The sequence below is a fragment of the Stegostoma tigrinum genome, chromosome 2 (genome assembly GCF_030684315.1).
Source record: "Stegostoma tigrinum isolate sSteTig4 chromosome 2, sSteTig4.hap1, whole genome shotgun sequence".
NCBI lineage: Eukaryota > Metazoa > Chordata > Chondrichthyes > Orectolobiformes > Stegostomatidae > Stegostoma > Stegostoma tigrinum.
The window spans coordinates 21,313,446-21,457,624 of NC_081355.1; the positions used below are offsets into that span (position 1 = coordinate 21,313,446).

The 144,179-nt window shown below is 41.7% G+C and overlaps 2 protein-coding genes across 3 annotated transcripts; one reads left to right on the forward strand and one right to left on the reverse strand.

The window, feature by feature from the left end:
- Positions 1-1,010: 1,010 nt before the first annotated feature.
- Positions 1,011-40,658, forward strand: LOC132206632 (nucleotide-binding oligomerization domain-containing protein 1-like). Its single transcript, XM_059641044.1, is given in 13 exon segments — positions 1,011-1,196; positions 11,259-11,433; positions 11,620-13,399; positions 14,804-14,840; positions 14,842-14,888; positions 17,653-17,736; positions 19,537-19,620; positions 20,440-20,523; positions 22,314-22,397; positions 30,938-31,021; positions 36,529-36,612; positions 38,221-38,352; positions 40,622-40,658. Coding segments are annotated over 13 exon segments (2,898 nt in total).
- Positions 40,659-47,330: 6,672 nt separating this feature from the next.
- Positions 47,331-115,136, reverse strand: LOC125466725 (cystathionine gamma-lyase-like). 2 transcript variants are annotated; one of them, XM_048561653.2, is made up of 12 exons: positions 114,867-115,136; positions 99,787-99,868; positions 95,928-96,023; positions 95,152-95,261; positions 88,429-88,560; positions 79,905-79,962; positions 73,982-74,059; positions 61,662-61,814; positions 58,507-58,628; positions 57,459-57,511; positions 49,322-49,460; positions 47,331-48,223 (listed from the first exon to the last, which is right to left on the reverse strand). In XM_048561653.2, the coding sequence occupies exons 1-12, from the start codon at positions 115,041-115,043 to the stop codon at positions 48,182-48,184; spliced, it is 1,242 nt and encodes a 413-aa protein (XP_048417610.1). In that variant the 5' UTR covers positions 115,044-115,136; the 3' UTR covers positions 47,331-48,181. The 2 variants fall into 2 exon arrangements, with proteins under 2 accessions (XP_048417610.1, XP_048417619.1); XM_048561662.2 differs by lacking the exon at positions 73,982-74,059.
- Between the last annotated feature and the right edge of the window lie 29,043 nt (positions 115,137-144,179).

The window sequence follows — 144,179 nt, forward strand, 5'->3', positions numbered from 1 at the left end:
AACTCTATCGTTGCTGAAGCCATTCAGTTAAATGTCTTTTGCATCCTTTCTAAAGTCTTCACATGGTTTCTAAATTGTGGCAGCTAGAATTGGATGCAGTTGTTGTTGAACCAGTATAGAGACTAGGTCCCATCGCCCATTTTGACCATTCTCACAGCGACCTTCAGTAATTGATTCACCAATACTCCAAAGTCCTTCTGTCTTTGCATTCCTTTAGAATTGTACAGTTCAGAGTGATACACTTCTTTCCAATGAAATGTGTTGTTTCCTATTTCTCTGTATTCAATTTCACCTGGCTTCATATTGTCTTCTCTTTCATGGCATGAGTACATATAATGCAGTGCTGGGAGCATTCTGCACTGCCAGAGGTGCTATCTTTCGAAAGCGACATTAAACATAAACCCTGTCTGCCCTCTCAGTAAAAGATCCTATGCTGCAATTTTGAAGACACGTGTGGCCACAGTTGTAATAACATTCAATGCAACAACCAATTTGACAACAAGGCACCTCAAACTGCAATGAGCAGGATTCCAGTCCTTGGTCAGTGTTGAACTTTCAACAAAGATTACCAACGTGCTTAATGGTCATCACGTTGCTGTTTCTGATGCTTCTTCTATTACAAGTTGCATGTTACACGTTGCCTATGAACCATTACAAATAATGTTTCATCTGGAAAAGCAAACAGGGGCCCCGGTTTAATAACTCACTTAAAAGATGGCATCTCTGGCATTGCAGCATTCCAGCCAAGAGCCAACTTAGACTGGATGCTGAATTTCCTCATACAGAAGGTTACTGAACAGCTGGTAACATTGTGTCGAAAGTGAGTCAACCAATTGGGGAAGTCTCACGTTGAATATGATGAGATATGCAGGGGCTTTTTTTTTGTTTCGTGGAAGTTTGATTTGAGAATTCAGTACGTCAGGACCACTTACGATCTCAGCTCTTAAAAGTTACGGGAAGATATCTCCTTTAAATACCAGTGAGAAGAAAAAGAAACATCAGCATTTGCTATGGAAGAGACCGCAGCCTGTAAACAGCAAGTCGCCTCTTACCTTAATCTTCTCGCAGAACATCGGGTGGAGTTAGTAAACGAAATTAAAAACACTGAATGCATCCTGGAAAACCTGCTACAGTCTGGATATTTCACCACAGAAGACAGGGAACTTGTACGGAGGAAGAGAACTCGACACGACCAGGTACGCAAGGCTGACAAATCAGCGAGGGGCGATCTGATCATTGTGTTTAAAAACGTCAAAAGGATATGAAATATTAGAAACAGAGAGGCTACTTCTTCTAGTGGGGAAATTGAAAACAAATATACATAATTTTGAGATCAATTTCAAAAGGAAATGACTTTGCGCAAGGGGTAGTGGCTCTTGGTGTATGAAGTGATTTGGAGGTTTTAAGTCTGAGTTTGATAATTATTTATTTGTGAAGTTTGTAGTGCAAAGGTGGGAAAATAGATCTGAGACGCCGATCAGTCGTCATCTAACTGACCAACTCGTTTCTCTTTTGTTCTCATGTTTCTCCCCACAATAGTTTTGCTGAACCCGCGGGGTTCAGCATAATACCTGCGCTATACAATACTCAATGTTTGACTGCTAAGACATGGTTCCGTATAATCATGTCTACCATTCCTTCCCCGAGGGAATGTTGCATTTATTTCTCTTCTTGGTAATCAGTAAATCAAAGTAAAAATAAATCATAGGCACTTTACAGTAGTGCAGAAGGAGTTCATTCAACTTGTCAGGTCTGCATCAGCCCTGTGAAGAGCATCCCATCCCTGTAACCTCATGTGGGATGTTTGCCATGGATAACCCACCTAATGTGCACATCCCTGGACACTTTAGCATGGCCAATCCACCCAACCTGCACACCTTCAGACTGTGGGAGGAAACCCACCCAGACACAGGGAGAACATGCAAGCTCCACACAGAGAGTCACCAAAGGCTGGAATCGAACCCAGGTCCTGGTGCAGTGAGGCACCAGTGCTAACCACTGAGCCATTTTGCCGCCCCTGTAGTTCTTTCAACGCATGCAGAGTGGTGGGATCATAGTCATCATAGTCTGAGGATCATTGAAATATTGTCTCATTAGAGGTGGTGAGTTTAACTTGAGGGTCAGTGAGTTCTGGACAGCTAGGACAACCAATGCAGGAAATGATCCCCATGTTGTTGGTGACACTTGGCATCGCAAACTAACTAGGCTATTTAACACCCCCTAACTGGTAGGTAACACCTGATTTGAACTGCATTTCTTTAACAATTGTGCAATTAAAAGAATGAATGTAATTTTAGTCCTTCAAAACAGGCAGGTTTGGGAACTTTAGTAGTCTGAATCTGACCCCAAGCACTTGAGGTTTTAATGGTGGCAGAATGGGGACCAGGCAACCACTAAACCCTTTTCCATAAAATAGCTAGGTTCAAATTCCCAGGTCTTAAGAAAACTTGTCAGCTGAAGGGAGGTGAGCATTGGTACATCCAAGAGTCTGTCTACTTAATGGATCCAGTAACTCTACCTTACTAGCCCTTTGCACCTGGGTAACCAATCCCCACCCCTCACCCTAATGACTCATCCCTTTTGATCGCTCCCATTCAATTTCCTCCTTGAGGTCTCTAGTCACACCCCACTAACCCCCGCCCCAACGCTCAAAACCGTCAATTGCTTCTGGAGGTCTCTGACAACACCTCACCCTGGTCTTCAATCACCCCATGGTCTCAGATTCTCCTCAAGCCAGGTTTACAATTAATCCTGGACTTCCAACCCCTACCCATCCCCACCCCACAATCTGTAAGCTTTCTCTAAGTCCTTCAAAATCCCTTCTGAGCTGCCCGATCTCATCTGCCCTGCCCTCCCCAACAGAGACCTGCAATCTCCCAAGGTCACTGACCAACGCTAATATTTCACTCTCTCTCTTCCTTCCCCAACCCCCATGCCCTCTGCCATTCCCCTATATCCTTTCTAGCATTCCTATAGTATAAAAATCTGGCCTTGAAGATCATCTCACCTTTATGTAGTGCCTTCTTATCACAGGACTTCCGATAGCACTTTACACTCAGTGAAGTACTTTTGTAGTTTAGTTTTGAAGAACAAGAAGAGTAAGGAGTTTATTGGCTCCTATGCCACTAAGATTGAGATCATCACACAGGCTGCCTCTCCCACTTCCCTATCCCACTGGGTCAAACTTCCTCTGTGGCTCCCCACTGTATTAGCCCTGAACTTGTATACTTTTCTCGTTTTTCTCGGATTTCCCCTTTTGTCCTCCCTGAGATAATCTTGTTCACAAGACCTTCATGTGACCCTTTTCCCACTAAACTGCTGAACCTTGAACTTCCTTTCATGCTTCCTAGGTTTGATTTTGTTTAATGGTTCTCTTTACTCAGGTATGTTCCCTTAAACCTAACCTTAACTCTACATTAATTGTGCTTTCCCTCAAAACAAAACTAACCCTGGATCCCTTTGTTCTTGTGATTTCCAATATACTCCCCTCTCTAAAGACATTGATTATCCTCTTGCTTCCCAAATCTATGTCACTTTTCCCCAAAATTTGTGTTTGAAACCCTCAGATCAAATCTCCACCTCTGCAACAGTACCAAAACATCTCTTGACAGAGACAGTGACATCCTAATTGTGACTGTGACAATGATAATCCATCCCTCTCATCCTTCTTGACCTATCTACAGCCTCTAACACAGTTGACCATCCCACGGACCAGTGCTCCTCTCTGTTGTACAGTAATGTGGGTGGCCTGATCCCATTCTTGTCTATCTAATTATAGGCAGACAATCAGCAGCAGTGGTCCCCATGCATTTACTTCTCGTGCCCCTGAAGAATATTTTCCTTGGCGTCTTCTTATTTCTCATTTACTTGCTGCATCACTTTGGTGACATTATCCAAAATCACTTTAGCTTCCAACACTTTACCATATCTCTACAATCTTTAAATGACCAAGCTGCTTGGCTGAAATCCAGTTTCAGATGAGCGGAAATTTCCTCCAATTAATTTAGAAAGACCAAAACCATATTGCATTGCCTTCAGATTCTATTACAGACTCTATACCTCTCAAAGGGCACTCGCCTCAATCTGAACCAGACTCTGTGCAACCTTGTTGCCGAAGTTGATTTCAATGAGCTTCTGACAAGTATCTGTACCATCACTAAGACTGCCTCCATAATAATGATTAATTTTCTCCACTAGTGACTCAGTTCATCTGCTCCTGAAGCCCTGTTGTGTTTCGCATCCTCTGCACTTTATTGTTGCAAAGCACCTCTGGTTGGTCTCTTACATTTTACTTGCCAGAGGTGTGAGAATTTTCAAAACTCACGCTCATTTGCCTGCACTGGGTGAGGGCATGGTGTAGTGGTAAGGTCACTGGGCTAGTACACCAGAGACCCAGGCTTTCATTTTGGGCACATGGGTTTAAATCTCCCCATAGCAGTTGATGGAATTTAAATTCAAATAAAAGAAGTGGAATATAAAGTTCATTTTAGTAATGGCAACCATGATGGCAATCATATTTCTAGTTGTAAAAGCCAACCTGGTTCACTAGATTGTTCTTCGGAGGAGGAAATCTGGCATCCTTACAGTGTCTGATCCATATGTAAGTCCAGATCCAGAACAATGCTGTTGACTGTTAACTTCCCATTGAAATGATGTGGACAATGTTACAAAGGTGGAAATAAGTACTTTCGTGGTTTTAGTAACAATTATATTTTTACCAAAATTTTGATCATATGTTATCTGGCTTGGTGCCATATTTGCATTTTTCCAATCCTGTGAAGCACTTTGGTTTGGACATGAAATGATGTGTAGGCTAGGTGGATTGGCCATGCTAAATTGCCCATAGTGTTCAGGGATGTGTAGATTATAGGTGATTGAGTCTGGCTGGGATACTTCAAGGGGTGGTGTGGACTTGTTGGGCCAAATGCCTGTTTCCACACTGTAGGGAATCTAATCTAAATCTAATCTAAATATGTCAATAGAAGTTGCTGTATTATAAGAAGTTGAATGCTGCAAAGTCTGACAGACAGCAATGTGACAACGACCAGGTGGTGTTAGTGATAATGGTTGACGAAGAAGTGTTGGTGAGATAGCAGATAGCACAACAGAGAAGGTCTCCTGTTCTTCTTTAATGCCCTGGTACTTTATCCATCTAACTGAGGCAGCGGATGGAGTTTCAACTTAATGCCTCATTTTGAATGATGGCACACGGAATATTGAAGCACCCAAGTATCAAGCTGGATTGTGAATTTATACTGTGTAATGGGATCCCAGTAGTGATGAACTCTGGTAGTTTGGCAAAAGGAGGGCTTCTTGCAAAGAGATTAGAAGCGTTACATTCTAGCACCTTTTAGAAAAACACTTCCTTGTTGACTGAACACATCATAAGCCACAACCTGGCAATGACCCATGCGGTGAAAACCCAGGTTTGAACCTTCAGTGGCCGGTCTGAACAAGCACCAACCATTCCAGGGAAGATACAGCCACTTGCTTCACAAGGGAGACAGTCGAATAACAACTCAGACAGTGGCCGTGGTCATTGAAATCAGGCTATCGCCCACAAACTGATCTCCTGCACTCTGGTCACGTAGTAACCATTCACAATGCATCAGATGAAGTCGCTGACAAATTGTTAACCTCAACATTAAATTATAATTGCTTCGTCAGCCAAACAAAAGTAAGTACCAGCAAAAAGTCTGCATGTACTTCTCGTTCTCATTTAGATAGAGTTCAGTGTGTCCTGAGGCACAGCCAGATGCTACACTTTGGTAATTTCAGTCAGTCTCTTTTGGTTATAGTAAAAAGGAGCATATAGGGTCCGGCTGCTCTCTGGGTCTGAGATGACAAGGTAGAGACTATGGTCCAAACTCGTGCTCCTGAGACAAGAGAGAGAATCGCAAAGTTTCTTGATTCTGCCACGAGGCTTGAGGGGAAGCTTGGAAATGAGTGTGTTGGTGAGATATGTTCCTGTCACCAAGAACAGGGTGGCTCAGTGCTTAGCGCTGCTGCCTCACAGCACCAGGTACCCAGGTTTGAATCCAGCCTCTGGTGACATCTGTGTGGAGTTTGCACGTTCTCCCAGTGCTTGCTGAGAATTCCTCCCACAGTCCCAAGATATCCAGGGTTAGGTGGATTGGCCTGCTAAATTGCCCGTAGTATCCAGGGATGTGAAGGCTAGGTGCACAGTGACAGGGTGGGGTGCTCTTTGGAGAGTTGATGTGAGCTTGATGGGCCAACTGGTCTGCATCCACACTGTAGGGATTTTAAAAGGCCTTGCTGGAGGAGGGACTCAACACAGCAGTGACTACCAGTAATGAGTATAACCAATGAGAACCATTAAAGGGCTAGTTAGGCTTGAAATTATTGTGCTGTTGTTGTCTCAAAGCACTCAGGTCCCCTTGAATGCAACTGGGTGGTAAATAGCAGATGCCTTTCAGTAGCAGGCTACGTTCCATTAATATTTCAATGTTAAGTAGCTGGGAGGAAAGGGTCGCAGTTGTAGCAAAAAAAATTCTATAAAGCACTTTTCCCTTCACACTAATTGCCTGTCAATTGACATCCTCAGTCAACTTTACATTTTCAGAATGGTGGAGACAGCACCTCCAATGTAAGGCTGCCTCACAGTCTATTGCCTGTCACAGCAGCACCTACCTCTCCCAGTGAGGCTGCTGGCTATCCACAGTTTTTGACCCTTTGAATGAACGTCCCACCTTCAGAATGTGCCTATGATGGATGGCGAGTGCGAAGGCAGGTTCTTCATTTGCGAACTGCCATGAGATATGGTAACACCAATTGGATAGGAATCTGGATTGGAAAACGCCCACTGTTGTTCAGATGCAACCTTTTTTCACAGTATCTGTGACCATGAAATGACCATGTTGACATTAGATTTGATTCACAATATTCAAGGAAGGAAATCTCCCACTCATCTTTTTTGATCCAAATGTGATTCCAAGCCCATAACAATGTAATTGACTCTTGACTTCTGCCTTAAATGGCCTGGCAAACCACCCAATTGCATTCAAGAAGGCACTGTATGTTGTTCAAGGGAAAGTAGAGATGGCTGATAAATGCTCGTTTGGTCAACAAGGCCTACATTCCATGAATGAACTAAAAAATGACGCTAACCATTTGTCATCACCGAGAGAAATTATGACGGTGCCAGATGTTTCAACCTGATGTATTTCAGATGTATCTGCTGTTTGGAAAATTCTTAAGTTCTTAAGAGTAAGCTCTTAAACAGCTTGTGTTCATGAGATCCGTACCTTATTTAGGGAATTTGATTCACCAAAGAGATCAATATAAAACTGTGAAATGTGAGACAGAAAGAAAGAAAGAAAGAAAAGCACAATTGAAGCTGTTTATGAAGTCATTAGGACCAGTTTAATCCTTATAAGTCAAACATTGTGTTAAATTCTACCCTTCTGAAATATGTTAGCTTTTGTCTCTTAGACTTTTGAAAAGATGAGACTGAAGATTGAAGTTGAACAGAGGAAATTTCACATTGACATTTAAATGAGGAGTCTTACTATGAATGGCACAATAGCAGTGGTTATCACTGCAGCCTCACAGCTCCAGGGATCCAGGTTCAATTCCACCCTCAGGTGGCTGTCTGTGTGGAGTTTGCACATTCTCCCTATATCTGTATGGGGTTTCCTCCAGCTGCTCCGATTTCCTCCCACAGTCCAAAGATATACAGTTTAGGTGGATTGATCATACTAAATTGTGTCTGGGGATATACAGGCTAGGTGGGTTAGACTTGGGAAATGCAGGGTTATGGGAATAGGGCAAGGGGACTGGATCTGTGAGAGATGCTCTTCACAGGGTTGTTTGGACTTGATGGGTCTAATGGCCTGATGCTACACTGTAGGGGTTTTGTGAATCTTATAACAGAAGTTGAAAAGACACAGCTATTTATTTTAACTGGATATTGATTATAGTGACCAAAATTATAGTAATTATAGACCAGTGAGCCTTACTTCGGTTGTGGGTAAAGTGTTGGAGAGGATTATAAGAGATAGGATTTATAATCATCTAGAAAGGAATAATTTGATTACAGTTAGTCAACATGGTTTTGTGAACGGGAGGTCGTGCCTCACAAACCTTATTGAGTTCTTTGAGAAGGTGACCAAACAGGTGGATGAGGGTAAAGCGGTTGATGTGGTGTATATGCATTTCAGTAAAGCGTTTGATAAGGCTCCCCACGGTAGGCTATTGCAGAAAATACGGAAATCAGAAATTGGCTAGCTGTAAAAAGGCCAGAGGGTGGTAGTTGATGGGAAATGTTCATCCTGGAGTTCAGTTTCTAGTGGTATACTGCAAGGATCTGTTTTGGGGCCACTGCTGTTTGTCATTTTTATAAATGACCTGGATGAGGGCGTAGAAAGATGGGTTAGTAATTTTGTGGATGACACTAACGTTGGAGTTGTGGATAGTGTGGAAGGATGTTGCAGGTTACAGAGGGACATAGATAAGCTGCAGAGCTAGGCTGAGAGGTGGCCAATGGAGTTTAATGTAGAAAAGTGTGAGGTGATTCACTTTGGAAGGAGTAACAGGAATACAGAATACTGGGCTAATGGTAAGATTCTTTGGTGGTGTGGATGAGCAGAGAGATCTCGGTGTCCATGTGCATAGATTCCTGAAAGTTGCCATTCAGGTTGATAGGGTTGTTAAGAAGATGTAGGGTGTGTTAGGTTTTATTGGTAGAGGGATTGAGTTTCAGAGCCATGAGGTCTTGTTGCAGCTGTACAAAACTCTGGTGTGGCTGCACTTGGAGTATTGCATACAGTTCTGGTCACCGCGTTATAGAAAGGATGTGGAAGCATTGGAAAGTGTGCAGAGGAGATTTACCAGGATGTTGCCTGGTATGGAGAGAAGGTCTTATGAGGAAAGGCTGAGGTACTTGAAGCTGTTTTCATTAGAGAGAAGAAGGTTAAGAGGCGGCTTAATAGAGACATACAAGATGATGAGGGGATTAGATAGGGTGGAGAGTGTACTGTGCTGTAATGTTCTATGTTCTATGTTCTAAAATTACATTAATACATTTGGGATTGTATTTATTCAGTTGTCTTTAAGAGATGGACTATGTTAATTATATCCCCAATGTTAGGCATCACAACTGTGCTCCTATTACGGGCTTTGCTTACCAGAAATGTTGCAGAGACCAGCCGGTTTTTAAATCTTAAAACTTATTTCTAGAAAACCTTCAACATATAAAAGACAAAATCCCAATGCAGGAGAATTAAGGAAATGGACACTGAACATTTGCTGGAGAGTTAATAGAGATGACTGAAGACTTGATCAAACACAATGGAATTATGAAAACTTTTTTAAGGACAATAAGTGGTCAATAACTAAAAGAGAGAACATAGAACATAGAACATAGAACAGTACAGCACAGAACAGGCCCTTCAGCCCACAATGTTGTGCCGACCATTGATCCTCATGTATGCATCCTCAAATTTCTGTGACCATATGCATGTCCAGCAGTCTCTTAAATGACCCCAATGACCTTGCTTCCACAACTGCTGCTGGCAACGCATTCCATGCTCTCACAACTCTGTGTAAAGAACCCGCCTCTGACATCCCCTCTATACTTTCCACCAACCAGCTTAAAACTATGACCCCTCATGCTAGCCATTTCTGCCCTGGGAAATAGTCTCTGGCTATCAACTCTATCTATGCCTCTCATTATGTTGTATACCTCAATTAGGACCCCTCTCCTCCTCCTTTTCTCCAATGAAAAGAGACCGAGCTCAGTCAACCTGTCTTCATAAGATAAGCCCTCCAGTCCAGGCAGCATCCTGGTAAACCTCCTCTGAACCCTGTCCAAAGCATCCACATCTTTCCTATAATAGGGCGACCAGAACTGGTCGCAGTATTCCAAGTACGGTCTAACCAAAGTTTTATAGAGCTGCAACAAGATCTCACGACTCTTAAACTCAGTCGCCTTGTTAATGAAAGCCAAAACAGTGTATGCTTTCTTAACAACCCTGTCCACTTGGGTGGCCATTTTAAGGGATCTATGTATCTGCACACCAAGATCCCTCTGTTCCTCCACACTGCCAAGAATCCTATCCTTAATCCTGTACTCAGCTTTCAAATTCGACCTTCCAAAATGCATCACCTCGCATTTATCCAGGTTGAACTCCATCTGCCACCTCTCAGCCCATCTCTGCATCCTGTCAATGTCCCGCTGCAGCCTACAACAGCCCTCTACACTGTCAACGACACCTCCGACCTTTGTGTCATCTGCAAACTTGCTGACCCATCCTTCAATCCCCTCATCCAAGTCATTAATAAAAATTACAAACAGTAGAGGCCCAAGGACAGAGCCCTGTGGAACCCCACTCACCACTGACTTCCAGGCAGAATATTTTCCTTCTACTACCACTCGCTGTCTTCTGTTGGCCAGCCAATTCTGTATCCAAGCAGCTAAGTTCCCCTGTATCCCATTCCTCCTGACCTTCTGAATGAGCCTACCATGGGGAACCTTATCAAATGCCTTACTGAAGTCCATATACACCACATCCACAGCTCGACCCTCATCAACTTTTCTAGTCACATCCTCAAAAAACTCGATAAGGTTTGTGAGGCATGACCTACCCCTCACAAAGCCGTGTTGACTGTATTTGATCAAGCCATGCTCTTCCAGATGGTCATAAATCCTATCCCTCAGAATCCTTTCTAACACCTTGCAGACGACAGACGTGAGACTTACTGGTCTGTAATTGCCGGGGATTTCCCTATTTCCTTTCTTGAAGTGAGGAATTACATTTGCCTCTCTCCAGTCCTCAGGTACGACTCCAGTGGAGAGCGAGGATGCAAAGATCTTCGCAAGTGGCGAAGCAATTTCATTTCTCGCTTCCGAAAGCAGCCGAGGACAAATCTGGTCCGGGCCTGGCGACTTGTCAATCTTAATGTTTGGCAGAGGTTTGTCTTAAGTAGAATCAATATGATTGGACGTTGTGAGTTGAATAGTGGAAGAAAGTATGTACTGACATAAGGCAAGTTGACAACATAACCCAAAATGAGATACTGGAAATGAGGTAAGGTAAGGTGAACCATGGGATTTATATGTATTGGTAGATTAGTGTAGATCAGGAGGAACGCAAATAATAGGTAAAAAGGGTGAAGTGGGATATGAATAACAGATCTAAAGCAGTCTTGAGAATATTATAAGCCATTAACACATTAATTTGCCATCTTGAAACTGTTTATTTTTGATACCATCAAATTTATTGCTACATTTTCTTTAGGTGCATGAAATCCTTGACATAATATGCAACAAAGGACATGAAGCCGCTGAGTATTTTGTATATGTGATGTACAAGGCTAAGGATGTTTATCCAGAGCTGCAGGACTGGATAAAAATAATTGAGCATCAACCATCTGAGCATTTAGTGAGAAAGACAATTCTCTTCACAGACGCTGGTGAGTAAAATTATATTCTTGATGAAACCAAGCCTGCAACATCAAGAAAATAGAACATCATTTGAAGGGGGAATTGGGGAAGAAGTAGGGATCTAAATTACACAATGGGGCCTAACTTGTGTAAAACAAAGAAATATATTTTCTGTTGTGATTAAAAACATTTATTTCAAATTTCTGATTTCCAAGTTTGTCAGTATTCCGAAAAGCTTAGATGTCAATTGAAAAGGGAAACAAAGTTCGTCACATCGTATGTCCAGAAAGAAGACATCTTACTGGATGATACATACACTGAGACTCTTATGGAACTAATCAATGGAGTCAATGAAACCAAAGGAACCATTTCCAACTTGGAGGATTTGTTCAGTGACACAGGCATCATCAACGAGGATGCAGAGACAGTGTTTGTAACCGGTGATGCTGGGGTTGGTAAGACCATCCTGCTCCAGAGACTTCAGAACCTGTGGTCCAAAGGAGAGCTCTGTGCTGATGTTAAATTCTTCTTCAAATTTAGATGCCGAATGTTCAATAGCTTTAGAGAGGAAGATAAATTTTCTCTCAGAGATTTACTGTTCAAATACAACTGTTACCCTGACAAAGACGCTGATGAGATATTTAGTTACATCCGACAACACCCAGATTCTGTTCTCTTCACACTGGACGGGTTTGATGAAATTAGTGTTGATTGCGACCTGAGTGATATCCCTGATGTCTCTTCACCCTTTGACCCCACACATCCGCTCACTCTGTTGATGAATCTTCTCCGAGGAAAGTTATTAAAAGGTTCCAAAAAATTATTGACGGCAAGAACTGGCACAAACCTACCATTGAGAATGGTGAGAAAGAGAGTGACACTAAAGGGCTTTACAAAGGATAATTTACTGCAATATTTGAAGAAGTTCTTCAAAAATCAACCCCATCAAACTTTGGTTTTGACCCAGCTGGAGGCAAACCCCCATCTGTGTAGTTTATGTTCAGTGCCATTGTTCTGCTGGATTATATTTAAATGTTACAAACACTTACAGTCGGAATGTAACTCCCAACAAATATTGGATTATGTAACATTGACTGACATCTACCTGTTGATGTTGGAGGTTTTCCTAAACCGTTCTTCCAAAACGGGGTTGAACAAAAGAAACAAAAGTCAAAGTGAGACGTTCAAAGCGAAGAGGGATTCTCTAATGAGTTTGGGAAAATTGGCAAAAGAGGGAATTGAAAGCAATAACTTTATCTTTAGTCAGGAGCAAATTGCAGCAGCTGGCATCTCAGAGGAGGATTTACAGTTGGGTTTTGTCAAGAGTGCAGGCCACTATGATGGATGTGGGAACCAATCCACTTATGAATTCCTTCATCTGACCCTCCAGTCATTTTTCACTGCGCTTTTCCTAGTTGTTAATGAGAGAATTAGTGCGAAGGAAATCATTATGTCTTTTACTGGCAAGATACCACATGGAGGGCAGTCATGTCCATTCACCTCTTCAGTCTCATGCAAAAACACCCAGAGGAGTTCAAAAGAACACTTGCTCGTGTCCCAAGAACACTTTCAACTAATTGTTTTCTTTCTTTGTGGCTTGCTTTCCAAAACCAAGGTAGATGTACTGAATCATTTAACTTGCCAAATAAGCATTCAAAGGAAGAGAGCAGCATTGAAATCCTACCTTGTTGGCTGTGTGAAAACATACATGAACAATGATTTCTATCGGATGCAAGCTGTCCCAAGCTTCAAGTGGCTGGTGAGATGCATATTTGAAGTGCAGAGCAAAGAAGTAGCCAGACCCGCTGCCAAGAAAATTCATCAAGACTATATAAAGTTCACCTATTGCAATGTCTACTCAGCAGACTGCAGTGCAATCACTTTTATTTTACGCGACCTTCAGGAAACAATTGGGCTTGAGTTAGACAATAACAACATCAATGACTACGGAGTGAGAGAACTAATTCATTGCTTCAGTAAACTTCGCATTATCGGGTAAGATACATAAATACATCCTTCTATTCTTTTAGAGATAGTAAGAACTGCAGATGCTGGAGTCAGAGATAACACAGTGTGGAACTGGAAGAACACAGGAGGTCAGGCAGCATCAGAGGAGCAGGAAAGCTGACGTTTCGGGTCTTCAGAAATGGGGGTCCATTCTATTCTTTCATTGTGTCTGAGGGTTTACTTACATGCAGGTTCATCTATGTAAGCGTGGATCAAGGGGAATGTTAGTTTTCAGTTCTCTGTATACTAACCAGATTTGCAATTTAAAGGAATCTTTTCTAATAGATTTATTTAACTGCATGCATAGAGGGATCTCTCACAAAGTTATTTTTATCAGAACTTGACAATGCTTAAAGTGTAAAATGTGGTACAGCTATAGACTAATAGTTTTTCTGCTCAATTGATTCTGGGCCTAGACTAACAAGCCAAAGAATGTGTGGTAAATCTTGTGGGGAATTTTGTTTCACTTTAAAAATGATTCAAGAAATAAAAAAAAAGCAGAAACTCCACTTCATGTTCACTTTTATTGCAATCTCTCATGAAGGATTATAATTTTGTTAAAAGCAGTTTCATTAACATCACTGTCCCTGGTCTATGTGGACTCCAATCACAGGTCTGTGGGCTATCAAACCATTCAGTTGTAGTAAACTTGTGATTGTTCATCAATGCCAGGCTTACCTGCAATATTTACCTCCCAAGAATAAATCTCTAAAAGGTATAGTTTTTGCTGATGCGCGAATCTGTACTCTCAAACTACATTTGCTTAGATTTTATGCTATTGTACATATGCAGGTCAAATATGCTACAGATTGTTAACTCTGGCTAGCAAGGCTTCCTGCAGTTCCCACAAAAATGCACAGAAAAATATTTAATGGCTATTTTGTGAATGGCCTCCATTGACCCTTCAGGAATCATTTACACTACCAAAACCTGAGTATAAATGGGTTGGAATGTGCATGCCACATTTTCCACCCATTGGTTATGCAACTGATTCTACAAATGGCTATTTGCAGAGTCTCCGAGGTCTTCTCTTGCTTTAGGTGAGGTCACTAGCTACCCCTTTGAAATCATTTGAAAATTACAGCAAGCGGGTCCTTGTTGGATGAGTTTTTAATCTGGTCATTGGTTGATCCAAATTACCACGTACTTTTCCAAAGCAAACTCTCAGATTGGTTATCTTGGTTCTATGAGAGGAAACATTTTCACTTAAAGAACACCTTCCAGAACCTTCAGATTTCCCAAAGCATTTTGCAATCAAGATATTACTTTGGAAGTGTAGTAATTGCTGTAGGAAATGGACCAGTCATCTTGTACACAGCAATGTCACAAATAGTGCCATATGACTTTGTTTACTTCGGTCATCCTAATATCTCCTACTGTGACTTTATTCAGGTTGAATGCAAATCAAATCACAGATGAGGGAGTTCTAAGTGCTATCCGAAGAACTTAGAAAGTATAAAATTGTTCAATTTCTTGGGTAAGTTATCAAGGTAAAAAGATATTCAGATTACATTCTTCCCTTGAAAGTTAGGACATATAGTGACAGTTGAATTCGTTGCAAACAGTATATAGATAATTCCCATTTGTATTAAGTGTTTCAATAAGGGATTTTTACCATAAAGTTCATGCATTGATACATCTGATTGTTTAAGGTACAAGCTTCTATTCGCTGTATGTGATCAATATCTAAATAGATACATATGGGGAATAATATTGAAATTAATGGTTTATACCAAAGTAGGGGGAGTAAGCAATTTCTTCTGAAGAATGAAGGAGTAGTGTAAAAATATAACGTGGAATTCAATGACAGTAAGTGTGAGGTAGTGGATTTTTGTTTTTAAAAATGGTAATTATACTCTAAATGAAAGTGTGGAACAACAGACAGTTTTGGGCGTACAGCTTCGCAAGACATTAAAGGCAGCATTCCAGCTGATGAAGCTGTAAGGAGTTACGTTTTAGGATTTTATTACAAAAATATATATAAAAGTCAATAGATAATTATTAGTCCTTACAAGATTTCAATTAGACCTCGGTTTGAGTGCTGGGTGCAAATGTGGGCTCCACACTGTAGAAATGATGAGGTTTTTAGAACAGTTATGATGCCAAATTTAATTGTGAGATTGTTTAGAATAATGCCACAGGGCAAAAGCTTTTCACTGCCTGTGTTTAACTGTTACTGGTTACTGTTTTCCAGAAAACATTTTGTAAGAACTGATTCTAATTTGGGGAGGAGTTTTGTTCTGAATAATTCGTGTTGTGGTGCTAGCAAATTTTGAACGTTTCCTGTTGACAATGTGTTTGCAACAAGTTGATTTTTATTACAGTTTGTATTTCTATAAAGGATATCTTTCAGTCATCAGAATGGTGGATTTTTGTTTTGTATTTCAGTTCTCTGTCACCTCTGCTCTTTGCTCAGGAGAAAGGCATTTTCAGGGAAGGTTAATTCATTAATTGAATCAATTACCTAATCTAATTCAAAGGGCCTCTGATTTTGAGGTCTGCTTCCCTCTGTTTTACTGATAAGATTCTGACATGAGCTAGTTTTGGACTTTTCCGTTGTATTTAATTTAGAGTTGACAATCAGTCTATTGCTGTGGCATACTGTGATGTGAAAGGCTACACAACATGTTCAAGTCTACATACACTGTTAGGAGATCTGCCTTCAGCTGTTCACACAATACAACATGCACAAATAAATAATAGAAGGCAGCCCAAATAAAACTCTGAAACCAGGACTGCTATCATCTCGATGGCAGTTTGATGTCAGATTGTAAACCCAATGTCAACATGCCGGTTTTGCAAAATATTGTACTCAGGCTGGCGCTGAAATTGGCAGTCTATCTGTCTTTTGAAAAGACTTGTTATTGGGAAATCGGTCTTGGTCATAAACCAAGTGATTGAACATAACACTGACCTTGCCATAATGAAGTTGGCAAGGGGAGACAAGAAAGAGTATCCATGCTGCTTCTTCATCAATTCTAGCCTTTTAAAAAAAAGAAAGGAATGTGCCCTGTGTTCATCAAGGGCACCAGGCCCCAGGTTGATACCCCTCCTATATGACCAATTCCTCCCAATTCAGAAATCTAGTCTGACCTGAGTTTGGGATATATACTGGGTTCTGATGCTACTGGGACTCAAAACAAAGCCTGATTGGCAACACTAGAAGGTGGTACCTCTTTCCACTAGGGGTAAGGAGGTGCCATACTGAGCTTGGTAAAGCTGACCCACAGCATAATATCTGTATCCAGGCAATCTTTGCAAAGTTGCTTCATCAGTGGCTGACTTTTTTGACAGGAGGGTGAGCAATAAGCTGTAGGATTCAGACGCATGGAACTAAAAACAATGTATTTCATTTATTAATACAGATTTTGCTGTCCACAAAGGAGGTGAAAGTTGAAATGATGAATGATTTTGAAGAGAAATTGAATGGGAAATAAACTTGCAGGGATAAAATGGTAAAGTGAGTGAATGGGACTGTTTTAGGTTTATTTTCAGAGAACTGGCATGCATTTGATGGGCTGAACAGCCTTTATCTGTGTGGCATAGTGACTCATTGGTCAGCATTGCTACCTCGTAGTGGCAGGGACCCAGAGTTGATTCCAGCCTCAGCCTGTTCTCCCTGTGTCTGCACGGGTTTTCTCCCATGATCAAAGATGTGCAAAATTGGGTGGATTGACCAAGCTAAATTTCCCATAGTGTCCAGGGATGTTCCGGCTACATGGTTTAGCTATGGGGAACTCAGGTTATAAGGATCGTTAGGGATGCACTTTAGAACGGGTGGTGTGGCCTCGACAGGCCGAATGGCCTGCTTCCACACTGTAGGGATTCTACTGGCTCCATAACACATCAGACAATTGTGAGAGGAAATTTGCCACTGAAGCACACAAGACATTGGGACTGATATTCAAAATTTTGTTTAAATGGGAGATTTACAAGTGAGATTAAAGGGAGAAAATGATTGGTGAAGTTTAAGGATAAAATTCCAAAGTTTTGGACCTGAAGGATGAAGTAAAATTAAGGTAGAATGAATAAAGTAGGCATTGCAAAGAGCATAAGAAACAGAAGCTGGAAGGCAGAACTCAGGTATTACTGAGGTCTTGGAAAATTGAAGGAGGATAGATTGTTCTTCCTAATGATCAGCAACCAGCGATTGCTGATTCGAGTGGGATTGTTACTATATTTTCTCTGTGCAAGACCCCATTATCATTGTGTAATGTCTTTATTCATATCTGTTTTTCCAGCTTATACAAAAATCAGATTACTGACGCTGGTGCCCAGTATGTTTCAACACTTATTGATGAATGTCCAAGTCTACTCAAATTGGCGTAAGTGGGTTTGCTTCAATTAGTTCATACAGAACATCAATCTAAAACTATACTATTCGTGTAGTTAGAGGCCAAGTTACGCAGTGTCTTATTTTTAAGACTAAAAAGGCATGGGATGGTGTCATGCAAATAGTTGCTGGTTGCTAAATCCACAGTATTGTCAAAACAGCCCATCAGCTGCGTGCATGAAAGTGTGTGTGTGTGTGTGTGTGTGTGTGTGTGTGTGTGTGTGTGTGGTGTGCAGCGGTGATAACGTTTCCCTTTCAGTTTCTGTTACATCAGGAAGCATCTCCTTTCTGATGTGTAGTTCCATCTAGTCATGAATTTGTCAGATTAGAATCTCACACAATAATAGAAATAGAAACAAGATTACACGTGTAAAGAATCACATGTACGTTGACACACATTCGAGAAAGAACTGTAATGCAAAGAAGAACGCGCTGGCCTAGAGGTATTATTGCTGAACGGTTAATCCAGAGACCCACATAATGTTCAAGGGACCCACGTTCAAATCCTGCCACAGCAGATGGTGGAATTTGAATTTGATAAATATCAGGATGTAAGAGCCTAATGATGACCGTAAATCCATTGTCAATTGTTGGGAAAAACCTATCTGGTTCACTAATGTCCTTGAGGGAAGGAAACTGCCATCTGGCCTACATGTGACTCCAGACCCATAGCAAAGTGTTTGACTCTTAATTGCCCTTTGCGCAATTAGGGGTGGGCAATAAATGCTGTATAGCCAGCAACGCCTTTAGCCAATGAATAAATAAAAGTCTAAATTAGAATTCAGAGCGCTACAGGGATCTGACATGTTTGCAGCAAGATTGTAAAAATATTCAGACTGAATCCTTGCATGAAAGATGCCACTTCTAAATTATTAATCATCATCATTAGTCACAATCAATGCAACTCTTACTGTGAGGCTCTCATGGGCCTGTTGTGACCATTAAGTTAATTCAATCAACTCATTTATTTCACATCACTTTCAACTCTCTTTGTGGCTGATTTGTCTTTGATTAACTATTAAACTATTTGGAAGTGTGGTGCAGAGACAGCTTAGAAATATTCTGTGCATCTTTTTACCAAACCTAGCATCTAAAAGCAACAACATACCCTAACCTGAGACCTAAGCTAGGCCTATCAGTCAGCAGATGGTGTCTGACAGAGGGTGGAATGATTTGAAACTTCACACAAATTTCTTCAAGAAAGCCTTCTATAAATACAGAAAAAACATTGCTCTAGTCTTTTAATCTGAATTGTTAAGACAAACATCACATCATTACAGTTACCATAACAGTTCCTGAGAATCACCAGGATATCTATTCCTATTTAAACGTTGCTTGTGTTAATCATTGCTGTCAAATGTCCTTCTCCATTTGAGAAAATAATGAGGGATTAGTTATTAATTCTTGTATTGATGAAAATTGTGTCTATCTCAGAATGTGGTTCCCAGAAGCTTAATCTTTGAATCGGTTAGTATGAACACCTACCCACACTGAATTTAATGTATTTAATTTATATAACTATTTTTTGATTCATCACTATCAGAAAATAAGTTCCTGTGAACCACTTTTGAGAGTAAACCAAAGATCATGAGTGATGAGAATATACAATTCACCAAGTAATTTTTTTTAGGATCCTGTTACAATAAAGAGGCTAGAGTACACACCAAGCATTCCTAAGGAATGTCATAAGATTTCAATCCCAGCTTCTGTGAAGATCCTTTGATAACAAAAGACACAGTGATGAAGAAGAGAAAATGTTTAACTAATTGTTTTCTTGTTTGTGGATTTAAAGCATTGGCTACAACATGATTACATCTGAAGGAGGGAAAAGACTGGCACAAGCAGTTCAGAAAAGTAAGACATTCAAACATCTCTGGTGAGTAAGGGAAAGGATGAAAAATGAGGTGTCGCATGTTTGAATTGTTAAATTCAAAAAAAATGTACATTTTTTAAAATATTGGTTTTAAGAAATGACCCAAATATTCACGTTAGGGTCATGTTCTCGGATTCAGAGTTACTTCAACTTTTATTGTTGCTAAGACATTTTATTTTGGAGCTTTATTTTTGTGTGCAGGTTAGTTGTAATTTTCCTTGGATATATTTGTTGCTAAAGAGCTTCTGAAGTGGCCAAGATTGTGTATTCAACTCCAACACCTTGTGAAAATAACTTCAGCACAAGGTGCTATCGTGGTGAAACAGTTTAAGAATGTGCTGGGAACAGTCACACAAAGGATAACGAAGGCTTTGATGACCAATTTAGTTTGCTTCTTGAGCTCAGTAAAGAGGCTGCACAAAATTTTGTTGGCATGTGCTGTACATAATGTCCTTTCTACAAAGCAACGACTATTCCATAGGATTGATAACTTATAGCCTCTCTTTGAAAGCTGTGTTGATATTCCAAGGGCCTGAGATCATTATCACTGAAATGAATCGTGGACTTGTTTTGGTATTTCCAAAGGTATCAGCTTTGGTTCAATGGTAATACTCTTGCTTCTAAATTAGAAGATCATGGATTTCAAACCTGATTTCAGAGCCTTGAACACAAAGTAGTGCAAAACACACCAGTGCAGAGGCAAAGAGAAAAGTCCCTGTTGTATCTCATTTAAGTATGTGATTTGGTCATAAATTGCATGCCATTTTGTATAATGTGAAAGTTTTCCAGCTGAATGACTGTGGATCTTGAATTGAAACGCAGGATGTGGGGGAATCAAGTCGGAGACTTGGGTGCTGAAGCTTTTGCTCAAGCTTTAAGAAACCATCCTTCTGTAAAAGAGCTCAGGTAATCAGATTTCCAACAGAGTTTTGATGACAAAGATTGAAGTCTGAACATTAATAAGTGCTGATATATCCATGGAGTTTGGCTTTCGGAGATTTAAAAGATCATATTTAGACATACTGTTACTCTAACTTGGCTGTCATGATAAATTGCCACCAGTTGCGACACAGTCAGAATTCTGCCCTCCTCCAATTTCAAACACTTGCATTTCCCTAATTCCCTTCATCAAAATATTAATGGCTGTGCCCTCAGCTGTCTAGGTTCAGAGTTTGCGAATTCCCTCCCTGAAGCTCTCTTTCTCACTCCAATCCTTTGAAATGTCTCTTAGAACATAACTTTTCGACCCAATAGTTGGGCACCTGTCCTAATATTTCCTTAAATGGATTGTTGTCTAATTTTATGTAGTTATAGTCTTGTAAAGTGCCTCATGATGTTTAGTTGCAATGCTGAAAAATAGGGATGCAGTTGAAGCTCATCAGTACAGAGTTGCAAGCATACCAAATCCTAAAGGGAACAACAAGAGAAATCATGAGGGGCATGGCTGGGGTGAATAGCCATGGTCTTTTCCCCCAGGTAGGGGAGGCCAAAGCTAGAGGAGAAAGGTTTAAGGTAAGAGAGGAAAGATTTAAAAGGGACCTTAGGGGCAACATTTTCACACAGTGGGTGGTGCGTGTACGGAATGATTTGCCAGAGGAAGTGGTGAAGGCTGGTACAATTACAACGTTTAAATAAATGTATCTGGATGGGTACATGAATATGGAGGGTCTAGAGGGATATGGGCCAAATTTTGGCAAATAGAACTAAGATTAAATACTTTCTAGAGATCATATTTTTTGCATCCTTTGACAAAACTTAGAGAACAGCAGTCTTTTACAAATTTTCACAATATGACATGGTGTATAAGTAACATAAATAAATTTCAGTTCATCCACAGTTTAGGTTTCAGGTCACAACTAAAGAAGTGAGAGAATTTTACAATGCAAACAACAGAGTGCAAGAGAAACTCAGCAAGTCTGGCAACATCTGTGTAGAGAGAAACCGAGTTAAAATTTTGAGCTGGTGTGACTCATCTTTGGAACTTCTTCGGTTTGCTTTTTACAGAGCCCTACAGTACTGAAGAGGTCCTTTGACTCATTAAGTCTATACTACCAAAACTCCACTAAATCCACACTTGTCCCACTTTCCAGCATTAGGCCCATAGCCCTGAATGTTATGACTTTTTAAGTGTTCATTCAAATACTTTTTAGAGCCTTGTGAACAAAACCTTGTGAAGTTACCCACCTCAAGTACTCTCCCAGGCAGTGTATCCAAATCTCCACCACTGTTATTCGAACTTTAAAATATATAGGTAATCTGAAGATCTTTGAAATACAAGTTACTCGGATAATCGTGACTGCAAAAAATGCATTGGTGTGAATCAAACTTGAAATAATGATGGTCTCCTGTCTCTGCGTTCTCCCACTTCTTGACCTTGCCTATTGATCTCACCAGCCCCTCGGCTCTCTCTATCTCTCTCTGTGTTTTAAGCCACCTTATCAACTGGGATATTACCTTTTGCTTCCTATCTTTTTTTCAAAGCTCCTTCATTCTTAGCAATGTGGCAGTTATAAATGAAATTGTTAAAACAGCCAACAGTGGGTCACACTTAACCTGAATGGAAAGATTGCGATTTTGCATACTCATGGTTACTGCTTTCTGAGGAAATAAAAAAGTAATTATATTTGGAATATATGGTATGCTGTGAATTGTGTCTACAATTTGTTATCTTTTAATTAAATGTATTTATTCCATAGTCTTGCAGCAAATGGCATTTCCACAGAGGGAGGTAAATATTTAGCTGCAGCATTGGAAGACAACAGTTTCCTGAAGACACTCTGGTATTAGTTTTTATTGTGTACCTTGGGATTAAGCCTGCAGTTCAGGTGCAATGGAAATCGCTTCTGGTCTGTACAATGATCTTGAGAAAATATCACTTTAGACTGTAATACACCTCTCAACGCATGAATTGATGCTCAAGTTGTCAGCCTCACGCAGTAGGTCAAGTTGGTGCAACATAAGATGATGTTCCAAAATTGGATCAGAATCTCACCTTCGTAATAAGGCAAAAGGAGCTATCTCACACAAAGGAACTTTCTTCACTGTACTCCTCCTAAAATAAAACAAGATCAATTGGACATTTTAAAACTCAAATTGATTTTTTTCTATTCATTCCTGAGATGTCGGCATCACTGGCTTTTATTGCCAACCAGAGTCTCCCTTGAGAAAGTGGTGGTGAAATGCCTTCTTGAACTTCTGTATAGTCCATGTACCGTGGGTATACCCACAATGCCCATAGCAAGGGTATTCCAGAATTTTGACCCAGCGACAGTATGGCAACATATTTCCAAGTCAGGATGGAGAGTAGCTTGGAGGGGACCTTGCAGGTGGTGGTGTTCCCATGTGTCTGCTGTCCTTGTCTTTCTAGATGGATGTGGTAGTGGGACTGGAAGGTGCTAAGAACCATTGGTGAATTTCTGCAGAGCATCCTGCAGATCATTCACACTACTGCTACTTAACATTGGTGGTGGAGGGAGCGATTTTTACAGATGTGGTACCAGTCAAATGGGCTGTTTAGCCCTGGATAGTGCCAAGCCTCTTGAATGCAGTTGGAGTTGCAGTCATCCAGGCAAGTGGATAGTATTCCATCACAATTCTGACTCATGTCTGGTAGATGATGAACAGATTTTGGAGAGTCAAGAGATGAATTAATTACTGCAGTATTCCCACCCTCTGCCCTGTTGTTGTAGCTCTTGTAGATTTTCGTTCAGCAAAAATATTAAAGAACAGTCCTGAGGTTTGGCTGGTCTACACTGACTCCAATGCTCCTCTCGCTTTTCTAGCTGTTAATTGCCTGACCTGCTATTGAAATCATTTATGAAGAAATTAAGAAATATTCGCCAAAAATTCCGGGACTTTTCTTTAAGTTTTGGAGTGGGTTGAAATTAATTTCCTCAAGTTTTTTTGTGTAAAACTGAATCTTTTTTTCTTTCTTTCCCTCGCAGAAATTGTGTGGCGATATGGGGATATCACATGCATGATGCTATCACAGAAGCATGGGAAATAGGAGCAGAAGTAGACCATTCAGCCCTGTTCTGCCATTAAGTATGAGCGTGGCTGATCGTCAAACTCAATACTCTATTCCTGTTTTTGCCCCTTAGAATTTGATTCCTTTAACCCTAAGAACTATATCTAACTCCTTGCAAACATTTAATGTTTTGGCCTCAACTGTTTTTGAGGCAGAGAAATCCAAATGCTCACCACTCCCTGAGTGAAGTTATTTCTCCTCATCTCAGTCCTGAATGGCTCACTCGTATTCTTAGAACATGACCCCTGTTTCTGCACTCCTAGGTCATCAGGAACATCTTTCATGCAATGACTCTGACTAGTCTTGTTATAATTTTATAGGTATCTATGATATTTTCCCTCATTTTTCTAAACTCCGGTGTATATAGTTCTAACTGATCCAGTCTCTCTTCATATGTCAGTCCCATATGTCATCCCAGGAATCATGCAGCCAAACGTCCCTGTCCTGTACTCATATTCTCTTTCTACGCCATTCGACTTCTTCAGTTCTTGCGGCACTATGATATACACAACTGATATGCTTGTATCTCTGGGCCCACTTTCTCCTTGGAAAAGTAAGGGAAGATACACCAACCAAAATGGCTAATTTGATAAGTGAATAAAGCGAGTGGTTATACATTTAAACTCCATACCTCGGCCTCTAAAATTGCAGTGTCATATTCTATACTGGTGCATAAAGCAGTACATTGATTGGGCTTTTCAAGAGTGAAATCAGGAAACATTTCTTCACTCAAAGGGTAGTAGGAATCTAGAAAGCTTGTCCCTCTTAACCAACCGAAATTTTCATGGCTCAGGTCAATTAAATTTTTTTAGGTAAAGGATAAGTTCAGAGCTGGGGATTGTGTTGTGGCTCACTTCTTTGTTTGGATTGAGAACATAGAACATAGAACATTACAGTGCAGTACAGACCCTTCAGCCCACAATGTTGCATTGACCTGTGAAGCCAATTTGAAGCCCATCTATCCTACACTGTTCCATTATCATCCATATGTTTATCCAATGACCATTTAAATGCCCTTAAAGTTGGTGAGCCTACTACTGTTGCAGGCAGGGCATTCCACGCCCTTACTACTCTCTGAGTAAAGAACCGACCTCTGACTTCCGTCCTATATCTATCATCCCTCACTTTAAACCTATGTCCCCTCGTGCTAGCCATCACCATCCGAGGAAAAAGGCTCTCACTCTCCACCCTGTCTAAACCTCTAAGCATCTTGTATGTCTTTATTAAGTCACCTCTTAATCTCCTTCTCTCTAACGAAAACAGCCTTAAGTCCCTCAGCCTTTCCTCATAAGACCTTCCCTCCATACCAGGCAACATCCTGGTAAATCTCCGGTGCATCCTTTCCAATGCTTCCACATCTTTCCTAGTAATGTGGCAACCAGAACTGTACGCAGTACTCCAAGTGCGGCCGCACCAGAGTTTTGTACAGCTACAACATGACCTCATGGCTCTGAAACTCATTCCCTCTACCAATAAAACCTAACACACCTGACATCTTCTTAACAACCGTATCAACCTGAATGGCAACTTTCAGGAATCTATGCACATGGACACCGAGATCTCTCTGCTCATCCACACCATCAAAGAATCTTACCATTAGCCCAGTACTCTGTATTCCTGTTACTCCTTCCAAAGTGAATCACCTCACACTTTTCCACATTAAACTCCATTTTCCACCTCTCAGCCCAGCTCTGCAGCTTATTTATGTCCCTCTGTAACCTGCAACATCCTTCCACACTATCCACAACTCCACCAACTTTAGTGTCATCCACAAAATTACTAACCCATCTTTCTACGTCCTCATCCAGGTCATTTATAAAAATGACAAACAGCAGTGGCCCCAAAACAGATCCTTGCAGTGCACCACTAGTAACTGAACTCTAGGATGAATATTTCCCATCAACCTCCACTCTCTATCTTCTCACAGCTAACCAATTTCTGATCCAAACTGCTAAATCACCCTCAATCCCATGCCTCTGTATTTTCTGCAATAGCCTACCATGGGGAACCTTATCAGATGCTTTACTGAAATCCATATACACCACGTCAACCGCTTTACCCTCATCCACCTGTTTGGTCACCTTCTCAAAGAACTCAATAAGGTTCATCAGGCACGACTTCCCCTACACAAAACCGTGTTGACTAACCCTAACCAAATTATTCCTTTCTAGATGATTATAAATCCTATCTCTTATAATCCTCTCCAACATTTTACCCACAACCGAAGTAAGGCTCACTGGTCTATAATTACTAGGGTTGTCTCTACTCCCCTTGAACAAGGGGACAACGTTTGCTATCCTACAAATGTCTGTCCTGGTCTTGTGTAGTCATATGACTGCCATCATGAGGCAGATGTCTTAAGCTTCATTTTCATTGATAATGGGAACTGCAGATGCTAGAGAATCCAAGATAGTAAAATGTGAGGCTGGATGAACACAGCAGGCCAAGCAGCATCTCAGGAGAACAAAAGCTGACATTTTGGGCCTAGACCCTTCATCAGAGAGGGGGATGGGGTGAGGGTTCTGGAATAAATAGGGAGAGAGGCCCGCCTCCCCCTCTCTGATGAAGGGTCTAGGCCCGAAACATCAGCTTTTGTGCTCCTGAGATGCTGCTGGTCCTGCTGTGTTCATCCAACCTCACATTTTATTACTCTGACCTAGTCTCATTTGCTAGCATCTAGCCCATATCCCTTTAAACCCTTCCTATTCACATACCCATCCAAATGCGTTTTAAATGTTATACCAGCCTCCACCACTTCCTCTGGCAGCTTGTTCCATACCCACGCCACCCTCTGTGTGAAAAAGTTACTCCTCAAGACCTTTTTAAATCTCTCCGCTGTCACCCTAAATTTACATCCTGTAGCTTTGAACCCGCTCTACCCAAAGAAAAGGACCTTGTCTATTTACCCTATCTGTGTCCCTCATGAATTCATAAACCTCCATTAGGTTCAGCCTACGATGCTCCAAGGAAAGAAGCCCAGCCTATTTAGCCTCTCCATATGGCTCAAACCCTCCAGTCCTGGCAACATTCTTGTAAATCTTTCCTATAACCTTTCAAGTTTAACAACATCTTTATTATAGAAGGGTGACCAGATTTGTACACAATATTCCAAATGCAGCCTCACCAATATACTGTATGGCCACAACATTATATCTCAACTCCCATAGTCAATGTTCTGACCAATGAAGGCAAGCATACCAAATGCCTTCTTCATCACCCTGCCCAACTGTGGCTCTGCTTTCAAGGAACTATGAACTTGCACCCCAAAGTCTCTTTGTTCAGCAGGACCTTACCATTAAGTGTATAAGTCCTGTTCTGGGTTGCCTTATAAAAATACAACGTCTTATTTATCTAAATTAAACTCCACCTGCTACTCCTCAGCTCACTGGTCCATCTGATCAAGGTTCCATTGTACTCTGAAATAATCTTCTTCACTGTCCACTACACCACCTATTTTGGTGTCATCAGCAAATTTACTAACCTGCTATATTCACATCCAAATCGCTTGTATAAATGACAAGAAGAAGTGAACCCAGCACCAATCCTTTTGCCATATCACTGGTCATAGGCCTCCAGTCCAAAAAGCAAATATCCACCATCACCCTCTGTCTCCTAACTTCAAGCCAATTTTATATCCAATTGGCTTGGTCCCTCTGGATCCCATGTGATCTAACTTTACTTACTTATCATGTGGAACCTTGTCAAAAACTTTGCTGAAGTCCATATATACAATGTGTGTTGTTGTGCCTTCAACAATCTTCTTTGTTATCTCTTCATAGAAAAATTAATGAAGATAGTAAAACATGATTTTCCATGCACAAAGCCAAGTTGACTATCCCTAATCAATCCTTGCCTGTATAAATACAAGTAAATCCTGTCCCTCAGAATCCCCTCCAAATCCCCACCATCACTGATGTAGGGCTCAACAGTCTATAGTTCCCTGGCTTTTCTTGCTACCGTTCTTAAACAATGGCACCACATTAGCAAATCTCCAGCTTGCTGGTACCTCACCCGTGGCTATTGATGAGATAAATAGCTCAGCAAAGGGCCCAGCAATCTCTTCCCTAGCTTCCTAAAAAGTTCTGGGAGGCACTTGACAAGGGATTTTCCTGGCTTTGTGAATTTTAAGACCTCCAGCACTTCCTCTTCTGTCACATTTTTTCAAGACATCACCATTTATTTCCCCAAGTTGCCTAGCTTCCATGTCCTTCTAGACAGTGAATACTGACGCAAATATTCGCTTAGTATCTCCACACCCAGCTTTTCACCTACTGGTTCCTGCTTAAATTACTGGGGATGTGAGCAACTGGATGGACCTGGTGAGGATTAAATACAGCAGTAGGCTTCAGAAGCCAAAACCATTCAATGGCATGCTGAGTGAAGTGTGCTTGGCTATCCACTGTGGCAGGAACTTTGGAAATGAGGTAGAACCGGGAATTCTTCCTTGAATAATGGCCGAGTTATGAAATGCAATGGATTTCTTGAGTAAATCAGAACAAGTACAAGTCATGGCACTTCTATCACTGTTGGGAGGAGACTGTTTCAGAATAGGTTCCACCCTAAGTCTCTGAATGTCAGAAAGAAAAGAGCAGAAATTTTAAAAGCTTTGAAAGCATGTTTTAGCCCCAAAGGAATTATGTGTGAATGGTGTGTATTACAGAGACAAATAGTCTATTGATCAAAATGTAATATCATTACTTAGGTAGCAGATACCTGTGCGTTTGCACAGTTAGAGGGTGAGTTAGTTAGAGACAGGATTGTATTAGGATTTAGATTCAAAAGTAAAAACACACAACCTGAGACAACATAGAATTACACCAGGAGAGCAACTGAGTGGTGCAGAATTGCCGATCTTTTGAATCAACAACCAGAGCACTACGTGGTAGCACAAAGCAAGTCCTGTATTAGGCTGACAGATGCTCCAGATACACAGAGCAGAATAATCACACACAGGACAGAATGCACACATTGCAGAAGACATCATGCAAAAGAGAAGAAGGCATGTCAAGCACAGAGAAACCAGTGTTCTCATTGCAAAAAGCCAGATCATTTTGCACATAGCGACAAAGAAGCACGATGAGCACGTACAGATGGCCACCAGAGAGTTAATGGCTGAAGGTTCTGATGAACGACTATGCACCATACGGCAGGTTGGTTCAGTCAAGTTAAAAGGTGAGCCAAGGTTTGTGACTGTTGTAGGGAGTGCTATCTGGTTTATTGTTCACCAGCTCCCTGGTTCTGACACTAGACTTAATTTAGGAAGGTGAAGTGAAGAAGGCATTAGAGAGGTGTTTCAGGGCAAAGAATCTCTGTGCTAATTAAATGCAAAGGCGAGTATATCACAACAAATAAAAAGTGTAAGTAATAAACAGGGAAATAAAACTAAGGTGAATAAAATACCTGAGTTAAAAAAAAGCAAATTCGAAACAGTGAAACTGACATTATCAGTTATTAACTCAATACAGGCTAATTACTATTAGAAACTAAACAGTAGTTTCAAACACAGACATTTTAATCAGACTTCCAGACTTTGGGGTGCCCTGCACTGCCACCAACCAACCTTCCCCTCCCTGCTATCTGGGTTGGATACTTTGGGTCTCAAGGAAATAGGCTTACCACTGGGGATAAACACAATTTTGAAATACAGCTGTTAGAGATAACAAAGTGTGGAGTTAGATGAACACAGCAGGCCAAGCAGCATAATAGAATCTGTTTCCACTTGCTGTAGCCAATGCTTCACTGAAGACTTCAGACGGTGTTCAGTCTGTTTTGAGAACTTGTGTTTTCTTACTTTGTGGTGCTTGCGAGCTGGTTTTTCCCTCAGGATGTGTCTGAGGCCTTGTCAGTCATGTTGGTGGTTTTCGCAGGTCGTCGGTCATCAGATCTGCTGGTCGTGTTCGGTTGCTGTTGGTTCCAGTTATGGAACAGCCCTGTGTCGGTGGGTTACAGGGAAATAGCTGTGCAGATAGTTCTCGGGGAGAGTAACTGTCTGGAATCCCTCTTCCGTTGGCAGCTGCAGGAATGGCCCTCTCCCTCCCCCTCCCAGACCAGGGCTAGCAGCTATGCAGACTGTGTGCTCTGTTATCACCACTCAAATCTGTGTTCTCCATTGTATTTCTGTTGACCTCTTTTGTGGTGAATTAGCTTCCTGATGGTTTACAGTAAGTGTAAATGTATTTTGATTCAGCAGAATGTCCAGTATTTCTGCGAATGAATATTAATTGAAGTTGAATGCCTTAGTACCTCTGAAGAGTCCAAGATGTCTGAAGTTGTTGTTTTAAGTCTGGCTCATTGTTCCTTTAGGGCTGAGGCATGAATAAGATTTCTAACTGAACCATGATTCCAGACAGCTATCCCTGTGATTGCACATTCCAGAGCGTTGTCTTTTGTTTTAAAAATTCTGTTAAAAATTGGCGTGTTTTTGACCAGCATTCTAAATGACAGGGATTTTTGCTCACTCCCACGCTATTGGAATGAGGGTTACAGAAAGAGAACATCAGATCAACATAAAACATCTGATAAACACTGGTCATCATGCAACATGAAATTCACAGACTTGTGCAAAGTGGTTCAACATGATGATCCAAAAATGAAACCCACAAAAATAAGGTTAAAGCTTTACAATGGCACCATACTCATGCCTAGAAGATAGCTTACTCTGCAAAATTTCAAAACCCACCATCTTTATCATGTGGATGAGCAATGGCAGCAGATGCATGAGAGCCTCACCACCTGCAGGTTCCCTTCCAAATAACATGCTGTCTTGACTTGGAATGATGTAAGTTCTTTGGTGCCACTGGGTCAAACCCCCTGCAATTGTCTTCCTAAACAGCGCTATCCTTTCACTAACCCTCATGGACTTCAGCAGACCAAGAAGGCAACTCATTATCACCTGCCCATTTAGGAACTGGGAATAAATGTTGGCTCACCAAACAAATCCCACATCCTTGAACAAGCAAGGAGAAAAAAAAATGAACCTAAGAGAGGCAGGCTGGAAAAAAAGAGTTGCAGAACAGAACAGTAAGATAGAATAATGGTCCGGCGAAAGGGCTTTCCACTTCCTAATACTCCTTTATCCAGATGTATTTGGTTGGAAAGCTGTGGCAAAACGGGAGGAATTTTTATTGGAAGTAAACAGATTACAAAAATGAAAACTGGCATTTCAGGGATGGTACTTTCTGAATAATACATTTTAACTTTACCGAACGCTCACATTAATAATCTCTTCACCAAACCTCAGTTAGCCACGGCAGAGTTTGGTAATATTCTGAAAATGTGACTTTTCTAAATTAGGCTTACAGCAAACAAACTGGACAATGAAGCAGCGAGGTGGTTCGGAAATATGCTCAAAGTAAACAGGAGCCTACAAACCTTATGGTACGTGATTCAGAAACATTTAATATATCTGTATCTTTACGCAATTTCGGAAAGGCTTCAATGTGATAGGAAAAGACTTCTTTTGATAAAGCAAGAAAAGGTTTGCATTTGTATTGCACCTTTTGGGGCCTCAGGGCATTTCAAAATGTTTCACAGTACGAATATCATGATTGAATCGTTAGAAATGGAGTGCTTAGCACAAACTATAAATTACCACCACTAAATGGGGACTATAGTTGATTGGGTGCACAGATTACAAAAGGTAGTTGAATTGTAATAAGATGTCATTTGTTTAAGCTTGCTATTGCACTCGGTATACATAATTCAGGTAAATAAAGTCTTTGCACATCTGTTTTCACCTGAGATATTTAGATCACTTAACATATTATAATCAGCATCTTTAACTTGACTTTAACTCCAACTGATAGCTGATTAGCACCATTTTTAGCTCATTTAAGCACTTGTTCAACAGGAGTATGGTTATTTTAATTAATAAGCCTATGCTCAGGACTTACAGCCAGCATTAGTGCTGAGCTCATTGATACTGTTCACAAAGATTTCTGCAACCCACCTCTTTTATGATTTTACATCTATACGTTCAAATCCCAGTTGAAGCAACAAAGGGTTGGTGCAAACATTCCCTTGCAAGTTCATTGAACTCAAATAGAGGTGGACGAAGGAAGGACTTGCCCTCTTTCCCTAGCAGTAGCTGCACAGTTAAAGTTCCAAATCTTTCCATGAAAGAATGAGTTATTGAAAGGTGAATGGGTGAATCTGTCTGTGAATAACAGACATGGATAAATGATTAAGGGGAGTGAGCAGCTACTTGCATCAGTGATTGTCAGGTGGACTGTGAGCAGATTGGGTTGGGAGGCCTATCGGACGGTCAGGTGCTGTTAAAGTTGTAGTGGGAGCTTGACCGGTCAGTTTTGCCAGTTGTGTGGTTGGTTGAAGATAATTAACTTCTTGAGGTTTACTCGGATTGAGGGGTAGTTGGATTAGGCTGAGGATGGTTGGGTGTGGTTGTGGATGAGTATTTGACTTCTTTTGAGATTAGTTAGGTCTGAGTCAGGGTGCTAATAAGATCCTTTCTGGGGAGGCAGTGGCTGGGTTAGATGGGTCTAAGAGTCATTGGCTCATACAATTAGATATGGCTGTGAAGCTGGTTTGGCCAGGTCAGCGATGGTCTAGTCTTGTCAGAAGGTAGCATGATCTGGTCAGGGACTAATTGGGTCATTTCTAAGGATAGTTAGGTTTTATTGAGGGTAGTTGGATAGGGTTGTGGAGGGTTGATGGGTTAGTTTGGGGATTGTCAGGTCAATTACAGAAGGATACTCAGAGAGTAGTTGAGGGGTAGTTAGGAGGAACCTTTATGGTACACAGTTGAGTTACACTGTTTGATCATGGAACTGGACTAGATGGTAATCTATATAACTTGTCCTGTGTAAGCCTGCAGATAACTACAGTGTATCTGCAAAGTCTCAGCACTGAGCTTAGTGTCAAAAATGTTCATGCAGGGTTCCTGGCAGTGGAAATCCGCTCTTTGGAAGATGAAAATTGCTAGCCAATTTCAGGGCATGCTTGTCCATTAGAATTTCCATGAGAAATAGATGTGTATCTCCCAATTTATGTCCCAACTCTAAGTATTCAGATGCCAGATGATTTGGACCTATATTTTTGAACGCTCGTCACTGTTGTAAGAGACAAATAATAGATCGGACATTTGAGAAAGGATATGTGGCCATTGGGTTTCTTTAATCATACAACAGCTTCAAGGTCATGTTCCTTGGTACAGTGTGGAGCTGGAAGAACACAGCTGGTCAGACAGCATCGAGGGTGCGAAAGAGTCAACGTTTCGGGCCTAGACCCATCATCAGGACTATGGAGGGGGAAGGGAGCTGGGAAGTAAATAAAGGAAAGAGGTACCAGCTATTCATAGTTCTCTGAATTACTAGTTCAATCTTATAACTACAACAATGTAACTGACCCAAAATCCATGAAATAACTGCTGTGGGTACAGGACATTGGGTACCAGTCCAGTTACATAACCTCTGAGACCTGCATACCAGAGATCTGCAAATATTAAGTTCTATCATGGCAGTTGGACAAATTAAACTCGATTAATTGAATAAAATCTAGTATTAGTAATGGGTGACCAGAAGACTACCAGATTCTTCCATAGAATATTTGGCCCAAATGCAAAGAGTGTCATCAAAATGGCTACCTGTGCATTACAGACGAACAGGGTGGTGTCAGATCTCTCGAGAGTAGAATGAGTTCTTCACATGAGGGGCTGATTTCACTATGTTCCATGTGTATTAACTTCACGCGAGTTAGAGCTCTGTATGTCCAGGGAGCCACAGACTGAGTATCAGGTAGGCTGGGAGTAGAGGCATAGGCGAGCCTACACATCTCTGGACACCATGGCCAATCCACATAACCTACACAGCTTTGGACTGTGCAAAGAAACTGGAGCACCTGGAGGAAACCCACACAGACACGGGGAGAATGTACAAACTCCGCACAGACAGTTACCCAAGGCTGGAATTGAACCTGGGGACCCTGGCACTATGAGGCTGCAGTGCTAACCACTGACCCACTGTGCTGCCCTTTCCCAACCAGGAATAGCTTGGGTCTGGATGGACTACACCCCAGAATTCTGAGGGAGATAGCTGAGGGGATTGTAGGCACATTTGTGGTGATCTTTCAGGAATCACTGGAGTCAGGGAGGGCCCAAGAGGACTGAAAAATGGCTAATGAATGCTCTTGTTTAAGAAGGGAAGGAGGCAGAAGTTAGGAAACTATAAGCCAGTTAGCCTGACTTCAGTCATTGGCAAGATTTTAGAGTCCATTATTAAGATTGCAGGCTACTTAGAAGTGTTCAGTAAAATAGGTCTGAGCCAGACAGCTTTGTCGTGCGGAGGGCACGGCTGATAAATCTGTTAGAATTCTTTGAAGACTTAACAAGTAAGTTAGACAAAGGATCTATTTAGACTTCCAGAAGGCTTTTGACAAGGTACCAAGCAGGATTCTGCTAAATAAGATAACAGCCCATGGTGTTAGGTGCAAGGTACTGGCATGAATAGAGGATTGGCTAATTGGCAGAAGGCAGAGAGTAGGGATAACGGGATCCTTTCCACAACAGCAGCCAGTAGCTAGTGAAGTGCAGCAGGAGTCAGTGTTGGGACCACAATTCACGCTACACATTAACTATCTGGATGAAGGAACTGAGAGCATTGTTTTCAACATTGCAGCTGTCACAAAGTTAGGTGGAAGGACAAGTAGGGCTTAGGGAGCTGGAAGCTGTAGAAGGATTTGGACAGACTAGGAGAGTGGGCAAGAAGTGGCAGATGGAATATAGTGTGGGAAATATGAGGTTATGCACTTTGGTAGGAAGAATAGATGGACAGACTATTTTCTTAATGGTGAAAAGCTTCGGAAATGTGAAGCACAAAGGGACTTGGGAGTCATCATTCTGGATTCTCTTAAGGTTAACATGCAGGTCCAGTTGGCAGAGAGGAAAGCAAAAGCAATGTCAGCATTCATTTTGAGAGGGCTAGAATATAAGAGCAGACATATAACTGCTGAGGCTGCAAAAGGCTCTGGAGAAAACGCATTTGGAATATTCTGAGCAGTTTTATGCCTCATATCTAAAGAAAGATGTACTTTGCCATTGGATTAGAGGGCGTCCAGAGGAGGTTTACAAGAATGATCTTGGAGATAAAGGGCTAGTTGTGCGAGGAGCAGTTAAGGACTCAGGGTCTATATGTGATGGAGTTTCGAAGGATGAGAGAGATCTGGTTAAAACTTACAGTATACTGAGAGGCCTGGATAGAGAAGATGCAGAGAAGCTGTTTCCATTAGTGTGAGAGACTTGGACCACAGGGCACAGCCTCAAAGTGAAGGGAGAACCCTTTAGAACTGAGTTAAGTCAGAGGTTTGTGAAGTTATGTAACTCATTGCCGCAAAAGGCTTTGGAGGCCAAATCATTGAGTTTATGTAACACTGAGGTAGATAGGTTCTTGATGAGAAAGGGGACCATAGGTTACAGGGAGAAGGCAGGAGAATGGGATTGAGAAACGTACCAGTCATTCATAATAGCAGAGCAGATTTGATGGGCTGAATGGCCTAATTCTGCTTTGATGTCATCTAGTCTTATAACAGAAGAAATGATTATTCTTAAATAATCAAGTATGTGTATTTTGGAACTTAATGTTTCAGTGAATTTTTATCTTCTTCCTGGCTGGTCTCCAATTATGTTGTTATGGTTACTTGTATTGTACCTTTTATTATTATTGGTGCACTGTGACCTTGGTCCATTGTTTCTAGACTGAACTTGAAATATAAAGTTTTTACTACCTAGAAATCACATTTTTAAGATGGTTTCCTTCAGTCATTTTAGCTTCATCAGTAAATATTAATCTGAAAATGATTGATCATTTTTCACTAAAATTACCATCTAAGCCTACCCATAAATATTACTTCAGGTGATAGGAAGATTGTGAGTTGAGAACCAAAAGACTGAGTTTCAGAATGGAGACATCAGGAAGCAGGCTGCACAACACAGAGATGGTAGGGTATAATGATGGTAGGGATAAATAAACAACAATGACTCAATGAAAGGCAGAGGGATACAGAGGACACATAATGGTCACAGAAGGATGTGCTTAGCATTCAGTGGGAAAGAGGTTGCAGAAAAACCATGGTCCAACCCACAGCATCACAATCTTCTTATTGGGGCCAAGGGGGTGGTTCCTGAATTCCTACTGGTCAAAATAGGGATTGAACCCCATGCTGCCATCACCAATCTGATCCACATTGGCCCTCTTGCAAAGTGGCCCACCCCACCCCTCACTTTCACGTGCATGTTGTAGCCAGAGGCCACGCTTAGCAACAATAGGATGCCCACTTTCTTCCCACCTCATGGGATGTCCAGAGATTGCTCCCATTTTTACCACCTACCACTGGCATATTTTGGAAAGATTTACAAGAAAATACTCAACCTGTTTGGGCACGTTACAAAATGCCCTATTTGACTATCAAGTCCTGGAGACGAGCTTGAACGCTGATCCAATGTAGAGACAGCGATGTTACTGAATGTACAACAAGGCCTTCTATGGAGGGTGGACTCTGCGTTAAATGAGACAGAAGAGTTGCAAAATGAGAGGCAACGTAGTAATGGAGAAGCATTGGGCAATAAGGGGTCACACATGTGGAGAAATGTTGGTTAGTGAGCAATAAAAGATGCACATTGGAAACAATAGGAGGGATATAGCAGTTACACAGTTAAAAAGAAAAGTAAGTTGTGTATGAATCTAGTCCCATTTAAACAGAAAGCCTTGGATGTGGGAATAACTAAAATTACCTAATTTGCACCCGACCTGCCCATGACAGTGTTCATTTGGACAGGATTATGCACAGGGTGGGCGGGTAAAACTTACCAGAAGTGAGCCAAGCCATTAATAGAAGAAAACAAGAATAAAACTAAGATAGTTTTCTTTTTTCAGGTTGGTTGAGAATAACTTTACATTGATTGGAGCAAAGCATCTCATTGATGCACTGAAAATAAACAACTCAATGCAAGACATTTGGTAAGAACAAGCTGAGTAACTCCTACATTAACTAGGTACCTCTGCTTCTCCTGCTGAACTACCTGATTTTCCAAAGTTAATCACATAGCTGAATTCATTCTCAGGAGCTGGAAGTTACCTAAAACATATTTTGGTTTTCCACAATAACAGAAAACCACTTTATATCAATTTTAAAACCACCATCTTGGGAGAAAGAGGAAAAGGAGAAAGTGTTTAAAGTGGAAGTCCAGTCTACTGAATAGTTCAAAACCCCAAACATTTTAAATTTAGGTATTTGTTCTCTTCTTAGTTTCTCTCAGTTTCTTTTGTTCTCCCATTGCTTCTAATCAGATCAATTAGTCAGAGATAACCTAGGAGTACACATTCAGTGGAGAATTTCCTGCTCTGTGACATCAGAAAATTCCTCTCCATTTATATCATGATTGGATCTGGATCCATTCTCTTAGATATTGTCACCTTTACTTACTATAACCAATTAATGGACTTGAGTCTTGCTGATAAAAGACACCATTTTGCTGAAACCTTTCATCTTGCACTCATCAGGACAATTTGCAAGAATACCAATTCAAGGGGTTAAAACTAACATTTATAAATGACTTTGATGAAATATGATGTGGAGGTGTCAGTGTTGGACTGGGTTGGACAGAGTAAAAGGTCACCTTACATGAGGTTATAATTCAAAAGATTTACTTGAAATCTCAAGCTTTCAAAACACTGCTCCTTCATCGGGTGTAGTGAAGAGGGCACCCAGGCACAGGCTTTAAAATCAGAGAGATCAAAAAATTATACAAATGTTGTGAGTGGAGTGTCGACAGGCCAAATAGTAGGGCTCTGCAGGTGATCAAGGGTGTCAGACGGTGTGAGTAAAGTGTCAACAGCTGAATAACAAGTGAGGGGATGATGTATAATCCGATTAATTGAAGCAGAGAGATAATTACAAAAAATTAAAAATAAGGTGGTGTTGGAGACAATCTAAATGATGGAATAACATGCTAGGTATAAGAGTTGTACTGTCAAGGCTCTAACTAAAGGAACAAGTAATCCAAAACTGTACAAGCTAATTAAAGTAGAGAGATAATAACAAGTAATCAAGGTGATGATGCCAAAACAGGACAGTGAGGAAGATTTTACAGAACAGTATGGTGAGCTTACATGAATTACGACATGAACCCAAGATCACGACAAAGGCCGTGTTCATGGGTGAGGAACTTGGCTTTCAGTTTCTGCTCAGCCATTCTGTGTTGTTGTGTATCTCGAAGGCTGCTTTGGAAGACACTTATCTGAAGATCAGAGGCTGGATGTCCTTGACCGCTGAGGTATTCCCTGACTGGGAAGGAACATCCCTGTCTAGTGATTGATGTGCAGCGTCCATTCATCCATTGTCAGAGCGTCTGCATGTTCTCACCAATGTACCATACCTCGGGGTATCCTTGCCTGCAGCGTATGAGGTAGAAAACATTGACCGAGTCACATGAGTGTCTGCTGTGTATGCGGTAGGTGTGTTCCCACATGTGATGGTAGTATCCATGTCGATGATCTGACATGTCTTTTGCATAGGTTGCTGTGGCAGGATTGTGTAGTGTTGTGATTGCTGTTGACCTGAAATAGTAGTTTGCTGAGAATGACGGTCTGCTTAAGGTTTGGCGGTTGTTTGAAGGAGGGAAATGGAAACGTAAAGATGAAGTGGCAATGTATCATCGATGACGATGAACATTTCACCAAGATCAGCCCGGAAGCATGGTATTTGTTACTTTGGTTAGACCCTCGGCATGCAACTCTCATACCTAGCATGTTATTCCAGTAATAGTGGGAACTGCAGATGCTGGAGAATCCAAGATAATAAAATGTGAGGCTGGATGAACGCAGCAGGCCCAGCAGCATCTCAGGAGCACAAAAGCTTTTGTGCTGGGCCTGCTGTGTTCATCCAGCCTCACATGTTATTCCAGTAATTTGGTTTGTCTCCAGCACCACCTTATTTTTAATTTTTTTGTAATTATCATACTCTGCCTCAATTAATCGGATTATACATCATCCATTCACTTATTATTCAGCCGTTGACACTTTACTCACACCGTCTGACACCCTTGATCGCCTGCAGAGCCCTACTCTTTGGCCTGTCGACACTCCACTCACAATATTTGTACAATTTTTTGATCTCTCTGATTTTAAAGCCTGAGCCTGGGTGCCCTCTTCACTACACCTGATGGAGGAGCAGCGTTCCAAAAGCTTGTGATTTCAAATAAACTTGTTGGACTATAAGCTGGTGCTGTGTGACTTTTGACTTTGATGAAATATATCTCCTTTCAGCAATATTCAAGTTTTGTACTGCCAGACAACTACTGAACTCCTTGAAATGCCTGTAATCTGTGCAAAATTTGGATTTTATAACTCTACAAAGCAGTCCCTGGTACAACACAACTGATGGTATATATATTGAAATCAACCTACTTTGACACACAGTATATCATGATTGGGGAGTTTGACAGCATGGGTGTTGCTTTTGCAGGCTATGCTCTTCATATCTGACTCATTAGATTGGGAAATCTAATGATCTATCACTACAGTATTGTAAATGTAGGCATGACTTTCTGCTTAAATAATCAGCACCTTTAATGAAAACTGCTTGTTGAAGCTGCCTATTGGTTCCCGTGTATAAAGTGTTGTCAGAGATTAGACTCAAACAATCATCATGACAAAAAAAATAATTATTTTCCTTCCCCAAATAAAAAAAATTGTTTGGCTAAAATACTCACCTTCTTCCACACTCAACGTGTTTATTTCCCTCAAGTTAAAAAACATCTTGCAAGTTCTCTCAATAATTTTTAACAATAACTTTTCTAAGATACATTCCTATCTGTTATACTGTATGGTTCAGATTTAATTAGAGCTTCAGTTTTCAGTCATGGTTTGCAATTGGCAAGTGCATTCCCAGTATTGATGTTGCACAAAATTATTATACATAAATTGATTTTAGTAACTGCACATCACTAACTCCCTCTGTCTAGTTTTTCTTTATTTTTCTTGTTGCTTCTTCACATCTATTCCCTCTTTCTATCTTGCCAGTCCATACATCCAGCTGCTTCTGTAAATAACTGTAAGTAGCGACACTCATTTAGCTAATACACTTCCAAACCCAGAGGTGTCAGATTGCACCCAAAATCAGATCGTAAGTGCATGCAGAGAAACAGATTCAATGTCATTGTTTTCACTCAGTTAGCATTGAGGAAGGGAAACCTGGAAGGAAGCTCTGCTTTCAGATTCCACTGCCTAGTGATCAGGTACCGGTGTGGTAAGTCAGTGTTGAGAAAACAGGGCCTTTACTCCATATTGGCTGTAGACTATGACTAGATATGAAAAAGGGTATAAATAATAAAGCCTTCATGGGCAACCATTTTCATGGTATTTTATTTATTGGGTCTTTCCTAAATCAGCCTAAAGAGCAACAAAATATCCATTGAAGAAACCAGAGCCCTTATTACAGAGCAACACATTGTGTTCTGAATAGCACCTACTGCAGTGGGATTTAGAATTGATAATCTGTGCCAAGGAGATACCACACCTACAATGCTGCCTGAAGAGAACAATATTGTTCAGTGTGGTGAAATGTACACCAAATTACTCAAAAAGATTAAAATTTAACATATTTTGCTGTTAAACCTGTGGAATATATGATGTATATATGTGGATAACAAGATAATACTTCAGAAATTAAAAGGTATTTTGTGCAGTCGATAAAAATCTTACATACCAACTATACACTGAACGATATACTCATTGTTACAATTTTGTTACATTCTTGCAGCAATGTATTAGCAGGTTCAAATTTACAATGAAATCTGACTATGTAAACTTGTCATAAATATTACAATCTCACCAGCAGGACGACTAATTTTCCCCATAAATAGGCACATTATAATATCGAAATTTTTTCTGTAAAATGTTGTTGATAAAAAAACCTCACAGACATCTTGCACTTTATTTTTCCTCATTAATTATTTTTGTTCACTAGTACTTACACAATTAACTTCTCAGAGCAGTACCTATGATTTTATAGAAAATTATATCTTCATCATCAGCTATGGGCCTGTATGGGGTGGGAAGTGGGACTGGTGTAGATTTATGTATCTTTGGTTGCACAGACTCAATGGGCTGAAGTGCCTGTTCTGTACTCTATGATCCCATGCATCTCTGCTTAAAGTCACTATAATACAAACATAAATACATGTTTAGATTTGCAGCGCTTTCTGACTGTCTACAGTCATACAGTGATTGTGTCCAAGTTTAATCTTGTTCCTGTGCTCTAGTCTTCGCACAATATTGTTTATTTATCATTAATTGTATATATTAAGTAGCACTTTCAATTAATTGATGAGGATGAAATATAATCCATAGAGTTGCATCATCTAATGTTTGTACCATGAAATGTATAAATGCTTTTTAACTAAATTCATCATCAAATCGAACAAGTATTGTGGTCAAACCATTTATATTATCGAGAGGATTGCTAGTGTTGTTCATGTAAAGCTATAGAATACTATTACTCTGTTTCTTCATGTCGTTGTTTTCCGGCTGTGTCAACCTGTCATCTTCTGCCTTCTGAGATAATGGGAACTGCAGATGCTGGAGAATCCAAGATAATAAAGTGTGAAGCTGGATCAACACAGCAGGCCAAGCAGCATCCCAGGAGGGCTCCTGAGATGCTGCTTGGCCTGCTGTGTTCATCCAGCTTCACACTTTATTATCTTCTGCCTTCTCCCTACTTTTGCCCATCTCAGTCTTCTCATTAACAATTACAAAAACAGATATTGTTGGAAAAACTCAGCAAGCCCAGCAATTTCTGTGGAGGGAATGCAGAGTTTAACTTTTCAGGTCCAGTGGCCATTCTTCAGAACACTGTCTTCTCATTTGTTGTCTTTGTGCTTTGTGTGCCTTTCTTCCCTTTTCTTCATTGACATGCTATGGCCATTGAGTGGCGGGGATGGGGCAAGGGAGGTTTTGCTCGTCATTGGATCAGAATGCCGATTGAACAAGAGAAGGTGGATTTTCAGCTGCCGACAGGAAGGGAGTGAGTAACAAATGTACAATCCCACTTATTTTTCCTGAATTTCATTACCATTGACATTCATGTATCTTAAAATGCAAACAATACACAGAGAATCTACAGTGTCAGACAGAGGCAAATCTATTTTATTGTGATGGAGTAATATTTTAGAACTGTACAACTCATCATTTTGACTTTAGTAGTTTAGGAGGAGCAGATGGTTTTTGCTGCCACAAATTATGGATTGCATATTTTCATAGGCCTGGGTGTCACCGACCTTAAGTCTATTCTAAAAAATGACATTTTATTGAATGACATTTCATCTTGCACTCATCAGAACAATTGCAAAAAGCTTCAATAAAGTATGCCCTTTTTCAGAAATTCTTATTTTTTTTGCAATCAGACATCCTTTTACCCTATATTTCCTTGAAAAGTGGCAGTGCATTATTTTGGTGAAAGGGTGAAAATTGATACTAAGTAGCTGTTGTGTCAATAAGACATGTCTGTTTAAAGATCCATTTTCTGGAGTTTGATTGGTGAAGATTTCAACTTGCTTGAAGGCACTACATGGGAGGCCTACACATTTACCACTCAAACACCGATTAGGAGCAATTTTTATCCATTAGTTTATATAACATCCATTGAACAGATGGAACTTGTAGAATCCCTACAGTGTAGAAACAGGCCATTAACCCCATCAAGTCAACAACAACCCTCCAAAGAGCATCCTGTCCAGACCCATCCCATTGCTGTAACTCTGTATTTCCCATAGCTAGTCCACTTAACCTGCACACCCCTGGGCAATTTAGCATGGACAATCCACCTAACCCACACGCCTTTGGACAATGGCAGGAAACCAGAGCACCTGGAGGAAACCCATGCAGACACAGGCAGAATATACAAACTCCACACAGGCAGTCACCCGAGGGTAGAATTGAACCCAGCTCCCTGGCACTGTGAGGCAGCAGTGCTAACCACTGAACCACTGTGCTACCCTAACTCATTGGCTGACATGAATCAAGATGTTTCAGACACTGACAGGAAAGGTACCAAGAGATTTCAAACTTAGCACCGGAGACCCTGATGGAGTGATAGCTAGATGTCCTGTACATGCAGCAGGAAAGAAGCTCATCATGCAGTGGATTTGAAGGGGTAATTGCAAAGGAGATTACTATTAACAGCAAAGCTCCTAGTTCTGCAAAAAAGTTCAACAATATCGTAAATGCACTTTGCAATAACCACTATCACAAATTCAACATGCTTCGTCTGCTATCTATCTACACACCAACATTCAGATAGTCTACAAAACTGTATCATTCACAAGACTACTTATACTTCAGTTTTCTCTCCTAATCCTCCCTGATAGCCCTCCCGGCTGATCTGATTGTGAGACGTATCTCCTACTCCCTTGACACTGTTCACGCCAAATTGCTGACAAATAGCTGATGTTCTTCATCCCCTTTCTAGCTGACATTGTTAATGCTTCACACTTTTCCAGCATTGCCCCCCTGCTGTCATCACCCCATCTTTCAAAATAACCCCGACCCCCATCAGCCTATCAAAATACCACCTGTGACATCTCTTTCCTGTGCAAAATCCTTGAATGTATTATTTCACTAATCTGTACCTTCCTTTCCCAGAACACCATGTTTGAATCCACACATCAGGTTTCCACACTTTTCACAATGCAAAGCCTCCTTTTGAAAAGATAATGATATGTCTAGTTCAAAAATAAAAAGTTTCTCCTCAACTTTCTTGAGCTGCTGAATCACACAGGTCACATCACACAGAAGCCATAAGATTTCAGTTCACCAAGGATATGCACACAGATATGGATATTGATGTTAAGTTGATTCATACCACTTTCACAGCTTTGCCCCTTTGCAAGAGCCAACTTATCTTTTTGCTGGTTTCATGTTGAATTTCCCATTAGGTAGATGAGAGGGGGATGTTCTGGCTGCTGGTGGGAATAGTTTGTAGGTTTTTGTTTATGGTTCATATGAAATGAATATTATGGTAGCGGGTGTTGTTAATTTCCCCACTACTGACTGGGACTCCCTTAGTCCCCCAACGGCTTAAATGGGACATTAGTGAAGTAAATAGGTTTTGACAATATCTATGATTGTTTTATGATCACCGTTACTGACATTAGCTTGATAATACAAACTTATTGACTGAATTCAAATTCCATCACCGCGGGAGTAGAGCTCATGTTTCCAGTGCATTAGCCTGGGCCACTAGATTACTAGCGCATTGAGCTAACACAATCTCCTCTACAACTGGAATTATTTAAAATTATTTATGTCAGTAATTGGGATTGACCCAATAATGGAAACTTTATTTGTATTGATTTGTTAGTGTATTAAAAGACATAATATTGAAGAATGTAGTGCACAGTCACTGTCCAGCTTGGGTGCAATTGTGGTAAATGTCAAATCTACAATTTACACTGTCCTTTTACATGATTAAAAAGTACAAAATCTAAGGTAATGTACTACAGTTAGGAGTTTAGTGTTCTACAAACCATGATTACAAAATCAAAGTACCATAGACTCTGGGAATTTGAAACAAAAATCAAAACAAAAATGCTTCAAGAATACTCAACAGCCAACCTGCATTCGTTGAGAGAGTAACACAAATGGTTAATGTTACAAGCGATGTAATAGAAAGTACAGAGACATGAAAAACAGAAAGAACAAAAAAAAATTCTGAAAGAGTGGAAGGAAGGAAAGAGCAAAGGATTAAATGCCTGAACATGAGCAATGAACAGTGTGCTAAATTGAAAGTACAAGTAGACTGCTGTTTCACCTGGAAAGCTGGGCATACTTGAAGTCTTCATTAAAGAACATGCTGTTTGTACTTTCACCATTAGTATCAAGTTAGAAGAGGTAAAAAGGCATGTGCTGTGTTTGTATGAAAAGGTTTTGTGGGAAAGGGAGGGTGTCTGTGTGGGTGATTGAGATACGTATCAGGACATTGTGGGGAAAATGTCCTTCAGAATGCTGAATGGTGAGAGGAAGATGTTTTGGTGCTACAGTCAGAAGATGTGTGTCAAAGGTGGAAACTGTTAAATGTGGAATACCAGGAAAAGTGAAGCATTATAATCATTCTGGAAGGGAGGGAATGGGGTGAGAGCAGAAGTGTACAAAATGGAGCGAATACAGTCAAGGACTCTGCATCACAATACATGGGACTCCTTGGTTGAGGTAAAAGGACATCAGAAACATTGATATAGGAAATGGATTTGTCAGAACAAATACAATGGATGTGGAGAAATTTGGCATGTGGAATAGAATCCTTACAGAAAGAAATATGGAAGGAAGCTCAGCCATGTTTGTTGTGGGCTTATAGCAGATACTAGTCAATAGCCTACAATGCAAACAGAAGGAAAACTGGGTCATGGGAAAGCAAGGGAAGAATGTAAATTAGAAGCAAAAGTGCTGACATTTTCAAGTTCAAGGGAAAAACCAGCGATGACACAGAAATACTGAGGGCAAGAAGTGAAAGATGAAGTTATTCAATGTGACATTTGAAGAATATATTTGAAGAAAAGTAAGGTTGATGAGGGTCAAGCTGTGGATGTGGTGTATATGGACTTCAGTAAGGCATTTGATAAGGTTCCCCATGGAAGGCTCATTCAGAAGGTCAGGAGGAATGGGATACAGGGGAACTTAGCTGCTTGGATACAGAATTGGCTGGCCAACAGAAGACAGCGAGTGGTAGTAGAAGGAAAATATTCTGCCTGGAAGTCAGTGGTGAGTGGGGTTCCACAGGGCTCTGTCCTTGGGCCTCTACTGTTTGTAATTTTTATTAATGACTTGGACGAGGGAATTGAAGGATGGGTCAGCAAGTTTGCAGACGACACAAAGGTCGGAGGTGTCGTTGACAGTGTAGAGGGCTGTTGTAGGCTGCAGCGGGACATTGACAGGATGCAGAGATGGGCTGAGAGGTGGCAGATGGAGTTCAACCTGGATAAATGCGAGGTGATGCATTTTGGAAGGTCGAATTTGAAAGCTGAGTACAGGATTAAGGATAGGATTCTTGGCAGCGTGGAGGAACAGAGGGATCTTGGTGTGCAGATACATAGATCCCTTAAAATGGCCACCCAAGTGGACAGGGTTGTTAAGAAAGCATATGGTGTTTTGGCTTTCATTAACAGGGGGATTGAGTTTAAGAGTCGTGAGATCTTGTTGCAGCTCTATAAAACTTTGGTTAGACCGCACTTGGAATACTGCGTCCAGTTCTGGGCGCCCTATTATAGGAAAGATGTGGATGCTTTGGAGAGGGTTCAGAGGAGGTTTACCAGGATGCTGCCTGGACTGGAGGGCTTATCTTATGAAGAGAGGTTGACTGAGCTCGGTCTCTTTTCATTGGAGAAAAGGAGGAGGAGAGGGGACCTAATTGAGGTATACAAGATAATGAGAGGCATAGATAGAGTCGATAGCCAGAGACTATTTCCCAGGGCAGAAATGGCTAGCACGAGGGGTCATAGTTTTAAGCTGGTTGGTGGAAAGTATAGAGGGGATGTCAGAGGCAGGTTCTTTACGCAGAGAGTTGTGAGAGCATGGAATGCGTTGCCAGCAGCAGTTGTGGAAGCAAGGTCATTGGGGTCATTTAAGAGACTGCTGGACATGCATATGGTCACAGAAATTTGAGGGTGCATCCATGAGGATCAATGGTCGGCACAACATTGTGGGCTGAAGGGCCTGTTCTGTGCTGTACTGTTCTATGTTCTATGTTCTATGTTCTATGTTCTATGTTCTAATATGGTGTTGGGGGCTGATTGTGCCTTTATTTGAGAAATAATTGGGCAGTCCTCAGGCCATTTGGTGGGGGTTGGAAGTTTGGGAGGATTAGAAATCCATCAGGATCAACTTACTGTAACAATGGTGGAGGACATCAGAAGAAATGCTAACCTTCATGTGACGAGACTGAACACAGGGATGTGAAAGAAGAATAGCCAAGACAGGAAGGGGGGAAAGAATAGGGTGAATCAATGGCTCTACCAGAACATTTCTATTGGCAAATCTAGGGAAGGTGACAAAAGCAAGACTATGCAGGGCCGTAGGATGAGTTTGTTGGAGGTAATAGAGATAAAATCTCTTGCAAAGATGAGCTCAGTGACAGTCTGGAAATTTATGGCTTGATGTTCAATGTCAAAGATACAGCATCAGAGGGTTGCAAGGCAGAGAGAGTTTGAGTTCACAGACACTTCGTCATTGGTTTATTGCTGATGTTAGACCTGAGCCCAAAAGATCAAAAAAAGAGTAGCAAGTCCAGGGGAAGGAAAGTGACAACATGTAAGAAGAGCAATGAAATTGAGATAATCAAGGTCATGCCAACAGTTTCCAATAAAATAATCTAGAGAGGAAAAGGCTAAAGGACATGGTTCAGGTCGATCAAGAATGTGGAAGAAGGGAAGGTTCCACTGTTCAAGGAAAATATCTCTCACCAAGGAAATGGATACAGAAGTGAGTGACAATGGAAAATAAGCAAGAAAAATATCCCTTTCCTGCTTAGTAGTTCCCTTCCCAGTACCCAAAACACTCCTTCCAGGTAAAACAGAGATTCACACATATTTCTTGCAATTTAGTGAACTATATTTATTATTTCTGAAGCATTCTCCTCAGTGTTGGGAGACAAAATGCAGCATGGTTGACCAGGACACTTCCCTTCAGTTCACAAGTGTGATGAGCTTCTGATATCTGTCAATTACTCCAATCATGTCCTCCCGCAATGTTCCCATGAAACTAAATGTAAGCTCAAGAATAGCAAATCAACTTCCAAAAGGTCACTTACAATCTCAACATTGAATGCGACAAATCAGATCTTATTCAGTGTGTTTATTTTTACAGTTGGTCACAATTCAGCTATTCCCATTTTTCCTATTTTGGGATCCATTTTAATAAACCACTACCATCTCATTTTTCCTGCACCATCATCTGTCATTCTATCTCTACTGACTTTCCACCCTATTGCAGACCTTTCTCTTAGATCTGCTGTCCTTTCCCAGCCTCTGTGCTTGCTTAAAATCTTTCCCAGCTCCAATTCTTTCCAGTTCAGATAAACAGCCATTTTCCTGAAATGTTAACTCTGTTTCTCTCCAGAGACAATGACTGGCCGGCTGAGTGTTCCCAGAAAATTTGTTTTAATTTCCTAATCACTGTTCATTTCACCTCATTGATACAGCAAGGAAATCAATTCTTAGTCTCCCCGCCAGCATTCCAGAGAAGAGTGCATCATAGCAAAATAAACCTCATTTTAGGAAATTAAGTTGAGTCAACTCTTCACAAAATTTCCCAGTAAATAAAATTACAGGAGACATAAATCAACAATTTATCTGCTTGCATGCAATTACAACTGACAATTTAATGAGACTAAGTGACGACTCATTACAGGTTAAGCCATTTTAAAAGGGTACAATTCCATGAAGCTTCATCAAATGTCATAAACAATACAAAGTGTTTTGCTACCGTTCTTTTTGACACTTTCTTCCAGCAAAAAAATTCATTTTCTCCAAGCGAACAATCACAGGTTAATTTGCTCAGCAGGTTTAATTGCATTCGGATGCTAGAGAAACAATTTAATAAAAAAAGAAGTGAGTGACATTTTCCAACTCAATTCGATCATTTAAAAATGTTCTCCCCTAATTCTTCACCTAAATGGTAAGTCACATCCAAGAGGGGTAGAACTGGTATTGGCCTGGTTGTGGAAGAGATCCTTTATAGGGTTTATTTTTGTCAGCAAACAGTGAAAGACTGACTGGGTCACCAAAGTACTGATCATCAACAGGAGTGTATGAACACTTTATGTGAAATAACCCATATCTCTCCTGAAAACAGCGCTCCTGCTTATGATATCGAGTGTCGCGGGGACCAGAAACTACCTTCTACTTCTCCAAGTGCCCATTTCTCCACTGGTCAGCAGAATATTTCCTCCAAAGTTCAAAACCTACCCTTGTCCAATATCTATAGGCTTTCTAGAACAAGTCACTAGATGGTAATCATGGAAATACATGGAAATTACAACAATGAAATAGGCCATTTGGTCAAATTAGCTCATGACAATATTGAACCTCCATGTGAGTACATGTTCAAATGACATATACTAATCTTGTACCATCAACTCCTACTCTCAGCAATTGCCACATAATTCCATCCTTCTGGATCACTATTCATTTCAAACTAGAATTAAAAGCTCTGGCCTTTCCTCCCCCAACCTAATCAGAAAAACCAAGGTCACATTTATCTGATAAGAATCAAACATCAAGACTGGACAGAACAACCAAGAATAGTTGCTTTGGAGAAGTCATGGCAGATTAGAAATATTGCAACAACAACAACAACAAAGTTGCTGGAAAAGCTCAGCGGTCTGGCAGTATCTATGAAGGAAAAAAACGTTAACGCTTCGTGTCCAGTGATCCTTCCTCAGAACAGTTCTGAAGAAGGGTCACTGGACATGAAACGCTGACTCTGTTTTTCTCTTCACTGATGCCAGACTTGCTGGGCAACTTTGTTTTTGTTCCTGATTTACGGCATCCACAGTTCTTTCAGCTTTTATGCAGAAATATTGCAAGTTTGACTAAAAATGATCTTTACTCAAGGTGTTCTGTTATTCATCATAAAAGAAATATTCAGATTCTTTCCCCATTTCAAGTAGATATCTTACAGCAGCTTTTAGTGCTTGATGTAGGTCCTCGATAATGTCTACGCTATCCTCCAATCCAATAGATAATCGTATTAGGGTATCACTTATCCCCAGGGCATCTCTCTCCTCCTTCGGAACAGAGCTATGTGACATAGTAGCCCTAAAAACAGAAAAGTATATTGTGCTGATTTATTTAGGACGTTTTCTGTCAACACACAGAATTAAGCATTTTTATCATCATTTCCCCCACCTTGCCTTATATATTTACTAACAGAGATGATTTTATTCTTGTATTTGTTTGTGTGCAAGGCTGCAGAGGTGAGGTAAGCTGACAGTATATTGGATAGCAGATGTGTGGAAGGGGATTGCACTTTTAAGTTGACCTAACCAAGGCACAGAACCCAGAATTACTGTCAGAACTATTTGAATGACATTTGACTTTTTTGAGTGAATCGTTTATTTAGGTACCTGTGGAACTTGGAATTCAAATCAGTCCAGGCTGCGTGGAAACTTGCAGCCTATAGCCAAGATGAAACTTCATAAAATGTCTTGAGAAAGAGCAAGCATCTATGTGGTCAATATGCGGGAGGAAATGTCTTAGAACAGTTCAGCACAGCTTCTAGTTGTCATCACTTTAAAATGCTTCTATCTTGGTATTAAAACGTGAACCTCATTCAGAGGAAATATGGTTCATGTGGAAATGGAAACGCCCTACTGGTGCAATGAGTACTTTATACAATATGTATAGAGATTTAAAAGGGACCTAAAGGGCAACCTTTTCACGCACAGGATGGTGCATGTATGGAATGAGCTGCCAGAGGAATTGGTGGAGGCAGATACAATTACAACATCTGAATGGGTATATGAATAGGAGTGGTTTAGAGAGATATAGGTCAAATACTGGAAAATAGGGCTAGCTTAATTTAGGATGTCTGGTCGGGCAGGGACAAGTTGGACCAAAAGGTCCGTTTCCCTGCTGTATCACTGAGTCAAAATATATAATACCAAATCTAACTCTACTCTACTTGTCCATGAGTGTTTGTTGACAAAAATGAAATAATTTCCTTTCATTCCTTATCAAATAAACATGGAATTCACAAAGATTTGTTACAGTCATTCTTTTAATTTTGAAATGGAACACTTTGTAAAGAGTGATGAACATGGCAGAAATTAAATAGAACATTAACTTTGATCAGGAAGGATGTTTGCACTAATTCTGTTATCATGTAGCATCACAAGCCAGCCTCCATAGACATATAAATTTTTGAATTCCATTATACATGCTACATTATATCAAATGCAAATTGATACTGGAATCCCTACAATGTGGAAGCAGGCCTTTCGGCCAATCAAGTCCACACCAACCCGTAAACAGCATCCCACCTAATCCCACACCCTGTACTATCCCTGTAACCCTGCATTTCCCATTAATCCATCTTCTCTGCACATCCCTGGATACTATGAGCAATTTAGTATGGCCAATCCGCCTAGCCTGCACATGTTTGGACTGTGGGAGGAAACTGGAGCACCCAGAGGGAACCCACGTAGACAAATTAGAACAATGACTACAGTCAACATAAGGTGTATGTGACCCACTAAGAGCATCCTGAATGTAGTATAATAGTGGAGCATTTGTTTTTCATATGCTGATACCTAAGTTGCGTAGCTCTGACATGAGAGGCACACATTATTGAGATATAGAGGAGGGAAGTGGAACAACTATAATAGAGTTGTAATACAAAGATCAGTATTCTAGTACATAATCAAGAATTCATTGGAACTCCTTTGAGTCAAATAATGGGTATTCTTAGATAAGGCAGAGACAGAGAGGAAGCAGAGTCAGACTAGGAACAGTCTAGTTAACATCGACACAACAGGACAGAATTCAGACTTCAGGTATACCTCAGGAGAGCTCAACAATCCAGGAAGGCAGCTAAAACAATTGAGGATTTGATCATTTATTTCCGTTACAAAGTTAATGTTTGGCTGCAGTACAGAAAGATGTGATTAGCCATTTTGCTTTCATGATTTACTTCTACATCAAATTTTATCAGATGCCTAGAATGGCAAGCTAAATTTACATACAAGTATTTTTAGTGGACCATATTGCCAAGCATGAAGTTTTTCTTTCTTCGCACATGTTTTGGAGAAAATACTTGACATGTTCTAAATTATTTGTGTCTTTTCAGGTAGATAGCAGATGCAACAAGAATAAAACAAATATTGAAAATAGCTGAGTTAATCCCAGTGACATTTGTATGTATCACAGTGATAGACAATATTATTTTGCCATTATAAAGAATAAAAAAAAGTTGTGGTCACTGGACGAAATTAAAATTAAAAATGTTCTAAGATATGTAGTTAAAGATCTGGTGGACTTAGTTTAAATCTTTTAAACAAAAACAAACTGTTGAACTGCATTTAGGATGATTAAAAAGTTCTAAATATATTCATGCCTGTAAAAGTGAACAACATCTTAAATTATCTTTATATCAGCGACAAACGACAATGTTTCAAATTTTACTAGATATTGAGTAGGAGGTATCATATTAAGTGTTGTATGAACAGAATCTAATGAATGACCATAAATATTTAATGTTCCATCTGATATCAGTAAAGACCCAGTAAAAGTAGTTCAATGGAAATGTCTAATAAAATGACTGAGACAAAAATGCAACAAACTATTTAAGGTTATAAGTCATTCTCAAAATTACTAAATATCAGGGATGACGATGAGCTTTAACAATTTTTTTTATAACTGATGTTAAAATTAATTGAAAGTAGTCATTGTAAAGTTGGATTAATACTGATAATGAAAATCTATTTAACCTAAAGTTAAACAACAAGAAATCAAATTGAGTATTTGTTGATTATTCAGTTTTATTTCACAGTGTAAGTTAAGAAATTAAAAATGCAAAATGCATTTAATAGAAGTATCTTTGTCAACAATGCAATCCCAATTACTACACTATCAACTGCTGTAAACTTTGTCATTTTATTGCTCCAATGTGATGAATTATTCATTAATGAAAATTGAGCAATTTCAACAAGCAGCACACCCCCATATTGTATAAAGTATTCTTGTACCAGTTGGAAACTGTTCTATTTTCCTCTTGAACCATATTTCCTCTGATTGAGGTTCACGTTTTAATACCAAGATAGAAGCAGCCACAAAGTGATTTGTGAAATAAGAAGGGTGCAGTGTTGGATTTTTATTAATGTTTGGGAGGAATTAAAGTAATAAAGTATTTCTGGAAAATTTTCAACTGATTATCTTTCCTGCAGATACATATCGATTGTGCAAACAGAGTGCAAATATTTAGTACATTATGTTCAGTAAAGGCAATTCATATTCAATGCTTTTAAAACATAAGCTTTACTCAATGTGGACTGTTTGAAATTGACTTTTTTCTTTTAGAAGATGAACAATATACTGTAATGATGGCTGTCAGCGATCACATGATCTGATTTTCACACTCAAAAACCGCCTCACTGTCTCACAAGGATATATTCCAAACTAAGATGCATTAAGTACACCTTTCCTGAGATTATTCAAAAGGCATTCCTGAAATGATTAAATCTTTACAAAGGCAGTTGTACTCACTCCTTCAATTTGGGGAATGCAACTTTGAGGGGTTGCCTGGTTAGACAGTCACATATTTGACCTTCTGTAACCCTTAAATGCTTTTTCAGAAAGAGAGCAGCAGCATAACATTTGCTTTAGGAAAAACAGAAGTTATAGCATCACAAAGTTTCCAAGTCTGCTCCTTATCAGTCCACCAAAACAGCAAACTGGTAGAAATCTTAAGGCTGTTACCATTAGAAAAATGAATTCAGGCCATCAGGGCTGGGATGAAGTCTTCAGGCCTTCAGAGCTGAAAAGAAGTTTTAAACTTTTACAGCAATTCAAGGAGAAGAATTGGAAACAGTAATTTGAGTAAGAAATGAAAGAGTTAATATAGGAATGATATTAAGGGAATGCAGGAATGACTAAAAGACTCTGCTGAGAAAAGATGAGAATATTTCTGTGAATGTTAGGACCTATCTAAATTGTCACATATGTAGCTTTTTTTTCTGGTCATTTGTTAAAGGAACATTAGCAGCTTTGCGTGAATATGCACGATGTCTGATCACCACAGTAAAAAAAGACTTCAAAAATAAAATACGTGGGACACAGAAATGTGGTAGAGGTAAGTTCATTTGAGGCATTGGAGAAGACATTTGGATTATTTGGATACAAATGCTGTTCAAGAATTTGAGGAAAAAGCAGGAGATTAGCACGAAGTTATAAAACTGGTGCAGGCATAATAGACCAAATGACATTATTCTATACTGTAACAATCCTTTCGCTCTGGTCTATCAAGCCAGATTTCACTCTGAGATCTGACTTGTCCAGTTTAAACACAACTGAAATCCTAACTGAGCTGGGATGAATGCATAAAAGTGAGTGCAGCAGTGGTTTTGCACACTGACTTTTACATAGACAATGCCAGGCACGAACTCTCTGGTACCTCCTCCTACTTGCCTCTTGATTATGACCCCTTCAATGACCACCAAACCACCGTCTCTCAGACCATTCATAACCCTATCACCTCAGGTGACCTCCCATCCGCAGCCTCCAGCATCATCATTTCCCCATCCAGCACCACTTGTTTCCATCTCCTTCCCAAAATCCACAAACCCAAATGTCCTGGCTGGCCCATTGTCTCTGCCTGCTCCTGCCCCACCGAGCTTATCTCCACCTACCTTGACTCTGTTTTCTCCCCGCCACTCCAGGAACTCCCCACCTACGTCTGAGACACCACCCACACCCTCCAGCTCCTCCAAGACTTCCAATTCCCTGGCACCCAACACCTCCTCTTTACTATGGACATTCAATCCCTGTACATTTGTATCCTCCACACAGATGGCCTAAATGCCCTCTGCTTCTTTCCCTCCCACAGATCCAACCAGTCCCCCTCCACTGACACCCTTATCCACCTAACCAAACTCATCCTTACTCTTAACAACTTCTCCTTCAACTCCTCCCACTTCCTACAGACTAAGGGGGTGGCCATGGGAACCCACATGTGCCCAAGCTATGCCTTCCTCCTTGTAGGATACACGGAACAGTCTCTCTTCCACTGTTACACTGGCACTACACTCCACATCTTCTTCCATTACATCGATGACTGTATCAGTGCCATCTCATGCTCCCACAAGGAACTTGAACAGTTCACTACTAACACCATTTACCCCAATGTCAAATTCACCTGGACCATCTCCGATACCTCCCTCTCCTTCCTGGACTTCTCCACCTCCATCTCTAGTACCTGCCTCGAAACTGACATCTATTTCAAGCCCACCAACTGCCACAGCTACCCGGACTACACCTCTTCTCACCCACCCTCCTGCATGAATGTGATCCCCTACTCCAAATTCCTCCGCCTCCACCGCTTCTGCTCCCATGAATGAGCATTCCACTCCCAAACATCCCAGATGCCCTCCTATTTCAAGGACCATAACTTCCCTGCTCCAGTGATCAAAAATGCCCTCAACCACATCTTTTGCAATTACTGCACTTCTTGCCCACACAAACCCTCTCCCCAACAAAAATAAAGACAGAATCCCCCTGGTCTTCACATTTCACCTACCGACCTCTACATCCAACATATCATTCTCTTCCACTTCCGCCACCTGAATCCAACCCCACAAACAAGGATATTTTTCCCTCCCCATCCCTATCTGCCTTTCATAGGGACTGCTCTCTCCACAACTCCTTCGTCTGCTCCACACTCCCCACTAGTCCCACCACCCCCGGCACCTTTCCCACAACTGCAGGAAGTGCTACGTCCGCCCCCGCACCTCCCCCCTCACTTCCATTCAAGGCACCAAACAAACGCTTCACAACAGACAGAGGCTCACCTACACATCCGTCAACCTGGTCTACTGTTCCCAATGTAGCCTCCTCTACATCAATGAGACCAAGCGTCGAGTCGGCGACCATGTTATACAGCATCTGTGCTCTGTCTGCGACAAACGACGCCACCTTCCAGTTGCCAACTGTTTTAACTCCCCCTCCCACTCCCCATGTGACATGTCCTTCCTGGGCCTCCTCCAGTGTCACAATGACACCACCTAGAAACTGGAGGAGCAGCACATCATATTCCACCTTGGGAGCCTACGGCTCAATGGCCTAAACATAGAATTCACCAGTTTTAAAATCTCCCCACCCCTAGCCTAATCCCCTGTCCAACCCTCCCCCTTTTATCACCGTTTCCTTGACCTGACACAACCTGTCCATCTTCTCTCCCACCTATTCCACTGACCAATCCCCACCACCTTCTATCTGCACTCACCTATCACCATCCTACCTACCTTCTCCAGCCCCACCCCTCCTCTCTCTATTTATTTCCCAGCTCCCTTACCCCTTCCCATTTCTGAAGAAGGGTCCTCATCCGAAACATCAACTTTCCTGTTCCTCTGATGCTGCCTGGCCTGCTGTGTTCCTCCAGCTCCACACTGTGTTGTCTCTGACTCCAGCATCTACAGTTCTTACCATCTGAGTACTTTCCCTTTACTTTAAGCCCATGAAGAAGCTTGCTTCTTGTTATTCAAATCATCTACACAAGATGTTAAAATGCATACAGATAGATATCATCTTTAAGATTTATTGATTATGGACAGTTGTGAATGTATTTCAACAGGTCTTTCACAACCATCTTTAACTGTAGTCACATGCTTCTGGTGGCATTGGTTCATCCCAAGTTGACAAACTCTCAAATACATTTCAAAGTAAGTGTGTATCTGTGAATATCTCCATGGTTTTAGAATACATCTTTTAGTTTCAAAGTGTAGCTTGTAGTTTTAGGAATTCAAGTTTAACTGTAGTAAGTAGAATAAATGGCAATTAAACACAGCATAGAAATGTCAGGGTGTTCTTGCCTTAAGCAAGAAGGGAATTCAAATCCTGGGCTTGAATGATTACCAGAATACCTAAAGAATGACTATTGAAAATGTTACTGTGTTTGTTTAACAGAATGAGAAATTGTAAGTTAGGCATAATTTGATTATGTTTGATTTGAGAGTTACCCAGAACAGGCTACATTATCAAAGAGATGGAATGAGATTTGGAAAGCTGCCTGATGTAAGTTTATCTGGGATTTTGCTAGGTGAGGTTTTATTTCAAGTTTGGACCTCATGCAGCTCACTGAGAAAAGTTAGCCAAAATAAATGATGGTTACATAGACCTGTCCTGTCAGTTGAATAAAACAATAAACTCATTAACGATGCATGAAAGGTGGGTGAGGATTAATATCGGATTGAACCTTGGCAAAAACAGAGGCCTAAAGATTGCCTACTGGGAGAACAGTTGGGCAGTGTATTTTTGCCAATGAAAGTAATCAGCTGAAATAGCTTTGAAGTCCTGAGAAAATAACCAGATCATGGGGTTAGATTGTTCACACTCAGGAGATGGTAAATTAAAATTTTACATCCAATTATAGTTTGTGCTGGGCTAAAATAAAGGTAGTATCCAGAGGACCGGGGAGTATTTATGGGTGGTCCCTTTGGAAGTAAATAATTATAATATTGAAGTGTCTTATAAGATAATTTTCTTGGAAAAATATGAAGTAAATAAGAATGCACAACATGTATAATTAGAAACCATATTGGTGAGCATTTTGTTAAATTTTTTCACAATTCATTTTGTCAAACAATTAAATAGTGTGTTGTAATTCAATTGGTTTAAAAAAAGGTATTTGGATTTTTTTGTTTAGTATGTTAACAGTCCCTAATTGAATTATTAATAGTACACACAGAATAGCCTTTCCTTTTGATCAGATGCAACTCTTACCGTATACCTTGCAATACTTCGAGGGCATTAATTTCATTACCAGCCTAAAGGGTTTTAGAGAACACTGTCAATGAATATTACTATAAAATATTTCTCGCAGTGTTCAGCAACTTTTTTTTAAATCAACATTTGATTTTTTTTTAGTGATCATATTTTGTTGCTTGCACTGAAAAAGTGTTTTATTTTTGTTCGTCACCTTTGCACAATTTTCTGTACTCACTTTCCAATCCCAAAACTGCTCTCTCTCAAGTTTATCCCCTTTCTTTCCTAATTCTAAAATACCGTGATTCTTAAAGCTGTAAATATTTTTTGCATGTTCCTTACGAATGCTCCGCTAGACTTCCATATCCTCCCAAACTCTCTGCAAGCGTGAACAGCTGAAAAGAAAGATAAAACAGGAAAAGCAAACAAGATTATTCTATTCAGAATCTCACTTTGGAGACAGGTTATGTACAACCCATCCTATTGAAAAACAGATTTATTTTTACTTAAAAGTAATTTGATAGTAAGAATCAAACTTGATCAATTTTTCTCTAACATAGAAATAAAAGTATTATTGAAATCCTGAATTGTCATTATTATTTTCAAGAATCAAACAGATCACTGAAATTACTTTTCCAGCCTTCCGTTCATCCATGTTTTTATATTTCCTATCTATGTCTGTCAATCTGTTCATAAGGAGAGTTTATATAGGGATTGGAGTTTTAACTTATGGTATTTGATGCTGACGGTTCATGACTGTTTATTTGTAGAGAAAGTCTGTAATAAAGTATTTATTGGAAAGTACAAAATTCTGTTCCATTAATTCTATCAACCTGGGTCTGGAAATTAGGAAAATTGAGGAATTTTGCATACTTCTAAACATCTTTAACTTCTGTCATGATTTTGGGAATAGAGCAGCTTAATACCCAATGCATTATGACACAACTGACAATAGGACGTCAACCAGAAATATCAACTCCTCCTCTTTCTCCATAAATGCTGCCTGACCCTGCTGAGTATTTGCAGCATTTTCTGTTGGAGAATGTATGTCTGAGGATGTTGGGTGGGGGTATGTTTTGAGGTACCTTTGGTACTCCAACATAGAGGGGCAATGTGTTGAAGCACAGACTCCAGGCCAAGACACTGAAATACTGCAGCAAATTTCTGTTCTTTCCCCTCTCTACGACAGAAAGTTCTCTCCCTCTTTTTGAGAAGACAATGAAAAGCTCCCCATTTTATTTGACAATGCTGAAACTAGGCTCAGTCGTACTGTTGGAACACAAACAAAAATGAGCATGAAGTTTGCCCACTATAAGAGAGGCCTCGGCAAATATTAATCCAGTAAATTTTAATATGACGTAGGTGAGGAAAAAATTTCAAAAGTGCTCACTTTTAAGTTTTTAAGGAATGTCTTGGCATTTTCCAAGCCTCCTTTAATCAAGAAAGCCATCATACCCGAACTCCCAGTACACTGTTGCTTTATCAGATCATGTTGTGGATGAGAAGGGAGACCTGAAAAAAGTATATTGACAAAACAAAGGTGACATTTATAAAAGTATATGAGGTATATTGGAATACAACACTTAAGTAGGGACTTCTTATCACTTCAATTTGCTTTAAAACCAGAATGGTGTTTCTCGCCAGCTCTGCAATAATCCATCATAGGTGAAGGTTAGGGAATAGATAGTATGGCAGGGGTTGTTACTGTGAAAAGCTTCACATTCAACTATATTTACCTTCCAGTTGTGTAGCCTACATCAACCAAGGTGCACATACAAATGAGATTGCATCAAGACAAGTGGCCTTCATTTTCAATTCCCTAAATCCATCAACTTGAAAAGACAAGGCAGAAAAATGGTTTAGCCATTTAACTGTTAACATTAAACACTATTAGTGAGGACCTACTTATGTCTGCCACAATTCCAAGTCCATCTTAGAATGGAATGCTAAATCCCTGTTTCTTTAAATTGTGACAAACACATGGATCTCTTGGTCACAGCTCTTGAGCTATCTTTAACACTTCCCTTCCTTAATTACACCACTGAGTAAAATCTGTCTAAGGATCCTTCATATCCTAGTCCTGAGCACTCAGATTTCTCTCCTATCTTCCCTCTTGCTGCCTCTCATCTCTGTTTGTCCTCAAAACCCTCCCACTGATCAACTGATCTGATTTACACCAAAATACTAACTACACAACTTCCCTTTCTGGTTGCCATGTTAGCTTTCTCCTCATTATTGAAGGGTGTTGCGCTATGCCAACTAAGCCAGCATTTATTGTCCATCCCAATTAGCCCTTGAGAAGGTGGTGGTGAGACACCTTCTTGGTTGACTGCAATCCATTTAGTTCTGGTAGATCCATAACACTGGGGAAGATGGTCAGGATGTTGAGCGGCTTGAAGTGCAACTTGCGATTGGTGGCATTTCCATTTTTCTGCTGCCCTTGTCCTTCCAGAAGTTGTGGCCCTGGGTTTGGAAGATGCTGTCTAAGGAGCCTTGTTGAATTTCTGCAGAGCACCTTGTCAATGACGCACACTGCTATTATTGAGCTTCCGAAGGGTTGAATGTTTGTGGATGTATTGCTAATTAAGTGGACTGCTTTGTCCTGGATGGTGTCAAGCTTCTTGTGTTATGTTGAATCTGCACTCATCCAGACAAGTGCGGAGTATTCCATCACACTCCTGAATTGAGACTTGTGATGGTGGGCAGGCTTTGGGAAGTTGGAAAATGAGTTATTCCCCACAGTATTCCTTGCCGCTGATCTGCTGTTATAGCCATAACACAGATGCAAGATAGGATACTGGGTAACTCTAGAGAAGGCCAAGGTAGATCTTCCACTTGGTACTTCTGGCTGAAGATTGAGGCAAATGCTTCAGCCTTATCTGTTACACTGATGTTGTGGGCTTCCTCATCACTGAGGATAGATATATTTTTGGCTATCTCCTCCTCCAGTGAGTTAATTGTCCACCACCATTCACAACTGCATTTTGCAGGACTGCAGAGCTTAGATCTGATTTGTTGGTAGTGGAATCACTTAGCTCTATCATTTGCAGCTTATGTTGCTTGGTACACACAGGTTGTCCTGTTTTGTAGTTTCTCCAGGTTGACACGTCATTTTTAGGTATACCTGGTGGTGCTCCTGACATGTCCTCCAAACCATTGCCCCATATAATTAACAGGATAGGGATGGGGGGCATTCAAATTTGTGAATGCCCATCATAGATGGCAGTTGTTCTTTGTAACAAATGCTTTTTTTCATTGCAGGTTCTAGGATTTTTGGAACAGGTAATATGTGTTTCTGATTGGAAGAGGTATTCTCTTTTCACAGAATGCTGGATGTGTGTCCACTTCCTGTATCTGTGAACATTGGTCTGGCTCCCATGGAGTCATATATAGTTAATCTCCTTCGGGTTGTTAATCAGATATGAAGTTTTGAGTCACTTTCTGTGGTTGTTTTGAGTGGTAAAATAGACTTATTCAGATTCTCAGTCAAATTACTGCTCATTCAGCACTATTTTTGTTACTGGCATTGATTATACTATTTAGAACTCAGAGGACTGAACATTTTCACCAGTCCTATAAAGTCTTTGGCTTTGCTGCAAGACGTGAAACTTGTGTCAATGAAAATAATTTCAATGGACGTTTAATCTGTTCAGACTCTATGCCTGTGCAAAATAAAACTTGTAATGGGGGGAGATGGTGACTTGGTGCTAATGTCACTAGGATAATAATCCAGAACCCCTTGTAAATGTTCTGAGGATGTGGGTTGAAATTACACCATAACAGATGGTGAAACTTGGGTCCAATGAAACTCTGGCATTAAATAAAAAGCTAGCCAACTGGCAGCCACATGCAATTGTTATTAAAAACCTTTTGGTTCACTGATGCCCCTGAGGGAAGGAAATCAGCTGTCCTTACCTGGTCTGGCCTACATATGACTCCAGATCCACAACATAATGGTTGACTCTTAACTACCCACCAGGTAATAAATGAAGGCATAGCCAATGACACCCATTTACCATGAATTAATTGAAAAAAAAGCAATGTATGGAAGTTTATACTAACTAATACTGAAACATTCAATCTTATGCTACATTTTTGATGGCTTCCAACGTCAAAACAAATTTCCTTCCTGCATCTTGAAATTGACATATAAACTTCACCATTACATTTCCTCAAGAATAAAGAAATGCAGTAAAATTACAAATTGTCCTATACATAGCATTCTGTGATCCAAAGTGAGAGCAATGCAGTCAGTGTAAAATATTGACTGTGCTACACCGTGACGTATAATATAAGGCTGATGTGGTTATTGGACTGAGACATGCACTGTTATCAATATTGTAATTTTATGAAAAGAAACAGAGTATCTAATGAACTAAGTCACACCTGGCAGTTTTGTTAATTGATCTAATTAGGGACAACAATCAGACAGCAAACAATAAACTCATTAAATTTATTGTATCCAATAAGTCAGTTCACTACTGAAATAGTGCACTGCCAAAACATATGCTGGTTGAGAGTAGAAATTATGGCTTAAGCACTAACCTGGAAAAATAACCTTGTCTACCCGAGGATCTGCCTCCAAAAACTTGGCTACCGCCAGTGCATTCCTGAAGTGTTGTTTCATTCGAAGGGCGAAAGTCTTCAAGCCACAGTTACACATGTAACAGTCGAATGGTGATGGAATTGCACCTATGGCTACAACACAATTAACATTTTGAATCAAAAAGGATTTGTAAAACATAAGATTCTATAAATCATATTTCGTTCTTTGAGACAAGTTATTTGTGTGAATACTTATTTGGTTGGAAAGTTATACAAAACATGGGCCAAGATATGAAACACAGAAAAGCATACTAAATGCACTATGATATTTTCTAAACCCTGTCCTACCCTTCACACTATTTTGAGTCTGATCTAAGATTATACATAAATGTGACATAGATCTCTATTCTATTCTTCTCTGTAATGAACCCATCACAAATTGAATTGTTTAAGGCATTCTGAACCGTGTTGCAATAAAATATGTTACTGATTTTAATGACCTATATTTGCATTCCCAAATTGCCCTGCTCCTCCACAAGATTTGCTTCCAAGCAATAATTGGTTTGACTCCCTTTGCCAAAATGAGCCCCCTCACATTTTGCTTTACTGAATTTCATTTGTTATTTTCCTGTACACTCTGCAAGATTTTTGAATATTTTCCTACATATTATTAGTCATTCCCCTTGTCAGTAATATGCCTAATGTGGTATTATTTTCAAATTTTAATACTATAACTCAAATAAATACTTTAATACCAGCTGATGGTACTCTTGGACATCAGGTCCCAAACTAATTAATGCTCTTTTATAAAAATTGGTGCACATAGTTACTTAAACATAGTCACACAAGGCTGCAAAATATCTGTAACAACATTTATTACACAAAAGTTGTAGACATAGAAAACAAGCTTGAACTATTAGAAAAAGCTTAAAACACACAGCAATAAAAAGGTTTCAACTGACTTCCTAACACTATCCTTTATAGAGAATCAAATCCAGAAAAATTATCCCTCCAAACTAAATCCTTAAGTTCTACTGAATTGATTTTCCTCAATTTTCACCCTGTGAACCATGGAATATTCTTGCATGAACACTCTCAAAATATAGAGTTAAAACTTAATTGGCTTTCAATAATTTACACTCTTGGTGTAGAAATTACACAACTAAACTTTTCTACAGAGATAACTGTGTTTTCCCATGATCTCCTGTAAAAACTCTTCCATCCTAAAAGAGAAGCTGTACTTAAGAGAGAACCTGATCCTCTGAACTTTTCTAAGAACTTTCAACCTCTGAGTTTTCTAAGCTAAAATGAATTCTTGATTTTTCGGAACTAGAAAGAAACTAATAGCCTTCAAAGTTTGTTCTATCAGTCATAAACCACCACAGCACAAACAAGTTTTCATAAACAAGTTTTCATAAACATTCCAGGTATTCTCAGTCACTGCTCTATGACACAAACTGGATTAAATTTCTGTACCAGAAACCTTGTCTGACCTTGTTAGAAACATTCACAAAAGTAACCAATATGTACCTGAGATTATTGTGACATTCAAACTCGTTAAAAAAATGATTTTCAAAAAATATAAAGAAATCACACATGTTTGATCACATGAAGAATTTTTGGATATAGCAAAGTGGTCCGAACATAGATTGCACAATGTTTGACATTGTAACTTCCTTTGTTGGCTTTTGGAATGTGAACTGAGGCAAAATTCTGTTAAGGACAGGGGAGAGCTAATAGGGATGGTTAAAAAAATATCAGGACGTGAACTATCCGAGATGAAGAGTTAAAATTAATTATGTCTATGCAGAAATTGATATCATTGACATTTAACAGTTTTTTCATTGCTGAATGTCCATTAATCATTGATTACAAAATTAATTGGATCAATACATAAATACTGTGGCTCCAAGAGCAAATCAGAGGCTGGAAACTCTGTGGAATATCAATCCTGTTCTGCCTCCTGAAATCCTGTCCGTCACCCACATCACCAAGGCACAAGTCACAAATTTGAGTTTGTTTTCATTGGTCCACTGGCTGAGGGCATCACTAGCATTTATTGCCCATCCCTAATTGCCCAGAGGGCAATTAAGAGCCAACCATGTTGCTGTGGATCTGAACTCCCATCTAGGCTAGATCAGGTGGATATCCTTTTCTAAAGGGAACTCATGACCCAGATGGGTTTTCATGACAATTGTCTATGGTTTCATGGCCATCATGAGACTATTCATTGTAGATTATTATTAAATTCATCTGCTGTGGCGGGATTTGAACCCATGTCCCCAGGACTTTGCCTGTGTCTCTAGATTAATAGTCCAGCGATGATACGATCAGGTCATCGCATCCCTGTAAATTGATGGAATACTCTTCACTTGCCTGGATATTTGCAGTTCTAACAACACTCAAGGAGTTTGACACCACACAAGACTGAGCTTGAAACCCCTTTTGGCATCCTTAATCTTTTCTTCCTCCATTGTAGGAGTACCATTGTTGTGGTATGCACCATCTGCAAGGTACAGTGCAGCGACTTGTCTGATTCCCTTGACAGCAGCTTCCGAGTCAGAAACCCATGTTATCAAGTAGAATGAGATCATCAAGCGAATGGAACACCACCACATGCAGGTTCTCCATCAAATAATTTACCATCCTGACTTGGAATTGTGTCACCTTTCCTTCACCAAAAAGGGGTCAGAAAGCTGGGAACTCCTTTACTGATGGTGCTATGGATAATCCTTCACCACAGGAACAGCTGGAGTTCAAAAGTGCAGCTTGCCACTTCGCCATCTCGAGGGCATCAGGGATAGGCAACAAACACTGGCCTTCCCAGCAATGCCCACGCATCTTGTGAATGAATAGTAAAAATTTACTGGTAAGATGGTGACTCAATGGTCTTGCAATCCTTCAAGCTGTGACTTGTTACGAAGTCAATAACAGAGAGTGAAGAAAGAATGCATAATCTTAACTTTCCACCAGTAGAATAGAATTTTAATTTTAGCTAGCAAAGTGTTTGAACTTTTATAGCAACTCCACCTAAAAGAATGTCAATGTTTACCTCCTCTGTACCCATTCTAGACAGCAAACGTGCAAAACAGCCACTTTCTTAAAAATGTCTCAGATCCCAGGGAGGTCCCATCCCTATTCAAGCTATGAAATATGGCACAGAGCTCATGAATATGCAAGAACATTTGGGGATATACAAAAGAAAAGTTTTAAGAGGCCAAAGGGGGTTTCAAGCTTAGTCTTGTGTGGTTCTGGATGTGAGATTGCTCGCTGAGCTGGAAGGTTCGTTTTTAGACGTTTCGTCACTTTTTTTTATTTGAAAAAATATACTTTATTCATAAGATGTACAAAAAATAAAACATATTTATACACCTACCCAGTCATGCAAGCCACTCTGGGTTACCCAGGGGGTACATACACCAACTAAAGGAAAAAAACAAAGGAAAAAAAAACAAAGCAAAGAAAATATCCTGGCAGTCGTCACCCTGCATAGTCCCAGTTGGCCCCCTGACCAGTTGGGGAAGGCGCCAGCTGGGCCCAGTTACCAGATAGGGCCCTTTTTTCTATTCTGGACGAGAGGTTTCATACCGTGCTCTTGCCCCACCGCGCCTTGGCGGCGGCTGTCCCAAGCTTTAGTGCGTCCCTCAGCACATAGTCCTGGACCTTGGAGTGCGCCAGTCTGCAACATTCGGTCGGGGTCAGTTCTTTCAGCTGGCAGACCAGCAAGTTGCGGGCAGACCAAAGAGCGTCTTTCACCGCATTGATGGTCCTCCAGGCGCAGTTGATGTTGGTCTCGGTGTGCGTCCCGGGAAACAGCCCGTAGAGCACGGAGTCCCGCGTCACGGAGCTGCTCGGGTCGAACCTCGAAAAATACCACTGCATCCCCCTCCAGACCTCCTGCGCATAGGCGCACTCCAGAAGGAGGTGATCAACAGTCTCGTCCCCCCCGCAGCCACCTCGAGGGCAGCGTGTGGTGGTGCAGAGATTCTGGGCAGGCATAAAGGATCTCACTGGCAGAGCCCCTCTCACTGCCAGCCAAGCAATGTCCTTGTGCTTGTTTGAAAGTTCTGGCGATGAGGCATTCTGCCAAACAACTTTGGCAGTCTGCTTGGGGAACCACACGACGGGATCCACCCTCTCCTTTTCCCGAAGGGTCCTGAGGATACTACGTGCTGACTACTGCCTGACGGCCTTGTGGTCAAAGGTGTTTCCCTTCAAAAATTTCTCCACGAAGGACAGGTGGTACGGACTGGTCCAACTACTCGGAGCGTTCCGCGGCAACGAGGCCAGGCCCATCCTTCGCAACACCGGGGACAGGTAGAACCTCAGTAAGTAGTGACACTTGGTGTTTGCGTACTGAGGATCTACGCACAGCTTGATGCAGCCGCACACAAAGGTAGCCATCAGGGCGAGGGTGGCATTCGGTACGCCATTTCCCCAATTTTCCAGGTCTTTGTACATGGTGTCCCTGCGGACCCGGTCCATCCTCGACCGCCAAATTAAGTGGAAGATGGCCCAGGTGACCGCAGCGGCGCAGGTCCAGGGATTAGGCCAGGCCTGCACCACATACAACAGTACCGAAAGCCCCTCACACCTGACAACCAGCTTCTTACTCGCGATGGAGAGGGACCGGAGCGTCCACCTGCCCAGCTTCTGCTTCAGTTTGGTGACACGCTCCTCCCAAGTCTTAGTGCATGCCCCAGCTCCACCAAACCAAACACCCAGCACCTTCAGGTAGTCTATCCTGACGGTGAAGGGGATGAAGGAGCAGTCGTCCCAGTTCCCGAAGAACATGAACTCGCTCTTACCCCTATTGACTTTGGCACCCGAGGCCAGTTCAAACTGGCCGCAGATGCCCAATAGTCTACTCACCGACCGACGATCGGTGCAGAAGACGGCGACATCGTCCATGTACAGGGAGGCCTTGACCTGAAGGCCTCCACTGCCTGGGATAGTCACGCTCTTCAGGCTCACGTCCTTCCTGATGGATGCGGCGAAGGGCTCCACACAGCACACGAACAAGGCAGGAGAGAGCGGGCAGCCCTGCCTGACTCCAGATCTGACGGGAAAACTGTCCGATTCCCAACCATTGATCGAGACTGCACTAACGATGTTGGTGTAGAGCAGCCGGATCCAATTGCGGATGCCCTTCCTGAACCCCAATTTGGAGAGGGCATCCCTCATGTAAGCATGAGAGACCCTGTTGAAGGCCGTCGCACCCGGGAGTCCTATTCCTCTCCAAGGACTTGAGGGCTCTGGTCAGCTCGTCCAGGGATATCGGCCGGTCCAGCCACTCCCTCGTGCCGTAGTCTAAGACTTCCGTGATAGACGACAGGAATGACTCGGAGGCCGTGCTGTCCGTGGGCTTCGTGTCATACAGTCCAGTCGGATGGAGCCTCAGGGCGCTTCCCGTCACCTGGAAGCAGGGTGCTGCTTTCCTTCTCCCTTGGGATCTTTAGCTTCTGCTTCGGGCGGGCCCTCTCCGAACCTCCCTCGTCAGAGGAGCTCTTATAGCCCCCCGTAGCTGCCTCTTCCCGCCTGATGGTTGTGGTTCCTGGGCCCGTCGACGCACCTTCCTCCTCGCTTTCCAGACCGTCGTCCACTCCCCTGGGTCGCCTGTCGCCGCCTCCATCGACTCCGGGTTGTCGGGTGGGAGCGGAGCCTGGTGGGGCGCTTTGCTGGCCTCGGGCCCATCCTGCGGGGCTGGGCCCTCCTGCACGACCTGGCCCTCCTGTACATTAGTGTCCTGAGGCTCCCTCCGACACCCAGTCACGTGCCGGCGGGGCCCTGGAGGGCTCCCCGGAACTTCCAGGCGGAAAGGAGGAAAGAGCGCGTCCCCAGCCTGACCCAGAGCTGGACTCTCCTGCCTCCGTACCCCCGACAGGGGCATGCCACCCGGAAGGCAGCATGGACGGTTTCCTGAGACCGGAGAGCATCCAGCAGTTAGCCCGGGCAATGGGCATGAAGGGACAGATGGAGGGGCTGGACCGTGGACTTGGGGAGGGTACTGCGGTCACTGCCGACATTGGGGGTACGAGTTGCGAGCATTAATGTGCGCAGCATCAAGTCCACGCAAGATGTGTGTCCACGTTGGCCTACCTGACCACCATCAAGGCGGACCTCCTGTTTCTGCAGGAGTGCGGGATACTGCACCTCAGCAGGTACGGGAAATGGTCCGGCACCTGGACCTGTGGGCCTTCGATCTGGTCGGGGGGTAACGACTGTCGCTCCTCGGGCCTGGCTATTCTGCTGCGGGGGTGTGACTTCACCATCTCTCAAGTTCAGGAGGTGGTGGGGGGGGCACCTCCTAGTGGCTGACGTCACCTACAGGAACGCTCCCCTGAGGCTGATCAACGTGTAAGCCCCAGCGGTACAGAGTGAGCGGTTGGCCGTCCTGCAGCGGCTTCCACCCCTGCTGGCTACGTCCAGGCCGGTCATCCTAGGCGGAGACTTCAACTGCATCATCGATGCAGATGGAAGATCCGGCGTGGGGACAGCAGGTGGGGGGAGTCAACTGGACGTCAAATCCAGATTCCTGATGGGCACGGTGAAGGACGCCAAGCTGCTCGACGTCTTCAGCGCCCCTGCAGACGGAGCGCAGCGGAGGTACACCTGGTCGCGGCCAGACGGGTCTATCCGCTCAAGGATAGACTTCCTGTTTGTGTCACGGGCGTTCTCGGTCAGGTCCACCAGCGTCGAGCCGGTGTTCTTCTCTGATCACTGCTTTCTACTGGCCGACTGTCACCTACAGGACGACCAGCCGGCCGGCAAGGGGACGTGGAAGTTCAACACGACTCTGTTGACTCCAGAGAACGTCGAGGAGCTGAAGAGGGAGTACACCGGTTGGAGAACCGTTAAACCCCTCTTTGAGTCTCCGGGCGACTGGTGGGAGACAGTGAAGGAGAACATCAAGAGGTTCTTTGTCCTCAAGGGTGTTCAGAAGGCAAGAGAGAGGCGGGGAAAGCTGTCGCGACTCCAGAAAAGGGTGCAGAACCTGCTCCTTCTGCAGTTGATGGGGGTCGATGTCATGGAGGACCTCCGCAAGGTAAGGGGCCAGCAAGCCTCGCTCTTCGCCGCGGAGGCCTCCAGGATAATCTTCCGGTCCAGGGTCCGCTCCATGGAGGAGGACGAGACATGCTCGCGTTTCTTCTTTCGGAAGGTGTACAAAGAGAGCTCTGTGCTTAGCCGACTGAAGGAGGACGACGGCTCGGTGACGTCGTCTCGGCCCGACATTTTGAGGATCAGCCGATCCTTCTATGCCGGACTGTACGACACGAAGCCCACAGACAGCACGGCCTCTGAGTCGTTCCTGTCGTCTATCACGGAGGTTTTAGACGACGGCACGTGGGAGTGGCTGGACTGGCCTATGCCCCTGGACGAGCTGACCAGAGCCCTCAAGTCCTTGGAGAGGAATAGGACTCCCGGGAGCGACAGCTTACCGGTCGAGCTGTATTCCGCTCTGTGGGACCTGGTCGGCCAGGACCTGCTGGAGGTATACGATAGTGCGCTTCGGGCAGGGGAAATGTGCAAGTCCATGAGGAAGGGCATCATCACCCTCATTTACAAGAGGAAGGGGGAGAGGGAAGAAATTAAGAATTGGCGTCCCATTTCACTATTGAACGTGGACTATAAAATCCTGGCTGAGGTCACAGCCAACTGGGTCAGGTCTGTCCTGGAGTCGGTGATTCACCCTGACCAAACCTGTGCTGTGCCGGGCAGGAAGATCGCTGAGAGCCTCGTGCTCATCAGGGATACGATCGCCTACGTGCAGGACAGGCGGGTGGACACCTGCCTCATCAGCCTGGACCAGGAGAAGGCCTTCGACAGGGTGTCTCATGCTTACATGAGGGACGTCCTCTCCAAATTGGGGTTCAGGGAGGGCATCCACAATTGGATCCGGCTGCTCTACACCAACATCGTTAGTGCATTCTCGATCAACGGGTGGGAATCGGACAGTTTTCCCGTCAGATCTGGAGTCAGGCAGGGCTGCCTGCTCTCTCCTGCCTTGTTCATGTGCTGTGTGGAGCCCTTCGCTGCATCCATCAGGAAGGACGTGAGCCTGAAGGGCGTGACTATTCCAGGCAGTGGAGGCCTTCAGGTCAAGACCTCCCTGTACATGGACGATGTCGCCGTCTTCTGCACCGATCGTCGGTCGGTGAGTAGACTGTTGGACATCTGCGGCCAGTTTGAACTGGCCTCGGGTGCCAAAGTCAATCGGGGTAAGAGCGAGGTCATGTTCTTCGGGAACTGGGACGACCGCTCCTTCATCCCCTTCACTGTCAGGACAGGGTGAAGGTGCTGGGTGTTTGGTTTGGTGGAGCTGGAGGGTGCACTAAGACTTGGAAGGAGCGTATCACCAAACTGAAGCAGAAGCTGGCCAGGTGGACGCTCCGGTCCCTCTCCATCGCGGGTAAGAACCTGGTTGTCAGGTGCGAGGGGCTTTCGGTACTGTTGTTTGTGGCGCAGGCCTGGCCTATTCCCTGGACCTGCGCCACTGCGGTCACCCGTGCCATCATCATTTGGGGGTTGAGGACGGACCGGGTCCGCAGAGACACCGTGTACAAAGACCTGGAAAATTGGGGAAAGGGCGTACCGAATGCCACCCTCGCCCTGATGGCTACCTTTGTGTGCGGCTGCATCAAGCTGTGCGTAGATCCTCAGTACGCAAACACCAAGTGTCACTACTTACTGAGGTTCTACCTGTCCCCGGTGTTGCGAAGGATGGGCCTGGCCTCGTTGCCGCGGAACGCTCTGAGTAGTTGGACTGTTCCATACCACCTGTCCTTCGTGGAGAAATTTTTGAAAGGAAACACCTTTGACCACAAGGCCGTCAGGCAGTGGTCAGCACGTAGTATCCTCGAGACCCTTCGGGAAAAGGAGAGGATGGATCCCGTCGTGTGGTTCCCCACGCAGACTGCCAAAGTCATTTGGCAGAATGCCTCATCGCCAGAACTTTCAAACAAGCACAAGGACATTGCTTGGCTGGCGGTGAGAGGGGCTCTGCCAGTGAGATCCTTTATGCCTGCCCGGAATCTCTGCGCCACCACACGCTGCCCTCGAGGTGGCTGCGGGGGGGACGAGACTGTCGATCACCTCCTTCTGGAGTGCGCCTATGCGCAGGGGGTCTGGAGGGGGATGCAGTGGTATTTGTCGAGGTTCGTCCCGAGCAGCTCCGTGACGCGGGACTCCGTACTCTGCGGGCTGTTTCCCGGGACGCACACCGAGACCAACATCAACTGCGCCTGGAGGACCATCAATGCGGCAAAAGACGCTCTTTGGTCTGCCCGCAACTTGCTGATCTGCCAGCTGAAAGAACTGACCCCGACCGAGTGTTGCAGACTGGCGCAGTCCAAGGTCCAGGACTACATGCTGAGGGACGTCCTAAAGCTTGGGGCAGCCGCCGCCAAGGCGCGGTGGGGAAAGACCACCGTATGACTCCCCCTCGTCCAGAAAAGGGAAAAGGGCCCTATCTGGTAACTGGGCCCAGCTGGCACCTTCCCCAACTGGTCAGGGGGCCAACTGGTACTGTGCGGGGAGACGACTGCCAGGGTATCTTCTTTGCTTTGTTTTTAATTCTTCTTGTTTGTTTTTTTCCTTTAGTTGGTGTACGTACCCCTGGGCAACCCGGAGCAGCTTGCATGGCTGGGTAGGTGTATAAATGTTTTATTTTTTGTACATCTTATGGATAAAGTACATTTTTTCAAATAAAAAAAGGTGACGAAACATCTGAAAACGAACCTTCCAGCTCAGCGAGCAATCTCACATCCAGAACCTCAACCTGAGCTACAAATCTTCTCAAAACTCGCTAGTCTTGTGTGGTGCCAAACTTCTTAAGTATTGTTAGTACTGCAATTATGCAGACAAAGGAAGAGTATTCCATCAGTTTATGGGGTTGTGATGACCTGGTGGTGATATACAAAAGGGTTGATTTGAGTGAAAATGTTAGAGAATTCTAAATTCTAAATGAAAAAGGGATACTCAAATTTTGTCACAATTACTGAAACTCTGAACAATTACTAGGAAATCATGGAGATAAGATATTCCAACCATAAGACATTGTAAGAAGTCTCTGTGCCTTTTGAACATTGGTTATAAGGGATATGCATTGTTTTAGTCCTTCCATGTTAATGGGTAGGATTTACAAAAGGAATATCTCTCAAATGTTCTTTTATCAAACCACACATAAAGTTTACTGAAAACCGACCACTGCAAACACCATCCCTGGCTATCTTATTGGTTACTAAAATGTCCTTTGATAGAGCAGAGCAGGGAAAGGTTCTTCACACCCCAGGGGAAGTGTGAGGTGATTCATTTTGGAAGGACAAACTTGAAAGCAGAATACAGGGTTAATGGAAAGATTCTTAGCAGGCTGGAGGTGCAGAGGGATCTTAGGGTTCATGTCCAAGTTCCCTGAATGCCACTCCAGCGGATAGAGTTGTTAAGAAGGATATATGATGTGTTGGCTTTCATTAATAGAGGGATTGAGTTCAAGAGCTGTGAAGTTATGCTTCAGCTATACAAAAGCCTGGTTTGGACACATCTGGAGTATCGTGTCCGGTTCTGGTCGCCTCATTACAGGAAAGATGTGGAAGCGTTGGAAAACATGCAGAGGAGATTTACCAGGATGTTGCCTGGAATGGAGATAAGGTCTTATGAGGAATGGTTGAGACAACTAGGGCTTTTGTCTTTAGAATGATGAAGGATGAGAGATGACTTGATAGAGGTGTACAAAATGATCAGCGGTATAGATAGAGTGGACAGTCAGAGACTTTTTCCTGTGTTGGAGGGAGCTATTACAAGGGGACATAGTTTTAAAGTGAGTGGAGGTAGATAGGGGAGATGTCAGAGGTAGGTTCTTTAATCAGAGAGTGGTAGGGGCGTGGAATGCATTGCCAGAGAGGGTAATGGAGTCAGCCTCATTAGGAGCATTTAAGTGGCTATTAGATAAGCATATGGATGATAGTATAAGGTAAGGATGGAGGTTAGATAGACCTTAGGATTAGGGTTAAAGTTCGGCACAACATCGTGGGCCGAAAGGCCTGTACTGCGTTGTACTGTTCTATGTTCTATGTTCTGTGTTCTATGAGAACACTTTACATCAAGTTTAATCTTCCAGTTTTAGTTCCAATAAGTTATATTATTATATTATCAATTCCTGTTTGATTTGGCCTGGGAACAAATTCTTGGACGTTGATTTCTTTAGACTTGTAATCTTAAACTGCTAACAACATCCAAGCCTAACAACCAATGACAGAAGTGGAAAATAAGGAACATATTTCCTTTGATTCGACCTCTGACTAACTTAAGTATTTAACTCCACTGTGCCAGAATGAAAGATTGACTGTTCTAAATGTACAGTCTCCAGATCATCAGAAATAAGACATACATTGAAGAGTATGCGTCAGGAGGCTGGAGGCCTACATTCAAATTGCCCAGGAGGTTTAAACCTCCAAAAGGCTGGTTCCCTGCTGCCCAGGACCACCCATGAATGTCTTCAACCGTTAGCATAGGGTGTAGACTCGGACCAAATAAGTGGGACTTAGCTGCATAGTTATGTATGAAAGTTTAATACCTTGTTTAACAGCCATTTAACTGAAGTGAGCAACACAATTGATGCACCCGACTAACTACCAATACCATATGACTGTCCTCCAATGAGTCAAATATTTCCCTTACTTATGCACCAATCTAACCAGTCTCCAGATCCAACCTCACTACCACCGACCACTCAACTAGCCTTAGCCTGATGCAAGTAACTGTTGACCACCCCTCTCCATCCAGACCTGACTACTAATCCCTAAGCACCCGATAACACTCCAGCACTTTGACCAGACCAGAATGCCCGCACCTCCCGAGACCCAATAAACATGCCAATCGGATCTGAAAACACCCCCTAACCAGACACACCCCCAACTATCCAACTCCCCGCCTCTCCTATCTGTTCATTCACTCTATCATCCACTCACCTATTCATTCACCCAATCACCAACCCACACTTAAGACTTAAGACAACCATCCCAATGTCCCTCCTCCCCACCCCTCAACACACATCTCTCCTGCACCTGCTGGTCTTATCTTGGGAAGCTACACTGCCCATTTCTGCATTAGCCACTATTGGAAGACCCCAGGAGAAATATGTAGTATCACTGGATTAGAGAAAGCTTCACAGCGAGTGGCAAAACGACCACCATCATCACTGACCCTTCTAGGCTACTGCATATTTCACAACAAAACAACTCCAACTTTAGAAACATGCAGTATTATACAGTTATTCATATAGTATTATGTAAAATGATGCCCAGAAAACTGTAAATTTTTACCATTTTGTAAGAATTTCAGTCTTTCATAGAGGTCCTCTCGATTCATAGAAGCCAGGCCCATGATTACATCACTATGACCTGGAAATTTAAAAAGTTGTCGTGTATTTTTCGGGTAAAGTGCACACAGCTATTCAAGGGAATAACTTTGTTACATATTTCACTGAAAGCTTGTTAAAAACTAAACCATGCAAAGTGCTTTCACCTGAAGGACTAACAAACTAATAACTGATTGTCATATACATGATTACCACTTCACAAACAGTTCCTTCTGGGTGTTGCCCATAATCATTTCAAAGAGTTACAAGATTACACTGGTTGTATTTCTTGACATTAAATCAGGAGGTGTGGAAAAGTAATCCAGAGAATTCTTTAACTGTTGCATGGCACTTTAACAATTAAATTCAATTTAAACAAAAATGGAAACAAAAAACTATTGGAATGTTGTAAGAACTCAAAAAGGTTCTCTAAATATCCTGTAACAATGAAAATCTGCAGGCCTTACACGATCTTCCCATTATGCAACTCCAATATCACTGTGATACAGTTGGTGATTGATTACCCTCTGAAATAGCAGCCCTTACACTATGCTTCACAAACAAGGACTTTTTTTTGTGAAGCTAGAATGAAATAAACAATGGGACACACACAGACAAGGTTAGCCATTTGTTGACTGCACATAGAATTAGAGCTTTGTCAGGACCTCCAATTAAACTCTTCTTTAAAAGCATATCTACCCACTTTCCATTGCTAGAAAGCCATAGTGGAAGTGAATGGACCGTCTTGACATATTTGTTTCAGTATCTATCTGATTTCTGAGTGAGCACTGTGTTAAATTTAGAGTAAAATTGTTATATAACAGATATTTTTAGGTGAATATATAGCGTCCTTGTTAAGTGGAGACACTATTGAAGATTTACTTACATGTAGAGTAGTTGTTATATGTCTATAATTATGTCATACTCCAGTATTGTAATGAATACTATAATGTGAAAAAGAATTAATTGGCGTAATAAACATTCTTAAACTCTGACTAAAATTTTCTAACCTTAATCTTTCAAAGACCAAAAAACAAAGCAAATAATAGTATTCTAGAATTCTTAAGTTAGGATTCTACATGCTGAAAGAAAAGGAGAAAATGCCGACGATAGAAAGCAGGATTGGTAGCATCTACGGAGAGAGAAAACCGGAGTTAACGCCATAGGCTGGAAATGCTAACTTTGGGTGGAATCTTCCCAGCCCCTGAACAATATATGCAATGGAGAGAAAATTTGGAGAATCATGCAAGATGGCCAGCAAAATGCTTCTTGACATCAAGAGCAAAATGTCCCATTTCCCAATTAAGCATTGAATGACATGACAAGATTCTCACCAGTGAGTGGTGAGAAGCCTATTTGCATGTAATATTATGTATTAACATCTCTTTATTATCTAATTTTGCACATTCATATGAGAATTTCCATTCTTCCCCCTGCTGGATAGAAACTAGATGGTGGCAATGTTCAACATGGAAGTCAGACTGTTAACCTGGTAGCTCTCACTTGCTGTTTGCTCCTCTGGACCTCCATGTCGGATGCCAGGCACCAACAACTCAGGGCACAATCCTTGGGTAGTGATTGCACAACACCCCATCCACAGACGTTGGCATCCAACATATGCAGGCCTCACTGCATCATCATGGCACACCCATGATTCACTCTGAGCACAGCTCTGCATACATAGTGTCGCACTTTGGAGCATACAAGCATCTTTCATTACAATGTTGCTGCCATGACTTTGCACCCAGAGATAGGTACCTACCTCATGGATTGGACTGGGTTATATCTCAGGGTTGCTCAGTCACTTTGCAGCATCCTTTGTGCTCACAGTATCCCTGCATTGCCTTTTATGCTTTTCTCCCTGAACCAGAGCTTAAAGGCTCACTGTACTTTTGTTTTACCTTACCTTTCTGTGCAGGCACAAAGCCAGGCAGTTTGTCCTGGTTGTCAGCAGTGACCAGTCAAGGAGGTAGACATCTTGTTGTATGGCACCGTGATATATCATTCTCTCATCTGCACAATGTGCCAACTGTATAAGTGCTGAACATACTGCTCGTGCTTCAACTGAATCATCATGTCTCAAAGTCGAAGAGGAATAGTGCTCAGTCAAGTCCAGGGAGATACTCTTCAGTGAGGGAGTTCTAATAAGACAATGGCAGCCTTGGGGACCAGTCCAGGGGTTTGGGCTGGTCAGTGTCTGAGTGTCCTTACTCCTATAGTGTTGGAAGTGCACCATGGCCAACCTGTGCCTCTGGTGCAACCAACTCTGGGAGTTGGGAGAAGTCAGTCAGGGAACTGCACAGAGATCATTCAAGGATCTGCTCACTAATCATCCAGGGCTGCCTACATAGGTCAAGGGCGTGGTCCACAGTCAGTCCTGGGATCTATCCGCTAAATGTCAACGTGCGTTTGTCTGAGGTCAATGTTCTCTAAGGGACATGGGGAACTCAACTGTGTGGATTGGCAACAGCAGGACATTACAAATGAAAACGGGACAACTTAATATCTAAATTGGGGGAGATGATAGAGCATTGAAGGGAAGGGTGTAATGCAGGAGTGGGGGTGGTGTTTATCAACAGTCAACAACATACTAGATTCAAAGGGGGGTGCGGGGGCAGGGAATATGGTCTATTCTATCTGGCACTTTGATTCAGTATGACTGTGGCTGGGGGAGTAAAGGGGGAGATGAAGGATTGAATAACTTTGAATTGGATGATTTATTGTTACAGATATGTTATAGTGAGAAAAGCAGTAAAATACAGTGAAAAGCTTCCCCAGCGTCACCAAAATCCGGCACCATTTTAAATAATTTAAGAATAAGGGGAAAAAGGAAAGATAGAGTTTAAAAGAATTTCCATCAGTCCTGGGCCAGCTCATCACCATCAATAATGGGATTGATGTGTTGCTTGGGTTCTTGGGGAAGTACAAAACCAATGAGATTGATGGAGTGGACAACCAGGAAAGGAATGTTTTTGGGTATGAGGTATCTCGAACAGCAAGACACTGAGCCCGAGGATCTTTGCTTGAGGAGTAATTGTTATTTCCTTCCATCGTGCTGTAAAAAAATAAGTGCACAATGGAGCTGGAAATGGTAGCCACCACCGCTGGTGTGGTTGGGGTAAGTGTTTCATTCTGTGAGGAAAAGGGCCTTTCACCATGTGTGATGTGAGGCCCTTCCAAGGTGAAGAGCATTCCACAGACACCCATACGGGGGCATGGATACTGTGGTTCATTGGTTAGCACTTCTGCCTCACAGCACCAGGGACTTGGGTTCAACTCCAGCCTCAGGCAACTATCTGTGTGAGGTTTGAACATTCTCCCCATGTCTGCATGGGTTTCCTCCGGGCGCTCAGGTTTCCTTTGACAGTCCAAAGATGTGCAGGTTCAATGGATTGGCCATGCTAAATTGTCCATAGTGTCTAGGGATGTGTAAGTTAAGTGGATTTGCCATGGGAAATGAAGGGTTACAGAGATAGGGTCGTTGGGTGAGTCTGGGTGGGATGCTCTTTGGAGAGTCAGTGTGGACTTGTTGGGCCAAATGGCCCGTTTCCCCACTGTGAGGATTCTATGAATCAACAGGTGAAAAATGTCTATATGCTGTATTGGAACCTTAGGCATTATCTGATTCTATGGAGTCCAAAATCCTGACGCCAACCAGTCTTGATCATATCATGCAACATCATGAATCAATCCAACTCATGGCTGTGATGCACAAGCAACGTATTGTGACCTGGAAGATCGAGTCTCGGGGCCAAAGTATCAAGCACATCCCAAGTTCTCATCGCCTGCTCATGATACAGGAATTAGTTCATACCTTGGAACGTAAAACGTTGCATAGCACAAAGGATGGCTAGGATCCGTAAATTCAATCTTGTAGTTGTGGCGAGACAAACATTCATTCATACAACTTGATGATGAAAAGTGAAAACATATTAACAAGTGTGACAAAGTATTTACAATGAAGTGCCATCCATGTTTCCTTCCTCCCACTACATTTTGATGCAGTCCTAGGATTTGCAGCTGGGGTGAGGGACCTGACTTAAGGCAGGACCCATTCACCTTGGAGTTTTGATTGGGAGCCTTTGAAGTATTTGTGACCAGAGGGACCAGACAAGCTGATTATGTTCTGCTCAGAGATGGGGCACCCTCCTTAGCTTGAGCCCAGAGAGGGCTGAGGGTGGTATGCAATGAGAAGGTGGAAGGTCTAGCTACATCCTGAGTGGCTCAGAAGAGGCCTTCTGGGGAGCCTGCTTGTGGTTCCTTCTCCAGCTATTGACATCATCCAATCTCCTTGTGAGGGAGGGGCACTGGATTGAGGTAAAGTTCCCACATACCTCTGTCGCCTTGTCATTGCAGCTGAGCTCCAATAACTAGAGTGATAAAGTACAGATCTGTGTGTATACCTGGCAGAGCTGTTAGCGGTGGTGCAGATGAGGGAAAAGTGGTAACTTGTTCTAGGCATATAGGTTGGTAGCACAGAGGCTGGGCAGGTATTCTGGGGGGAGTTGAGTGGGTAAGACCGAGTAAGGGAAGGTGTTGCATGCAATAGTGAGAGATTTGTCCTTCTTCTTACACTGCTGGACCTTTCTTCAGACTCTGGAGGCCACACTGACACAGCTGGCAACTCAGACCAGGCTGTCAGGGTCATGTATCACTGCCTCTTCTAGGGGAAGTGGGTGGCTTTCCTCTGAAAATTCCTGTCTGTCAGTACCTCAGGGTCCTTGCCTATGAAGCAGGTGCCAATTTTATCTTATCTGCTGTGTCCAGGGAAAGTGATACAAACGATGCAGGGCAAGTCTGGACAGAAAGCACTTGACTGTGTACACAATAGCCTTTTAAGTATAGTCACAGGATTTTCTAAAGCATGCAGGAGAATATGATGAACAGGCTGCCACAGGGGCTTGGTGTGAAGGCAATGTAGCAAACGCACAAAGATAGTATGAGAAAGCTCACTAGGCCTCATAAAAGGTCAACCTCCATGAAGTTCTCACCGAAAATAACACAACCTGTTTCTGCTAAGATGCAGGTCAGAGATTTTGAGCTCAGCACAGCTTCATATGTGTCCATGTTGGGCTCAAAACGGTAATTCTGTTTCTCTCTATCTCTACAGATGCTGCTAGACCCACTGAGTTTTGCCAGCAATTTCTTTTTATTTCAGATCTCCAGTATCCACAATGCTTTGCTTTCATTTGTGTGTGCTAATGTTTAGTTGTTTCTGCTACAATATATTTGTAGATATGTTGTATTCTGAGATAATTTTGGTGCTCCAAACATTCCTAAGGAGGATAATTACTAAAATTTTATTACAGGACCAAACCTATAGCTAGCAATTCTGAGTAAGGTCCATAAATGATCTGAAATCTCTCTTAGTTCCTGAGGACCTCTCTTTGATCCTCTCCTTAGGCTAATAAAACTTTTAAGATAAATTTACTTTACTGGAGGTAATAACACTGTAAATGCATATAATGCCTGCCATTGACAATTAGAACTGGCAGACAGATGAAGAAAGCCTTGTGGAGATCGTAACAACTCAAATGGTTTGTATATTTTACAAAACACATCGAACAGACCAAAACATGACATCAGAATTTCATCATTATTTTCCAAACAACAGGTCTGTAGTGACTGGAACCAGGTGGATCTTATTGAGAATGAAATCCTTAATTGGGGTTGTTAACCTGAGTCAATTAGGAAGGCCTGGATGACCAGGAGATTCAGAATCTCCTCACTTCAGGACTCACTCTGAGCTGCCTGGCCACAGCCAGTGCACTGTGAACATGTAAATAATGGGTGGCTTGGTGATGGGATACCACCTCTGAACAATTATTTCAAGGCCTGAACATTAAATTGCAAACGTAAGGCTTCATTTGAGTACCAAATGCTCTCACCATTCATGTATTTTGTTGCAGAACACATGCAGATGTCAGCACCCAGTGCCAAGGGACGCTAAAAAGAGAAATATAAAATCCACAATTTTCTGTAAGTGAGTATTTCATTTCATATGAACCATCAAATAATATGACATACATAGTACAAAGTAATAATATTTAAAATGCAACTAATTCCCAATTTAAGCATATTGACATAAGAAAACCACATGAAGCAGTTATTTGACTGGAATATTAAGGCTTCAGTCATCTTTTGGAAATAGACTAAACTTCTAGAACAAACCTCCCAAGCTTCATAGTAAATTGGTGATTTCATCTAGATTTGTTGGTCAACTCCTGTCAAATGGGAATGGCTGACAAAAACATAATAAAACCACAGTGCATTAAAATGTCTTATCTTCTCATTTCTTTCCTTCTCCCTGCTCAAATTTCTGATTTCACACCCAAAGAATTTGTTGCTTTTCTGGAATAAAATCATAAATGGCACTTTATGCACTTACTGAGATCAAAACAGGGAAGTTTAACAAGCTACATGATACCAGCTGCAGGAAACCATCACTGTGATTCTATCCTCAAGTGTGTCCACGCGTGCATTTCCAGTTGACTATTGATCAGTATAAAACAGGCCAATTTCTGCACCCAAATCCTTGAACATGAACTGTATTACTGTACCTCAGTTGTTAGCAAAGAACAAAGTCCATATTTTATGAACACAGGGTAGCTATTTAGAGAATTCTATCCAGGCTGGGGCATTAAGAGACTGAACTTACAAGCAAATAAAAAGCATGCAGCAAATAGGGCCAAAGGGGATTTAAAAAAATGGTAAAAGGCAAAATTAATAACTCTTTATTTAAAGGTATATAGAATTGGGAAAAAAAATACTAAATGAATTACTTAGAGGTTATTAGATAAAATCTTATAGCCATTATGGTTACAAGGAGATCAAAGCTGGGAACAAAATATTTAGGGGTATGTTACTTATTGGAGGAACAGATGGCCGTGTGGCTTTGGTAGGACAACATGGAATTAATAAGAAATGATCTTGAGTCAGAAGACATTAACTCGTATGGACGGAGGTAACAATAACAAGGGGAGGAAGATATCTTTGTGAATAGTTTATTGGCCCTATGGCAGTAGCAATACGCTAGGACAAAGAGTAACTCAGGTAAAGAGGTAGTACATTAATCATGGGTGGCTTCAATCTTTGTGTGGATTGGAAAATTGGCAGAGGTAATGACAGGGAAGAATTCATAGATAGTATTTGGGACAGTTTCCTAGAACAACGTTACGGATCCACCCAGCAATTAGGCTATATTGGATTTGGTAATGTGCAATTGAGGCAAGTTTAATAAATGAATTTAGAGTAAAAGATGCCCCAGGAAATGCTGACCTGATATGGTTTACCATTCATTTTAAGAGGGAGAAACTTGGATTGGAAACAGCTATGCTAAGCCTAACAAAGGAAAATTGCTAAGTAATGAGTGCAGAGTTGACTGGAGCAGACTGGGAAAGGAGATTTGCAGAAAACATGGTTGATGAACAATGGCAGAAGTTTAAGAAAATAGTTTATGGCTCACAATTAAGAACTATCCCAATGAGGAATTCTGGGAAGGGAATAAATCAATCTGGTGTTCAATGAACTCAAGAACAGTATTAAATTGAAAGAAAAAAAACATATTTGTGGCATAAATGAATAGCAAGCCAGAGGATTGAAAACATTTTAAGGGCATTGTATTTAAATGCACACTACATGCAAAACAAAGTAAACGAACTTGTGATCAGAGATAATGGGAACTGCAGATGCTGGAGAATCCAAGATAACAAAGCGTGGAGCTGGATGAACACAGTAGGCCAAGCAGCATCTCAGGAGCACAAAAGCTGAAGTTTCGGGCCTAAACCCTGATGAAAGGTCTAGGCCCAAAACATCAGCTTTTGTGCTCCTAAGATGCTGCTTGGCCTGCTGTGTTCGTCCAGCTCTACACTTTGTTAAATGAACTTGTGGCACAGATTGAAGTTGGCAGATACAATGTTGTGGTTATCACAGAGATATAGCTGCAAGGGCCTCTGAGCTGGGAACAAAATATCGAAGGACAAATGTCCTATGAAAAGGACAGGCAGAAGGGTAAAGTGTTGGAGTTACCATGTTATTAAGGAATGAAATTAATTTGATAGCAAGAAGTGATACAGAGTCAGAAGATGAAGAATCTGTGTGAAAAAGGACCCTCACTGGAGTTGTGTACGGGCCTCCGAGAAATAATCACAAAGTGGAGCAGAAAATGAATCAGGAGATAGAAAAGGCATGTAAGATGAAAACACTTGATCAAATTAAGCTTCAGATGACCACTTTCGAGTCCACGCATTACCACAATCCCACCACTCACCAACCTCCAAAAGCAGAGATAATAAGGTGTGGAGCTGGATGAACACTGCAGACCAAGCAGCATCAGAGGAGCAGGAAGGCTGACATTTCGTGCCTAGACCCTTCTTCAGAAATTCAGTTCCTACTATCTCTGAAACAATTTTAACCTCCAAAAGCAGCTGGCTCTTCAGATTTACTGAAGGTTATGAACCAGTACCTGCTGTACTTTCAAAGCACGTTACATTTGAACAATGATAATTATCTGCACCATATATGCAGGCAATTAAAAACACATGGACACAAACAACTGATATTCATGCTCCCATTGGCGGGAACATCTAGAATCTATTGCGACAAAAACTGACTGCAAAAGTAGAACATTAAACCGAGTTAAACTTCTGCTGTAAAAATTACTTTTTCAAAAGGGTCAAAATAAATCAAAGCTCAAGGATTGGGATGTAGCCAAGTTAATTTGTTAAGACCAGATCCTAGCTAGTTTCTGAAATGCATTATGATCCCAGATGGAATTCCTGAAATTGTTCATCTCCCAGGTGAAGAGGGATGAACTATCTCCTCGTTGTTCATTCAACTGCTCAGTTGGTTGCAGTCAGGTTAATTTAAAAAGTATCCCTTCTTTTGCAGACATCAAACTAATTTGTGTGTAGCGGGAGCCAATTTAATCAGTTTCCTTGAATTTACAAGAAGATTAAGTTTATTCGCTACTAAACTCAAGAAGTACTGGTAATACAACACATATACACACAGATTAGAAATAAGGACTGAGTGAAAAAGGATTAAAATTTTTTAAAAATGGATTGTTGGACCAGTCTCCAAGTGTTTGGCACAATGCAGGTGTTTAAATATTGCGGCCAGAGCAGTGGATGTTACCAGTCACATTGACTTTGGTAGGTGAATTGTCAGCTTCACAATCCTTAGTGTTGCAAGTTGGTTCTGATTCTATCATTTTGATGTCTTTTGACCATCATTAAATTCCAATATTGATGGTCAGAGAGCACTTTGTTACCTGTTTCCTTTTTAACTGGCTTGCAGCACTTGAAGTGAGATATGGTGTTTACTTGCAACATAATGTCACGGGGGGATAATTCTTTGACTGTGAATTGCACAGCTCACTAACAGCTGAATGCAGAATGGCACACATGAGAGTGTTCAGCCCCAGTAGTCCATTCCAGTAGAATTGAAATTAGCCTTTTAACCTCCGTTTTTGTTATTCCTGGGGAGTATAAACCAGATAGCTGGCTTTCTGCTAAGAGGAAGAAGGCAATCAGCCTGCTTTTATCTCTTTGTAAAGTCTTATCCTGTTAAACATGTGCCTGACAATTTAGGCCAAGCAGCATCAGAGGAGCAGGAAGGCTGACGTTTCAGGCATAGACACTTCTTCAGAAATGGGGGAGGGGAGAGGGTTCTGAAATAACTACGGAGAGAGGGGGAGGCGGATCGAAGATGGATGGAGAAGAAAATAGGTGGAGAGGAGACAGAACAGGTCAAAGAGGCGGGCATGGAGCCAGTAAAGGTGAGTGTAGGTGGGGAGATAGGGAAGAGATAGGTCAGTCCAGGGAGGACGGACAGGTGAAGGGGGCGGGATGAGTAGGTAGGAGATGGGGGTGGGACTTGAGGTGGGAGGAGGGGATAGGTGAGAGGAAGAACAGGTTAGGGAGGCGGGGACAAATTGGGCTGCTTTTGGGATGCGGTAGGGGGAGGGGAGATTTTGAAGCTTGTGAAATCCACATTGATACCATGGGGCTGCAGGGTTCCCAAGTGGAATATGAGTTGCTGTTCCTGCACCCTTCAGGTAGCATCATTGTGGCACTGCAGGAGGCCCTGGGTGGACATGTCGTTTGCAGAATGGGAGGGGCAGTTGAAATGGTTCGTGACTGGGAGGTGCAGTTGTTTAGTACAAACTGAGTGTAGGTGTTCGGCAAAGCGGTCCCCAAGCCTCTTTGTTTTCCCTGATGTAGAGGAGACCACAATGGGAACAGCAGATACAGTATACCACATTGGCAGATGTGCAGGTGAACATCTGCTTCATGTGGAAAGTCTTCTTGGGGCCTGAGATAGAGGTGAGGGGGGGGCAAGGTGTAGGGGCAGGTGTTGCACTTCCTGCGATTGCAGGGAAAAGTGCTGGGTGTGGTGGGGCTGGAGGCGAGTGTGGAGCAGACAAAGGAGTCACAGAGAGCTTGGCCTGCTGTGTTCGTCCAGTTCTACACCTTGTTATCTCAGAATCTCCAGCATCCTCAGTTCCTACTATGCCTGACAATTTACCTGTGTGACATTTCATTGATTTCACACAGGACTTTGCCAAACATTCAGTGAACTGAAATCTGCAGTTCTTCTGTAGCTGTGTTATTTTAAAAACAACACATTTTGAAATTAAACATTTTAAACAGTCTAAATAAAAACAAGTAAGCCATAGTCCATTATAAGTTTTTATAAGTTATGAGTTGCATCTATATTGCATGTGTGGTTCAAAAATGTGAAGATCAATCACTATCAATTTGGAATTGGATCAGTAAGTGCACCTTACAGCCTAAATCACCACAGTTAAATGTCAATGAGAAATCTTAAAATTCCATTTGAAATTAGTGCTTGAGATTGAAAAAAGAAAAATTCAGACATGGTGCCAAACTTACCCATTCTTAAGCAAAGCGCTTTCTCAAGTGATAGCTATGGCATCCACTCTGTCAATGGCCCACGCAATTTTTCATCTCATTAGTACGTAACTGATCCCTTGAGTGCACAAGTCATGGGATCGTTTGTTTGTATAGGGATGTGCTCACCTTTGCTGAGACTTTGAAACATACACACCTCTGTTGCCATATTTAAAGTTCAGATCCACCACATTTCAGACACTTTCAGCCTAGAACTGCTCTTCCCTCTGTGATGCTTGCAACATTTTCCCTTGGGAAATAACTGAGATAAACAATTTAGCTCTGCAGTGCACTGATGCAGACCCAGAGGTGCTGGCAGATGGGGTAGTGGAAAGGAGGGCACTGGTAAAGGAGGACATGCTCCTAGAGTCAGCCAGCCTAGAGTGAGGTGGCAGCTCAGGTCAGTGCAATGCCCTGGATGAAATGCACAGCAGGCAGAATGAAGATTAATGATTTTCTGCACAGAGTGGAATGCAGACAATCTTTTCTGGCTACCTTATATTCTTACAGCCACAACTCAAACAAAACATGCCACTGTATGCACCTTTTGCCAAGGATAACTGCAGTCATCATTATTGCATTCACCATCTCCATTCAAAGCCCCTCATTCACTTCATCATCCCAAGCTACTAAGCTTTCCTGTCTCTGCACTTCCTACTCGCTCACTGGGGACAGCTCGCAACCTCTGTGGCATTTGTAACATGCACGTGTACTCTTAAAATGTCTGCTCCAGTATCTTTGTCACTGTCAAACCTGGTTAAATCAAACCCACGTGAGAGATGAACAGACTCTTCAGAGATCCCAGGAATGAAAAAAGTTGTAAAGGCCAAATGTTTTTCATCTTTCACATGCAACTGACAACTTGATTGAACATAACATCAGACATCCAGGATCCTTGAATCTGTAATGTTGACACCCATGATGTTGCACTTTAATTTGGACAACGCTGAGACTAAAAGCAAGACTCAGAAATTGTGCTCGGGCCTGGTCCGCGCACACTCTCATCCTGAAAGTGCAGAATCAGCGATGGTTCCACGCATCTCAGGAGGCAAAGTTTCATTCCATCTATCAGCTTTTCAAAGAACCACACATTCATTCAAGTCTGGGAAGTGCACTGTGGATAGTTCACATCTCCAGCCTCCCTTGTGACGCAATGGTCTGCTAAGAAAAGCCGCACAAAATTTCTGAAGAAGGGTCCCGACCCAAAATGTCAACTTTCCTGCTCCTCTGATGCTGTCTGGCCTGGTGTGTTCCTCCAGCTCCACACTGTTGTCAAAATCTCTTCTCAACCTGCTGTCCGTAATGAGAGACAACATTTGGACATGATATGCAGATTGAGGCCTTAAACACTCCCTAAACCTCCCTATTGAGCAACAGGAAAGGTTAAATACTGTAAATACAATACAATCCACATGTACTTTGCTCTAATCAGGGCCACTTGCCGGAAGACCAGTAGAAGGTTTACGCTATGAAAAGAAGACCAAACCAACTTTTCATCCTGGAAATGGGTTTTCATTAGATGTTCTCTAGCATCTCATGCTTAATAAGGCATTGCTCTGTCATGTTCTCATGAATGTCCCTCCCAGTCAATGGCCTCATCCTCAATTTCAGCTTCATTCACAGATAAATTCTGTCAATCCCCTATTTCATCTGCTTTGAGGACCTCCTACTTTTATCATCTCCATTGTGAAGGATGCAGAATGCCACAAGGATGTGGCACAACCTTTCAGGCATTGAAACTTCAGTTTAAGGAAGCCAAAGATATATTTCACTATGGCCCTAGTGGAAGTACGGGCAGCATTGCATTGCCATTCCACACCAGTCTGAAGGCTTTGAAGAAGTGTGAACAACCATGTTTGGTGGGCATAGGCCTTGTCTCCAAGCAGCTGTGTATGGCCCAAGGACCCTTGAAGGAGACATGAGCCTGTGTGCTGTAGCATGTAGACATTGTGTCAACTCCCAGGATATCTGCCACAAACATCCAAAATTTGGCATTGATGATCGAATAGAATTGGAACATTGATGGAATGGAACACTTTCCTGCTGAAGAACTGTACAAGTCAGTGATAGGACACTTTCAAAGCAATGGAGACACAGTATATCTACTTTTCTGTATATTCGTGAAGCTGAGTTTGATGGAAATCCACTGTCCAAGCTGCCTCACTCTCTCAAGGGAGAAGGATATGATTCTGAGACCTGAAGAAAATGGTTTTGACATCCTGGACACATCTATCCATCATGGGGAACTGCCATGTAGGTCCCCAGTTAATCCCCAAGATGAGCTGCAAGCTTAAAAGCAGCTATAAACTTCTTGGCCTTGTGAGCTCAAGTGCTCCTCCAGCGGATGTGTTGCTAGTCTTGGGCATCAGTGAGGGACCATCACCAAGGATCAAGGAGTCCAAAACCAGGAGTCACTGTCTAAGGAAAAGAGGTAGGTCATTTAGGACAGACTGAAGAAGATATTTCTTCACCCAAAATGTGGTGAGCCTGTGGAATGTTCTGCCACAGAAAGCAGTTGAGGCCAAAGGATTGGATGTTTTCAAGAAGAGTTAAAGTGTATAGGGTGAAAGTGGGAACAGCATAGTGAGTTGGATGGAAGGACCATGATCATATTGAATGATGGAGTAGGTTTGAAGGGCCAAATGGCCGACCTCTACTCCTATTTTCTGTTAAATATATCAGATGATGTTCAAAGGGGGAAGATGAATGCACAGATAAATATAGATTTCACAGACGGAGTTCATAGTGAAGCAGCTGAAGTCGAGAATCAATAAAACAGATGGTCAGGCATTTCATGAGCATGGAGGGCAAAAGACTACCCATCTCATTTTATCACATTTGAGTCTAAGTGGATGGATTAAGGTAGGCCTTTTATTGTCCTTATGTTTTTCAGTAATAGGTTTGATGTCAAAGTGCATCCAAAGACTAAAAGTACTGACAAATTATACTACAATTTGAAAAGTGACAGATTAACTGCTGAAATGATGTCAGGTTTCTTCAAAAACAGATCGGGGCATGCAGAGTAAGCAGCAGAATAGAGCTGAAGCTGCCAAGATCAGATTGAATGGGCTTGATGATCAGATTCCCTTTTTGCATATTTTGTTAAAAAATACCTTATTGCAAGGAGGCTTGGATCAGAAATTACTAATAAAAGTTCATTACATATCAATGAAAAAGAAAGTTTGGAACTATAATGTTTCATAGAATGCACAGTTGATATAATGGCGCAACAATTTCTGCACCAGCAATACAATGATGCAATGTTATTTTCCATGTTCAATAACAGAAGGTCTTTGTATTATCTATCTCTCATTTAAATACTGGGTTTATCACTGCAGAAGCAATTTTACTGAGTCCTGAACATAATTAGGCTTATTAAGAAAATTGAGGAAAGAAAAGGTGATATTTCAATGAAAAGAAATTAACCCACACCAAATATTTGATTCTGATATGTTAATTCAATTGATCAACGTGGGCAGGTGTGGACCACCACTGTTACCTGGAAATACGATGTCATGAAGGTGTTATCCACAACCAGAATGATGTCTCCATGTTTGTGTGCAGTTTCTGCACAAGCTTTGATGTCAATAACTTTCATCATCGGATTAGTAGGAGTCTCAATCCAAACAAGCTGTGAAAAGAACCATAAACAGGTTGGTGACAGAGATTCACTCATAGGAACACTCTCAGGGAAGTGAAAATAAAGTAGCACAGGCTGTTGTTTTCTAAAAGGTCATGGCTGTGAAAGTGGACATTGCACCATATTTAGTTCTGTACATGACAGTCTTGAACATGTTTGGTTTGGGATGAAGATGGTTGGTTGGGATTGGGGGTAGGGTATGCAGTTGCCTGATTGATTAGCTACTGTGGTTATCATTATCAGGTTTAGTCTTGTATTTCTGTATTTTGCTGCCAGAAGGAGATTTGCCTGTTTTTCTATATTGGTGACAGCAAATAAACTAAGCTCCTACGACTATTCCTCTATCCTAATGCTCTTAAATGCCAAATGAAAACTCTTGATATAGTGCAATAAAGTAAAGAACTACAGATGCCGGTGAACTGAAACAAAAGCAGAAATTGCAATCGAAATTCAATGAGTCTAGAAGCATCAGTCAGGAGAAAGCAAAATTAACAATTTTGAATCAGGTGCAGACTCTGCTTTCTCCCCAGGGATGCTGCCAGACCTACTGAGTTTCTACTGCAATTGCTGTCTCAATATAGGACATCTTGTCCACCCATACACTGTGCATATTTCCGAACAATCAGGCAAACCTTCTCCAATGTGGTTCTTTCTGGTACATTTGGAAACTATAAATGACTAAGTTGCAAAATTGTTTTAGAAAGTCAAATTAGGGTAGGAGTTTCATGGTGAATGGTAGGGCCTTAAGGAGTGTAGTGGAACAGATGGACCTTGGAGTTCAGGTGTATGGTTCTGCGAAAGTGGAGTCACAGCAAGACGGAGTAGTGAAAAAGGCTTTTGGCACATTGGCTTTCATCAGTCAGAGCATTGTACATAGAAGTTGGGAAGCTATTTTGCAATTGTACAGGACTTTGGTGAAGCTGCACTTGGAGTATTGTGTTCAGTTTTGGTCATCTTGCTGTAAAAAGGATGTTATTACACTGGAAAGAGTGCACAAGAAATTTACAAAGATGTTGCCAGCATTCAAGGTACTGAATTAGAGGGACAGAGTGGACACGCTAAGACTTTTTTTCTTTAGAACATAGAAGAATGAGGGGGTATTGCATAGAAGTGTATAAGATCATCGAGAGGCATGGACAAGGTGAATGCACTCAGTGTTTTTCTTCAGTTTGAGGAATCAAGGACTAGAGAGCATGAGTTTTAGGTAAGATGGGAAAGAATACATTGGAATGTGAGGGGCAGCTTTTTTACATAGAGGGTGATATGAGGCGGGTATATTAACAACATTTAAAAGGCATTTGGATGAATATAAGGATAGGAAAGTTTTAGAAGGCTATGGGCTAAATGCAGGGAAATGGAGTGAGCATGAATGGACATCTGGTTGGCATGGTCCGATTTGACTGAAGGTCCTAACTCTGTGCTGTGTGACTTTGTGATCTATGACTCCCTGAATAGCCTTTGAGAAATTACTACAGGAGTATTAGTCAAGGAAAAATGGAGAATACATTTTGAACAAGCCTCAGTGAATTCCATGCAACTTTCCTTATTCCATCACCCTAACCCTGATTCTGATTTTTAAATAGTATACAAAACATTGTCAATTTTCCTCTACTGTCTCAAAGCAACTACTAGAATAAATTAGTAATGTTTCTTCTGAAGGTAATATGCCTCTCTCTTGCAATTTCCAGCATCTTCCAGCCTTATCCCAGTGTTACCGCTTAATAGGGATTTTTTTTAGCTTTTGACCAATAGCTTTCACAACCTATCAAATCCCAACTCTGAGCAACTTTACTAACCTCCAGGAGTATACTTATCAAGACTCTAAGACTGATACTCTCCAGTTAGCATGCATATCAGGCTTCTTAGTTTAGTTATCATTAGTGCACATCTCACAGAAACAGCCCTGGGTCACACACAATCCCTTAAACCACGCCAGGAAACTCTCTAACCTCAAATTCTGAAAAACAAAATTTCAAGACAACACCCCTCTCATTCATGATTCCAAACAGGAAAGTCCATCCCAATGCTACAAACCTCAGGTTACTTACCATGGTATTGTCAGATCTGAGTTACCCATCCCAGCTCTGGTAAGTTCAGTACTATCCTCTCGTACTATTAGAGGATACACTTGTGCTGCTGGGCTCCTATATCTCATGTTCTTACTCCAGTGTCTTTAATTTCCAGATGTATGTTCCCAATAACATATGTCTTGCTGACCCATCATGCTGTGTAACCAAAGGCATTTTGATATTTTGGAAATTTCCATTGGACTCTAAAGCATTTTTAATATGCCTTCTGTTTTTGCCTGTGAAAACGTATGTTAACAGTTGTAATGTGGAACCGTGTGCAGAGGTCAATGCCAGTAAGAACATGAAGTAGAATTGAGAAGAATTCTGATCAAAGATATCATTGCTAGGGCTTGCACTGAACTTCTTAGAAATAATTACAATTTTAACTGAACAGGAATATAGTCGCACAGACAGGTCAGGTCATTTACCTGAGGCAGCAGTTTACCAGCAGACACTTTGTCTGCACAACCTTTCTAGATAATGGCCTCTCTGGACCTGAGTGCATAATTTTCCTACAGGTAGCCTCCCCAAAATACAAATTGATGGTGTGCATCTGGATAGAGATCCTGCTAAGAGCAGCTAACTGCCATGTCTTGCATAGTCATAGTGGGGTGGATAAGGCACCGAACCCTAATTAGATGACCTGACTTAAGGCAATATTTAAAGGCTAAGGAACCATGGTCAGAACATGGCAGTCCATAATCACATTATAGTTGTAGTGAAGGAAGAATGATGTGGTCAGCCATGGGAAGAACTGCAGAGATTTCACCAGTGGAGTACCTGCCTGATTACGAGCTCCTGTACATGGGATCTCATGAAGCAACCGGTGTTATAAGCATATGCTATTATTTAAAAAGGTTAATAAAGAGCTTCCACTCAGAAAATCGGAAATTTTATCCAAAGTTTGCTTCATATTGTATATCTAGCATATGGGCTTTGAACATTAACAGGGCTCTCATTACCCTCTAAAGGCTTTTATGGATTTTTTGTGACCATAAGAGCATCCCAGACAGTAAAGAAATGGCGAAACACTTTGGGTGCATCTGACAGAATACATAGCAGGGAATGGCCTCTAAAACATTGATGGGTACAGATAGTTATGAAATCTGTCCACAAGGCTGTATAGTGGACAAAGAGGAGCTCCCTGTTGGCGAGTCTTAGGAACAGCAGTTTGGGTTATGATAGCAGCAAGGCAGGAGGTATGAGACGAAGGCAATAAAATTTTAGTCAGGAGCTTACATAAGGAGATAATTGGAGAAAAATTGCAAGTGCAGGGTGGAATAGTATGTGTGGTGGTGGCATTCTCAAAATCCAGGGGTGACAACAGCAAATAGGATTAGAACCATTTTCCATCGATAACATCCAAGAGTCAGGCATGGTGCCCTGAGGAGCCAGTCACGAAAAGGAAGCCCTGATAAGGTGTGGGAGAGTTTATATTTTTTAAAATGCGAATAAAAATATAGTGAAACCACTAATGTAATTATTTATCTTGCTTGCTTTTGATTTGAGTTCTATCTTGGTTTTAAGATGAATGTTGAAAAAATTGTTAATGCGAAGAAAGCCTCCAATGACAATATCTCGGTATAAGTTGTAATTAATTTTTTTATTCACTGAATTCATAATTCATTAAAGGAGTTCATATTTCAAGGGTGCATGTAAATATGGAAATGTGGGCGAGTTGCCTTTTTATAGCGCTCTTCATTTTGCATTTCTTTGCAGGCAGGTCATCATGTAGTTTACATTTCTTTTTAGCATACAGCTACATCAGAGCAAAGTCATGGGTTGCCATGCCCTGTTGCTTGCGTTGCTTTACAGCACAGCGGCAGATCGTCACAGTTTAGAGAATGAAATAAGGATAAACAAAGTTAAGATTACTTCTTCAGAAGCTGCTGAAAATGATGCTTGTACAAATACGTCCTTTGTTGCAGAACAGGCCTGTGAATACCTTCAAAGTGGTTTTGCCCTCTTGGGTTTCTCATACATGTCTTGAAGCTAGTTAACAACTTACAGCAGAGATCTGCAAAAACCGTGGACTGGTACGGGTGTACCTGCTGATAGAGGAGCATCATCTAGGCAACAGTTACAAGGACGTACTAGGGTTTGTTGAGCACTTTGATATTCTAAAGAATCGTCCTTTTAAATATTAAAACATTGGAATAGAAAATTAGGGTCATGGGTCATATTATTACCAATGCTCAAAATCTGTAGCACAGATGGACAGGATCTTTGACAGCTGTGGATTTGTCTGGGTAAGCTCGGAAAGAGGGTATTTTTGTTTTCCCATTTGATCAAAATGAAAATGCTGCACCTACCTGTAGGTCATTTGGAATGAGGAAGAACATAATTATATGATCATGGCTACCTGGAAAGTAGAGTTCCCCAATTGTGTGGCACATAGAGGAAAGGAGAATATTGTGTCTCCCACAGAGTGCCCATTCATTGCCATCCTTCACTCATACTCTTCCATTATTTAATCTCCCTGGCTTTAACACTGGATATCCTTCTATCCCTCAATTATGCTTGCTCTTTGCTATCCTCAAGGAGCACTGACTTTTTATCAAGTTAAACTTCCAAGTTCTTAGACTTCTCTGAATGTCAAAATGATGACTCTATGTGGCACTAAGTCATAATTCCAGTTGCTTTGTTTCATTGTTCAATTTTTTATATTTGAAAGTGATAATAGTCATCAACCTTTCCCCTACTGCTGCAGCTATCAGCTGACCCTGTGCTTAGCTTTTCTCAACTTCAGTTCCAGTCTAGTTCCTATGCACCTGGAGGCTGAAGTACATCTATCCATAGCTGGATCTTATGGTGATCTCCAAATGTGCCAAATGATCTTGTGTACCTCCTGTAGCTTCACCCCTGTAGAATGTCCTTTATCAGTGCATTCTACAATATTTTACACTGACTCCAGGACTTCACATGCCTCTTCCACCAGGCTTCAAAACTGGAAAAACATTAGCTGTCATGCTGACATCTCTGTCCTAAGCCTACTGTAATGTTTCAACAAAGCCCAGCGCAAACTAAACAAATAGTTCTTCAGTTTCTGCTTAGGCACCTTACAGCCTTCAGGACTTAACATTGAGCTCAAAAACTTCAGTCCATAAACTCTGTCGTCTGTTCTGATTCTGTCCTAAATTCCATTTTTGTTATGGGCACCTTTCTCATCTGTTACACTTAGTCATCCGATTTTTTTTAAAGTCCCTTCATGACCCTACACTTTCCTATATCTAATCTTCTCCAGAACTATAATACTTCTGACCTCCTGACATCTATACATCCCAGTTCTGGGGAGGATCATCGGACCTGAAACGTTAACTCTGATTTTTTTTCTTCACTGATGCTGCCAACCCTGCTGAGGCTTTTCAGTTCTGTTTTTCTTTCTGAACATTTCCAGTTTTAACCCCTCCACGTATGGTTGCCAACATTCCAAGGCCTGAAATTAGCTCCCTAATGCTTTTTTTTTTGCCTTACACCATATTCTGTAAAACCTTTCTCGTAACAACCTTTTGGGCATCAGCCCCAAAATCATCTGATGTCACTTGTTGTCAGATAATTCTGAGAAACACCTTAATATTTTGCACGACTAAGGGTATTGTAAACATACAAGTTCCAGTCATTGTATAGATCATACCTCAAATGGTGCATCAAGTTTCGGCCAATCAGCATTAGAAAGCATTACCAAAGTCAGCAGGATTAATTATGTCACAAAGAAAGTCTGTTACAATTTATTAGACACTATCAGGGACAAGGAGCTCTAGTTGCAAGGATGAATTAAAACTTGTCTTGTAAGATAACTGCCTTCATACGGTCTGAATCACAGGTTGGATCAACATTACTGGCTGTCCCTACTTTCCAAGTAATTTGTCGTGCCACATTGAAAAACAGTTAAAGAGATATCAGTGATTGCCCAGGCTAGGTAAGGATGGCTGATTTCCTTCTCTGAGCTGAAATTGATGCACCAGTTGTGTTTCTTTTCAAATTTCAGTCTGACACATTCACTTTTATTGAAACCAATCTTTCATTTCTATCTTGAGAGATCAAATTCTCAAATTGTAATGGTACAATTTGAAACTCAGTTCACGGATGCGCTTAAGCCTTTTAAGTACTAGAACATGATCACCACGCTTCTCATACTTTAGCAAGTGACATTGTGCAGAATTACAAAGGCTCAATTTTCAAATAGGCAGCTACAGTTCAAAGTTCAATGAACTAGTTATCAGAGGGAATAACTTGAAGATCATTATCAATTGAGTGAAGTTCTTTATTTATAAGAATTAATATCAAATAGAATGCTCTCCAATGATGATAAGAATATACTCCATAATTTGTCTTTGATAAATGTAGAAGCATTTCAAAAAGAATCATTTAAAAATAATATGGAAAAAGGGCAGGAGAAATGAGAATAAGTAGGTAAGTCTGAACATCAAGTACAAGATAATTATTTATGCTGTAATATTTTTAAAAAAGCATGGATTGGTGTTAGGAGGCATAGCTTGCTGCATATTCTTACTTTTGTGTTTGGTTTGATTGCTGCATTCAGGCTCTTCATTGATGTGCAGTCAACAAATAACGTTTCCACACCCATTTCTGATGCAACTCTGCAGAAATATTGGTTTGCACCTGAAATACAGAACGTTTCCAATAACATTGTACTTTATACCTATTAAAAGTTTTAAAGTTGATGAATAGCCTGTCATAAACCCCACAGTATAGCATTCCAACTATTAATGTGACAGGTGTTCTCCCAGGCACCCAATGACAATCACACACATTTCTAGAACTGATATATTGAGTCAATGTCCAAATGTTTTTTTTACTATTTAAAAAACAACTAATAAATTGTCATATCCATCTGCCTCTGTTTCGAAACTAAATCACAAATGTATAAATAGACTTGTCATCACAATATTTTAAATTAACACTTGGGAGTCAGATACTCAATTGGCTGCTTTGCAATGCAGAGCATTTCCACAGTTCAGGTTCAATTCCCGTACAAGCTGAGATCATCATGAGTTCCTACGTTCTCAACCTCTCCCCTTGCCTGAGGCATGACCCTCAGGTTAAAGCCACCACCAGTTGTATCTCTTTCATGAGAGCAACCTTATGGCAACTTTACCTTTTACAAAACAACCCACCACTGGTGTCCTTGGTATCTCTCTCAGCAGGATTAAGAAGGAGGTTAATGGATACATTTCCTATTTAAACTGCCTGCCCAACTGGTTTCTCCCAGATAAAGGAGCAGAAATCCCTTTCTGTTCTATTAACCTCAGCCAATGTAAAAACTACCTCCATGAACGCCTTTCATGCAAATGATATTATCGCCAGACTTCAAAAGATGTACAATGGTCATCATAGCCGCAGAGCCAGATGCAAATGATAAACCTGTAGGAAGAAATAGCAATCAGTGAGTTGCACAATAGAATGAAATTCAAGATTGGACAATCCAATATGATCACATAGGATAAGAGCACAGAAGTTGCCCATTTGACCCAACCAGTTCATACTGGTATCAGAGATAATGGGAATTGCAGATGCTGGAGAATCCAAGATAATATAGTGTGAAGCTGGATAAACACAACAGGCCAAGCAGCATCTCAGGAGCACAGAAACTGACATTTCATCAGAGAGGGGGATGGGGTGAGGGTTCTGGAATAAATAGGGAGAGAGGGGGATGCGGACCGAAGATGAAGAGAAAAGAAGATAGGTGGAGAGAGTATAGGTGGGGAGGTAGGGAGGGGATAGATCAGTCCAGGGAAGACGGACAGGTTAAGGAGGCGGGATGAGGTTAGTAGGTAGGAAATGGAGGTGCGGCTTGGGGTGGGAGGAAGGGATGGGTGAGAGGAAGAACAGGTTAGGGAGGCAGAGACAGGCTGGGCTGGTTTTGGGATGCAGTGCGGGGAGGGGATGAGCTGGGCTGGTTGTGTGATGCAGTGGGGGGAGGGGACGAACTGGGCTGGTTTTGGGATGCGGTGGGGGAAGGGGAGATTTTGAAGCTGGTGAAGTCCACATCGATACCATTGGGCTGCAGGGTTCCCAAGCGGTGCTAATTGCCCTCCTTTAATATTTCCTGTTTTGAATCTCTCATTGGAATTCTCTATTCCCTTCTCCCCCTTTCCTTTGGCTAGCTAATCCTTAAATGCAACGTTCCTCAGCCTCGTTTTTATTTTCAAGAAGCCACCCAGCCTGTCAATCTTTTCCTGATGCTTATGTCCAAGCCTTTCTGCTAGCAACTTATCAAAGATTCTCTCCATGCTCAGCACAGCCTCTGTTTTTCTTAATATAATAACCAAAGCTGCATGCATCATTCTATGTGTGGTCTAACCGAGATGTGAGGGAGATTTAATATAACTCCCCTGGCTTTTCATTCTATGATCCTATAAATAAAGCTCAGTGTATGTTTTTCATTGACTTTGCTAACCCTGTGTAACCCCATTGTCCAACTGATAATACTGCAGTATTTGTAGGGAGATCCCTTTATACTTCTACACTACTCAGAATTGCACTTTCCAATTAATAAGTGACCTTCCTATTCATCCTAGCAAAATGCTCACAGGTAAATGTGAGATATGCATCACCTGCCAATTGCTTGGCAATTAAGAAAATTTATTAAACACCGCCCTAAGAGAATCCCTCTCGACCTCACATACCACCCCACCAACCTCCAGATACAACGCATCATCCTCCGACACTTCCGCCATCTACAATCCGACCCCACCACCCAACATATTTTTCCATCCCCACCCTAGTCTGCCTTCCGGAGAGACCACTCTCTCCGTGACTCCCTTGTCCTCCCCATACTCCCCTCCAACCCCACCACACCAGGCACCTTCCTCTGCAACCGCAGGAAGTGCTACACTTGCCCCTACACCTCCTTCCCCACCCCCATCCCAGGCCCCATGATGACTTTCCATATTAAGCAGATGTTCACCTGCACATCTGCCAATGTAGTATACTGTATCCACTGTACCCGGTGTGGCTTCCTCTACATTGGGGAAACCAAGCGGTGGCTTGGGGACCGCTTTGCAGAACAGCTCCGCTCAGTTCGCAATGAACAACTGCACCTCCCAGTTGCGAACCATTTTAACTCCCCGTCCCCTTGCTTAGACAACATGTCCATCATGGGCCACCTGAAGGTTGCAGGAACAGCAACTCATATTCTGCTTGGGAACCCTGCAGCACAATGATATCAATGTGGACTTCACAAGCTTTAAAATCTCCCCCTCCCCCACTGCATCCCAAAACCAGCCCAGCTCGTCGCTGCCTCCCTAACCTGTTCTTCCTCTCAGCTATCACCTCCTCCCACCTCAAGCCACACCTCCATTTACCACCTACTAACCTCATCCCGCCTCCTTGACCTGTCCGTCCTACCCAGACTGACCTATCCCCTACCCACCTCCCCACCTATACTCCCTTCTACACCTATCTTCTCCTCTATCCATCTTCGGTCCGCCTCCCCCTCTCTCCCTATTTGTTCCAGAACCCTCTCCCCATCCCCCTCTCTGATGAAGGGTCTAGGCCCAAAAGATCAGCTTTTGTGCTCCTGAGATGCTGCTTGGCCTGCTGTGTTCATCCAGCTTCACACTTTGTTATCAAGAAAATTTATTAGCTCCCTTTTTTAATTTGTTGCTCTTTTTTTCTTGATATTGACAATCACCATTCCAAATTTGGTGCCATTCTCAAATTTGGAAATTGTATCTTTGATTCCAAAAACTACCCTGTAAATTTAAATTGTGATTGTCAGCAATCCCAGTGGTGATTTCAGGAACACTAATTCCCAGATGCCATTTCTCTGAATGATTATCCTTCACTTTGACTCCTTGCTTCTCTATTGGAGACAGTTAATAATCAATTCTGACATTGTTCATTGACTCCTTATTCTCTGATATCATTCGATAGTCAATTCTCAGACATCTTATCAAAGGCTTTTTGAAAATCCAGATAAATTACATGTACATTGCATATGCATTACCATTATCTACTCTATTGCATCCTGAAAGTCAAAAAGGCTAGTCAAGCATGATTTTTCCTGTGAAATCCATGATTTTATTTTTGTTTCTACACATTCCTCTGTTCACTCCTTCAGTAGGGATTCCAAATTTTGTCTGATAAATGTAATGCCGAGCTAACTGGCCGATAATTCAGTGTTCCGTGTCCCTTATTCAAAATAGCACTTACATTAGTACCTGTCAGTTTTATGTCACAATGCCTTTTTGTCATGAATTATTAAATACGTGTGGTAATGCCTCTGATATCTCTATCTAAGGTTATTTTGAAGCTTGCGGATGCAATTCACCCAGAATGGACTTCATCCCCTAGCTTCATTAATTTTTATTTTCAATACATCCCTTTTTGTTAATTTTAAATGTATTTACCTCATTTAATCACTCAACATCATATCCCTCTGCTCTATCTACCTGATATTCTAAAGCTAAATAATAATTTAAAATTTTTGCCATTGCTTTATTGTGGCCTGTAGCATTATTCTAGCTATCTCTTTAATGATCCCATTCCCTACTACGGTCTTTCTTTTTAAAAAATTAATGTATCCATGTGGTAATTTATTTCCATAGCCCCTCTTTGTCTTCCTAATTTCTTTTATTACTTTCTCAGATTCAATCCGAGAGAATCAGTAGAATCAGATACAATAGCATTGTTTGACAGGCACCTTGGCAGATACATGGTAATAAAATGTGAGGCTGGATGAACACAGCAGGCCAAGCAGCATCTCAGGAGCACAATACATGACTAGGCAGGGAATAAGGGGCACAATGATGCAAAGGGTTTCTAACTTAGAAGAGTGTCGTGTTGCAGCAGTCTTGATGAGCTGAAGGGCCTCTTCTTTGTACATCATTCTGGTGGATAATAAGTGCATACACTCTAAACTGTTTCCCAACCTAACACCTAGTACATTTCGCCTCTGCGCATGCACATTATGGGTGGAATTTTGAAACATGGAGAGGATTTTATGGCATTCTAAATATTGCGTGCTATCATGTCTAATTTCATCCCCACACAATATTTGATTCCACAAAAACAGACATGCACAATTTAACAAAACCTGGGATATAGCTCTGCCTTGAGATGAAATAAACACTTGTACTGTTGCCCCTTCAAAAATCAATAACATACAGACTCTGTGACCTACTGTATTTTGCTCCATCAATTGCTGCCACTGCTTTCTCTAAACAATTCTGTGTAAGGTTTGCACTGCAGCAGTAATTAAAGCCCTGTAAAGAAATCCAGGAAAGAGACATTAGAAGTACAATAGATCCACAAAGAAATCTTTACAGATGAAGCAACATAATCCCTGAGCATATGCTGTTACAAAGGAGCAAAAGGACCACTAGAGATTCCTCAATTGCCTATACAACTTAGATTGTAAAGTAGCACATACAACCATTGTTCACTGTTATGTATGTGCAGATGGAGAACCATTTGCTTTTTTGCAGGAAGCAACAGACTTTTCTCACTTTCATTTGCAGCAGGTAACTTGTGACTAACAATTTGCTGCCGTTTATTGATGCCACCCTAAGGAGAGATATGAGAGTTAACACCTGCAGAACCTACTGCCTCTTCTCTCCCAGAAGAAAATGTTTTGCTTCTATCAAGTAGTATTCAGGGTGCTGGATTACTAAACGTATGTGTTTTGCCTGTGGCACTTAATTTAGTAACTTCTTTTAAATGTTATAAATAGTATAAATAAACTGGTGCTATCTATTAAAGAAGATGTCTTCAATTAGCGAGACAACAGTTTAACTTAGTTATTAATTCAGGAATTGCCAATCTTACTGTAAACCATCATTCCTCTTATTAACATCAACATTCATATTAGCAGTCACAACTGTAGCATTCTCTGCTCCCAGAGATTATCTTACCAAATGTTCCCTTTCGCTGAATCAAAATCCTGGAATTCCCTCCGTAATGACATTGTGAGTCTATCTACACCACATAGACTACAGGGGTTCAATAAGACAGGTCACCACCAACTTCTCAGGGGCAACTAGAGACAGGCAATAAATGTTAGCCCAGCCAGGGATGACCCTATCTCAACAGTGAATTAAAAATGTCCTTCCCCCTATCGGTCAAAAATCACAGTTTTATTCTCTAGTATATGTATTCTAGTAACTCTCTTCAAATCATGTGGTCATTGATAGATGAAATTGATGAAGTAAAAATTGTTGACAGACACCTCGCAAATTTTATCTCTCACCAAAGTCACATCCTTAACAAAGGTTTGAAATAGGAAGCACTACACCAAGGGAGGGAGAACAAAAGACTAACCAATTTCCATCAAGAGTGAAGTGCACAGAAACTGATAAACTTCGAAGTTTATCATTTGAGGACACAGTGACTTATTTGTGCAAAAATCACAAAACCTACTGATACTCTCTTCATTGTTAACAGGCCTCTCCATAATAATGAAGGAAATAAAGTTTAGACAAATTATTTGAACTGAATACTTTATAAGTACAATAAAAGTAATAATTTCAATACATGTATTTCAATTACATATTTATTTTCCTAGAGGAAAGGTGAGAAGGAAGTGTTTTTTACACTTTATTAATTTCAGAAATTAAACCTATTTTTATAAGAAAATGTTTTAAAATTCAAAGAAAATGTATATTTCTTATTCTGTGGAAAATCTGCGTAAGGCAATTTTAGTTAGTGATTGAAACATCTAGATAGATCATATCACTGTTAAGATCAAAACAAATGGCAATACAATGGAAATGTTTGTGACCATGTTCTTGCACTGGAGTTCATCGCATGAGCCTGAGAGTCTGTGCACCGCATTTCTTGATGGAGATGGGAAATAAATCAAAACTTTCTGATTGTGCTTAATATCTAAGCAAGACTGTTTTATGCAATAATCGAGTAACTATGTAGGTGAAGTCATCTAATAATTATATAACTACATAACACTTGCATAACCACACAGTAGGTGTGGGCTATATAAGTATGCTTTGTTGGAATGAAAACGTCCATTTTAGAGAGTCTTATTTTCACAATTTTTTTATTTTCCAACTGATTATGTAAAATTTGAAATATATTCATCTTTTTGTATTGGGAGAGACCCCCTTCACCCCATCCCCTCACCCACAATGTGACCTCTGGGTTGTTCCTTACTTTGATACTGTCTAAATCTAGCACTGGACAGGGACAACCTAAGCTACACAAGGTTACACAGTAATAATTCCATTTGCATGACCAACACTTCATCACCAGACCTCCATCACTTTCCTTAATGTCCAGCTTCTGAATGAACCCATCAGAGTTGCCCTCTCAGGATATACAACAGATTACATAGCAGCCTGCAGTATCAAGATTTATATTGAAGTGAAGATTAAGATAATTTTCCTTCATGTTAAATTTATGTATTTGTACTTCAGCTATGATAATAACATACCCTTATCAGTTCATAATTTCTCAAATATATTTTATTGGCTCATGATATTTTCCATTGTTACAACCTCACAGTCAATCTCATTATGAGAAACATGAAGTGGGCCATGACTCTTAATATCAGCTACTATGACAGGTTACAACAAGCAGTCAATGATTACTAGATGTCAATGATGTCTAGATGCAACTCTATCACCAGAGCTGGAGACAGTCTGTTTAGTGTGATGTTATCCCCTTGCCTTCGATGGTGATGGGAAATCCTGTGCAGGCACGTTGACTTCACAGCTCCAGCCTACTGGGGTCTGCTGCACTGGTGCAGGGGCCGTCACCCTCACTCCCACTTGCTGGAGTTGTTGGAGTCAGCAATGAAGGTGATGAAGAGACACAATTTAACTGATGAGTACTCTGAGGAGACCAGATGGCATGAGCTTCTCCTCTTTATCTGTGTGCCTGACATGTGCCTCCTGGAGAAGAAGGGGTGGTTGATGTTAGCTCCAAGGACCTCATTCCCCCTTGCATCTTGCCAATGTACTGGGTAGCTGATGTGCTGACATCTTCTCCGTGCACAGCTTCCAGTGACTGAGCATGTCAATCCTGCCTGACTGAGGCCGACCCTACCCTGATCCCCACCTTTAAAATTCTTGGCTATATTCCATTACTGCAAAGTCAGAATGTCTGCTGTTTCTGGTCACATTCAGTCAAACTTAGTTTCAGCTTTCTTACATTTGTTTCATTCACCACCGCAAGTCAAACCTTACTAACCTTTGTCTTTGTATCAGCACTGATTTGATCAATCAAATTCGTAACAAGTCTCAACATGTAACCACATCTGTAGACCTCATATATGCTCCAATCTGACACCTTCATGAATTTCACTGTTTCACAGTCCCCTACTCCCTAATCTTTTCTGGTTACACCACAACTTGTTTTTACACTTACTTCAAATTTCTTAATTCTGAACCTACCCTTATTTTTTCCAAGTAACTGCAAAATTCACTGCAAAAACATTGGACTTATAACACTGGAGGAGTTTTATCACCTAGCTTTTCATAATGTCTTAATCATTCACTTAATTTTCCCTGAACTATTGTAATATTTTTGGTACAAAAACAGAAATTGATGGAGAAACTCAGGAGCACTGGCAGCTTCTGTGGAGAGAAAGCCGAATTAACATTTCAAGTGCAGTGACCCTTCTTGCAGACTGATAATAGCTGAGAAAAGGTGGTATCTACGCTGAAGACTAGAGGTTGGGTGGAAAGGAATTAAGCGGATAGGTGGAGACAGAGCCCAGAGAGATAAAGGGATAGTTGACAGTAAGCCAGGGAAGGAGAAAAGCTGATAATGGGGCCAATCAGTAGGTGTAAATGGGTTGGCTATGCTGAAAGCAGCCCATGTCATGATAGGGCCTGAGGTGTGGAAGTGGGCAAAGTGGGTGTTCAGTTGCTGAAATGATTGAACCCTGAAGGTTGTACGGCCTCCAGGGAAAATGAGGTGCTGTTCTTCCAGCTTGCACTGAGCCTTACTGGGGCACTGCACAAGTTAGAGATGTTGGTCAGGGAACACGGTGGTGTGTTGTGGTGGCCAATAACAGGAAGCTCTGCATCATTTTTACACACAGAACATAAGTGTTCTGCAAAGCCGTCACCCAGTCCCTGTGCTTTGATTCTCCAATATAGAGGAGACCACATTGTGAGCAGCGAATGTACTAGTGATAATGGGAACTGCAGATGCTGGAGAATCCAAGATAACAAAGTGTAGTAGACTGGATTGTGTGGAGTGCAGGCAAATTGCTGGAAGGTGTGTTTGGAACCTTGAATGGTGAGGAGGCAGGAGGTGAACAAGCAAGTGTTCCACCTTCTGTGATTGCATGGGAAGGTGTTGTGGGGGTGGGGAGGCACCGGGAGTAGGAGAGGAGCGGACCAAAGTGTCCTACAGGGACCGTTCCCTGTGAAAGGGAATCAAGGGCAATATTTGTCTTGTGACGTCATCCTGCTGTACATTATGCACCTCCTGTTTCATACAGCCTAATTACAGCCTTTCATTGTTAGGAACACACAGGTAGACACTTCACCTCAGTAACACACCTGCTCCAGCACACTGGGCTTCTGTTTACCTTGACAGTGGTGACTCCAATTTTTATTGCACTCGAACTCTCCCTGGGGTTATTGTTTAGATGTCATGTATATGTTTTTAGCAGACACGGATTACAGCATAAATAATGTTGGGTACCCCATCATTATTGTCCCCAACAATCACACTTTCTTTATTGAAACATCAGTCTCAATCTGGGTAACCTTTGATCCCATTCTTTCGTTTGCTGGAGATTTCAGCTCCGATCCCATAGGAATACTGGGAATATCATCTATTCTCCATAGCCCCTTTTGAATTCCCTTTCCTAACTAGCTTTCAGGCCATCCCTTGGCTTGTTCTACCCAGAACAGATCAGGCTTCCAATGGCAATAAGCATTAAAGGAAAACTGACATTTTGGGCCTAGGTCCTTCCTCAGAAAAAAATTAGGCCCGAAACATGAGCTTTCCTGCTCCTCTGATGCTGCTTGGCCTGCTGTGTTCATCCAGCTCTACACCTTGTTATCTCAGATTCTCCAGCATCTGCAGTTCCTCCTATCTCTGACCATTAACATAAGTTATCTGTCTTCAAGTCCTGGATTTTTGGAGATGCAGCTAGGTAGTAACAGTAACCAGGATATCATCTCCCACAGGATACCATTACTTGCTAGTTTCTGTGACCCAAACTAATCAAACATCCTGGTGTCCATCCACTCTACTTCTGAGCATAACTATCATTGTCCATGTCCATTGCTACAATGTGGGAAAACACAAAACAAAAAATAATAAACATTGCTCTGAAAGCCAACAATGTCATCCAGAGTTCATGGTTATAACAATCCGAATAGTAGCTAGCCATTTTTTTCTAGAAATTTCCCACATTCTGCAGCTAGGATGGCATTCCTATACTTTTTCCTGAGTAAAATGGATTTTACTCTTTTTTTTAAAGTTTAAAACACTACGCTCTAACTTCTACACAGATTTTAAATAAAGATGCAGCCATTTCAAATCACACCACCAAAATCGTAGTCTAATTGTGGGGTCCCAGTCCATTTAACTCTTTAACTCACCCTTACTTTCCTTCTTCTGCCAGACTTTTCCAATAGATTTCTTTAAATAAGCCTGTTCTCAACTAAATAAATTCACAGGCATTCCCAATCCTGTAGCACCAGTCTAAATTTATTTCCTGATCCATACACTGTTTCTTCCAACCGCGCTTCGTGGTGTCTAATGTTGACGGTGATGATTGTTGTGTGTGAGAGTAAGAGATCCCTTTTACACTTCACTGCCCACTCTTTTCAGCTTTTGTAGTGCTTTTTGTTAAGTTATTCCCTTTTTCCTTATGGATTGCTAACGTTACCTCTTGGAGCTTTTAGGTGCTCCCTACAAAGCCATCATTCCCAGGTCATTGCATTTCCCAAATGTGCTTGGCATTTTCTTTCTGCAAACAAGGAGCAGGAATAGGCCACTTGGCATTTTGAGCATGCTCAACAATTTACTAAGATAATAGCTAATCTACTTGTAACTGCAAATCCACATTCCTGACTATCTTAATAACCTTTCACCTCCTTGCTAATCAATAATCTATCCCTGCCTTAAAAGATTCAAGGACCCTGTTCCCGCTATCTTTTCAGGAAGAGAACTCTGAGAGATAAAATTTCAACTCATCTCTGTTTTAAATGGGTAACTCCTTACTTCAGTGACCTTCTAGTTCTTGATTCTCCTTTAACAGAAAACATCCGCTCCATATCCAACCTTATATGTTTCAACCAAGTCACCTGTTACTCTCATGAATAACAGATGCATGTCTAACCAGATAGGCCATCAGTTTTACTCTGCCTCTTGTGAAGCTTACGTAACACAATGATTCTGTTTTTTAACACACTGTATCAATATTGGATCTCACTTGTCCACCTGACATTATTTTTCAGACTGGTCAACCGTCTCTCTATCTAGACACTTCTTCTCCTAATTGTTCTGCATTTTTAAAATTCTGGCTTTGCAATCACTTTCTTAGCCTCCACCTCAATTCCTGCCTTAGCTTTGGTAATTCACACATTTATTTCTTCACTGTTGCTGGCACAGCATTAACCAAACTGCCTTGACCATGCAACATTCCTATGGTGTCATTGGCGCGCTGTTCAGCTTTATCCACCAAGTCATCCCCTTTGAAAATGACTATTCCCCACTTCTCCTTGAAATGGTATGTCTCCTTCCACTTCTCCATATTCTTTTCTGTCACTACTCTGTTTCATGGACCTTGTCTGGGGATAAGGTTCCTGTAAGACAATTGATTCTAAACCTTACTTTAAAATAGTGGCAAGCAACAAGAGTTTTGTTTCAATGTATGCAAAACAGTAATTTGGGACACTGTGCATTGCATGATAATATTTACAAGTTGCTTAGTAACCTATATGTTGGAGCTCTCCTGAGTAGTTAATTTGCTGACCAATTCATCTTCCACTATCTCCAGTGACTGACCAGGTCACTCATTCTCACCTTCTGCACTGAGCCTAGCCTGGGCTCTGAACTTTAAATTCTTGGCTGTGCTCCATTCCAGCAAAGCCAGAACATCTGCCACCTCTGACCACATTCAGTTAAGTTTAATTTTAGATTACTTGATTATCTTATAATCACTTCATTGTCCATCACAAGTCAAACATTACCGATCTTTCTCTTTGTCTCGATGCATATTTGATCAGTCCTGTTCGTAACAAGTCGAAACTTGTTATCACCCTTGCAGCTGTTGAAGGTTGTTCAGCCTGATGCCTTCTTGAATCTTATTGTATCACAGTCCACCCACTCCTCTTTGCAATCCTAGTACACCACAAATTCTTCTTACACAATACATTTATCTCATCATTTGTAAATCATTATGCACGTTCAGTCAAGTCAATGTCACGCATCCAGTCCAGTAAAAGGTAAATTTACACATGCTTTGGCTAGAGTTGTATTGTGGGACTAAAGGCATGCATTTACTCTTCTGGCATAACCTCCCACTTGCATTATTGATGGCGCCCTGCACATTGTGTTGAAGGTGCAACACTGGCATTTACTTTTGTAAATTAAGTAATTTGATCTGTTTCTTACCCTGAACCTAGGTTACATAAATGACCCATTGTTGTTCACCTCTGCCACATCTGCGATGGGTGGGCTTTGTGACACCAACTTCAGGAAGGAGTACCTCTTGCTACTCCCGGACTGTCTGGATGAAGCTATGCAGGGAGACGTCGCTGAACCATGGGACCAGTCTCCTTTGGCAGTCAGACATTTCTTTAAATAACGTGATACTCAATCATTGGAGCACATGACGGGTGATGCACAAGACTCTCAGTTTCAAAGGGAGACACTTTAGTAGCCAACTGTAGATGCAGATCTGTCAGCTGATGATGGGTTTTACTAATGAAATGCTTTTCCTGCTGCTAGAACTGATGACTTTTATGTGGACACATAGAATTTAGAATTTTAATTGTAACCAAGTGGGAAACGACAGAAAGAGAGATAGTGGAAATTGCATACAGTTCCAAAATGACACCAGGAATGATACACATTATATTCTGTTGCTTGGGTACTAACCATGAGTGTCTTGTGGTAGAGGTGAAGTGCTGCCACCGATCATTCTTCCTGTGCCAAACTAAAAGGCTGTACAGTAGATTGTGGTGGAGGATGGACCAGGGCTAAGTGTCAGTGTCTTTGATTAAAAAGAAGTAGTTTATTGTTCAGTTTAGTTTATAGTTTAGAGTATACTTTACTTAGAGATTATATTAATGTTTTGGCATATTAATTATTACCAACAAAAGGTTGGTAAGACATACACACCCCCATCAGGAGACCGTGTCACATTAACTTCAAACTGCACATTACTCCACTCAGAGGCAGTATTTTATATCTGACTGGGTGGAGTTTCAGAACAGCTTATAGACCAGCTCTTTCAGAACCGTTGTACAACACTCCCCTTAAACTTTCTTTGCCCTTAGTTCACCCATTATACAATGTAAATCTCTATGTTACATTTACTACTGGTCTTTCCTCCCCAAGTCTCTGACTTCAGAAATTCAAGTGAATTTAGAAATTCTTCTGGAGTGGGTTAGTTTTGGATTTGGATGATCAGTGCACCTTTGGTTTGAGGATTGTTGACTTTGAGGATGATTTATGGCACTTGTCTCCACTGGAGGATCTGAAAACTGGAAGATAACCTTCATAGAGAAAGTCATCAATTGTTAGCATGGCTTTTGATCCATTACCCTGTTTGGAGGTATCATCCATCCCTTCATAGAAGGGAATTGTGCTGATGAAAGAAGCAATTTCTTCCTTTTACTGTGTGTTGGAGATACAATTTACTTCTCAATAACTTGGTCACATTGGATGTCTTCCATCATTCCTCATGGTCTTTTGCCTGGCACAGTAGAGTTCTTTCCCACTATTTCCATCAGTAGCATTGTCCGCTCTCATGCTATCACTGTTTTCAGCAAACTGTTGTGCTGTTTGGGAAAATTTAAGTAAAGAATCATCACAGCACTCAGATAGATGGTGTTGCTCTTGCCTGGTTATGTTACTTGATTCTTCTATAAAATTTTGCTTATGGTTGGCATCAGAATATTCTTTCATAGTAGCAGGAATGGAAATCATTTCTGCCAGCCCAGTAAAATCTCTGGTTTCCTTCATTCTGAGAGCATGAAACAAATTTCAAACTACAATATAACTGATGCCAGTAGGTCCACACATCTCTTTCAATTCAACCGTTAATATTGGAAGGCTTACAAAATGTCTCACTGGTTCTGCATCCTCAGTTCAATCAATTACATATTGTTTCTGATCAATTATTAGTCTATCTGTGACTTTTAGAATGTTGTCAGCAAGGCATATTATTAGGCATAAAATTGAGATGCATTGATTGTATACAAAATATATGATTCCAAAACTCCTTTGCACTTTATGTTGAAATTTTACTTGAGGTGTACCTTAAGTCTTAGGAGTTATTCTGCCTGCACCATGTAGCTTTATTTGTGTAGGTTATTCTTCAGCCACGGTATTAGATTGAATAGGACAGAGGCACGCACCCCTGTGTCAAGCTTAATTTGAGTTTCATGACCACTAACATAAATGCGTTCAGTCATATCTGATTCTGATCTCCCATTTCCCCAACGAATGTCTCTGATATTTCCACTAACAAAGACAACATGTATTCTAACAGAGGCATATTCAGGAATTCAGGTGTCTTTTCAAGCTGTGCTCATTCCACTGTACTGACTTTCTTGGTATGTATGCACCAGTAGCTCTCTTTCTTGGAAACACTTTTGCAAATGACATATTTCTGTTATAGCTGGACATTGCTTTCACTTGTTCTGTAGCACAGTCACTAGCTATTTTTACCTGATATTTTGTCTACTTTTTGAGTTGGCTTGACATATGTTCTTTAGAGTGTTTGTTCCTCATGAAGTTGATGGGCTATGTTGTTTCTCCTATCAGGATTTGGGCGTGATTCTTCTTCAGCTCTGCTTCCAACACAATTTGAATAGTTTTCTGCAATGTCAGATCCTCTTTGGACAGTAATATATCTAACAAAGACTGTTGTACAATTTCAACAATAATTCTGTTTCTTATGAACTTTGATTGTAAAGTTCAGTATTCATAGGTTTCAACTAATCCATGGATGCCATTCAGCCTATCGAGTCTGTACCAAACCTGCGAAGAGCGTCTCACCCAGATCCAGCCCCACATTTACCATGGCTAACCAACCTGCAAATCCCTAGATACTTTGATCAATCTGCCTAAACTGTACAGCTTTGAAATGTGGGAGGAAACCTGAGCACCCGGCAGAAACCCATGCAGATACAGGGAGAATGTTCAAACACCCACACAGACTATCACCCAACGCTGGAACTGAACTTGGGTCCTTGAAGCTATGAAGTTGAGCTACCATGCCACCATTCTTGAGATTGTCTATGGATTCTCCAGTAGGTCCGACTCCTCTTTTAAATTTTGCCCATTCCAGAATTCTATTTCTTTGAAAGTTAATGTAATTGTCAAAAAGGATTGCAATGTCACCAAAAATGCCTGTGTCTTCTTCTGTTTCTGGGCACTTTATATAATTATCATCTACAGGACCTACTGCATATATCAGTGTAATAAATTGCTCTGCTTCTGATGTGATATTTAACATTGCAGCAATTATATTTTATGTGTCCTAATAATTGTTGGCTCTATGTCATCCACACTTACATTTTGCTAGAACCAATTCTGATCTTGACTCTTGTAGGAAATGTGTTTTTTTATAGCTCTTCTTAATGTGCTGATTAAAATGTGACTACGAGGGCATTTTAAATCTGTCCTATTTCAATATTGCTTTAAAGCTGATGTTTTGGAAAATTGTCTTCTTATATTCAGAAACACTGGTTCAATTTAAGTTATTATGAATCTTTCTGGATCTCCAAAGCTATGTTTATTTGGCAGTATTAATAATGCTATATTACTGTGGAATTGTACCAAATTATTTGAATAAAGCTTTAAATCCTACTTAGAGATTGTTCTGTAGTGATATACTGCTTTGATATTTTAAATATTTTCTCTTCTAAAGTACTTGTATATCTAAAATTATGTTGAGTTTTTAAATTCTGTACTGCAGCAATATTATTCTAGTAATGCTTGTACATTACTGTATAATTCTTCTGGTGTGTTAGGAAACAAAATGGAGGGTTCCTGCCCTTTTTTTCAGGAAATTTCCCTCCATTTTGAAAAAGTAGAACGTCCATGCACTTTTCTCTTCTTCTTGGAATGATCCGTGTCTTATTTTCCTAAATAAATGACGTATTTGGACTCTTTCCATCATTAAAATATGTTCCAATTTTTAAATAGAATTTTTCTTGCTTCTAAAATGTTTTATTGGTCTAAATCTTCTTTGGTGGTAGACATGTGACATGATTAAATATTTCCAAATTATACTTTAAAGTAATGACCCCATTTAAACTTTCGTACTGTCTTTTGCCACCTGCTTGTGACTGTGGTAATGTGCTTTTAACTTGCAAATGTTCACATTTACTTTACCAGCCTCCCAGCCTGTGTTTTGCATAGTTAGTTAGTTATTCTACCCATAAGGATTTAACTTGTCACTGGAGCCCTCAATGTCCAGTAGCTCAATGGCCAAACCCTGACTAAAATCTGCTCCCTTCTGCCAAAGTGTGACTGTCTGTAGCACATACAGCTGTCTCTGGATGTTTCATCCCAGGTCTGGCTATGTTTTCTCTTCAGGGTTTAGTTACTAAGCTATTACCTTTGTAGGCCTGAGCTGACTGCTGTTTAAATGATTCCAGAAATTGACTGACTGACTGCACCTCTGTTAAAGTAATAATTCATTTTTCGGTACAATGTCTTCACCAATTCTCCTTCCTATGATAATTCAAAGGCTTGTTCAGTAGCCCGTAGTGGAGGATGGACAATAGGAAGCCCTAACAGGAGACGCTCCCGCCTTTCATAAAAATTGGATATGATATATACAGATTACATTAACTTGTGGGCATAATAACTATTAGTAACAAGATATCTAGACATAAAACATCGAGAGACTATGTCTCACTGCCACCAGCTCCAAACTGCTACTGTCTGAACTGCACTATGTTTCATCCAAAGGGTGTATTAGATATCAGACTGAACACATTTTTCATAGCTCATTCATTAACTCTTTCAGAATCATTTGCCTATACAACATGCTATTAATAAAATGCAGGGCCTATTAACTATTCATGCCATAATTAATACTCATGAAAGAAAATAGATAAATAGTATAATTCTCTGTGGTTCATCAGATACCTTTCAAATGACACTAAAGCTAAAAGCAGACAAAAAAGGAAAGGTTAGCTTTCATAATTAAATAAAACCTTCTGCATCCTAAGACTACACAGTGAAAGAGTCACATCAGCTTAAAGAGCAACCATTACAACTTAACTAGCTTTGGAAATGAAGCAGATTATTTTGCATATATCTTTTGTTTCTCTTCTTCTCCTTTAAGATAAGCAAAGTGTTTTGAGCAGTTTGAGGTGGATTCCTGCCAAACATTTTCAAGTTGGGAGCTTATCACCTCAAAGACAAGCTGTTCCTTTTCCACAGATGCAGAAATAAATTTAGTGAACAACATATAAATCAGCAACTTTAATTTAAATTATTTATTTTACATTTGTCTACTTCGGCACTTTACAATTCCAAATTGAAGCAAACAGGCTCAACAGCCGCATTTATGTGTTTCATGCAACTTCAAAACCTTGTTTCCTGTAATGGGTTGGGAATTCAAAGTGCCAAAATCTGTGATATTCACATTCCATAGCCCTAAGAGAACACAACTTCAACTAGTACACAACCAAACCATGAGTCATGCTCCCCGCAGAAGTACAAAGACATATAAATAAAACAAATAACAGTCTTATTCTTGCAAAATTAAAGATGACAAGGGGCTGGTTCAGAGAGAGTAGGAACTGCCGATGCTGGAAAATCTGAGACAACAAGGCATGGAGCTGGATGAACAAAGCAGGCCAAGCAGCATCAGAAGAGCAGGGCAGCTGACGTTTCGGGCATAGACTGAATTTTCTGAAGAAGGGTCTAGGCCCGAAATGTCAGCTTTCCTGCTCCTCTGATGCTGCTTGGCCTGCTGTGTTCATCCAGCTCTACACCTTGTTATCTCATATGACAAAGGGTTGACTACTTTCATCTTGCAGGAAAGAGAGCCTGTACATGTAGAAATGAATAGTCACAGAAAGCTGTCATAATAACACAAATATTGGGCCCAAGTTCTAGTAATCAATCCCTTGAAACATAAATGATTCTTATTCCTTCTCCATTGCAGTTTTCACTATTGCAATGGGCTCTTGAATATATCCCTTTTTCTCCTAGCTGTCCACTTCCCTGCACAATCTTAAAAGCATTTTCTCAGCATGAAATCTGACCGCCCAAATGACGGTTCAATTCTGAAGGGTTTTGTTTGAATTTATGAACTGTCCTTTCATTAGTTTTAGCACACTAACTTCCTGTTTTCGAAACATGCCTTCTGCCCCTGGCTTCTAGTCTCATGCACTTTCAGGTTGACACATTGCTACGACAGTAAAGCAACCATATGCTTTTTGCACAGTGTTATGTTATGTCTCACAGTCAGAATGTCAATACATATTTAAGATTCTTCTCACTGTATCATCACTTTCTCATAGTGTGTGACCTGAAGGTATAAAGTTCTCATACTCCACCTTGCTCCAGGATCACTTGAATCAGGCATGCTACAGGAAATATGTATTCTTTGGTAAACTGATACTTGTATACAATTCTTAGCTGTAATAAACATCAGTTGAATTTTTCAATAACATGACAGCCATGCCAAGTTTTCCATGTTACAAGGGATAATTTAAGCATTGCCTCATCAGATAAAATACTCTGCTGGAGACAAACTCACAATATAAACTCCAAATCTTGATCCACTTGGTTCGGTTGCTTGACTTTTTTGATTAATTAGATCGTCGTCTTTCTGAACACATAATAGGCACAGGTAAGACAAGTATGAAGGCCACTCACCCTCCCATACTTTATTCCATCTCATCCTGTTTTGGATATACTCTACTTTCTGCTTGAAGATCCATTTAACATGTTTAGGCCACATTAATGGACAATTTGCTAAGTTTTGATGTGGAGGGAGGGATGTCAGGGAGGGACTGCTCGGGGTGGGGGAATGGAAATACCCAGGGGTCACCCTGTTCGGAGTCTCACTGGACTCCTTCCTACATTGAGTGCCACCCTCTCCCAATTCACCCTCTCCACCAGGACATCCTCTCCCAAGCCTGGCAGATTCTCCTTCCATCCCCAATGACAGAGCATCGCACTCGCCTTGATTCTGCCTCTTGAACGTATCAACTGGGAGCTGCGTGCTTATAGTTCCAGCAGCAGACACACTCCTGGTGGCACTTCAGTGATAACAGAACTGCCAGCCAACTAGATTTGCCAGCACCTCCCTGAGGCGGGAATCTCTTCCAAGTGAGGGGCAGAAGCCTTCATCCAGCAAATGAATGGCTGGGGATTGTATATGTTTTGGATGACACAGCAGAAATGGGAATCTCTGCTACTTTTTAACTTCAGGGCTTGATGATCGTAGAGATTGTAAAAATTATCGGCACAAGGATATCAGCTTCAGCAAAGTCTACCATAAATACGTTAGCAATTGATCAAAAATCAATCCTACTGTCACCTATTCCCTTGCCCCTTCCCTTTGCAAACAGAACACAAACATGAGCAATAAGGAAATGTTGAGTCAAAACAGTAGGTGTGTACCTGTGCTTAATTTTAAATTAAATCCAACTTCAGTCACTTCAAAACACATGAATTACCATACCAACACCAACTGCAGCAGCTGAAAAATAAAGATACATCGGTTCCAGCACGTTATTCTGCCCAATTTTAAGTGTGTTTACATGATAAAACTTCACCTAATCTACACGGCAAGAGGGCAAAGTAGTTGAAAAGCAATCCATATCATATCCAAAGCAAAATACTTTAATTAATTTGTGAGCATGCATCCAATTCCTTTGAGCAATAAGCCACCTATAAAACAGTGCACACAGCAAATTTCTAGCATCTTAATAATGTCCTCATTTTTTCCAATAGTGCTTACTCGTAATCAAAAAAAAATCTAAAGAATAAGAGTCTATACAAGGCTTTGTGTCTTAACGCTTCATAGTTCAAGATCAGTACTCAAAACCTAAAGCTGTCTTGCCTAAAAATACTTACTGCGTGCTGGCCTGAGGTGCTCTGTTTCGAATTGTTAGACAGAGATATTGAAGGTACCATTGCCATTGAGGTCCACTGTTCAGGTTCCTGCGTGATGTGCAGCGCCTGGGTAGAAAATTGCTCAAAATGTGCCTGAAATCCACTCAACAGTTCACTTTCCTCATACCCTGCTGACATTTTCCTTTTTATTTTATTTCAGTCCAATAACTAACTGGAAATAAGCTCACAACCAATTATCGGCAGCTCAAGCTCAAAAGACACTACAAAGGACTTGCCACTGATTCAGCTAACCAGCAAAAGTTGGAGGCGTGGCTTCAGCCTCCAAGACATGCTAAACAGTCAATCTGTAACCTCTGCTCCACAGATACACGGTAATGCCCTATCTACTCCTCGCTGTGAATGAGAACACACAGTCTTCGATGCTAATAACATTTATTTCTCAGAAGTCACAATTTTTAAAGGGGCACAGCAATGTACACCAAAGCTATGTATAAGAAAGGAATTTTAAATAATTAAATCACAAGCAGCCAGATTTGAAGTCATCTGGTAGACAAATGGCATCCATGTTTATTAAACCAATACTTCTCATCGATGTTTTGTGTGATTTTAGATAATATTTATCATTAGGAAACAATTTCAAAGCAGTACCCTCTACAAGTAATCTGGGGCATACATGAACATACAAACATGAACAAGGATTAGGAACAGGCCATTTGACTCCTCTGAACCTGCTTAGTCAATTAATAAGACCACAACCGATCAGATTGTGATTCCAAATCCATAATTCAACCTAACTTTGATAATCCTTTTACTACATTGCATCTCAAAGAAATATATTTAGCCTCTGTCTTAAAAATATCCAAGGGCTTGGGATCCCCTTACTTTTGAGGCACTGTAGTCTATTGACAGGAGCTGATTTACTCCAACACAATCTGCAACCTATCATCTAGCATATCCCCAACTCTATCACTTCTGGTAAGCCAGAAGATCAACCCTAGTTCAATGAAGAGTGAGGAAGAGCATGTCAGGACCAGCACCAGGCAGATATAAAAATGAAGCATCAACCTGGTAAAGCAACAACACAGGATTATGTAATGTGTCAAACTTAATAAGCTGCAAATGACAGACAGAGCTAAGTGAATCCCCATCCAATAGATTAGATCTAAGATCTGCAGACCTGTCACATCCAGTCTTGAATGGTGGTGGAGAATTAAACAACTCACCAGAGGAGGTTGCAAAAATATACCCATCTTCAAGAAAAAGGGGAGCCCAGAGCAAAAAATTAGGCTGAAGTATTTACAACAGTTTTTAGCCAGACGTGTGCCAATTGAATGATTCATCTTGGTCTCCTCCTTAGCATCACAGACGCCAGATAATTCAGTTCATTGCGAATGATATCGATACATGCTAAAGGCATTGTGATATTGTAAAAAACATGGTCTCTGACTACATTTCAGCAATAATACTCCACAACTTACTGCTTCACCAGCCAAGCTCTTCCAGGACGTTATAACACCGGCAACTACACCGCATTTGAAAAATTGCTCTGGTGTCTCCTGTATACAAAATGTAGGACAAATCAAATGCAGCCAATTGCCATCTAATCAGTCTATTCTTGATCATCAATAAAGCAATGAAAGGGATCATCAACAGTGCTACCAAGCAGTACACAGAAAGATACTCGTGGTTTTTGTACTTCAGTCATCTCAGCACTTGGACATCTCTGCAAGAGTTCCTCAGGGTAGTGTCCTTGGCTCAAACATCTACAGCTGTTTCAGCAATGACCTTTCCTCCATCATAAAATTAGAAGGAGGGTTATTTGCTGATGATTGCACAATGTTCAGCACCACTCACAACTCTTCAGATACTCAAGCAGTCCATGTTCAAATACAGCATGACCTGATCAATATCATCATTTAGGCTGACAAGTGGCAAATGATATTCGCACCTTACAAATGGTAGGTAATGACTACTTCCAACAACAGAAAATCTAACCTTCAGCCCTTGAGGATCAAAGGTGTCAACATCACTGAATCCACCACCATCTACATTCTGTAGGGCTACCTTTGACTACAGATTGAACCGGACTAGCCATATAAATACTATGTTACAGATGCAGGTCGGATACAGGAATCTTGTATTAAGTACTCACTCCCTGACTGCCCAAACTTTACCCACCATCTACAAGGCTGAAGTCAGGCATATGATGGAATAGTCCTCACTGCCTGATTGAGTACACTTGAGTACAATGGCAAGAAGATTGACACTATCCAGGGCAAAGATTTGTCAGACATGACTTCCTGCACACAAATCCATGCTGACTATCCCTAATCAGACCTTGACCATTCAAATGTTGGTTGATCTTGTCCCTCAAATCCTCTCCAATGAGTTGTCTATCACTGATGTCAGGCTCACTTGCCTGTTGTTCTTGGCTTGTCTTTGCCACCTTTCTTAAACAATAGAACAACATTAGCCAACTTCCAGTCTTCTGTAGCTTCACCAGTGGCTAAGGATGAAGCTAAAATCTCTGCAAGGGCCTCTGCAATTTCTTCCCTAGCCTCCCACAACATCTGAGGATGGACTTGATTAGGTCAAGGGGATGTATCCACTTTAATGTGCTTTAAGGCTGCAAACACCTCCTCTCTGGTAATGAGTATGCTGTCAAAAACATCACCACTTGTTACCCTTATCTCCTTAGCATCCATGATTTTGTCCTTAGTAAACGGTAGAACCTCTTGGGATTATCTTTAAACTTATCTGCCAAATCCATCTCGTCCCCTTTTTCTGCTCTTCTGATTTCCCTCTTATTATAGTCATCTAGGGATTCACTTGTGCTGGATAGCTTAAACCCAACATTTGCCTTCTACCTTTTTCCTGACCAGAGCCTCAATATCACCTGTCAGCCAGGGATCCCTGAACTTGCCAGCTTTCCCCTTCACCCTAACAAGGCCATTATGTCCCTGTACTCTTGATATTACACCTTTAAAAGCCTTCCATTTGTCAGTCGTGCATTGCCAGTTGTTTATTACCACACGACATCAGAAAGTGCGCTCAGTGTGAAATGAGACTATGTCTCCATAAAGACTGTGTTGTGTTCGGTCCTGTCCTGTCAATAGTGTCACATGCAAACAAATGTACTACTTTCTTTCAAACTGTACTAATTACTTTGGATATTAATAAATATGGCAGCCTCCCTTGTGCCAGGTTTGTCTCATGGCGATGCAATTGAACATCAAAGCAGAATTTTTACCCTGACTGAAGAAGTGCATTGTGGGTTTGACAATGCTGAAGGCAGGATGGGAAATTTGCTCAAGGCACAGAATTACTTGGGCCTGCAAACTGGCTTTAAACTGTTCTGGAGGTGTGAGAAATAAAGGGGCCTCTTTGTTAAGACCAGAAAAATGCCTTCTCTGAATTAACACTAGCGATTGATAAGCGTGATAAAGGTAACAGTTAAGCTATCTCCTTTTTACTTTGCTGAAGTGCAGCCTTGAAGTTAGGGCCAATGGATATAAGGTGCAACTTTTGAACCAATTACATAGAATATAGAACATAGGCCAGTACAGCACAGTACAGGCCCTTCAGCCCACAATGTTTTGCTGAACTTTTATCCTACTAAAATCAAACTACCCTGCATACTCTACATTATAGCATATCTGTCCAAGAGTTTCTTAAATGTCTCTGAAGTATCTGACTCCACTACCACATTCCACACACCCATCACTCACTGTGTGAAGAACCTACCTCTGACATCCCCCCATACCTTCCTCCAATCACTTTAAAATTACACCCCCTCATAACAGTCATTTTTGCCCTGGGAACAAGTCCCTGGATATCTACTCTATCCATTCCTCTTATCATCTTGTACACCTCTATCAAGTCACCTCTCATCCTTCTTCGCTCCAATGAAAAAAGCCCGAGCTCCCTCAACCTTTCCTCATAAGGCCTACCCTCCGGTCCAGGCAGCAACCTGGTAAATCTACTCTGCACCCTTTCTAAAGCTTCCACAGCCCTCCGATAATGAGGCAACCAGAACTGAACACAATATACCAAGCATCTAACCAGGGTTTTATACAGCTGCAGCTTAACCTCATGGCTCTTCACCTCAATTTTCCTGCCAATGAAAGTCAATACATCATGCATCTTCTTTACAACCCTGTCAACTTGTGTCACAACTTTGAGGGATCTATGGACATGGACCCCAAGATCCCTCCGTTCCTCCACAGTGCCAAGAATCCTGCCATTGACCCTGTATTCTGCATTCAAATTTGACCTTCCAAAATGAATCACTCCACACTTTTCTGGGTTGAATTCCATTTGCGACTTCTTTGCCCAGCTCTGCATCCTGTCAATGTCCCATTGCAAACTACAACAGCCCTGCATGCTGTCCACAACTCCACCAACCTTTGTGTCATCGGCAAACTTACTACAAGCCCTTCCATTTCCTCATCCAAGTCATTTACAAAGATCACAAAGAGCAGAGGCCCCAGAACAGATCCCTGCGGCACACCACTGGTCACCAAGTTCCAGACTGAGTCCTTTCCATCTACTACCCTCTGTCTTCTATTGGACAGCCAGTTTTGTATCCAGACTGCCAAATTTCCCTGAATCCCATGCTTCCTTACTTTCTGAATGAGCCTACCATGGTGAACCTTATCAAGTGCTTTGCTAAAATCCATATACACAACATCCACTGCTCTGCCATCATCAATATGTTTTGTCACATCCTCAATGAATTCAATAAGTCTGGCGAGGCATGACCTGCCCCTCACAAAGCCATGCTGACTATTTCTAATCAAACTGTGCTTTTCCAAATAATCATGAATACCATCTCTCAGAATCCTCTCCAATAATTTGACCACCACAGAAGAAAAACTGACTGGTCTATAATTTCCAGGATTATCCCAATTCCCTTTCTTGAACAAGGGAATGACATGTGCCACCCTCCGATCATCTGGTACAACTCCAGTGGACAGTGAGAATGCAAAGATCATCGCCAAAGGGGCACCAATCTCTTCCCTTGCTTCCCGTAGTAACCTTGGGTATATCCCGCCTGGCCCAAGGGGCTTATCTATCCTCCTGTTTTTCAAAATTTCGAGCACATCCTCCTTCCTAACAACAACCTGTTCAAGCATATCTGCCTGTTTCATGCTGTCCTCAAAAACGTCAAGATCCCTCTCACTGGTGAATACGGAAGCAAAGTATTCATTAAGGATGTCCCCTACCTCATCTGTCTCTGCTCACAGGTTCCCTCCTCTGTCCCACCAAATTTGCTGTTTCTTCTCCAGTCAAGAAATATGCTCTTTTTTAAAATTTTATTACCAAAGTGAAAAGGGTTACAAATTCCCAGTATTCACCCAGGAAAAAGACAATGTTGTCGAGGAGAACACTGAGATACATGCTACTAGACTAGATGGGGTTAAGGTTCACAAGGAGGTGGTGTTAGCAATTCTGGAAGGTGTGAAAATAGATAAGTCCCCTGGGCCAGATGGGATGTATCCTAGGATTCTCTGGGAAGCCAGGGAGGAGATTGCAGAGCCTTTTGCTTTGATCTTTATGTTGTCATTATCTTCAGGAATAGCACCAGAAGACTGGAAGGTAGCAAATGTTGTCCCCTTGTTCAAGAAGGGGAGGAGGGACAATCCTGGTAATTACAGACAGTGAGCCTTACTTTGGTTGTGGGTAAAGTGTTGAAAAGGATTATAAGAGATAGGGTTTATAATCATCTAGAAAGGAATAATTTGATCAGGGATAGTCAACATGGTTTTGTGAAGGGTAGGTCATGCCTCACAAATGTTATTGAGTTCTTTGAGAAGGTGACCAAACAGGTGGATGAGGGTAAAGCGGTTGATGTGGTGCATATGGATTTCAGTAAAGCATTTGATCAGGTTCCCCACGGTGGACTATTGCAAAACATACGGAGGCATGGGATTGAGGGTGATTTAGCAGCTTGGATCAAAAATTGGCTAGTTGGAATAAGACAGAGGGTGGTAGTTGATGGGAAATGTTCATCCTGGAGTTCAGTTACTAGTGGTGTGCCGCAAGGATCTGTTCTGGGGCCACTGCTGTTTGTCATTTTTATAAATGACCTGGATGAGGGCGTAGAAGGATGGGTTAGTAAATTTGCAGATGACACTAAGGTGGGTGGAGTTGTGGGTAGTGCGGAAGGATGTTGCAGGTTACAGAGGGACATAAGTAAGCTTCAGAGCTGGGCTGAGAGGTGGCAAATGGAGTTTAATGTGGAAAAGTACGAGGTGATTCACTTTGGAAGGAGTAACAGGAATACAGAGTACTGGGCTAATGGCAAGATTCTTGGTAGTGTGGATGAGCAGAGAGATCTTGGTGCCCATGTACATAGATCCCTGAAAGCTTTCACCCAGGTTCATAGGTTGTTAAGAAGGCATACAGTGTGTTAGGTTTTATTGGTAGAGGGATTGAGTTTCGGAGCCATGAGATCATGTTACAGCTGTACAAAACTCTGGTGTGGCTGTAGTTGGAATATTGCGCACAGTTCTGCTCACTGCATTATAGGATGGATGTGGAAGCATTGGAAAGTGTGCAGAGGAGATTTACCAGGATGTTGCCTGGTATGGAGGAAAGGTCTTATGAGGAAAGGCTGAGGCATTTGAGGCTGTTTTCGTTAGAGAGAAGAAGGTTAAGAGGTGACCTAATAGAGACATACAAGATGATCAAGGATTAGATAGGGTGGACAATGAGAGCCTTTTTCCTCAGATGGAGATGGCTAGCATGAGGGGACATAGCTTTATATTGAGGGGTGATAGGTATAGGACAGATGTCAGAGGCAGCTTCTTTACTCAGAGAGTAGTAAGGGTGTGGAATGCCCTGCCTGCAACAGTAGTAGACTGGCCAAGTTTAAGGACATTTAAATGATCATTGGATAAACAAATGGATGATAATGGAATATTGTGGGTTAGATGGGCTTCAGTTTGGTTTCACAGGTCAGAGCAACATTGAGGGCCGAAGGGCCTGTACTGCACTGTCGTGTTCTATATTCTGTGTACAGCTGATAATTTTTCTGCCCACTCACTTAACATATCTCCATCTCGTGTTGGGCTTTTTTGTGCCTTCTTAAAAATTTACTTTCCTAGTTATCTTTGTGTCTTCTGCAAAGTTAGTTATCAATTATTCAATCCCTTCATCTAAGTCATTGATATGGATTGTAAAAATTATCTTTACAATCTTGTCTCTTTGTATTACTAAAGAATATTTACAATGTCTAATGCGGAAAGGAAAAAAAATCATTAATTCATTTAAGAAACATTTTACTGCGTCTGCATCTCGCCATGAATCTATAAGAGAGCAGTTTCATGGGACACAGCATCACTTACTGTGGACAATGTATACTGTGACTTATTAACATTTCACAGTCAGATTTAACCCCTCACATGGAGCAAAACCATCTTGGAGTGGGATGGAGATGGAGGGGAGGTGTAGGGGTAGGTGTAACTCCTCCTGCAGTTGCAGGGAAAGGTGCCAGGAGTGGTGGGGCTGGTGGGGAGTGTGGAGTGGACAAGGGAGTCAAGGCGAGAGCAGTCCCTCTAGAAGGTAGATAGGGGCAGGGAGGGAAATATATCCTTGTTAGTACAGTCAGATTGCAGGTTGCGGAAGTGGCAGAGAATGATGTGTTCAATCCTGAGGTTAATGGGTTCTCTCCATGACTTCCTCAACCACTCCACACTCCCCAGTAATCCCAACACCCCAGCACCTTTACCTGCAACCACAGGAAGTGCTACACCTGCCCCTACACCTCACCCCTCACCTCCATCCCTGGCCCGAAGAAAACCTTCCACATTAAACAGATGTTCACCTGCGCATCTGCTAACGTGGTATATTGTATCCGCTGTTCCTGATGTGGTCTCTTCCACATCAGGGAAACCAAACGGAGGCTCAGAGACCACTTTGTGGAGCTCCTATTCTCGGTTTGCGACAAACGGCTGCACCTCCCAGTTGCGAACCACTTCAACTCCCCCTTCCACTCCCTGGGCAACATGCCCATCCTGGATGCCCTCCAATGTCACAACGGTGCCACCTGAAAACTGGAGGAACAGCACCGCATGTTCTGCCTTGGGAGCCTACAACCCAATCGTCTCAATGCAGACTTCATGAGTTTCAAAATCTACCCCCCCCAACCTCATCACAAGACCAGCACCCCCTCTCATCCCTGCCTCCTTGACCTGTCTGCCTTCTCTCCAAACTACGCATGCCTCCCTCCACACTGACCAACCCCCACCCCCACTTCCTACCTACACCTACCTTTACAAGCTTCATCCCCTCCTCCTTGACCTGCCCGCCTTCTCTCCACCTATCTGCCCCGCTATCCACCTTCTATCGCCGCCTCCCCCTCTCTATTTACTTCAGAGCCCCCTTCCCGTCCCCATTTCTGAAGAAGGGTCCAGACCTGAAACGTCAGCTTTCCTGCTCCCCTGATGCTGCCTGGCCTGCTGTGTTCCTCCAACTCCACACCTTGTCATCTCAGACTCCAGCATTGGCAGTTCCTGCTATCCCCTTTGACAGTCTTTGTTCTTTCTTGACAATGTTTCCATTGTATGCACTCAGTTTTCAATTTTCCCACTAGCTTGAGGGTATTTTGGTAATTGGTAGTATGAAAAAACCCATAGGTTATGAACTCTTTGAAGTATTCATTAACAAATGGTTGTCCATTGATTAAGGTTATAAAGTCTGGGATTTCATGAGTTGCAAATATTTCCTTCAGGGTGTAAACACTCTTGCAAATGTATGACCTTTCAGTGGCTGGACTTCTATCTGTCTTCATCATAGTCCATGATGAAGGACATTTACACATTCATAGTCGAAAGAACAATAACATTAACGCACTGTCTCCTGATGATGAGCAGCATAACTAATGCAGCTGAATATCATCTCTTCTAATGATTTTGAGAGATCTAGCCACCAAGCAGTATATCTCACTCAATATTTTGTCATACACAGGAGACTTTGATGCAGTCATTTAAGTATATCGATTCTCAGGACTCCTGAAATGATCAATCTCTTGTTATGAATGAGTAAAGCATCTTGCACTGTATTGAAGTACATTCTCTGTTCAGAGTGCTGCAAGTGTCACATACGCTAGCCAACCTTTGATACAGTCCTCTCTGACCTGAGTACATCCTTTGTCAGATTTCTCTGCATCTTTGATTTCATTCAGTGATTAAGTTGTTTATGGAGCAATTGTAGCTGTTATCACTGTAAAGGTTGACATCGCTTCAACAAAAATAACACCTCCTTGGTCAGGTCACAGGGATGCTGTAGCTGCTATTCTTTGCCTTTTTTTTACTTAACAGTCTCTCTTTGCATCAAACACTATCAGCCTTAACCCAAATCATTACAATCATGAAGGCACTTTAAGATTTAAGAATGTCATTAAGATTTTCCTGTCTTGATCTTGAAGTGAAGACAAAGGAAGTAATCTGCAAACTTTTCACAAATGTATGTAGCAGCAATTTTTTTCTATCACTGCATATCCCTGCTCAGTCTGTTTTTCTTTATTCATTCACAGGATGTAGGCATCATTGGCTCAGCCAGCATTTGTTGCCCAGAGGACAGTTAAGAGCCAAGCACATTGCTGTGGGCCTGGAGTCACATGTTGGCCAGACCAGGTAAGGATGGCAGTTTCCTTCCCTAAAAGGGATTAGTGAACCAGATGGGTTTTTCCTGACTATCGACAATGGGTTTACGTTCATCGTTAGACTCTTAATTCCACAAGCATCCGTACCCTCCACCACCAATGCTCAGTAGCAGCAGTATGTACTATCTATAAGATACACTGAAGAAATTTACCAAAGATCCTTAGGCAGCACCTTCCAAATCCACAATTACTGCCATTTAGAAGGACAAGAGCAGCAGATACATGGGACACCATCACCTGCAAGACCCCTCCTAGCCTCTCACCATCTTGACTTGGAAATATTCACTGTCTCTGTGTCAAAATTCCCTCCATAAGGGCATTGTGAGTCAACCACAGTATATGGACTACAGCTCTTCAAGAAAGCAGCTCACCACTACCTTCTCAATAGTATTGAGGGGTAGACAAGAAATGCTGGCCAGCCAGCAGTGAATAAAAAAATACTGTAACATAAAATTTAAAAAGACTATTCAATTCTGTACAACACTTTCTTCATTTGTCAAAGTCTACAGTAACAGAATTAAACACAGAGTTGGTAAATGAAAGAATGCAAGCTTTAGAAATGTTTTACGAGTGGTATTACGATGTTACAGATTTAAAACCGCTTTAAAGTAGTAAGAGTTAAGAAAACATGAGGAAGAATGGGAAAATTTGATACTTCCGCATAAAGTCAAGGACAGAGAAGGATAAAAAAAACACTAGATTGGGCATTATTGAGGTTATGGTTCTTACAATACAGCACTATCTCAAAACAAATGTCAATTTTGAACCTGAGCAACTTAATACACTAATATATTAATTGGATCCAATTGTGGATGATGTTATTAATCAACAGAATATTAAAGGGATTAAAAATACTTTAGAGGATGTCCTGAAAGATTTTCATAATTATTTCAAATTTGAGAACAAAAAAAATCCATGAAGAATAGGATTCATGGAAGAGATTGGCTTGAGGTGAATCTGTCAACAATTTCATTAACAATTTCTACAGATAAGTAAAAAAACTATGACTATTAAGATTCAAAAGCACAATTGGTAAGATGTAGAGCAGAGGAGAATACCAAGCATACCTCAACAGAACAGCATTGTCTATTTACTCAATAAAGTATGGTCAATCTAAGGGATCACAAGATAAAGCAGAGAACAAGCAAAACAATAGATGCAAAGAAGCAGTGCTAGCATTGTTAGGCAAAATAGCTAGAGGGTTGGGGTTTGGGGGAGTGGGGTGGGGTTGGTGATGGGTTCTACTGCATGAAAAATAATGGCAGTGTTAAATTTGGGGAGGGCTCAGCAAAAGTTATTGAAGCTTCCAGAACAAGTAACAAGACACAGCGTATGGAAAGGGTCAGGAATCTAACTTCAAGCACTGCAGATAAGGGGACAATCAGGAGAAATGGGGCAGTCAAGGCAGGATTCAGGGCATTCTCTTTAAATGCACGTACTATACAAAACAAGGTAAATGAGCTTGTAGCACAGATTGAAATTGACACGTACATTGTGGGTTTCACAGAGATGTGGCTGCAAGCGGTTCAGGACTGGGAACTAAATATCCAATGAAACACATCCTATTAAAAGGTCAGGCAGATGGTAGGGGGAATGGGGTTTCCTTGTTGGCAAGAAATGAGATTAAAGCGATAGCAATAAGTGACAATGATTTGGACGGAGTAGAAAATGTGTTGGTAGACTTGATGAACTACAAAGAAACAAATGGGAATTTTGTACAGGCTTCCGGGGGGTAGTCAGGATGTGTGGAGAAAAATAATTCAGGAGTTAGAAAGGAGTGTAAGAAATGCACTACTACAGTAATCACAGGGGACTTCAACATACAGGAGGACGGGAAAAATCAGGCTGATAGCAGGTATTAAGAAAAGGAATTCTATGTCTGCAAGAGTAGTGTCTACAAGATGGACTTGTTTTGGAGCAGTTTGTGGTGTACCACACAAAGAAACAGGCAAGTCTGGGTTTGGTGTCGAGTCATGAGACAGACCTGATTAAGGGGCTAAAGGTAAAGGAACCTCTAGGGGGAAAGTGATCATAATATGAGAGAACTCACCCTGCAGTGTGACAGGGAGAAGCTGGAACCAGATGCAGTCACAAAATCTGTACAGGTAGAAACCGGCCATTCAGCCTGTCAAATCCACACCAACCCTCCAAAGAGCATCTGATCCAGACCCACGCCCTATCCTTTCCCCTGCATTTCCCATGGATAATTCACCTAGCCTGCCCATCCCTAGTCACTAAGAACAATTTAGCATGGCCAATCTACCTAACCTGCACTTCTTTGGATTATGGGAAGAAACCTGACCGCACAAAGGAAACCCAGCATACCCAGAAAAAATGTTCAAACTCCACACAGACAGTTGCCCAAGGATGAAATCGAACCAGAGTTGCTGGTTTTGTGAGGTAGCGGCATTAACCACTGAGCCAGTATACCATTTAATGCTACTACACTTGAGTAAAGGTAAGTACAAAGACATAAGGGCGGAGCTGGCCAGAGTTAATTGGAAGGGGACCCTAGCCGGGAAGATGGTGGAACATCAAAGGCAGGGGTTTCTAGGGTAATTTGGGAGGTAGAGCAGAAATTCATCTCAAAAAGAAGCAAAATATTAAGGGGAGGGCATGGCACCCACGGCTGACAAGGGAAGTCAGTGACAGCATAAAAGCAGAAGAAAGAGCATACAACGTGGTGAGGGTTAGAGGGAAGCCACAGGATTGGGAAGCCTTTTAAAAAACCAGCAGAGGACAGCTAAAAAAGCAACAAGTGAGGGAGAAGTGAAATATGAGAGTAATCTAGTTAGTAATATAAAAGAAGATTGCAAGAATTGTCTTAGGTATCTAAAATGTAAGGGAGAGGCAAGAGTGGACCACTGGAAAATGAAGCTATGGAAGACAAATGGAACAGTGGTAGATATCAGCAGCATACCAAAACTTCAAGAAAGTCAGGGAGGAGAGGTGAGTGAGGTGGCTATCGCTGGGGTGAAAGTGTTGGGGGCCTGAAAGGTTTGAAGGTGAATAAATTAGCCAGACCAGGTATCTACAACGCAGAGTTCTGAAAGAGATAGCTGAGGAGATTATAGAGGCAATGGTGGTGATTTTTCAGCAATCAGTGGAGTCAAGAAAGGCCCCAGAGAACAGGAACATGGCTAACGTAACACCCCTGTTTAAGAAGGGGGGGAGGCAGAAATGACAGGAAATTATAGACTGGCTAGCTTGACCACAGTCACTGATAAGATTTTAACGTGAATTTTAGGGATAAGATTGTTAGATATTTGGAAATTCCTGTTAAAATAGGGCTGAGTCAGCACAGCTTTATTAAAGGAAATTCACACCTAACAAACCCATTAGAATTCTTTGAGGGGGTAACAGACAATTTAGACAAAGGAAAGCCAATTTACGTGAGCTCTTTGGATTTACAGAAGGTGTACCTTTGACAAGGTGCCATTCAGGAGGCTGCTAAATAAGGTAAAAACTCATGGTGTTAGGGACAAAGTACTGGCATGGATATAGGGTTGGCTAATGGATAGATGGTAAAGAGGAGGGATAAAGTGTCTTTTTCAGGATGGTACCAGTGGAATACTGCAGAGGTCCGTGTTGCAACCATAACCGTGCACATTATACATTAACGATCTGGATGAAGGAACTGGGGGCATGGTGCAAAGTTTCCAGATGATACAACGTTAGGTAGAAGGACAGGTAGAGTTGAGGAGCAGGGAGGTGATGGTCCAGTGGTATTATTGGTAGACTATTAATCCAAAAACTCAGCTAATGTTCTACGGAGAGATAGTAAGAACTGCCGATGCTGGAGAATCTGGGATAACACGACCTAGAGCTGGATGAACACAGCAGGCCAAGCAGCATCAGAGGAGCAGGAAAGCTGATGTCTCGGGTCGAGAACCTTCTTCAAAAACAAAATGTTCTATGGGCCCAGATTTGAATCCTATCAAGGCAGATAGTTGAATTTGAATTCAATTAACAAAAATTCAGAATTAAGAATGTATGATGATAGTGAAACCACAGCCATTTGTCAAAAATACCCATCTGGCTTACTCAGAGACAATAAGAACGGCCGATGCTGGACTCTGAGATAATATAAATTTTGGGTTGGCACCCTTCCAAAACGTCAGCTTTCCTGCTCCTCTGAGGCTGCCTGGCCTGCTGTGTTCCTCCAGCCCCACACTGTGTTATCCCATCTGGCTCAACTAGTGTCCTTCAGGGAAGGAAAGCTGCCATCCTCACCTGGACCAACCTACATGTGAGTACAGATCCACTGCGATGTGGGTACTCTCAGCTGCCCTCTGAAATGGTGTAGCAAGCCACTCAATTCAAGGGTAGCTAGGGTCAGGCAATATGTGCTGACCTGATAGCGATGCCCGTATCTCACGAATGAACAAAAAAAAGGTGCAGGAAGTCTTGGACAGGCTAGACAGTCGGCAAAGAAAGGGCAAATGGAATATAATGTGAGGAAATATGAGGATATGCACTTTGGTAGCAGGGATAGAGGCATAGGCTACTTTCTAAATGGGGAAAGGATTTGGAATTCTAAAGCACTTGGGACACAGGAGTTCAGGTAAAGGATTCTCTTAAGATTAACATACAAGTTCATTTGGCAAATAGAAAAGCAAATACAATGTTAGTGTTCTTTTCAAGAGGGCTAAGATACTAGAACTGAGATGTACTGCTCAGGCTGTGAGCAGTTTTGGGCCCCATATCTCAGGAAGGATGTGCTGGCATTGGAGGGGGGTCCAGAGGAGATTTACAAGAATGATCCAGGGGATGAGTGCTTGTTGTATGAGAAGCGATTGATGTCTCTCAGTCTGTACTCGATGGTGTTTAGAGGATGAGGAGGAGGATCTCATTGAAACTTACAGAAAATGGAGAAGCATGGATAGAATGGACATGGAGAAGATGTTTCCACTTGTAGGAAAGACTGGGACCCAAGGCCACAGCCTCAAAGTGACAAGGATAAGGAGGGATAGTAGGAGCTGCAGTTGCTGGAGAATCTAAGATAACAAGGTGTAGAACTGGATGAACACAGCAGGCCAAGCAGCATCAGAGGAGCAGGAAGGCAAGTGTTTTGGGCTAGGCCCTTCTTTTGACCCTTCCTGCTCCTCTGATGCTGCTTGGCCTGCTGTGTTCATCCAGCTCTATACCTTGTTATCGAGGATAAAGAGGGATTTCTTCAGCCAGAGTGTGGTTAACCTGTGGAACTCATTGCCTCAGAAGGCTGTTGAGGCCAAGTCATTGAGTGAATTTAAAACAGAGATAAATAGGTTCTTGATTCGTAAGTGGAACAAGAATTACAGGCAGAAAACAGGAGAATGGAGTTGAGAAACATATCAGCCATGATTGAATGGTGGAGCAGACTCAATGGGACAAATGATCTAATTCTGCTCTGTATCTTATGGTCTTATGGCTCTACAGGCACAAACAATGTCCAGCCATCACAACGGAATGCTACATTAGTAAAACTGTAGGTCACTTCCAGAAGATGTGTAGAAGTACATGTTTCATAACAGCAGAAATACTGTGGTCACATGCAATGATTTCAACACTATGGAGCACTCACCACTGCTTGAAAAGTTATTACTTTGAATGAGATACTTCCAGTGCAGAAAGTATCTGAGGCATTATAAGGATAACCTGCTAATCAAGACAAAACAGAAGACAAAGAACTCGTCTATGTTAACTTTAAGCTTGATACGGGAGCATGAATTACTGTCCTGTTAGCCAGCTACCATGGCTAAATAAGCAGATTTATAGCCTTCTGATTTGAGGCTATGTGGTGCAGGTGGATTAATTGCCAAGGGCTAAAAAATGCTTCAAGTTACATTGGAATAGAACGCACATAAATGGAATTTTTGTATGTTGTTCACAATCAAAACTCTTCACTGCAGGCACACATCAACCTCAATTTGATCAGAACAGTTTGGGAAGATTGACTATGTCCCAGTGAATAACCAATCCAGAAACAAACTGCTGCCTAAAGACTGGACCAGGAACAAAATGGTGTGGTCAAACCGATTGAGTGGAAACTGGTAGAAGATCCTGGTCTGAAGGGTCTGCTATCTCCTTGATAAAAAGTCTACACAATGCCCATCCACCACGACACTTCACCTAGCTAAACTTGTTCTCGATGTGAACAACTTCTTTTTAACTTATCTCATTTTCTCCAAATCAACGGAGTGGGCACGGGGACGTATATGAGTCCCAGTTACAGCTGTCTCTTTGTGAAACATGTGGAACATTCCTTGTTCCTGCCCTACTTGGACCCAAGATCACAACTCTTTCTCCAATACATCAATGTTATCTTTGGTGCTTCTTCCTGCTCTCAAACAGAATTGAAAAATTCATCAGTTCTGCTTCTAAATTCTATCCTTGTCTCACCTTCAACTGGTCCATCTCTGGTGTCTCCCTTACCTTCCTTGACTTTACAGTTTTCATTTCAACATTAAAAGCCCAGCAACCCCCACACTTACATCAATGATACTACCTCGTATCCTGCTCCTTCAAGGACTCCATTCCTCAAGTAAGGCAACATGTCACTTGTACTTCTTTCAATCTATGTTTTGACAGATACTCACTGAGCAGCAAGTTGTTCCAGGAACAATGCATGGAAAGATGGGATGGAAATTGGAAGCAAGAGACACCACAGGAGCATTGGGTAGGCAATTAAAAATGGTGAGCTTGATAAGATGCTACAAGAAAAATCGCTGAACCTCACAGAAGAAACCCTCTAAATAAACTTGTTGGAAGTTGCACTTAATCATAAAACGTAGATTCAGCCCTATTTTTTGCTGACAGTCAACTGTAGTTATCTTTTACAACCATGGGATCTTAGACAGCTTGCTACATAACCTTAAAGCAGATTCTCACATCCTGTATGGCTGCTGCTGGTGACGTCAATTTCGGGGATAGGTTCCCTTTTGTGTGAATTCAGTGGACATAACCAAACATAAAGGAACAACTCTCTGAGAGATCTCAGAAAGAAAAACAATGTGAGAATTTTTTTCTTGAAATTGCAAGACAATAATTGTGCGTACCACATCACTGGCAGAAGGGAAAAACCTAAGGACTTTATAGCAACACCAACCAACCGGATGGAAGAACAAACTTGAAGAACTGGAACAAAGACACACACAAAGAAGTACTAAGTATGTACTGTATCATGCTGTTGGGAGAATCAGGCAAGTGTGAGAATATGATATTCATAATTTTAACTCCTAATGTATCTAGTCCTAAACCAACAAATCCCATTGTTCTTAGTTGATGTAATCAACCAGCAGCTAGCTTGTAGTTGGAGATTAAAAACTTTAAGCTGAATTACTCAAGAAATTTCATGTTCACTATTTGTTATATCACATGATCTGAAAGTATCCACTTTTAAACAGCATTTGAGTTCATAATTCATGATGCTACCTTGGACTGGTAGTGAATTAATCAGTATTTCTATCTTTCAGATGAGATATTAAATCCTTTATTTTGTTTTTCTACTTCATTGGGTAAAAGAGATATTAAAGACCTTATGCATTAAATGCTCATTCACACAGTTGTTATTCCTCCTCCAATTAATACAACCAAATTATCCACTCATTGATCTTGTTACTGTGTGAAGATGATTTCTGCTCCATTCCTGTATCCATGTCACTCTATCCTTCAAAAGTAATTCCTTTATTGCTTTAAGCATTTGTAGTTATCAGTCATGGACTGAAATTGGCTCTAAAAGACTTAATTTTTTCGTGGGTTTTTCCTCGAGCATTTTCACTGTCTATCTTGAGAAAAGTGCTTGGCTGCAGGCAAGCAAGTGTTCAATCATGAGGCTTTGGTCACATCAACAAGGTAAATGAACTGTTCGTCTCTCCTACTCAACAGTTTTATATATTCTTATACATAAACTTGTCAAAGCCTGAGATTCTTTGCCACAGGCGTGGTTCAGATAGAAATTATTGCATCTTTCGAGGAAAATATGGGTATATATTTGAAAAGAAGATAAGATCGAGGAAGAAGTGGGAAGAGTTCTTTTTAAAGATTGCTTTATCCTAGAGACACTGCATACGCAGTGAGATATAAATCTTTTTATGCTGTGAATATCTGTGTTCCAAATATTTTAATATGATAATGCACTGCATAAATATTGATGCGATTATTTTGTCATGGAACGATATAATTTACGTTCGTAAGATTTTGTGATACATGAATGAAACATTCATTGTACAGAGGTTTGCCCCCAGATAGGCAAGTTTCTACTGGCTTTACACTGCAACTTGCTATCAGTACAGAACAATAGCAGTGAAGCACACTCCATCGAGGATGTGGAACCTGGGTATCAGGCAAATGATAGTATGCATCCAAAACTAATTCGCTTGAAATACTTTCACTGAGTTATAGAACATAGAACATAAAACATAGAACAATACAACGCAGAACAGGCCCTTCGGCCCTCAATGTTGCGCTGACCTGTGAACTAAGAGTTATGTAAAATTTAAAATAGAAACTGACGGGTGAATGAAATATTCCAGAATCATATACGTTGCAAACTGGGCTCTTGAGGTGCAATGGTCGTGCTCCTACCTCAATGCCTCAATACCCAGATTCAAGACCCACCTGCTCCAGAGATGTGTTATAACACATCTGAACAGGCTGATGAAAAATACCAATGTTAAAAAGCAACAGAAAGAGTGAAAGTAAAATAAGATTGAGAGACTGGGCAGAGAAATAGAAGCTTTTCAATATGCAACAACAATAAAAATCTGAATGGTTGCAACTCCTCACATATCAATGTTAATTTTGAAAGGTTGTTGTTAGTGCTACTTACACTGTTAAAAAATCACTTATACTTGAATGGACACACCTTAACTTTTGTGGTATGTTTCATGGGCAAAAAATGAACAAATGCAACTAATTTGAGCCATTCCATTTATTTCAATGATAAGGCTTTAGTCCAAGATTCCAGTTTAAAGCAGCTTCTGCTGTACAGCAATAAACTCATATCAACTTCCCAATTTCCATTTTCAACTGAGCAATACGGCTACTCAAGGTTACTACCTGATGTAGCCCTTAATGAAGGTGAGTGCCAATAGCATCTCAAACCACCATAGCAATTTGTGCAATTTCAACGTAATTAGTAGTTAGGAGGTCAAACTACTGCAATGGCAGCATCTCGATCTCGAGGGAAGAAGGTCTATGTTCGGGTCCTACATCAGGATTTGTTGGTCATGGAAGTGTATTCATAACACAGCTCAAAAGGATAAGAACGAGTGTGAGAATCCTTCCATTACCTCCTCAGTACTCCTCAAAGGGAAATAAAATGTATGTGGAGATAATGTTCATAAAAAAATACACAAACACAGAGCTGTTTACCACCACATAATTACCTTCAGTACGGAGAGTGAATGCACCCCAATGATATTTATTTTTAAAAAAAGCATCACCATGATGCTTAGTACAAAATGTAGGTCATTAAGAATGTTCTGTTAACTGCTATAGGAGTGAATACATTACTCAACATGCAACTGAACAATTCAGACCAGATAACAAGGTGTAGAGCTGGATAAACACAGCAGGCCAAGCAGCATCAGAGGAGCAGGAAAGCTGATGTTTTGGGCCTGGACCTTCTTCAGAAATGGGTGAGGGGAAGGGGATTCTGAAATAAATAGAGAGGAGGAAGTGGGTGGAAAATGGATAAAGGAGAAGATAGGTGGAGAGGAGACGGACAGGTCAAGGAGGCAGGGATGGAGCCAATAAAGGTGAGTGTAGGTGGGGAGTTAGGGTGGGGGTTGGTCAGTCCGGGGAAGATGGGCAGGCCAAGGAGGTGGGAATGAGGTTGGTACGTAAGAGGTGGGGTGGTGGTTGAAGTGGGAGGAGTGGACAGGTGAGAGAAAGAACAGACAGGTTAGGGAAGTGGAGATGAGCTGGGCTGGTTTTGGGATGCAGTCGGTGGAGGGGAGATTTTGAAGCTTGTGAAGTCCTCATTGATACAATCGGGCTGCAAGGCTCCCAAGCAAAAAATGAGATGCTGTTCCTGCAACCTTCGGGTGGCATCATTGTAGCACTGCAGGAGGCCCAGGATGGACCTGTCGTCCAAGGAGTGGGAGGGGAGTTGAAGTGGTTCGTGACTGGGAGATGCAGTGTTTGTCACAAACCGAGTGTAGGTGTTCCACAAAGTGGTCTCCAAGCCTCCACTTGGTTTCCTTGATGTAGTGGAGACTACATTGGGAACAGCGTGTACAGTATACCACATTAACAGATGAGCAGGTGAACATCTTTTTACGTGGAAGTTTTTCTTGGGCCTGGGTTGGGCGTGGTGTGGGGGGAGGTGTAGGAGCAGGTGTACCACCTCCTGTGGTTGCAAGGAAAAGTGCTGGGACTGGTGGGGAGTAGACAAGGGAGTCACAGAGAGAGTGGTCTCTCCAGAAGACAGATAAGGGTATCTGCTCCTTTATCCATCTTCCATCCGTCTCGCCCTCTCACTCTGTTTATTTCAGATTCCCCCTTCCCCTCTCCCATTTATGAAGAAGGGTCCAGACCCGAAACGTTAGCTTTTCTGCTCCTCTGATGCTGCTTGGTCTGTTGTGTTCAACCAGCTCTACACCTTGTTATCACAGGTTCTCCAGCATCGGCAATTCCTACTATCTCTGAATTCAGACCAGATTTTTTTTGTTCCCATATTATTATGTGTATTTGATATCCTGTGATTTGAGGGGAAACTAGCTTGTAATACCTTGTAGATATTTTTAAGTTCTGTGATACTTCACTGGACATTATGGAAATTGAAGCCAGACCTATTGGCTCAGAGATAGCAACACCAACACTACATTACAATAGCCTTTGTTTCTTATTCCAGATATTTTCCTAACCAACCGTGACACCCCTGTTCGCTCCACACTGCCCTCCAAGCCCACCACACCCGGCACCTTCCCCTGCAATCGCAGGAAGTGCTACACTTGCCCCCACACCTCCTCCCTCACCCCTATCCCAGACCCCAAGATGACATTCCACATTAAGCAGAGGTTCACCTGCACATCTGCCAATGTGGTATACTGTATCCACTGTACCCGGTGTGGCTTCCTCTACATTGGGGAAACCAAGCGGAGGCTTGGGGACCGCTTTGCAGAACACTTCCGCTCAGTTCGCAATAAACAACTGCACCTCCCAGCCGCAAACCATTTTAACTCCCCCTCCCATTCTTCAGATGACATGTCCATCATGGGCCTCCTGCAGTGCCACAAGGATGCCACTCGAAGGTTGCAGGAACAGCAACTCATATTCCGCTTGGGAACCCTGCAGCCCAATGGTATCAATGTGGACTTCACCAGCTTCAAAATCTCCCCTTCCCCCACCGCATCCCACAACCAGCCCAGTTCGTCCCCTCCCCCCACGGCATCACACAACCAGCCCAGCTCAACCCCTCCCCCCACTGCATCCCAAACCCAGCCCAGCCTGTCTCTGCCTCCCTAACCTGTTCTTCCTCTCACCCATCCCTTCCTCCCATCTCAAGCTGCACCTCCATTTCCTACTTACTAACCTAATCCCACCTCCTTGACCTGTCCGTCTTCCCTGGACTGACCTATCCCCTCCCTACCTCCCCACCTATACTCTCTCCACCTATCTTCTTTTCTCTCCATCTTCGGTCCGCCTCCCCCTCTCTCCCTATTTATTTCAGAACCCTCTCCCCATCCCCCTCTCTGATGAAGGGTCCCGGCCCGAAATGTCAGCTTTTGTGCTCCTGAGATGCTGCTTGGCCTGCTGTGTTCATCCAACTCCACACTTTGTTATGTTGGATTCTCCAGCATCTGCAGTTCCCATTATCACTGGACCCAAGATGTTAACTTTTCTTTCTCTCCACAGATACGCTCAGATATGTTCAGTTTCTCTTGCTATTTCTGTTTTTGCTTCAGATTTCCAGCATCCACAGTCCTTTGTTTACGTTTCCCATTCATTTCTTGTTCTGTTCCAATTTACAATTTGGGTCATCAAATTTATCTGTGATACTTTTGAAAGAAAACGTTAAGTTGGGATTTAGATCTGCAGTGAAACGCCTCATGTTAAATACACTGCTGGTAGTCTATATGATAAAATGACCAAATGGGTTGCACTGAAAGAAGCTTGGCTGCAGTTTGAGACACATGCTCGCAGCTGTCAGGAGGAGTGGTGGAAAAATGAAAAGGACCTGTTCACTTCTTTGGATATCAAATCAAAATGCGTTTCATCAGATCATGCAGAGCATCATCAATTTCACAACACAAAGCGGGGGAAGAGCACTACATATAGTGCTTGGGAAAAATTACACTCTAACCAGCCTGTTCAAAGATGTTATTACACACCTCTGAAGCAGGTAACGCTTGAACCTGGCTTAGAGTCAGGGACACTACCACTACACCACAAGCATCTTGAAAAGCTGATTTAAGCTATGTTACTTAACTGGTTTTGAAATTAGCCTCAACCCAGACGCTAATCTCCTTTCAGATGATGTTAGCTGCAATAACAATCATTTTAAAAGACAGAACTGAGTAATGTATTCTTCCCCTTTCCACTGTGCTCTTGTGAAAATCACATCTGAGAGAAGGTGTTCACCTAATAATAAGGCCACAGAAGGGAAGCTGCCATATGCACCAAGCACATGTGTTACTGAGAGACTGATGTCTGGTCTCCGAGTTAAAACAACTTCCTTGTTTCATCACCAGTTAACATTTTCAGTTCTAGGATTGTCCTGGTGTCTTGAGGAAATAGAGATTAATCTTTAAAATGCTTGTGAGTAACCCCGGAGGAAATCGTAAGAAAATTAATGTTTCCTTAAATTTGCCTTTGCTCACCCAAAATATTATACAAAAACATTGAAGAACAGAAAACTTCAATAACTGTCAGGAAAACAGCAATCAGATAAAGGAAGGACAAAAACAGATTGCTGGAGAAATTCAGCAAGTCTAACAGCACCTTTGGAGAAGAAAAACAGCGTTAACACTTCAAGTCCAGTGACCACAGGTTCTGGAATTTGCTGCCATGCATTGGCCTCAGAGGCCCATGTAGCCAGGAAGAAAACGAAAGGGAACTCTGGTTATGTTCCCTCATTCTAGAGTCATCAGAAGAAATAATCTATCTACATCCATCCTGTCACATCCTGTAAGAATTTTGCAAGTTTCAATAAAACCACCTTTCATTTCTTAAAAAACTGAAGAACACAGATGCAGTTTCCTCAATCTGCCTTTGTCAGTCAATCCCAACATCCCAGACATTAATCTGGTGACCTGCCATTGCACCTCCTCTATGACACTTAGGTAAGGAGACCAAAACTGTACACAATTCTCAGGGGGAAGTCTCACCTAGGCCCTATGAAATGAATATCATTGCCTCCCTAATTGCTTGCTGCACCAGGTTATTTGCTTTGTGAGCAACCTCTTTTCACTTGAGAAATATTCTGCCTTTCAGTTTTTAACCAAAGTGAGTAACATCACATTTGTTTAGATTACATTCCATCTGCCATATTCTATCCCATTCACTTAACCTGCCCAAGTTCTTTAGCAACCTCCTTGCACTATCCTCTCACAATTTACAGTCCCATTTCGGTTGGTGTCATTGCTAATTTGGAAATATTACAATGGACCCACATCCAAATCATTGATATAGATTGTGAACATTTGTGGATCAAGTGCTGACACTAATAACTGCCACTAGTAACCACCTGTGATCCTTAGAATTATATATTATTCCAACCATTGACCTATTCTTAATTTATACTGTTATAAAACATGCAGTCCCATGTGGTCATATTTTGTTTTACTAACCTCCTCTGTGGAACAATATCAAAGGCCTTCTGAAAATCCAAATATGCCATATCCACTGGTTCTCCTGTGTCTACGTTGGAAATAACATGTTTTTGAATAACTCCATGTTTCGCAAGTGTGATTTTCTTTCCATAAATCCACGTTGACTAAACCTAAATTTGCCATTTTTTTCTGAGGGTTCCATTATCACATCCTTTATCATATGTTCAAACATTTCTCTATTACTGACACCAAACCAACAGGTCTATAACATTCCACTCCCCCATTCCCGCCCATTAAATATTGGGGATACCTTTGCTAACATTCAATCAGCAGGGACCTTTTCAAAATCTTCAAATGATAAAATATAGCCAATGCACCATGAACTAGCTCAACTATATAGCACTTGTTTATTAGAAAGCAGGATGTTAGGTTTGATGTTTGTAAAATGAGTGGGGGAATGATTGCATGGCCCCTTTAAATGATTATTTTATTTTAGGTTTGAGACTAAAGAAAAATGTCTGCATGCAGCAGCAGATGCAGAAAGCATTCTTCAAACTGAAACATTGCATTAAAATTAAAACTGCTGGCAGGCAAAGCAGCATTTTTATCGAGACAATGAGTTTTGAATTTAACCAATTAATTTATACCAGGCCCTAGATATCAAAACCCAATTTAATTTAAATCTGATGGTTTTGACAATCTAGGACCAATCGTGTTGTCAGAAATTGAGAGATCATCAAGGACGTGAAAGAGATTATTTGAAAATCAGGGTGAGTGCAAATTACCATCTGAAGAGAAATGCACTGGCTGTCACAGAAATCTCTAAACTCTCAGTGTAGCATCATCTAATTAAAGGTACTACAGCACTCTTAGCTAATATGCCCGACACAAGAATTTGACGGAGAAAGGTGTTCCTGACTGGAGGGCAGTGGTGAAGACAAAGAACATTTCGGAAAACTTACCCTGACTGTAATTTTGAGAAACTAAGTTTTAATTGTTTTTATTAATTTGGCTTATATAAGTGGGGTTTGTATCTATTGTAACAACATGCCATTAGAATTTTGTTATATTCTGAAATAGTTAGTAATTAAGGGGGAATTGTTTGGCTTGTTAGTAGTTCTGTTTATCTGTTAGCTATTAGAGTTAGGTAAATTAAATGTTACTTGTCGATTGTAGAGTGACTGAAAGGAGTTCATTTTATTTCACCTCTCCCTTCTAACAGATTGGGAGGTGAGAGGCAAGTTATAACATTCTGCATGTTTCTTTTAACAGATTGAGAGGTGAGGGGAGCTTCTCGATGGGTTTTGGTTTTAATTAACAGAGATGTGTCAACCTCTGCTTCATAACAATTGTTACTTCCTTCAGCACTCTGAAGTGAAGCACATCAGACCCAATCACTCCTCAATCCACTAATTTTTTTCAAGTATTATCTTTTTATTAATACTACTCTACATTTAGCTCTTCGGCTATACGAGTCTCTCGGACACCTTGCATTTCTGGGAAATTTTCTGTATATTCTTCTGTGAATACTGACACAAAGTAATTGTTCAGTTTCTCTGAAACAAAAACAGAAGGTGCTGGGAAGGCTTAGCAGGTCTGGGACCATCTTTGAAGAGAAATCAGAATTAACATTTCAAGTCCAATGATCCTTCCTCAGAACTGATGGTAGCTAGGAAAATGTTGGTTCATTTACAGAAGATCGGGTGGGGGAGGTGGTAAGGAGTAAATGATAGGTTGGGATAGAGCCCAAAGAGAGAGAACAGTTGGACAAAGGAGTAGATCTAGTTCGGAGAGTGAACAGCTGTTAAAGGAAACTAACAGTGGCTAACAATAAGTAATGTGTAATGGCAGACTATGTGATAACAAGGCAATGTATGTGGGGTAGGTGGCCAGGACGTGGGGGAATTCAGTCCCTAATATTATTGAACTCGATCATGAGTCTACAGGGAACAGGCTGGTGTTCTGAAGTGGCAGGCACCTGGAAACTCAGGGTCATTTTTGAAAGTCGAATGTAGGTTTTGTGCAATATGGTCACCCAGTCTACACTTTGTTTCCCCAATGAGAGGACACCACATTGCGAGTAGCGAATGCAGCGGACTGGGCTGTGTGAAGTGCGGGTAAAGTCCTGCTTCACCTGGGAGGTATGTTTGGGACCTTTGGGTACTGAGGAGGGAGGAAGTAAATGGGCAGGTGTTGCACCAATGGCAGTTACAGGGGAAGGTACCGAGGGGCTGTGGGTGGGTGTTACGAGTGAAGAAAGAGCAGATCATGGTGTTCTGGAGGGAACAGGGGAACAGCTCCTAGAGAAGGCAGACAAAGGAGGGGAGGCGAATGTGTATCTAGTGGTGACATCGCACTGGAGGTGGTGGAATGGCACTGATGATCTTCTGGGTGGGGATTTTTTGTGGGATGGTAGGCAAGGAAAGGGAGAACCCTACCGCTGTTGCGGGAGGGAAGAGAGGGGGTGAGGGTGGAAATGCTGAAAGAAGGTTGGCTGCGGTTTGAGACAGGCGGAAATGGGTCAGGCCTGGGTCCTATTTGGCAACGGTGCTCGGGAATCCTCGGTTGAGGAAGAAGGTGGATATTTCGGAGGCTCCCTCATCAGAACATATGAGACAGAAACAGAAGAACTGGGAGAATGGAATGGAGTCTTTACAGGAAGCAGGGTGTGAGGATGTATAGTCCAGGAAGCTGTAGGGGTCAGAGGGTTTACCATGGATATTACTGGCCAGTTTATCCCCAGAAATGGAAACAGAGATGTTGAGGAAGGGAAGGGAGGAGTCACAGACAGACCAGTTGAAATTGAGGGTGAGGTGGAAATTGGGAGCGAAATCAATTAACTTTTCCAATTCCGGATGAGGGAGGGAAGCAGCACCGATAATATCATTGATATATTGGATTTGTAGGAGGGGTCCAGAATTGGACTGGAACGAGGAATGCTTCCACTGATCCCACAAAGAGTTACTCATAACCAGAGCCCATGCAGCAGCCTATGAGAGTGCCCATGGCCATTCCTGTGACCTGAAGAAAATGAAAGGAGTTAAAAGAGAAGTTTTTGAGGGGGAGGACAAGCTCAGCCAAGTGGAGGAAGGTTGTGGTCAGTACGGATGGTTCAGACCATTGCTCCAGGAAGAAGCAGAGAGCCTTGAAACCATTCTGGTGGGAGACGAACATGTAAAGGGATTGCAAATCCATGGTAAAGAGGAGGCGGCTGGAGCCCACAGACTGGAAATTCCAAAACTGTTGTAAAGCTTCAGAGGAATTGCGGATGTATGTAGGTGCGGGCTGGACCAGGAGAGTAAAGCCTGAGTCAAGGCAGGAACTGATGAGGTCTGCAGGTCAGGAGCAGGTTGAAACAATGAGTCTACCCAATGAGTCTATCCTGTTTATGGATTTTCGGAAGGAGGTAGAAGCGAGCTGTGTGGGACTGGGGGCTATAGCTTGGAGGCAGTGGGGAGGAGATCACCAGATGAAATGAGGTCAGTGATTGTAGTTGATAAAATGGCCTGATGTTCCACAGTGGGGTTGTGGTCCAAGAGAAGACAGGAGGAGGTATCTGATAGCTGGCGCTTTGCCACTGCAAGTAGAGGTCAGCACGCCAGACTACAACAGGACTACCCTTTACGGCAGGCTTATTAACAAAGTCAAGGATAGATCTCAGTGCACGTAGTGCATTCAGTTCAGAGGGAAACAGGTTGGATTGGGTGAAGTGGAGGGGTGCAGAGAAATCAAGCCAATGTCACATCGACAGTTCCCAACGAACAGCTCGAGTGGAAATAAAAGGGCAGAGGGAAGGGACCAGGTGGAGGGAGAGTGTTGGAGCTGGGTGAAGGCATCAAAGAAATGGGCACAGAGGCAAAGACAGTGGAAAGAGAGTTCAACGTCATGTCATGCCCGAAATTCGTTTAGATGGGGACACAGAGGGATAAATCTGAGAACTTTCCTGAGTACAGAATGTTCAGCAATGGAGAGCAGAAGATTAGGTGACAATCCAGCAGGTGGAGTCAGGGGAGGGATGCAGTTGGAGGGAAGAGGAGTGGAGGGATGTTCCATAGGACCATGTGTATCTCTGAGATGGTGCATCTTGTGAGCCTTGATGCCTGAAAAGAAAAACAATCCTGCTTTGGAGACTCTGCTTTCCAATCTCTTTCCTAGCTCTCTGAAATCCACTTTCACAACCTCATTCCCTTTCCAAACTAAATCTTTTTCAGCAGCGTAAATCATCACTTCTGCCTGTTCACCCTTCTGCAGAAGAATATTCTGCAGCCATTTTGTCATATGATGCATGGCCTTGACACTACACGGGCAACATGCTATTCTGGAGTCACATTCACAGCTACAGAAATGCTTTGTCTATTCTCTGATTAAAGAATTTTCTCTTCCACTCCTTTTCCTCTCCTGCAGTACACCTATGATGCCACTGACTTGGGTCTATCTGCACTCCCCGAGGGAACCATTGTCTTCAGCCCAGTGACACAGTGGCAAGCACTGCTATCTCACAGAACCAGGGACCCAGGTTCAATTCCACCCTCGGGCGACTGTATGGAGTTTGCATGTTCTCTCCTTGTCGATGTGAGTTTCCTCAGGGTGTTCAGGTTCCATCCCACAGTCCAAAAATGTGCAAGTTCGGTGGATTGGCTATGGGAAATGCAAGGTTATAGGTAAAGGGGTGGGTCTGGTTGAGATGTTCTTCAGAGGGGCAGTGTGGACTCAATGGGCTGAATGACCTGCCTCCATACCTTAGGGATTCCTCACCATTGCCAAGAGTGAAATGCTGACTTGTACATGAGATTATGTCAGGGGACTCCTGCACTACCTGTCTAGTTCTATTGGACTGCCAGGTAGTTACCAATTACCGACCAGCCTGCAGATCAGTAAACTGCAGTGTCGCCACTTTCCTAAACACGTTATCCATGCAGCTATCTGAATCAGGAAATGCACAACAGTGACCCAATCCATCACTCGAGTTCTGCAACCCAGAGCTCAGGCTTCTGCAGTTGCAGGTACTTTCTGCAATTTGTTCATCTTGGACGCATAGTGCATTCATTACTCCCCACATTCCATAGGCTGCACATTCCACTAGCCAAGCTGCCCTTCCATACTTTCATTGTAAAAAAGCCATTTATTACAAATAGAGTTGCTTGCCAGTCATTACCATTCAGCTCCTTCTACTACACTGAATTATGAGCCATAAACTGCAGTGTGAAGAAAGTCAAAAATGAAGGGGATGAAAAGCATTTCCTTTCCAACTCAGCACTCACCAAACTCACTGTGCTTGAAATCTGCACTCCACTTGCAAGCTGCATGGAGCCCATGCAGTTACACCCTTTGGAGCTACAATACCAAGCTGAATTGAATTGGGTTACTGAACTAAGTAATCAGTTTCATCCCAGTACAGTAAGTTACCCTATCTGAAGTTGAATGGAACTTGCTTTACTTTAACACTTAGCTGAGCAAAAAATGGTTAAATCTAGCTGCAGACCACACTTTTAGAAACATTTTCACCATAATAATTCTAATCAGCAAACACACAGGCCCCTACAGTACCTAATAAATCTGGAACATAAAAAGGCATTCTAAATAACAGTGACCATCATAACTCTAAGTGATTTTTGTAAAAACCCATCTGATTCCTTTAGGGAAATGTCTTTTAGGGAAGGGAATCTGCTAGTCTTATCTGGTTAAACCCATAGGAATAGTGTTGATTCTTACTTGTTTTCTAAGATGGCTTAAATATTTTCACAACCAAGTGAGGAGCGGTAAATTTCCCCTCTTTTTAATCTGTTCTTAGTCAGTCGAAACAAACACTCCTTTATATGAGCTTGCAGTTATATTTCACGTCAATTAAAACTGTAGTTAACTATGTAAAAACAAAAGATCCAATTACAA

Coding starts and splice junctions, on each gene's coding strand:
- LOC125466725 (XM_048561653.2), bottom strand. CDS start 115,043: ATGTCAGCAGGGTATGAGGAAAGTGAACTGTTGAGTGGATTTCAGGCA. Junction 88,561..95,151: donor CAATCAAACCAAACACAAAA/GTAAGAATATGC, acceptor TTCTTTTCACAG/CTTGTTTGGATTGAGACTCC. Junction 57,512..58,506: donor CATTCCTTAAAAACTTAAAA/GTGAGCACTTTT, acceptor CTTTCTTTTCAG/CTGTTCACGCTTGCAGAGAG.